General features: G+C 42.7%; 3 protein-coding genes, 3 long non-coding RNA genes and 1 pseudogene across 6 annotated transcripts in view; 3 read left to right on the forward strand and 4 right to left on the reverse strand.

Annotated features, from left to right (window-relative positions):
* LOC146525075 (uncharacterized) overlaps positions 1–584 on the forward strand; it is a 1133-nt gene extending 549 nt beyond the window's left edge. Inside the window, exon 2 of the long non-coding RNA XR_014876039.1 lies at positions 1–584. This exon is cut by the window's left edge and continues 61 nt beyond it. This is a non-coding gene — a long non-coding RNA (uncharacterized LOC146525075).
* A 39967-nt stretch (positions 585–40551) lies between these two features.
* LOC146525076 (uncharacterized) lies at positions 40552–42928 on the forward strand (annotated as a pseudogene).
* Positions 42929–45597: 2669 nt separating this feature from the next.
* LOC146525077 (uncharacterized) lies at positions 45598–47124 on the reverse strand. Its single transcript, XR_014873712.1, has 2 exons — positions 46078–47124; positions 45598–45665 (listed from the first exon to the last, which is right to left on the reverse strand). It is a non-coding gene; the product is annotated as an uncharacterized LOC146525077 (long non-coding RNA).
* Positions 47125–51801: 4677 nt separating this feature from the next.
* LOC146525078 (uncharacterized) lies at positions 51802–68374 on the reverse strand. The gene is made up of 2 exons (XR_014870826.1): positions 68161–68374; positions 51802–52444 (listed from the first exon to the last, which is right to left on the reverse strand). It is a non-coding gene; the product is annotated as an uncharacterized LOC146525078 (long non-coding RNA).
* Positions 59572–112354, forward strand: c1qtnf4 (C1q and TNF related 4). Its single transcript, XM_085140426.1, has 3 exons — positions 59572–60004; positions 105972–106333; positions 107408–112354. The coding sequence occupies exons 1-3, from the start codon at positions 59935–59937 to the stop codon at positions 108212–108214; spliced, it is 1239 nt and encodes a 412-aa protein (XP_084996552.1). The 5' UTR covers positions 59572–59934; the 3' UTR covers positions 108215–112354.
* A 942-nt stretch (positions 112355–113296) lies between these two features.
* ndufs3 (NADH:ubiquinone oxidoreductase core subunit S3) lies at positions 113297–121448 on the reverse strand. The gene is made up of 7 exons (XM_085140658.1): positions 121315–121448; positions 121028–121093; positions 116624–116721; positions 116205–116354; positions 113874–113999; positions 113668–113787; positions 113297–113580 (listed from the first exon to the last, which is right to left on the reverse strand). The coding sequence occupies exons 1-7, from the start codon at positions 121367–121369 to the stop codon at positions 113410–113412; spliced, it is 786 nt and encodes a 261-aa protein (XP_084996784.1). The 5' UTR covers positions 121370–121448; the 3' UTR covers positions 113297–113409.
* A 4590-nt stretch (positions 121449–126038) lies between these two features.
* ptpmt1 (protein tyrosine phosphatase mitochondrial 1) lies at positions 126039–130835 on the reverse strand. Its single transcript, XM_085140767.1, has 4 exons — positions 130538–130835; positions 128602–128682; positions 128211–128402; positions 126039–126653 (listed from the first exon to the last, which is right to left on the reverse strand). The coding sequence occupies exons 1-4, from the start codon at positions 130682–130684 to the stop codon at positions 126525–126527; spliced, it is 549 nt and encodes a 182-aa protein (XP_084996893.1). The 5' UTR covers positions 130685–130835; the 3' UTR covers positions 126039–126524.
* Positions 130836–131808: the final 973 nt, after the last annotated feature.

Consider the following 131808-nt stretch of genomic DNA (forward strand, 5'->3'; position numbering starts at 1 on the left):
ATTTTGAGTTTGTACGTGCTTCGGGGTTTGTAAGTGTGTCTGAGGTTTTTTTACGCGTTTTGGAGTTTTTACGCGTTTTGGAGTTTGTACATGCTTAGGAGTTTGTACGTGTTTTGGAGTTTGTACGTGCTTTGTCTCTAAGGGCCACCATAAATATACTTTATTTATTCACTCCACATAAAATGTAATAAATAAATCATATAATACAAAAACCAACTATTCACATTTCAACTTTTAACTATTTAAATTTTCAGCTTTTTCCTTTTAAACAAATTTAACATGAAACAACACAAAACACTGCAAACCACAACACAATTAAATATAAATTAAAATATTAAAACAAAAAGAAGATGCACATTCTCTGTCATATGGGCCTGCATGATTTCTGAATCCTTTATCATCTGCAACTGAAAATAGTGGATGATTACTATACCTTTCTAATGTGACGTTGTTGTCCCTTGCTCTCTTTCTCTCTGGCTCTGTTCCTGTGCTGCTGCGATTGTAACTAACGCCCCTCCCCCCTCTGCCCAGCGCAAAGTACAGGCGGCGCGTGCGGAGTTTAGCGGAAAAAGGGCGAGAGAGAGGGTGAGAGAAAGAAAAAAAAAAACCCTCATGGCTCCCAATAAGGAGCCGGCTCGCGTCGTTCACTTCAAAGAACCGGCTCTAAGAGCCATTTCGTTCGCGAACGACCCATCACTACTATACCCGCTGCAGAAAAGGGCCATTGCCATGTAAATGTGTGGTTAATTCTTCAAAAATATATATTTTAAAAAAGCATGTTTAGGCCTGTTAATAAAATTTATTAATTTCTGCTCTTTAATACCTAAAAAAATTAACTGGCATGGTGTCCAATTGTGTGCCAAAATTGGACATTTTTGTACAACGTCTGGATATTCATGTATTGACAGCGCTGTAATTTTTCACTGTTTCACTTTAGAAACATAAATCTTTGCACAGATGATGTTTATATGTTGGTTACTGGATTTCTGGAACCACATGTGATCTGAGGCATATTTTTCAAAGGGTTATATGCTAAAAAAATTTAAAAAAAATTAGGCGAGGATAAAAGCTACTTACTTTTTCTGTGTTCCAGTCTCAGTAACTTTGACACAGTAATATCTGATTCAATTTCCCAAGTGTTAGCTTTATTTTGATACCAAGATTGTAAGGACAGAGTTTGTAATTGCAGAGAAATAATCAATTAAATTTGGGCATTACATTTTCGAGCAGGAAGCTCAGAAACCCCCTTGGGGCTTAAGAGGTTAATATGCTGCTGAGAATATACCCCAGAAGAAGTGTATAGTATAGCTTTTATTTTGGAAAGAGCCATTTCTCTGTAATAAACTCTCTTTTCCAAAGATGAGTGATTCCTCAATCAGATATTAATTTTTTTTATTACTTTGTTGTTTCAGCAACATTAAATTTAAAAACTGTACTTTTGAGTTAAAATATATATTTATAATTTTAATAAATAACAAACTAAAAAGGCATGAACATTTTTTTTGTATCGAAAAAAAATCGAACCGTGACACCAAAGTATCGAACCGAACCGTGAATTTTGTGTATCGTTGCACAATATATATATATGTGTATATATATATATATATATATATATATATATATATATATATATATATATATACACACACATCAGTACTACATGCATGTATATAAGAACATAATGTACTTTATGTACGTTAAATATGTAGCAATGGCAGACTCATACCTTGGGCTAACATGACCCCAATGTGGTCATCTGGAAAGTATGCAGGCTGTAAACAGCGAGCGCAGAGGGTGACAAGGTCACGAAAGCTGTCCTTCTCAATTACATAAACAGGGGCCATCCCTTTATAAACGTAACGCGAGACGGCTCCTGTGAGTTGCTTATGGCTCTGGGACGTTTTCTCATACGGCGTGCCTTGTGCGAAAGACTGCTGTATCTTCGGCTGGTTATAGTTTCTCTTTTCCAAACTTGCTTCCGTTGTTCCACAACTTGGTTTAGCTTGGATTTTCTGCATTCTTGAGTATTCTTTTTCGTGGACCTTCTGTAGGTGATAGAAGAGATTTGTTGTGTTGCCATCGGGCAGTTTTATAGCATAGCTTGCAAATGGGTGTCTTCTGCTCCGTGTTGGTGCTGTTGAACCCAAAATGTAACCAAATCACAGATGTACCCCCTCTTTTCGGTAAAAGTGCTTCTTCTTGGGCTGCCTGTGTAGCTGTCTCTGCCTGTTGCATGTCCGGGCATGAAACTGCAACCTGTCGCACGTCCATCATTTTGAGTTACCGTAAAGCACATCGCAAATCCGGGTGCACGTAAAGCAGCACCATGTCGCAAAACTTTTCTTTGCAAAAAATATAATTTTTTTATACTTTATTTCCTCTTGCATAAAGTTAGAGAATGTATAGTGACAAGACAAAACTAATATATTTGCCACAGGATATTTAATGATATATTTTATGTAATAATTTATAAAACTAGGTTAGAAACGATAGAAACGATAGAAGACAAATGGCACGATAGACATTTTTCTATCGTCCACACGATATATATCGTCATGTCGCCCAGCACTATTGCTAACTATCATTAACAGCTCAGCATTTATTGGAAAAGTATTAAATTATATTATCATAATTTAGATTCTCCTTATGCAAATTGCAGATTTCGGACCATCTTTAATCTGGTTTTCAAAAGTAGCACTCCACTGACGTGGCTTTTTAAAATTATGATAATGATCTTTTAGTGGTGTATACTGCAGTGTTCATTTTAGTTGATGTCAACCTTTGATACCTTTGACCACAGTATGTTACCTAATAAGTTAGGTAACATACTGACTGATAGTCTCCCGTCAGTGTGCGTCAGTGTTGTGTTTGCTCCTGCCGTGCCTCGTTATGGTTGTCAGTGTCACCTGTGTTCCCCGTGTGCTCCCACTTCCCTCGTTAACCCTCTGTGTATTTATGTCCACGTCTCCCTCAGTTCAGTGTGGCGTTGTCAGTGTCTCTTCCCTGAACCTGTGTGCCTTTCTCTGTGTTCCCTCTGTCCTCGGTTTAGTTTTCCCAGTTTAGTTCTGTTTCTTTGTGAAGCCTGCAATAAAGCAGAGATTGTGAGTTTAGCTTTTGTCTCCGTGAGTTTTGCATTTGGGTCCTCATCTGCCTGCATACAGCTAGTTCATGACATATGCAGTGTTGGGCAAGTTAATTTGAAAAAGTAATTAATTATAGTTACTAGTTACTTCTTCAAAAAAGTAACTGAGTTACAAGAATCTAAAAGTAATTAATTACTTGAAAAGTAACTATTGCGTTACTTTTTAACCCTCTGGGGTCCAGGGTATAATTGGCCATTTTTTTACTACTTTTGATTTTCCCTCCACATTTCACCTTTAAAAACTATTTATTTGCCTTCTTTGGTCTCATCCTTTTCAGCACAATCTCGCTTGTTTGGATTTACAGTCATGTTTTCATTTTGACATACTGTATTAACACAATTGGTCTAAAATCAGGCAAAAAACAAAATCTGAGTAGAAAACGTTATATTTTTACTGTAACAACCACAAACATTTATTAAATCATATTTCATAACTTTAAATGCAAATATAAATTGTCAGTTTTAAAATCATATGCACCAGTTTTGCAAACAACGTTATTTGCATCTATTTACCTTTTACCCTTTTTTATAACCATTTCAAACTATTTACAGAACAATCAGCTGTTCTGCATTCAATAAGATGATGCACAAATTATTTGTGCCACTCCAAAAAAATTTTTTTCTGTCCACTATAAAGGAGAACATCACAGCCTGATACCTGCAGGCCTGACAGCAGCCTGACACACCACACAAAACTATCCACAACACTACACACTAACTACACAAGACAACACATTAACTACACACTCCAAACACGCTAAACGTCACAAATCTCTCACATCTCCAAACTCGCTCTCTCTCTCTCTCTCTCTCTCTCTCTCTCTCTCTCTCTCTCTCTCTCTCTCTCTCTCTCTCTCTCTCTCTCCGTCACTCCTAAAACTTCCCCCTCTTTCTAAACAACCAAATGTCATGTTTCCATATCATTTTTTGATTGGTTGACATGGTGCATTTTTCCACCAACACGAACGGGCTGGGGTTTTTTTGGGGGTTTTTTTGCTCATAAGCAGAGAGTGCTCGCTGCGCTGTCCTTAAACACGCGTATATATTGTTTATCATGACTCTGGTTTTACGTGTCCTATCAACACAATTTAAAAACTGGTATATATCACCTTGTTGCTTTGTCATCTTGAAGTGGTCATGTGATTGGCTTACCACGACTACTTTATTCTTCCTCAGTCAAACAGCAGCACTCATGCAATTGTTTTGCCCCCTGAGCTCCAGGTGTTGTGCCAAAAAGTGATCGTCGGGCAGAAAGTGATTGCCGTCCGCGGGAGCGCGCGCAGCTGCTTAAAGCTGTAGTGCCCAGATTACTTACAGCTACTTCCGTGCAACTGATATAAGATGCGGTAAGCTGAACAAAGCTTCAACCGTCTGTTTTTTCATTTTCTTGTTAGTAACGGTAACGGCGTTGTAAAGATGAAAATAGTAATTAGTTAGATTACTTGTTACTGAAAAAAGTAACGCTGTTACTTGTAACACCGTTATTCCCATCATTGAACATATGTAACAGTTATTCAGTAATTGTTTAATTTGATTCAATTTTATTTGATTAATCTATTGCTAAATCACAATGACAGTTTCCTCAAACGTGTTCAAAGTGGTTTGTTAGGTAAAAAAAGTCAGCAATAATGCAATGAATACTGAGTTCAGTTTGTAATTATTCTGACATTCCCCTTTTTTGAATGTTCAAATAAAAATATCTGTTAAATTTTCTTTATGAAACAGTTGGGGGTCACTTTCCTGCCTCACTGCATACGAATGCACCCACGTCCTCCATCAGCACGTTCACAGTCACAAATGAAGGTGAGATGTACGAGCGCGAAAACATTTTCACCAACTCACGTTAACAAAAACATTATTCTAAAAAGTGAAGAGCACTCATTCTCACAGTGAATTACACACTCGGTGTTTCATTCTGACAACTAAATAAATACATAAAGCTTTAATTTTCTGCCCTGTTGGACACACCTGATATATTATGCTTGTGTGACACACTGTAATGTGTGGTCACATTATATGATAAAATTTTTGTATATTGTATCAAATCAAATCACTTTTATTGTCACATCACATGTGCAGGTACACTGGTACAGTACATGCGAGTGAAATTCTAGTGTGCGAGCTTCACAAGCAACAGAGGTGTGCAAAGTACAATTACATAAGAACAAGCAAAATATAAGAATGGCTAAATCTGAGCGTAATAAATATATGTACAATATAAGAGTGTATTCATTACTGGATGTGTATACTAAATATGTTTTTCTACGTGTGTGCGTGTGTGTGTGTGTGTGTGTGTGTGTGTATACATATTTTACAAATTAAATAGAGTAAACAATAAAATAAAATATATAAAATATACAGAGGTTGGTAGTTGAACATGTGCAAAACAAGTGGCATTTATATACAGTATGGAGTGCATAATGTTGAAGTTCCAGTAGTAAGGGTGAGTTGTCTATGAAGTGTTCAGCAGTCTGATGGCCTGGTGGAAAAAGCTGTCTCTCAGTCTGCTGGTTCGGGACCAGATGCTGCAGAACCTCCTTCCTGATGGAAGTAGTCTGAACAGTTTATGGCTGGGGTGACTGGAGTCCTTGATGATCCTTCCTGCTTTCCTCAGGCACCACTTCCTGTAGATGTCTTGGAGGGAGGGAAGCTCACCTTCAATTATCCGTTCAGAGCAGAGTATAAGCTTTTAGGTGTAGTTTTGTTAATCTTAATCTTGTGATTTTTGTTGAAGATCCAACATGTGGTGTGATCCCTAGTTACGCCACAAGGGGGCACGCTACTGCTCGACTTCAGATCTGCCAGAGAGAGGAAACACACTACCTGTCGTCCATCTCATGATTTATCTGTTTTTTTCAGGTTAGTAAGTAATAAGGCCACACATGTGGTCCACATAATTTACATGCCAAATAAGGGTAAAACCCAATAAGCAGTTTGTTTTGCTGAGATCTGTATTTGTCTGTTTTGCTCATTGAAATGTGTTACAATCGAGAGTAGGAGCTAGCTTAGCTCGCCGCATCCTGGAGTAGCCGTCGGCTTTGTTGTTTCCTAAACTTAAGGCACCCTCTTGTAACAAAAGTACACCACGGCTCCTGTATATTTGAGTTAATGTGTTCGCAGAGACAGTTTGATGTGTTGTCACTGTTATTGTCTAAAGTTAGTGTAATAACCTATAATAATTCTGATCGCTCTGCAATGTTGATGTGGAGATTTCCGCTATACAGATACGCCATTAGTGTATGGTACAGTACTGGAATGTTTGCTTTATCAAACTACGTGTGAAAAAAAGTGTGATTTATAGCTCTTAGTAACAAACAACAGAGATGACTGTTTAGATTTTTGTTTATACTATTTTAGTTTATTCTGATTTTGGGCTTTGGGAATGTGAGACAGAGATGTTAAGAAGTTTTTGCAACCTGTTGTGAACGCATGAATGTGTTTAAATAAAGATCTGGCAGAAGCGAGACAGGAAACACACTACCTGTTGTCCATCTCATGATTTATCTGTTTTTTTCAGAACCAGACATAATCTGTCAGCCGCCCTCTTGCTTGGGGTGTGTTAGACTTGCCTACTTCATTTGATGTGATGCCCACCTTTGAGTGGATTCGTATGTTGCGGCTCAGAGTGCACAATAACCACACCAGGTGTTTAATGGCTGAGCAGCTTAGTCTCCAACACGTTTCACTTGAAATTCAACTTCGTTGTTTTGCCCATTAATTTGTTGGCATATTAATGGCAAAGGTGTGTGTGTGTGTGGTTGAATGGCTGTGCTCAGTATTCACACTTTGTTATGGGATGAAAATGATTGGAGCTCATTATGTGGCTGAGCTGTGATGGCTGTCATTAGCAGCGTCTCAGAGGAGCTAATGAGAGAAATCCTTCTCCTTCTACAAAGCTCTTTACAAACTCCAGCTGTAGGCTGAAGGCTTACCTTACCATTATTCTTTCACGTGATTGGCCAAAGCTCCAAACATAGTGTAACAAAGAGTCCAGAAGAGGTGCAGGAGTACGCTTCTTCCACATCACATAAATTCAGATATACTTAAAAGGTTCATATGTAATTATTATGAGACACAAATACTGCCCACTCTGTAATCTAAATAAAACTGCAGTGAAAAATGTGTGATCTAAAACATACTGAATCTTTTCATAAAGGACCCTATTCTTATTAGGTGTTGACAGCTTCACATGGTCTTCACTGTAAACAGGAGATCTCAGTGAGAGATGAACCTAATTTCCCTCTCTTCCATGTATGCCATGCACCTTGCACCCTGCTGTTCTGTGCTGGATTGTCTCAGGGTATCGCTGCACAGCCTGCTCCCAGGATCTTACCTGATGAGGTAGATACCAGCATCTATGGGTCTTGTTACTTGTCAGAGGACATTGTTTGATTGTTGGGGTTTCTCTCTGTTATTGTAGGGTCTTTACCTTACAGTATAAAGTGCCCTGAGTGCCCTAAATATATGTGCTACTACTGGATGAGTCAAGTCGAAAGTGACTACTCTGTGCAAAAATATCAATAGAAGACAGCTGGAGATCCAGATGCTATAGGACAGTGGGAACAATAGTGAGGAAAGTGGAAATAACGAGCAAACCCCGGGAGCAGACAATAGTTAACTAGATGTCCAGACGTGCATCAGATGTGTCTAATGAGGTGGGGATGAAGATTATGGCCACCCAACCCAGAGCACAACTCCCTGTTCTCACTGACAACGTTTCAGTGACTACTGCTCTTTGCATCATCTCCTGTACCAGAAACAGTGAGCTCAGTATCCCAAGAAATACTCGGGCATAAGATTATGTGTGCAAGGAAGTCCTCCATGGAGAAGAAGGCTGAAAGCCAAACTCAAGGTAACCTGGAGGATGAAGTGGTTAAATGAGGTGCAGAAGGGTGTGAGAGGGACGGGCCCTGGATGAACAAGGGGTACAACAAGATGCCCGTCACTGACAAGCTACCAACTGCCAAACAAAGACTCCAAGCTCTACCCACCAGGCTGTAGAGAAACACCAAAGAAGCAGAAAGGGCAGCACAGAGCAGATCCATAATGGTAGGAGTCTACCAGAACCCGAACTGTAAACTGTGCAAAGGTCCTCCAGAGCAGGCAGGATGAAAGGTGCAAGCTGGGACCGCACTGAGAGGCACAACCAAGTGGCTGTGATGGTGTACAGGAACATTTGTGCTAAGTATGGATTAGTGGCACGATCATGGGTCATTGACCCAGTGTTTGGAGTTTTTATATATTTTGATGTTTATGGTTTAAGTTCGTCAGGTTGTCCAAGGTCATTTCTGTTATGCCTAGGTTGCCTTTATAGTTCACTGTTTATTAGATTCCCCTCGTGTCTACCCCCTGTGTTTAAGTCTCCCTCGCCCTTCATGTGTTTCATGTCTGCGTGTCTGATATTGTCATGTTTGTCTCATTATGCTTCCTGTTTTATTTTGAAGAGGTCTGGTGTCCCATTGTGTTTAGTTTCACTTCCCCTGTTTAGTCTGTGTGTTTCCACTCACTCCTTTTCCGATCGTTTGCTTTGTCTCCATGTCATGTTTCCAGGTTTATGGATTCATGTCAAGTTTTCTACATGTTCTTGTTTGAGGGTTTTTATATTTAACTCATCCAGATTAGGTTATTGTTGGTTTCGCCTTTGCTTTTGTATTGTTTACCAGCCTAAAATTAACGGCACGCTTTCAGTTAGTATTAAGTAGGGCTGGGTATCGTCACTGATTTCTAGAATCGATTCGATTCCAATTCACAAGGTCCCGAATTGATTTGATCCACGATTCAACTCAATTCAATTTTAATCAGGGAAATTTTTTGCCTCAGACAGTCCAAAATATTATAATTCAGATCATGCATAAGTACATATCCATATTTTTATATCTATAAAAAGAAAGCTGACACTTGCAAGACTTTATCAAAGGTGTGAGCGTCACAGCAGAGGCCTTTGTGTCAACGTAGCTGAAGATAAAACACAGAAAAACATGAAGGAGATTTTCCTGGCCTGGATTTTATAAAAATATTCTGCAGTACATCAAAAATAAAAGAAAACTACTAATCAACACATGAACATTACCTGATGCTGCTGAAGTGAAGCAGAGCAAGTTACAGAGGTTTTATTAGAGACACAGCTGAGCCTTTTGCAATTTTGCATAATTTAAAAAAGTTTACATTTGTTCAGAAGCCTATTGAACGGCAGAAATTAGGTTTACTGTCATGGTCCTTGGTCGTTGACCCAGTGTTTTGAGTTTATTGTTATTATTTTCCAGTTTCTGCTGTTTTGTATTTGTTCTTACGGTTTGAGTTGTGTGTTTAGTGTTTCTATCTTCCCTACCTGTGTCCTTCCTCTGTGTTCTGTTCGTGTCCCCGAGTTGGTATTGTGAAACAGTCTGTGAGTTTCCTGTTTTACTTTGTAGGTTTGTGTCTCGTTATGCCCATTAGTTCCAGCTGTGTCCCCTCCTGTGTGCCATTTCCTGATTACCTGGTGTGTGTATTTATACTGCGTGTCTGCCTGTGCTCCTCGTTGCGTCGTCTGCATTTCTCTGCATCATTTTGGTATATCTCTGTGTCTCTCTGTTCCTCGCTTTGTGTCCTCTGTTTGTGTTAGTTTCACCAGTTTAGGTTTATGTTTAGTTCTGCCCTCACCTTGGGTTTTTCACTGTAAATAAATCTCCACCTGCATCTCCACTGCCATCTGCATCTTGGGTCCTCTTTCATTCCACCACACGACTGCTGCCCAGCCGTGACATTTTCTTTTAAGTAAGTAAAAGGAAAAAAACAGCGTCCGACAGCGATGTAAACAACGGCAGACTTGTGCGTAACAAGCAAGTTAATAATGCAGAAAACAGATTCTAGACGGGAAACTGTTCTTGAAGTACAGAGAGAGAGAGAAAGAGAGAGAGCTGTGCAAGTGGGATTTTATCCTGGTGGAAGCAAAACAGTAAAAGTCAGAGTGAATTCATGACGATGTTTATGTGAAGCGTAGTTAGGATCTTCTTTTGCTGCTGGTTCAGTCAGTATTGTTTGGAGAGAGATAAAACTAACAGCTTCAGAATCTAATGCAAAAAGGGCGTAAACACAAAGCGTGACCCGCCGAAACATCAGAATCAGCGAGCTGTCGGCTTTCAGCCCTGACCGTGTCGATGCCGTCAGGTGAGAAAGGCGACATCTCACTGATTCTGATCCGTCGGCGGGTCGTGTTTTGTGTTTACGTCTTTGTGCAGAATCTGTGTACCTGCTCTCATTTACTGTTTTAGCTGTTTGTTGGTTGTTGAAATTTTGTGAGGTTTAACCTGAGATTCTGGCATTTTGGGCAAAATAAATTTATATTAAAAAAATCGATTCAGGAATCGATATCACGTTATCCAAGCTAGAATCGATTTTAATCGATAAATCGATAATGAAAACCCACCCCTAGTGTTAAGTTTGTTTCCACGCTGTGTTTCATCTGCATTTGGGTGTGTCATGTAATTAATATATATTCTTAATGCTTATTTTTTGATTATATTGTTTTATGTATTTTAATAATACAGGCCTTTATAAACCAGGCCCAGAGGTGACAAAGAACTAGGTCAGAGGGTGAAATGTTGCCCTGGCAACAGACTTTAGAAAGAAGTAAAGAAAAGGGGAAGTTTAGTGCAGAGCTGCACTGGAAATCTGACACAAAGAAAGAGGAACTGAGTAAACTGAGGGGGTGTGCGTGACGTAGCCGAACTAGACACATACAGATTCACCTTGTGATTTTTTTCAGAGCTGTGGGTCCATGAGAGCGCCCAACAGCTCTCCGTTCCTGGGAATGTCAAATAAAGATCATTTTTTGAGTTAGACCACTTTGAGCCTTGAGTTTTTCTTCACTGCCAAAAGAATGCAAAGAACCAAATTTAATAGTGCATTATTCACACACTCAACACAGTCTGCTTCAACCACACTGTAACATTAGAAGTCTCGAAGTCCTGAAAGAAGACACCACCAAAGTCGGTCGGTTGAGCACAACAGGTTTAACTAAGGTCCTTTGAATTCCAGTTAATTAGACTGGTGTTAACTCATCATGACTGTCATTAAGTTTCCTAGAAATAACATATCTTTCATTAAAGCTAGCTGAAAGGCACTTCTCGTATTCCTTATTGCGGCATGGCTTGACAAGTAGTCGAACAACATTTATTTTCTTATGCCCAAATTTAAAGCTGATTTACTTTTATTGTGGGTTCTGCGTTTGCACATTTGTGCCTGAAGATTCATTTCTGAGTATCCCGATGACCATCCAGTCAATAGCTGCTAGTCCAGGAGCCAGGGCTCAGCAGCTTTAGATGTTTCTGTCAGGTCTAATCAGTGTGATGGAGCAGAACACAGACAAACAGCACAGTATTATACCACAAAGCTTGCTGCAGCACAAGGAAAACCTCTCTTTAGCAAGTCTATAATATCGTTTACATCTGCTTAGAAACCATTTCATCTGACGTTTGTGTGATTTTCTGGCAACATAATTGCAATACTGTGCTCAGATAGTGTTTTAACATACTAGTTAAACACATACTTTAGCTGAATGGTGCATAACACCATCATACCATGACATGACACAGGTCAGGAACACAAGAGAGTCTTTATATATGTCCACAACTGATGTCAGTAAGTTTGGTTTCATTTTAAAAAAGGTCCTTCAAATGGTTCTTTAAAGAACCATTTTAAATCTTTCAAAATAAAATGTATCATACATTGAATTTGAGTAGGGTAAAATAAATATGAGCACAGCATAGAGATATTTTAATGGTTTGTTGCCATTTCGTAGTTACCAAAAGACAAAAAGGCATTAGAACATAAAACATTAGAAAGTGATAAAAACACATTAGAAATAGCAATAGCTTCATAACAGACCAATAAATCAACACATTTTCATCAGCAGATGTTTGCATGTTCAGTAAAAATATTTCAACAACAAGCTTTTGATTAAAATGATCAATGAACGTCAGCGTTATGTAAGGTAAGTTTCATGTTGGACTCGTGGTCCTTTGTTAGTCCAGTATGGGACAATATCTCTGACGTATGTATCATATCAAATAAATGTCATATCCAAACAACCCCACAACTGCGGTTGTTTCAGTTTTTCACGGGTGTTTCCTGTCAGCTGGTCAACCTCACTCAGGCGGACATTCATATCAGCCAACCAAAGGACAAGCTCCTCCCTTTGTGCTTCAAATCCCTCCCACTCTGAGACAAGGAGCTGAGAGAGAGAGAAAAGTGAAACCTTCCTCAGAACATCTGACTCGCATACCTGCAGTCGACCTGTGATGGACTCCAGTTTGGCGTTGACGTCATCCCAGTGGGGGCCGCACTCCCTCGCCAATGCCAGCAGCCGAGTCTGCAGGGTGCCCTGGAAGAGCTGAGTTAATGTTCGACTCCTCCTGGTCAGGCTCTCCAGCTGGATGAGCCGAGGTCTCCCCTCTCACCGCCGCCTCTGAACACACAAACACAAATTGCATGTGAAGCAGGAGGTGCAGATTTTTTTGCTATTCTTTTCTAAATCCAGGCTTGATCACGTGGAAGTATTTGTAAAACTTTTCTGGCCAGCGGACGACTGTTGTCTTGCAGAAAGTCAAATCAAATGTATGTGATACACAATCAATTCACAAGAACACATTATAAAAAACAAGTCCAGTTCTTGCCTGATTTCAAGTGAATTCTGCATCAAAACAGGGTAACATAATTCAAACGAGTGTTTGCTGCAAATGTGAGCACAAATCTTCACTTTGTACAAGCCTGCTATTAAAGTTCTCCTCTATGCAGACAACGTTCCTGTTTTCAAGGCACAACTTGGATCTGCTGTACAAATCTTATGGATACACGCTAAATGAAACAATAGTGTGCACGACTCCAGATTCTGATCCCTCATCCTAATATGGTCCCAAAAGGCTCACAAAAAAAAACATAGCAATAAAGCAAATGTTGAGGCTTCTAAATACAAAGTCCATAAACCAATGGCTGACATCGGTTTTATCATAAGGGTGATAACTATACAACATATGGTCTTAAGACGAAAAGTATAACACAGATTTTAGTCTGAGAGATTTGATGTTCATTTACCTGCAGATGCCCTATACGTGCCTGCTCTGGTTTTCCACAATGTTTTGCACATCACTATTTAATACAGGAAGTAGGTGAACTAAAACAAGTCATCTTTCTTTGTGAGAGGACCATATTAATGAAAGCAAACCTCAATGACATCATGGAGATCCCTAAAGATGCTCCTGCTGCTTCTCTTCCTCCTCATCCTAAGCTGAGTGAGCAACTAGACCGGCTGCACGGGCGATGGGTCCGACATGATGAGCTGGGTTTTAGCACCACTGTGAACCACAGTCACAAATCATAACACTTGGTCTGCTTGTGATTCGCTTCTATTTGGTTTCAGATGCGACAGTTTCAGCCCACGACCTGCCAGCTTTCTAGCTGTCTCCACCCTCCTCTCTCCAGTACCAACGTCACTGAAGAAGTGAGAGCCTGATTACTAAATGGGTGTCAGCTTCTCTGCCAGCCCCTTGAGCCTGTCGCACCATATATCGAATTATAGAGTTTATTGGTTTTCTTTTATTATTACCTGATAGTAAAATATAATAAATAATATGTATTGCAATAAATAAAAAACTATGTATGTAAGTGAGTAAATGGTGTGCTACTATAAAGGTGCCTTTATTTTGGTGTCTGTTAGCTGCTGTGTATCTGATTATTCTACATCAACAGGCGTGTGTGTCTAATCCATATTCTGCAAAGGTAAAGCAGCCCTGAGTAGCTCTGTGCTGTGCTGGTCCATATTGAGGCAATCTGTCTTCGTTGCTTTTAATTTACATGGTAACGTGCTGATATTGAGGGAGCCTATCAGAGAACCCCTGCAGAACAGTGTGGGAGCTCTGCTTTTGCTCGGTAACAGCAGAGATGTGCACACTCTGACCTTGAGATTATCTCTCCTCTTCACCCTCATCTGCTTGCATCTATCAGATTCTCTGCGGAGTAAAAGCTTGATTTGCTTTCTTTTGAAATAGCTGGAGGGCTCTGACATGACTCCATGCAAGTCTATTTTGGATGTTGGTAAAAATTACAGAGAAAGTGAAATTAGGCGTGTGATACATTTGTCACATTGGTAATAACATTTATAAATCCAGAACAAAGACCAAGGCAGCTTGGCAGATAGTAAATTGAGAATGTACCTTAGTTCAGGATGGTGTTGGCACACTGAACCAATTACTACAAAGTGGGATTAATGGATTAGCAAGATTTCAGGCAAAACAAGGTTTTTGGAGTCACAAAGGTGACTCCTTTTACCGTCTAAATTACTGTGAAAACCTATACCAACACATAGCCTGGTCCTGCGTTTCACATTAAAATTGTCTGAACTTTGAATGAAGGACCATGTCATTGCTTTATTCCACTGGAAGAGGCAGTGCATTAAAGTTACCCCAGCACAGTCTGTATGCATTGTCATCATGGGAATTTCCACATGTTCAGTTGCAGAAAATTGGAAATATATTTTTATGATTGGTCTTTATCAGCTGGAAAATCTGATTTATACAGTTGAAACTGCACTGAATGAAATAGCAATTAGAACATGTGTTGTAGATGATGTTACACATGTAGTCATTTCCACATCTCCTTCATTAGTATATACGGCCATGTCAAACCTGAATGCACTGAGTGGCTCACGATGTGTAGCTGTGTCACATTTTACGTGACAGCTCTAATGTGTAGATGTTTCGCATGACACTATTCTGCCAAGGTAAAGCAGTACTGAGCACACACTCACTGGCAGAAGAAGCGGGGTATCTGATGTCCCCATATTGGCGTTTTTCTGCATCATCACAATAACGCTGGTCTGGGATCAGCATTATAAATGACCAGTCGTGTTGTTGGTTTGGGAAAAACAAAACAAACAATCATCATTCTAATGAGTTTTTATGATATTCTGACTTTTTGTTTTGGATTCAGTTTAGTTTCCAGAGCAGGTTTGGGAGTTTCACTTTAAACATTATTGTATGTCAGAGGTAAGATTTGGGAAAACCAGTACTACAAAGCATCTCCGATAACTAACTAAATGTTTTTTCACATCTAGATTTATTTTTCCTTTAGTTATAACCTCGTATATTATCAAGTTCGGTTTGCTGTATGACACATTTAGGGGACTCGCGTTGTTCGCTAATGAGTTTGATAGCATTAGCTAACTTCTTAGCTAGCGTCTCAGCTAATGCTCAGACAAAATCATTGCAATGTTGATCCTGGATCAGCGTTATTATTAGTGATGGGTACCGGTATCCGGTGCCATGATGGCACCGGTTCTGAAATAAACGGTAGTAACCAGACCGAAAAGCAGCGCACATTTCGGTGCTTTATTTCGGTGCTTTTTTTTTCCTGAGATGTCATACACTTTGAATTCTAGCCAATCATTTTACGTTTCCGAGGTTAGTAGGCGGGTCCAGGTACGTACGTTCTTTTAGAGCAGAGCTACAGATTAAAAATGCCCAAGGCGAAGCGGTCAAAAGTCTGGCTGTACTTCACAGCAAAATATGCAAACTCAGCAGCCTGCAACAAGTGCTTTAAGCTGATACTGTGATACTATGCAAAGGAAGTAACACCTCAAATCTGATGAAACACCTGGCGACGCATAGCGTTTTTTTTTTAAAGCCGAGAAATGCGCCGTATTTGATAGCTTGCTGCGAGACCTCACACCGTGCACATCTACTGCGGGTGGGTTGCCTGTTATCGGACCCGGAGTTTGCAACATCCCCCAAAAACCCGAAGAGTAGAGTCCTGGCCCCTAGCCCTGCCAGTGTAGCAGAAATGATGACGGATGATGATGGCAGCAGCAGCCGTTCTTCTCTGCGTGAGTAGCTTAATGTTGTTCGTGTGTAATTTACGTTGAGTAGGCTAACCACTAGTGATGGGATTTCTGTCTCTCTTTAGAGATCCGGCTCTTTCGGCTCAGCTCACTGAAAAGAGCCGGCTCTTTCGGCTCCGAACTGGCTCTTCAGGTTGTTTTGTTGCTTTAATTATTTAATCATTAACAATAATATAAAATTATGCAGAAAAGGAATTACTAATGTAAAAAAAAGTGGTTTTATTTATATATGTTTATATATGGCCCCTAGAGACAAAGCACGTACAAACTCTAAAAAGCACGTACAAACTCCAAAAAGCACGTACAAACTCCAAAACACATTTCTAGCGTTTACTGAACTTCTAAACTTCCAAAACAGAGCTACCCAGATCACTTAAATTACACAATTGAAAGCATGTGTGTATGGTTTGTGTATTTATAGACAAGCACTCATATTTATTTTATAATTTAAAAAAAAATTCATTTACCTGTTACTACCACACACCAAATCTGGTTGTTGATACTTCCTGGCTTGTGTAGCCACTAGGTAACAAAAGCTCAACACTGCGCCCTAGCATCCTGGAGCACTTCTGTTGTCTTTTGTACGTGATTCTGAGTTTGTACGTGCTTCTGAGTTTTTACGTGTTTTGGAGTTTTTACACGTTTTGCAGTTTGTACATGTTTTGGAGTTTGTACGTGCTTTGTCTCTAAGGGCCACCATAAATATACTTTATTTATTCACTCCACATAAAATGTAATAAATAAATCATGTAATACAAAAAACAACTATTTACATTTCAACTTTTAACTATTTAAATTTTCAGCTTTTTCCTTTTAAACAAATTTAATGTGAAACAGCACAAAACACTGCAAATCACAACACAATTAAATATACTGAATATACTGAAAATAGTGGATGATTACTATACCTTTCTAATGTGATGTTGTTGTCCCTCGCTCTCTTTCTCTCTGGCTCTGTTCCTGTGCTACTGCCAGTGTAACTAACGCCCCTCCCCCCTCTGCCCAGCGCAAAGTACAGGCCGCACATGCGGAGTTTAGCGGAAAAAAGGGCAAGAGAGAGGGTGAGAGAAAAGAAAAAAAAACCTCACGGCTCCCAATAAGGAGCCAGCTCGCGTCGTTCACTTCAAAGAGCCGGCTCTAAGAGCCATTTCGTTCGCGAACAACCCATCACTACTAACCACGTTATTACATTAATGCATGTAAGGTGAACTAGCAAACATCATCATAGCTACATTCGGCTGTCTTCTTGTTTGATGGCAGATACTCCCTTCACCCTGGCCAAAAAGGCTAAAATGACCAAAGAAAAAGTGGAAAACAGTTAAACATGAGAGGTTTTTGGACAAAGTTTGTGTTTTTTCCATTGTTTAAGCACTGCTTCCAGCCAAGAATGATACCATATATGCCCCATAGCTGCAGAAAAGGCTAACATTGTTATCTTTTTACAATACAACAGCTGAACATGAGAGGTTTTTGGACCAATTTTGTGTTCTCCATTCTTTAAGCACCGGTTTGGGCACCGTTTAAGCACCGGTACCGTTTCAAAAGTACCGGTTTGGCACCGGTATCGGATAAAACCTAAACGATACCCATCCCTAGTTATTATGATGATATAGGAATAACACAGAGATATCAGAGTGGCACAATATTTCCAGCTGTGAATTCAAAAGTTTACCTGTAGTCCTACCAGCAGGTCAGCTTGTACCATGTTGGTGATCATCAGACAGGGACTTCACTCTGTTCAAAGTAGCAGTAAGTGTGATAAATTTTCTCCACTGTACCTGCAGCCACACTGGAAAGCTTAATGCGGGGCTTAATGAAAGACCAACTGATACTAAGGAAATAAATCTCATTAGTCTGGAAAGCTCAATAGTACATTTAACAATTATACGAGTAGGCTTATTGTCAGCAAATTAAGGCGACATGATGAGGTGTGTTCTGCTCGAATCAGTGGATTCATCTGTGCTCTTTGGCATGTACCTTTTAACAGTATGAGAGGCGGTTGTGTGTCCCATTTGTGGATGTTCATTATCACTCACAGCTACTGGTAATTATTCAGCCTGTCATTCACACAGTATTTGGGGGCGTCTGATTGTTACAAGGGGCAACACAGCTTATTATGTTAATGCCTGCATGCATTAGCAGTGACTGCATACCCTGACTTGTGTGTACATAACCTACTCTGAAATGTTTTGACTAATTGATATTTAATAAATTGATGTTCTGTCACTTCAGATTTAAGCAGCAGTACTCTGTCCTTAATTAATATGAATTTATTAATTACTTACAGTTTAATGCAGCGTGATGATGCTGCACTTAATGTCAAAGCAGATGACTTTTAGCTCGTGATGCATTTCCACTCGAGGTTAGATTTCTTAACCCCACCCCCCACCCCCCCACCCCCTCCATGCAGTCGAAGTGTTTTATCAAAACGCAGCAATGTGGAGCACGTAGGTGGCTAACTGCTAACAGCAGGTATTAATAGGTCATCATTTCCTTCTGTCTTGTCATACCGCCGCCTTTTTTAGCTGTTCAGGGTTTCATACAGTAAGAAAGCTATAAGCTGTTAACTTTCTGCTTGCCTGTTTACTCATTAAGGAGGAATTCATCCAGATGTGAACTTTTGTCAAGCAGTTCTAGTTGGCATTAGTAAGCATGCTTAGTACGAGCTCTAAAAGGATTCAAAAGGCAGTAAACACAAGCCAGTGTTGTACCTTTTATCCATTTGTATCTATATCTAAGGGCTATGAAATGGAAATCTGTCAAAGGGTTTATTTAACATAATGACTCAGTTCCAGTTTCTGAGATGAGTTAAAAATGTACTGTGGTTTCATTCATTCAGTTGGACAATCAACACAAAGATAAATTGTCAAATTCATTTGTATTTATTTTCTTACCGTCCTAATTCATACACATTTTCTCCAAATAGCTCCTAACTGTGTTCACCTGTGTTCTTAATCCACAAGTAAAGACTTGAAAATGAATTCAACAGATTCTGGAGCTTCTTAAGATGCTCTTAGTATGAGTGGGTACTCTTCAGTCTCTTGATCTCTTATTTCTAATATCATTTTAATGCTTTTGGAAAATGCCTGGAAAAAGCTCTGTTGTATTCTCAGCTTCTTTACGTACGTATATCAACTGTTAGAAACCTGCAGACCAGCAAAGACTTTCCTTCTAGCAAACTCAAAGAGAAGCTCCACACTCCAAACCATATAACCTTTATACCTTTGACACACCAACCCTAACCTCTGCTGGCATGGGAAGAGGAAGAAGTTTTTATTGCCTCCTGTCTCTCCTGTCAAAGCCTGGGCATCCAGAGAGAAACAGCACAAGCAGAAAAACCCCGGGGAAATATCAGGACACATCCTGAGAGATGAAAATGGAGAGAGGCAGAGAAAGGTGAGATGAGGCAAGAGACAGAATATAAATGGCATCGAGAGAGAAAGACTGAAGGTGTGAGATAGGAGAAAGAAAAGGGAGGTTCAAGGAGGAAACAGAAGGCAGGAGAGGGAGGAGGAGGAGGAGGAGAGATGAGCGGTGATAGCGAAGCAGAGAAATTGCATTTTGATGGAGGCAAATTGAATCAAGTCAGCAGTGGAGGCCTTGGGGCAGAGCGACAGATTGAGACGGTCATGTCAGCACGGAGAGATTACTACCGCCTGTGTGTGTGCGCGACGTGATGATTGCCTGCCGTCACAATCATAAAATGTCACACAAGAATGTTTGTCCACGCACTGTGACAGCAACCCCCTATCATCAGGGTGAATGAGCAGGCACGCACACACACCTATGACAGTAACAGGAGACCAGGGAGACACTCGGAAATAAAAAGGAGTCAAAGACAGGTATATGACATTGTCTGCTGAAAAGTCATCATCATCATCCACTAACAGGATTACACAGCAAGGATGCTGGTGCAAGAGAACTCAGCTCTGGTTTGAGGAAACTTTAAAAAAGCAGTCACACTGAGAAAATCTGTGTCACATTAGTCATCAGTGTGAAATAGAAAACGTGTCTACCCGGGTGAGCACACGTGATCTGCTTTCAATTTACACGTCGAGGTTTTAAAATATCACACAAACACCTTGGTCCATGTGAACGCTTTTCATATTGGACTGTCACGCCCTCTCTCTCTCACCTCCATCAATGTGGCTTTCAAGGCAGCGGCTTGGAGCCCTGAATGAAACTGTTACGGTTCTGGGTCATTTTGACCCAGCATTTTCAGTTTCTTATGTTTTTGGTATTCTTCTGTATTATGATTGATGTCTCATTCTTTAGTTATCCTGTTTTGATTATTATTAAAAATCTATGTTTCAGTTTATTCTGGTTTAGGGTTTAGTTCTTAAGTTTTGTTCTTGTGCCGTCATGTTTAGTTTAGTTCTGTGCTTAGTCTTCTCTGCCCGTGTGTTCCCTCTGCGTCCGTGTTTCTTAGTCTGCGTCTTTGTGAATTGCTTCCTGGTTTATTTTGAAGGGTTATGTCTGATGTCAGTGTTTCTAGCTTCGCTCCCCCTGTCTCGTTACGTCTCATTCCTCCCAGCTGTGTTCCCCTTCTGTCTCTAATTCCTTGATGACTGCCTCAGTGTGTTTCTTTGTGTCAGTGTCGCGTTGTACCCTCAGATTTTGCCTGTGTGTTTCCAGTCTCAGCTTTCATTGTTCTGTTCATGTTTTGTTCATTGCCAGCAATAAAGCTGTGGTTTTCAGTTGCAATTTTGGCTCCACGAGTCCTGCGTTTGGATCCTCATCTCCGCCTGCCTGCACAGAGAGCCCTGACAGAAACTGAAGAAGAAGGGGGGGGGGGGCTAAAACATGTCAACACAGAGGGTGGAGCATGTTAGCAGAGCAGCATCTGTGATGTGTCATCAGCAGACTGAATTAGTGACGTGCGATACATCTGATCTGACACAGAGGAAGAAAATCTAAATCAAAAGTAGTGTTTTTCAAATTATAGCTTTCAGAGTGTTAAATTATGAAGAATTATCATAGACGAAATACATTTTAAATATTCAAACATTTGATAAATGCATGGTATTGTGTATGAAATATTTTTGAGTCGTATTTTTATAATTCAAAGCCTACAGTGGCTGCTTTACTGCAAGTATGTTTTAATGATACCTCTCCAGTTTGATTGCTCTACATCTTGACCTGACTAAATCTAGTCTGAATGAATTGTTATGTGGTGATTGCAGGGACACACATATTACTCCAAGCTAAACTCATACAGCAATTTATTGTAGCATATATTTATGACATTCCTTTTTTCATAACCATATTTATTAATTTGAACAAATGGGTTTAAAGGATGCAAACAAAAACACTAAAACCTAAGTCGCTGAAATAGCTCCACACATGACTCCACTTACAGTTAGCCATTGTTGTCAACTGAGTGAGTGAGCACACGTGAGCCGTGACGCATTTATACAGCTGTGTTTCACATATCACAGTGACAGGAAGTAGTTCCTACCAATCATTTAGACTACCCAGTGACATTTTTACTTCCCACTGTGTTCCTGTTAATGACACCACAGGTCGTGTAACACAGGGCCACAGCTTCCAGGTCAGACAAATGAAACCAGTGCCTTAAACCAGTATTCTACAGAAACTCTGTGCTGCAAAATGAGTTCAACACACACTTTGTTATCGAGACGTCCCAACATTGGGATGATAAGCACTCACATGAAGCTCAACTCACTAAGGTAACCCAGGATTCCCACTGCGCGTTCACATGAACTGGGTGGTGTCAGCAACATCTGACCAATCCATAAGAGCCTTTCATGCATCCTATGACTGTAAGTGCCAACTTCTCCAATCAGAGACACGATCAGGTGATGTTAAAACAGTCATTTAAAAATCTCTAAAGAACATGAAAAATGTAACAGTTAAATGACCCCCGATTAATGCTGCAGAACACGATTAATCTGGTGATTTAATGCACAGACAAAAATTTTAATTAAATTTAATTTGCGAGGCAGTGCCAGCCCTGCCAGAGAGTCCTCAGGCCACCCTCATGAAGTCTGTTTGTGATTGTTTGATCACAGACATTCACAGCTTGAGCAGTGCTCATCCTGTTCCTCACTGCACAAAGGAGCAGATACCGGTCCTGCTGATGGACCGTCTGTAGCCCTGTCCAGCTGTCCCAGAGTAACTGTCCTGAAATCTCCTTCATGCTTGGTGCTGGCAGACACAGCAAGCCTGGCAAACAAGGAACAAAGCTAAGATTGTATATTTACTACCAACGCTCATCAGGAAAAGAAAACGCTGCACGCTATTAAAAACTAAAAACATTAGAGCCTCCTACTTGACCTGTCAAGTCTGCGCCATCTTTGAGGAATTGTCATGCTATTTTGGAAAACTGGTCAGTAGGCAATGATTTCACATGCCAATTTCTACTCTGGAACCTAACTTGCTCTGGATCAAAGGTTCACATCATAAATTATTATGGCGATATAGCCTGATAGGAAGTGAACTACATTCACGGTAGTGATGTGTCGGTCACGAACGAAATGGCTCTTAGAGCCGGATGTTTGACGTGAACGACGCGAGCCCGCTCCTTATCGCGACCCGTTGGGGTTTTTTTTCTTTCTCTCACCCTCTCTCTCGCACTTTGTTTCCGCTTCACTCCGCACGCGAGCCTTGTGCTTTGTGCTGAGCAGAGGGGGGAGGGGCGGTAGTTACACTCGCAGTAGCACAGGAACAGAGCGGGAGGGAGAGAGAGAAAGAGAGCCAGGGACAACAACGTCACATTAGAAAGGTATAGTAATCATCCACAACTATTTTCAGTTGCAGATGATAAAGGATTCAGAAAGTTTATTCATGCAGGCCCATATGACAGAAAATGTGCATCTTCTTTTTGTTTTCATATTTTAGTTTATATTTAATTGTGTTGTGGTTTGCAGTGTTTTGTGTTGTTTCGCTTTAAATTTATTTAAAAGGAAGAAGCTGAAAATTTAAATAGTTAAAGGTTGAAATGTGAATAGTTGGTTTTTGTATTATATGATTTATTTATTACATTTTATGTGGAGTGAATAAATAAAATTATATTTACGGTGGCCCCTAGAAAGAAAGCATGTACAAACTTCAAAACATGTACAAACCCTGAAGCACGTACAATCTCCAAAACACGTACAAAAGACAACAGAAGTGCTCCAGGATGCTAGGGCGCAGTGTTGAGCTTTTGTTACCTAGTGGCTACACAAGCCAGCAAGTACCAACGACCTGAATTGGTGTGTGGTAGTAACAGGTAAATGAACTTTTTTTTAAATTATTTGAATATATATGAGTGCTTGTGTATAAATATGCAAACAATACACATATGCTTTCAATTGTGTAATTTAAGTGATCTCGGTAGCTGTGTTTTGGAGTTACGTGCTTTGTCTCTATGGGCCACCGTAAATATTTATATATAAACATATATAAATAAAACCACTTTTTTTTACATTAGTAACTCCTTTTGTGCATAATTTTATATTATTGTTAATAATAAATTCATTAAAGCAACAAAACAACCTGAAGAGCCGGTTGGGAGCCGAAAGAGCCGGCTCTTCTTAGTTAGTCGAGCCGAAAGTACCAGTTCTCTAAAAAGAGCCAGAAATCCCATCACTACTTCACAGTACAGAGAGCCCAGGGTTACTCCTGACGTTACCTGGGTAAAACGTCCTCTCTTGTAGTTCAGACCAAAGACTGTAGGAAACATGGATGACACGACAGCGCCTCCTCCCATTGTGCAAAAATGAAGCCAAAATATCCTGCTTGTGGAGGCTGCCATCTTGCATTTTTGGAGCCAGAGTCTGCGTAGTAGTGACTTGAGGTGGAGCGACTGTGTCACGCTCCCACCCACACACCCGCTGGACGGGACCGCAAACACGCCCCCCTACACTTTTTACGTAGCCCGGCTGCTCCATTATTTTGCTGATGGGTTTACCGCGAGTGACAACTCGTTAAATTAAGGTAAATACAACCACATCTGTCATGGTCCGCGGCCCGGTGTCTGGGGAGCAGATGGGATGCCCACGCCTATGGGTGTGGCTGTCGTCTTCACACTTGCATCCCATTCCAGGCGATCATCAGGAGGACTATTTAACCCTGCACGGCCGGCTGCTCCACGCCAGTCCGTCAGTCACCATTCAGTGGTAACTTGGCCCCCATGAAAAGGTGGATGTGGAATTTCTGGTTTCTTTGAACTATGTTCATCCTTTTACTGTGTGCTCAGGTTATTGTTCGGCATGTTCACCTGTCTGTTCTCCTGCCCGCCTGGAGTTCAGATAAACCACCGATCATGATCCTCTCCGTCTCCCTGGAATCCTCTCCCGCGGACACTCACCCCTCCCTCCAGTTCCCACGGCCCGGCCCTGATTGTAAGATAAATAACTCTACCCCGTTGTATGCTGTTATCTCCCTGCTCCCCAGTACATCTCCCCTTTTCTGTTGCAGCCTCCCACGGTCCTGATCAGGGTGTTCCCGAATCGTTTATCTCCCGGTCTCTTTTGTTCTAAAACAGTTTTCCGTTGGTTATTCCGGGGCACCGTTAGTTAAGAAATAAAGTTTATTCTGCGTGCATTCCTGCGTATTGTGTTTGCTTCTGGGTCTAGCTTGCGTGTTAGAACTACGGTTCTTGACAACGTCACTGTTATGAAAAAGACACAGATTGCCATCTTATAGTTCTACAACATCTAAAATCACTCCGTTGTTAATTCGTTTGCTAGATTAGCCGCTAGCATACGCAATGTGTTGGGGGCTTGTTGCTAGCTAGTTAGCGATGCTACACACCTGTTTCTCTGACAGTCTGTGTTATTGAAGGATTCAGGACTCCTTAGGTTTTGTTACCCATTTTTAGACAGCAATGAGATCAGCTTATACTTCCGGTTGCGCCGTAAGATGGCTGCACCGACGAGAGCTCCCAGTCATCTCAGCAAAAATGTTATTATTTATTTTGTACTGCTTTCTATTTCTGTGCGCACAGCGCGATCATACACTCGGTATGACAGACAAACGCTTTTGGAGCTATGTTCGTCAGCCAGTTTACTTTACTTTACAGCGGGTTTCGACTCCGTGGACGCTCTGCTGCCTGGGATCCTTTGTTTACCCGCACGACGTTGAGGGAAAACAAAGAGGGGGAAACGCGCCGGAGTTTTGTGCCGAACACGACAGAGAAACAGCAAGCCACCTCTGCCCAGCATCCTGCTCGTGAAAATATCCTGCTCTCCAGTCTCTGGACAACAAACTTGACGAGCTGTGTGCACGGATTAAACACCAACAAGACATCAGGAACTGCTGCGTTCTGGCCTTCACAGAGACATGGCTGGAGCCCAGCGTCCCCGACTGCACCATCACGCCGGATGAATTCACTGTTTACCGGGGAGACCAAACGAAGGACTCAGGCAAGAAAAGGGGAGGAGGGGTATGCTTTATGGTTAACTCTTTATGGGCTAGAGATGTGTGTATCTTAAAAACTTACTGCTCTCAGAGCCTCGAGCTACTGACCATTAAGGTCAGGCCTTTTTACCTCCCGAGGGAGTTCAGCTCAGTTCTCCTCTCAGCTGTTTACATTCCCCCACACGCTGATAAAGCTACGGCTATGGACGAACTGTATAACATCATTACTGGACTTGAGAAGAAAAATCCAGAAGCTGCCTTTATTGTGCTGGGAGACTTCAACAGAGCCAACATGAAGAAGGTTCTCCCCAAATACTACATCTCCTTCCCCACAAGAGGTGATCAAACACTGGACCACTGTTACACTCCATTCAAAGAGTGTTACAACTGTGTTACTGTCTTTACACATGTGGAGACTGAAAACATGCTGTTGTTTGCACATATTTAATAATCAGCTCTGCACAGGAGCTGAAGCAGGATGCAGCCTGTTGCTTTTACAGTATAATACTTGTAATAAAAGTACAGTAACAGTAATTAGTGACTGAGCACCCCGGGGCGTTTCTCTTGATTTCTTTAGTCAGGGTAAATTCATTCACCTGCACAGGTTAGCTAAACAAACCCTGACAGCCGAGTCCTCATCTTAGCTAGCTAGGTCTCAGGACCTAGCTAAGGACGGTAGTTACGGATTAGCTTACAAACATGTTTAACTTACCGAAAAAGTGCAGCGGGGCCTCGGGTCCTTCTGTCGGGTAGTCCAGTTTACTGAAGAACACCTCAGGCTGTCAAGTTAAAACAGTCGGTTGTGTTTTCGTAGCGTAAACGCTGGCCCTCCTCTCAGAGCCTACGCTCTATCTGCTATTCCCGAACAGAGATACGTTTCTCCGTGACTGCAGCTGCCAGTCAAAGCTCTTATGATGACGTTTCACCCCAATTTAACATCACCGCGGTAGAAATTAAAAAATTATCTGAGGAGAATTAATTTATCTTAGTCCGACCCCAGTCCCATCCACTAACATGGAGGAGGCGGGGTTTATGACCTATACTGCAGCCAGACACCAGGGGGCGATAGAGACGTTTTGGCTTCATTTTTGGGGAGCTGTCGCGTCGTCCATGTTTTCTTTCTCAATTCTAAGTACGCGAGTACGTACTCACGTTCTCGGTGAGACCGGACTTGCCGAGACCGCACCGGAGTACGGACTTGCCGAGAACGCGAGCACGGACTCGCGATTTTTACAATTGGAACACCAGCGTACTTGATGATGTCACAGGTCCGGAGTTTTTACTGCCGTCCCCTCTTAATTTGACTGTGAGTAATATGTTATGAAGCTTAACTTTAATCACAGCCAAACCGGTTTACTCAGGAACAAATAAAACACTGAAATAAACCAAACATTAACATTTAGAAGTGATCTAAGTGACTTATATATCATGTTTAACCTCAGTAGTGAAATCTCTATTAATAAAAATAGTGTACATGTACATACGTGTACATACCTTAATAAAAACAAGCAGGTGCGATGTTAGAACGCTTTTATTTTTATTTTAGTGGACACTCAATACAATAGACAGCTACTGGCGTTGTGTGTTTGTTTAACCTGAGTAGCGAAAAGACCGCGGGGGGGGGGGGGGGTTGAAAATGATGTCCCGGGAGTCCGCTGTTCTCGCCGGCTCTAATGATCCTCGACCTCGCTGTCTGCTATGGAGCTGGCGGGTCACAGACGTCTCCGAAAACGTCGGCGCGCGTTTGGAAATATATGATATCTTGATAAATCAAGCAGATATTTGAAGTTTACACAGCTACATTCTCGCTTGAAAATAACTTAAAAGTTTATTTTGTGACCCAGAAAGAGTATTTAAAAGTTTTTAGCCCCGCTCGTCCGCCATTGCTGCGTTTGAGTTTTGGACGAAATGCATTCTGGGATATTTAGCTGTACCAAGTCCACACAAGTCACCACCGATGCATGCTCGATAAAAGGGGCGGAGCGAGAACACATCTTTTTCGTGTTCTCGGCTTGATGCGTACTTTGAATTGGAACAGTACTTGGTCTCCGACTGATGACGTATGACGAGTACACGAGAACGCAAGTACGCACAAGTACGCATAAGTACGCATATTGAGAAAGGGCCATTGGTTCAGACCTCTGACGGTGCTGTTGCTGCAAAAAGACTTCCGGTGCTGTACAAGCCTTTTGGAAAACAGCTTTTTGACTGTGCTGCACTTTACGAGCCCATCTCAGTTCATTCTGAATCAAAAATGAAGCTCATCACTTTTTATGCTCCTGTGATTAACACACAACCTTGGAACTGGAACTTGTGACTCTTTCACACCTTAGCTAGCTACTTTAAGTGCTCACAGCCGCCCATAAACTTAGTACAAGTAGGTAAGGTGTTTTCTCACATGCACTGAAGCTCTGACCTTTTCTAGAAGTAACCTGACAGAGCTGCAGCTGGATCAAATTAAATGGGCTTTAACCTGATCCAGCTCCCTAAAAGTTTGATTTCCAGTTGCTCCCACTGACACGATCTCAGGCATGCCTAACAATTATCTGTAAGTGAGGGTTTTCTGTGTTGTGCCTCCTGTTGTGCTATTATTATTCTTCAGCTTCCTGTTGTGTGTTTAATGTCAAAAATATGAATTTTGAATAATATCCTGACTGAATCCAAAGTTTGTGTTTCTGGTCGTGATTCTGCTGATCATTAATTAGCAGATACGTGCGTCTGCACAGGTTCCTGTCATCCAAATATGGTCACTCTTGGCTCTTAAAACAACAATGCTGACGCTTCTTTAAATCTAAAATTAATGGGTGTCAGTGTTTACGTTCATTTTTATTCAGTGCGTGTCATTCGGTGTTTCACACTAAATGTTGCTCCGAGGAGTCAGCTGTTCACTTCTTTTGGAAACTATATTTTAATTTAAGCCTGTTTTTGTAGCCAAAATCAGTGTCCTATGTAACTCCACTTCAAAACTGATAACTAGCATTAGGATACCTGTAATCTTTAACTGGGCTTTATAGCTCTGCCTGTTGGATGCCCCAGTATACGACGCAGGTCCCATGAAAGGAATGTGGGACCCGCACAGTGTCTGAATATTCAGACGTTCTGCTCGTCTCCCTGATGTTTCGTCGTCTACTCGCAGAGCTCAACAATGCATCTGAGACGAATTCTCTCGAAGCAACTGGAGGAAAGTCGAAGAAAGAATCGTTTCTCATTCTGACTCATCCACATCACAGCGTCATCTGCATTTATCATCAGCAACAACAACAAGAGATGGTTTTGTTCTTTCTGCTGTGAGACTGAGCCCACTGTGCAGCTATATTTAGTTTGCCAGCTTGCTCCATAAAAACAGACCTAATGATGAAACTAGGGCGGCCCACAGTGGCAGAGCCCCTTGCAACCTGAAGCAATGCTCTCAGAAACCCTTGATGTTAATAATAACAACAACCCAGAGAACCTGCGCGCTTCATTTATGTACCAGCTTTTTCTGCTGTGAAAGGCACGTCTGTGATTCTGTTCTTTTCCACAGCATGTTTGCAAACAGCAGTTTAATCTAAAGATCTTTCCTTGAATGAGTTTCTAAGAGACCAGTGTGAGCAGGATGATGAAATAACACTGCAGAGAGGCCACTGGTTAGTATGCAAACACAGCAACAAAGGTTCGGATGTGGGAAGACGCACACCAGGCTGCCATCTGTGTTTTCACAGTGAGGAAAGAAAATACAAGATATAGATCCAAGATTTTGTTTTTTATTAATTATTTCTAATTAATAAAAAATCTTCCAGATATAGATAATTACACATTAAATATAACAAATCACCAGAGCAAATCAAAGGCAATTCAATGCAACTTTAGTATATTTACATATTTCTGATATTCAGGAAAGTAAAAGACATCCTTCTGGTGACTGTGAAGGCTGAGAGTGATCGTGGATTGCTGTGATGAAAAATTAAGCAGAGGGAAATTGGGATCTCTTTAATGAAACCAGACTGTTACATCACGGCCACGGAGGAATACTTGGTCATTTACGCGTCAGCCTCTACTCACACTTGCACATATTTCCACAGAGGCATAAGATCCAGGGTGAGGAATTATACTGTAGGCATGCATACACACACACTGCACTGATCATAACACTGCTATCCAACACTGCAGTCGGTAGCCTAGTGATACAGTCACAGTCTGCTTTATGTGACAGAAGTGAAGAAGAACTGAAACTGAATATAAATACTCGGTCTTTACAAAATGTAAAAATGGAGAAAAAACAGTAGATGCATAAGAAAGTCAGCTAACACTAGACCATCTCCTCTGTGATGACTCCAGACATGTTAACAGATAGAAAAAAGCAGCATCCGATTCAGGTCTGGAAGGTGGGGCCTCCCTGCTGCTGTGGAGTCGGGGCAGTCAGCTTCTCTCCACCCCAGGGAAAAAGGTAACACTACCTGGGTCTGGGTGCAGTTTCCTCCTCCAGGGGCAATGGTACCTAGACCTGGGGTATAGAGTACGCTTGGGGAGTGTGATTGTGTGTACAGTGTATATTTGTGTCTGTCTCCACGTTGGTTGAGTGTTGAGTAATTGCATATGAGAGCATGAGGGTGGGAATGGATGTTTGTATCTGTGTGTGCCTGTTTGTCTGTGTCCATATGTCAGGTCGGGTATCAGACGCCACCTCTCTGGGGAAATCTCAGGCCCTCCAAGGTATGGAGGCCTATCTCCCCCCACCACTCCCCCTGCCAGTGGCAGACACACTCAGACATCGGTGCATTGGTGGTTCTTTGTGTCCGGGGATGGGCGTCCAGGTACACACCGGCTCACTCCTTGGTGGCTGCTTGTCAGGGCCTGCAGCCTGGGGCTCGCTCGGGCCCTCAGCCTCTCGGCTTGGGGCTCGGTCACACTGGTACAGCTGGCTTCCCGGCGGGGTCAGAACCCGCCCTGGCTTCTGCTCCGCGGCTGCTGAGTGACCCCTCATCTGGGGCTCTCCTCAGCTCTTTCTGGGATAGTGGCGCGGCTGCCCCTCTGTTGGTCTTCCTTGGTCTCTTGTGTTCTGAGGGCCTCTGGATGTCCGGAGTTTTGATCTCCTCCATACCTGCTTCATGCCCTGGTGGACGGGGCTTTGGCTCCCCACACCCTCTAGCAGATCATTACATGAAGGAACCTTTTAAAAACAAGCGCGCTCATGCTCACAGGTGTACACACGGGTGCTCACACACACAAACTACACCCTTTTTGGCTCCTACCTTAAAGCACACTGTGCGCTGTCAATCTTACGTGCTGCACAATAATGTTTAACACTTAGTATTTACTGTTATATTCCCATAGATCATCATGATGTTGTTTATCCCTTGTTAAATTCTTGTTTTCTTTTTTCTTTCTCAACAGGTGATCCAAGTGATTGATATATGTATTTTTGTCTGCTTATTTTGTTGATTTTTGTTTTTTGCCCTTTATCCCCGTCCCTCTTCTCCGTTGTTTTTTTGTTGGTTTTTTCCCCTCTTTCTTTCTCCCTTTTCTTTTCCTCATTCAAATCTGTCCCGTATCTAGCAAGTGAAAATAAAAAATAAAAAAAACAATAAAAGGTGAATCAAATTGACCATTACGGCAAGGATGGGATGGTCCATTTGGTAAAGTAAATCCGTTGGGCATCTTTCTTTGCCTTTAGACAATAATTCTGATGGCAAAAGAGCCAAACAGGACAGGCAAAGAAAAAAAAAAGGAATCCCTCGGTTTCAGCCGAGCAGGAGCATGTATCAACATGCTTCTTCCTGTTAAAAGGGAGTTTTTCCTTCCTAATGCTGACAACTGCTTGCTCATAGGGGTTGTCTGGTTTTTGAGGTTTCTCTGTATCATTATAGAATAGAATAGAATTCAACTTTATACATTGTCATTGCACATGTCACAGTTACAAGGCAAAGAAATGCAGTTTGCATCCATCCAGAAGTGCTTTAGCCATGATATAGATATATTACAATATATATTAGCAATAATATAGATATGTGCGTATATTACAGAAATGGGTCTATTATCTGGTACCGAAAGCAGACAATATGCCCGCTTCTGCACAGATTTCCGGAAAGTGAATGCGGTTACGAAACCAGACTCATTTCCGCTCCCGCAGATGGAAGATTGCCTCGATCGTGTTGGTTCTGCTCAGTATGTTACAAAGCTGGACCTATTGAAGGGGTACTGGCAGGTTCCATTAACACCTAGAGCTTCGGAGATCTCTGCGTTCGTAACGCCCGATCACTTCCTCCAGTACACAGTGATGCCTTTCGGGTTACGTAATGCGCCCACAACGTTTCAACGCCTTATGCGGCAGGTGCTGTGTGGAGTGACTAAGTGTGAGGCATACTTGGACGGCGTAGTCGTCTCTTCCTCCTCGTGGCCTGAACATGTGACAACACTTTCTGAGGTGTTCCAGCGGTTTAGTGATGCCTCACTCACGCTCAACCTTTCTAAATGTAAGTTTGGGAAAGCTACTATTACCTATCTGGGGAAGCAAGTGGGACAAGGGCAGGTACGGCCCGTAACTGCAAAAGTTCAGGCCATTGTTCACTTTCCTGTGCCACAAACCCGGGGCGCTTTGCGTCGGTTTCTGGGCATGGCCGGGTTCTATCGGGGGTTCTGTAAAAACCTTTCGGATGTGGTAAGCCCATTACCCGACCTCGTTAGCCCCTCGAAGCCTTTTGTGTGGTCTGCTGCATGTCAAACAGCATTCAGGTCAATCAAAGTGTTGTTGTGTAGTGCGCCGGTGCTTGCAGCGCCTGATTTCGGTCGCCTGTTCAAATTGGAAGTGGACGCCAGTGCATCTGGTGCAGGGGCTGTCTTGCTGCAAGAAAGCAAGCAGGGGATTGACCATCTTGTCTGCTACTTCTCTAAGAAGTTTCATAAACATCAGAGTCATTACAGCACTATCGAGAAAGAGGCTCTTGCCCTGCTATTGGCTCTACAACACTTTAAGGTGTATTCAATTCAATTCAATTCAATTCAATTTTATTTATATAGCGCCAAATCACAACAAATGTCGCCTCAAGGCGCTTCATAGATACAGAGAAAAACCCAACAATCATATGACCCCCTATGAGCAAGCATAGGGGGTCTGTTGGATTGACAGTCAGGTATGTACTGATCACAAGTATTTACTGATCATAATCCACTGGTGTTTCTGTCTCAGATGCATAATTCCAACCAGCAACTGATGCGTTGGTCACTGCTGCGGCAAGATTTTAACTTGCAGCTCCACTACAAGAAAAGTAAAGATAACGTGCTAGCAGATGCTTTGTCTAGAGCCCTGGAGTTTTCTCCTTGAATTAAACATGTGGTGAAATGTTAAATCTTGGGGTATGGGGGTGTTACAGCTGCCGTTGTGGGCTGACATGTAAATGTGAGTGTGCAGGTGCGCCTCCAGGAGTGGTGGATCCCGAAGAGGGTGTGCCAGGATTGGATGCTGCTCTGGAGGCGGAGTATAAGATGGTGCGTTTGAGGACGGCAATCATCCATCCTTGGTTTTACCCCAACTGGCTGGGGCTGCGACATGCCCTGTGTTGTTTTGTGAATCCAGGAGGAAGTAGGGGTGGATTGTCTTTTCATTTGGGCACAGTTTTCTCATGTTTAGTTAGTCAGGGAGGTAAGTGATTGTTGTTTGGTTATGTTTCTTTGGGGCTAGGTAAGCAGTCGCTCCCCTGAGTTAGTTTCCATTTTGTTTGTTATTTTGGCGTGGGTCCACCCCGAAGCCTGAGTGACTCCTGTGAAACCCACTTTTGTTTCATGTCTGTAAATAAACAATTTCATATTTTAACTTATGGTGTGATGTGCTGCTTGGGGTCGAGCAGGGGATGGATCATTCCTCTTGTCGGGTCCCCTAGACTGGCCGTAACACTCATGTATGGATCTCTGTGTCGCCACATCTGCCCAAAGCATAATCTGAAAGGCAAACATTGTGTTTACAGTGCGTATAAAACAGTTTTAGTTTTGTTTTTCCCTTTCATCACAGTTGTTTTAATAACCTCTCCATCTGGATAGTGTTAAAGCCTGGCCACTCTTTAAAGTTTTATCTCCTTTAATTCTGTTCACTGGACATCTTGGTCATCTTTGTGTTATTGGTATCTTTTGAAAACATTTTAATGGAACTGTCTGACAAATGATATGTCACAGTGTGCTGTAATGTTTGAGCGTAAGTGGTGAGAGAAATTCCCCACTTTACTTAGTGTGCAACTATAATTAGCTAATTAGCACCACACCAACCCATACCATTTGTGGATACAGCTTTGCTCACATTAGCTTAGTATACCAACCTTTGGTCTACATGTAGTCACAGAAAAACCTTGTCAAAACCATCTCCAGCACAAACCCATAGGTGTTGTCACACTATGATGTAAGCATACCGTCTGTCTAGAGAATAGAGACTATGTGCACCTTACCATATGCTACTTCCGGTGGGGAAACTCCTCTAGGGCGCTTTGTTTCCGGTGTGATATTCGCGTCTTGTTTACGGTCGGGTTTTCCAAAAAAAGTCAACCAAATGGACGACTCAAGCGGCGATTTAAATTTCTCAAGATGTCTTGGGCATTTACCGAATATATCTGTAGATGATGTTCATTGACTTGTCGATATTTTCCCCTCGCGCCTCAGAGCAGAAGAGAGAAAGGGTTGAAATTTCTCAGTATATACAGTTCCCTCGTGTTATGTTCTAAAAATAACCAGCGATAGGTGAAATCTGCGAAGTAGCCAGCTTTATTTTTTACAATTATTTTAGATGTTTTAAGGCTGTAAAACCCGTCACTACACACTGCTAGTGATTGATGTAGCGATTCTGTACTGTACAGGAGAGCACGGCACAGCACGGAGGAGCTCGACAATGATCTACAGCTGATCGGGACGCAGAACACAATGCGCTTTAAAAAACAAAAGCATGCAAAATTGCACTAAAAGAATCTGCGAAACAGCGAAGCTGCAAAAGGTGAACCACGTTATAGCAAAGGACCACTGTAATTGTGAAGATAAGTCACAACATACCCTTCGTAAATACTAACATATAGAGACCCTTACCAGCAATCATTCATGTATTTTTTATATCCTGTGGCTTTTTTTCACGGTTTGTTGACATGCTGTATAGGTGTGTACTGATATCGACATAACTGGGAAACATCTGTCTCTGACTATTGTTCACCTTTAGTTTGAATGCTGAACATTTGCCTGTTTAAATCATAATAACTGTTACTATACAGAGATGTGCTTCTGAATGTGGACGATGTGTCTTCTGCATGGTGAATGGTGAGTGTTCCCACCCTCTGCTCTTTGTAACTTAACGTAATCTTTCCGTTTTTGAATTTTGGGCATGATTTTTGAGTCTACCTTCGCAGTAGCAATTGACTGCAAAATAAAGCTACCGGAAATGTACAAGCCTACATCCGGTCTTAACACAGGAAGTTAGCATTTTCTCGTGTACAGGGTCTATAAAACATAAACTGTTAAATGCTACAAAGTTATTCCTATCTATCATCATACACATAACATCCATCCACTCGCTTCTCTTTTCAGGGGCTTTCAGGAGCCTATCCCAGCTGGCATAGGGCAAGAGGCAGGGTACACCCTGGACAGGTCGCCAGTCTAACACATAGAGACAGACAACCATTCACGCTCACATTCACACCTATGGACAACTTGGATTTATCAATTAATCTATCCCCACAAACTGCATGTCTTTGGATGGTGGGAGGAAGCCAGAGTAAACATGCACGCAAACATAGGGAGAACATGCAAACCCCACACAGAAAGACTGCGGCCTGATGGTGGAATTGAACTCAGGACCTTCGTGCTGTGCGGCAACAGTGCTAACCACCATGCTGCCCATCATACACATACCTTTGTTATAAAACGGTGTGTGGATATGATGAAAACTATAAATGTTGAGGTTATATGTGACACTCACTATACAGTCATTGCATTACAGTTTCAATTTTCTTACACAAACAGTAAAGAGGACTCATATTCAGTTCAGCTTTCACTTATTGACTTTTCTGCACTCAACCTATATTAGAAATGTCTTTTAAATCATAACACAGACAGAATAGAGTTGTCTTTCACTTGGCAATATTTTTCCTTACCAGCCATTTTCCCTTTGTTTTTCTCATCTTATTGATTCCTCACACACTCCCTCTTATATGTCACCTCCCTCTTATATAGGCATCCATACATCTCTTTGTTCTGACTGTCTTTCTGGGCGCTGCACAGCAGTAACAAAGCATAATATTAGGGAGGATGAAGATGTCATGGTGGGCTTATCCTTGTATCTCTATTTCCACAGATGAAACAGAACGTTGTTATTAAACAAGGTTGCCTAGAGCTGCCTACGCACCGTGTCACCTGAAATATCCCCATATCCACAACATCCTCTACTTTTAAATTCTGCACTTTAAAGACTTGACATTTCAAAGTTTTTTGTGAAGCTGTACTCCAATTAACACCAGTGAAGACGACTCTGACATTCACGCACCGAGCCAACAGAAACGCAAGCTCCCTCTTTCCCGCACTGACAGTCAGAGAGGCCATCTCTCCACATTGCTCATGTACAGCATGTTGTAGGTTAATTGGCTGATCCCAGGTGGATGGAGTGATTGATGACCATGAAGAAGCAGAGAGGGACTGAGTAACAGACCGACACCGATGCAGAGTATGGCAGTTGGGGGAAAGAGAAAATTGGGGGACACTGAGACTAATTTAGCATCTTTCCCATCATTACCTGATAGCTGGGGGTGGGTCATTAGCTGAGCCTGTCCTATATGCTGGCTTCATGGTGCAGGATGAGGAACACCTGCTGAAGGTGGCAGATGGCAGATACAAAGAGCCCTGAAATAGACACAGTCAGGAGGGGACTGGTTCACATGATTCAGCCCTTGCTCCATTTCCTGTTGTTGGTTTATGTGTAGAAAACTAAAGGACAGATTTATTTCTTTTCATTTTTAATGGAAAGACTGGCATTTAAGATGTGGCTCAAATTGTTGCAAAATTAGATGCAAAAGAAAATGCATATAAACGTCTGTATATAAACCACTAGCTTTCTGTGGTAGGAACAATGGCAATAATGTACATTTTGGCATCCTTTTTTAAAATTGCTTTGAAATAAAAATGCCAGCTGCTTGACATTTTTATTTCAATAGATTGTTGTAATTTTCACCTTGATTGTCTCATTTTTATCCCTTCCCCTCCCCAAAAGTAAAATATGACGCAACACAAAGGTTTTGAAGTTAGCTTTGTTAAAAGATCCAAGGTTGTTATGAAGAGTGTGTCAGACTGAGGCAGGCAGCTAAAAGCGTTAAATCAAAAAAGATGAAAAGAGTTTAAGCTGCTCTAATTTAGGCTCAACAAATACAGGAGAACGTGACGGAGTGAAGGTGTCAAAGCTCTCATTTGTTTTTTCTTTTTGTAAACTCATTACACCGAAGCTTTAAGCATTAAAGTTGTTACTTTGTGTTAAAACATCATTCAATAAAGACTATTTTATAAATTAAACCTTTTCTTTGTAACTATATAAGATAGCTTACTCAACAACTCAACAGCCTAAGAAAGGAGTGCGTGTGCAATGCATTCAGCACACACATAAATGACTGTATTTACTTGCATTAAGTCTAATATGTAGTTGCAGCTGACATCATTAGCATTTACTGCGTCTTCCAGAAACCATTAGACATGACCTCTCCCAAACATTTTTGTTTTTGTTTTGTTTTGGGATTTTTTGTAAAGCTTAGGAGTAAGTGCTTAAAAGGATCATTCCAGTGTCTGTTTCCCATTAATGTGGCTGCTGTGGCTCTCTAGGTCATGGTAATTTTACTCTCTCTGTCTCCATTATAGAGATTGAAAAGGCTTCCTTGATGTTAGAAAAAATTACCATTGAAAGCGGGTAATTTATTTGTTTACTTTCCATCAGACTTTAAAACAAACATGAAAAGTGATTTACATTAATATTGTGCCTTCTGGAAAAGCTGCAGGAAGCTCATGCTATTTGTTCTGATGAAAAAAAGAAAAGCTCACATTATACAACTTACCTTGTCTATATTGGAGCGTGCGTCTGTGTATGTGTGTGTCTGGGGCTTTTTGACCCTCAGCCCCTGTGGGACGTGGTCATTGAGGGAGGGGCTCTCCACTGGATGCTGCATGTGGGTACTTGTTGGTTCAGGGGCACGTGGCTGCATGTTGTGGCGTTGTCAGGAGGGGGGGCTCTGCCAATGTTTGGGGGTCTGGAGCCCTGGGACCTGTTCTTGGCTTGTACCAGGGTGGCCAGCCTCTAGCAGGGTAGCAGCCCATTGCCTCTGGTAAGTCCTTTAGCTTAGCTCCTGCCCTGCAGAAGCCTATCGTAAAAAGAAGAATTCATGGCGTACAAAAATATATTATTTTTTTGTTTATTTTGTAGTGTACTCACCCTCAGTGAGAAAATCTACATCCTGCAGCTATTTTCTTGTTTTTTTTAACCATTCAGCCATAAAAGACTGATGGGGTTTTCTCATCACCTGATCGATGGGCAGTGTTAAATATCCCAATTCTTTGATCTTTGGGCTGAAGGAAGAACAACACTCGGTGTATAAATGCTCAATCAACAATTTCTTTATTCCATACAACACTTTGAGCATTACAAACTTCCGGACGGGAGATGTGCATAGAGACGGTCACAGCAGATCTGGAAGTGTCTCACAGTTACACAGACTCTAATAGCTTCTCCCCCGCTAAACAAATACAGGCCATTTACCATTTATAACTCAGCAAGATAATGCATCATAAAACAGTGTAATGATTTAATAATCTTTAATAGTGATGATAAATTTCATTCTTTTTACTGAATCAAGTTTTAATGAGTCACTCACCAAAGTGAATCGGGTTTTTTGAGTCATTTTATTCACTGAGTCATTTGACCAGAGAGTGCAAAAAATGTACATTTTCACTCAAACTTAATTTGTTTCTGTTTTCATGTAAATCCTACTGCTAAGATGAATGATTCTAAAAAAAACCCCAACTATTTTATAGAGCAAAAAAGAGCAAAAACATTTCTAAAATTAAGCTATTTCCTATCAAAATTGCTTAATAAATATTTATTTTGTTTATTTTTATTTTATTAGCATTTTCCTTAAATGTGTTAAATATATATTTTCTCATCTAAATGTCCACTGAGCTGTGAGCCAGGGGGCGGTAATGCGCCTTAACATTGGTTGCCAACCAAGAAGAAGAAGAAGCTGTGAGCCAGGAGGGAGGGGGTGAGTGAGTGAGTGTTCCCTTTCAGTCGATTCACTCGTGCAACACATAAGTATGGGATATCACGCCCTCGCATGTCCTGGCTGAAGAAACCTTTAATCACGCCTTTAAGGCAGATGACGTGTGATGACACGCGCACGGCCCTGCCTGCACATATAGCCGCTGTCATCACAGTTATCCCTCAGTTCTTACGCTCTTCACCTCGCTGAGAACACCTCTGCTGAGTTGGGCTAGCTAGCTGCTGCTAGTTAGCTCCGTTGTCTGCCGACTTGAACTTAGCTTAACTGCCCCTGTTGGTGTTAGCCTCCACTGCGCAGTTGGTGTGTAGGCTGCCTGCGGAGCACTAATTTCAAGACGAGGATTTTACGGTTGATGTCCCCGCAATTAGCTGGGCTGACCACATGGAATATGTTGACGGGTTAGCCGATGACGAGCCGGAACCATGCAGGATCACTGACGGGCTTCAGCCTGGGTTGAAGCCCGCCAGCGCTCCCTAGGACGATGATGACATGCTGGACATCGGCCTGGACATCCATGGTTTGTCGGAGGATGAGCAGGAGAGCTCATTGTCGGCCCAATGTACCGCCGCTGCTGCGCCGGTCGGCCACGGTGACACCTCTCTTTTCTCCCTGTTTCGCCGTGCTGCTGAGAAGCTGCAGGTGGACTGGCCCTCTCCTCCGCCAGCTCAGAAGCCGTCGCGGTTCGCAGGGTTTTTCCTCCCACCGGAGCCCACAACGCCTTCCCATGTTCCCAGACTTTCTCTGCGAGCTAACAGCATCATGGGACAAACCTCTGTCTACCCGCGTCACTGTGCCTGGCTATGGACAGTACATGGAATTGGACGGCGCCGAGGGGGCTGGCTTAGCTAACCCACCCCCTATGGAGCCGTCTCTGGCTGCTTATCTGGCCCCGTCCCATAACCATGGTGTTGGCGACCCTGCAACTCTGCCATCCAAGCACTGCAGATTCTCTGCTTCGCAGCTGGAGAAGATTTATCGAGCTCAGGCCGGCACTGCTCGCGCCATGAGCTCTGTCACCATGCTCCAGACGTACCAGGCAATGTGCCTGGTGGAGCTCGGATCGCTGGTTCCTGATGACAGCCTGCTGGCACCTCTTCTTAACGAGGTCAGAGTCGCCACAGATTACATCCTCTGTGCGTCTCGCTCTGCAGCGCTCTCCCTGGGCAGAGGGATGGCTTCGACAGTAGTGGCGCAGAGGCACCTGTGGTTGACCCTCTCTGACGTCCCAGATAGGGACAGGGCGGTATATCTGGACGCACCAGTGTCTGCGGCTGGGTTATTCGGACATTCACTTGAAGCCATTCAGGCTAGATTCGATCTGAGGAAGAAGCAGACGGAAGCTCTGCGCGACATCATCCCCAGACGTCAGCCCAAGCCCAAGCCCGCAGCTAGCTCTCACAGGCCGCCGCTCCTCTGCCGACTGGCAAGAGACCGGTGCCCACTGCTGAAGTGGGTGTGCCGCCAGCGAGAGCACATCCTCCGGCCCGAGCTCCACGCCAGTCGGCCTGGAGCAAAGGCCTGGCAGGACTCAACGCCCAGGAGGAAGAAGCCTCAGCCCTCCTAGCTGTGGTTTTGAGTAGAGAGGGGGTCCAGCAGCATGGAGACGCTGTTTTTACACCTCTGTTGCCGCACAAGAGGTGCCGCTTAAGTTCTGTTCAGGTTGTCAGCCCCAGAAGGCGCTGCACTTTCCTAACACTGTCTCCCAAGCACAAAACCCCTGCACACAAAATGCCTCAGGTAACTCCCTGTTCAGGTGTGTTAAATGTTCAGGTGACCACATCGAGTGTTCCCGCTGTTTTTCATTGTTGTGCCCCAGAAAAGGTGCCTCCAACAAAATGTATAAATGTACATGTTTCCATCTTACAATCAATAAAGAGTGTTGTTTATTCTCAATCACAAATGCTCAGCCTGCAGGCAGAATGAGCCAGGTCAGGCAGGTGATGCAGTCCCCTGCAGACACACTGGGGGGCGACAACGCCCCGCCGACGGTGCTGCAGGTCAGCCGGCTGGCTGCTCACTTCCCTCAGTGGCGCGCTTGCGCCCCCTCTCCGTGGGTGCTGCGAACCGTTGCCATGGGTTACCGGTTGCAGTTCCGGGTCAAGCCGCCTCGTTTCCAAAGAGTCGTAAACACGACTGTCAACACCGAGGCGGCCATGATACTCAGAGAGGAAATAAAGGCGCTATTGCAGAAAAGAGCAATACGAGTGGTCCCCGCTTTGGAGACAGACAAAGGTTGGTACAGCCGTTATTTTGTTGTTCCAAAAAAAGGGGGAGGGCGAGCCGCCCCCACCAGCGGTGGACGAGCCGCTCCCGCCCCCGCCAGTGGTGGACGAGCCGCTCCCGCCCCCGCCAGCGGTGGACGAGCCGCTCCCGTCCCCGCCAGCGGTGGACGAGCCGCTCCCGCCCCACCACAGCTTCGTCCCATCCTCGACCTGCGAGTCTTGAACACGTATCTACGAACGTACAGGTTCAAGATGCTAACACTCAGACAGCTCTTGAATGCGATCTAACAGATGCTTATTTTCATGTGGCTATACACCCGAAACACAGGCAGTTTCTGAGGTTTGCATTTGAGGGCATAGCCTACCTACCTACCTAGTGCTGCCGTTCGGGCTGTCGCTCGCTCCTCGCACCTTTACGAAATGTGCCGAGGCAGTGCTAGCGCCCCTCAGAGAGAGAGGAATCCGCATCTTAGCCTACCTAGACGACTGGGCTCTCGTAGCCCAGTCGAGAGCCCAGTCTCGACTGGGCTACTCAAAACCACAGCTAGGAGGGCTGAGGCTTCTTCCTCCTGGGCGTTGCTCCAGAGAGAAGGCGGAGACACAGCTGTCGCTGGTTCTGTCACACATTCAGACACTGGGGTTCTCTGTGAACTTTCAAAAGAGCTCGCTAATCCCGGGTCAGCAGATTACTTTTCTCGGTTTGGAAATATGCTCGCTTTCCAGCCGCGCACGTTTGTCGGAGCACAGAGTGGCCGCGTTTCATCGCTGCCTCGCTCAGTTTCAGTTGGGACGCAGACTGCGTTTCCAGACGGTATTAAGCTTGTTGGGCATGATGGCATCTATGATCGCCGTAGTGCCACTTGGACTGTTAAAAATGAGAGCGTTTCAACGCTGGACTCTCTCACCATTTGTGTGCATCGCGTCACCTCCGGAGGAGGCTGCCGGTAACCGTGTCTTGCATGCTAGCTCTCAGTCCTTGGAGGGAGCCCGGGCTGCTGCACCAGGGCTCTCAGATTGGGAGGGTGTTGTTTCGCAAGGTGGTGTCCACAAATGCTTCCCTAAGAGGGTGGGGAGTGCTGTGCGAGGGTGCATCAGTGAGAGGGATCTGGTCCGCAGCCCAGCGCCAGCTGCACACCAACCACTTAGAGCTGTTAGCAGTGTTCTTAGCTCTAAAGCATTTTCGTCCAGTCCTGGAGGGCCAGCATGTCTTAGTCAGGACGGACAATTCAACAGTGGTGTCTTACATAAACAGGCAGGGAGGAACACGCTCTCTTCCCCTGTTGAACCTGTCTCGCTCTCTGCTGTTATGGTGCAGTCTTCATTTTCTGTCTCTGAGAGCCACCCATGTCCCGGACCACCTGAACCTGGGGCCGTACCTTCTCCCCCCTACAGGGGGGGGTCCTCTGGTGAGAGAATGGAGGTTACACCCTTTAATAGTGGCTCAGATTTGGGACCTATTTGGCAAGGCGCAAATAGATCTTTTTGCTTCCAGGGTAAATACTCACTGCCCCCTGTTCTTCTCCATAATCGACCACGATGCACCCTTGGGCTTGGACGCACTAGCGCACCAATGGCCAGATGTGCTCCTGTATGCATTTCCCCCAGTGGAAATGATATCTCCAGTTCTAGAGAGAGTGCGTTGGCATTCCCTCTCTCTGATTCTAGTGGCCCCTTGGTGGCCCACAAGGTCGTGGTATGCAGAGATAATCAGCCTGCTAGCAGCAAGTCCTTGGCAGCTCCCTCTCCGCAGGGATCTCCTCTCTCACGCAGGAGGAGAAGTGTTTCATCCGCGCCAAGATCTGTGGCGCCTTCATGCTTACCTGCTGAGAGGTTAAACTTGATTGCTAAGGGTTTGCCACCTAGTGTGATAGCAACAATTCAGAGCGCTAGGGACTCATCTACTAGAGGCTTGTACGCTTACAAATGGCGAGCCTTCGAGCAATGGTGCCAGGACCGCCACACTCTCCCATTTCAGTGCTCTATTGTGGATGTTTTGACATTCCTGTAGGAGCTGCTGGATAAGGGCCTTTCATTTTCGACAATTAAGGTTTATTTAGCAGCTATATCTGCTTGACATATTGGCTTTGATGGGGTGACACTGGGTGCACATCCCCTCGCCATACGTTTTCTGAAAGGAGTTTGCCGGCTGAGGCCCGTGCTTAAGTCCAGTGTCCCTGCTTGGGACTTGTCTTTGGTGCTGGAGGCCCTTTGTAACCCCCCGTTTGAACCCATTGAGTCTATGGATGTGAATTTTCTTTCATATAAGACTGCATTGCTTCTCGCTTTGGCTTCGGCCAAAGTGAGTGGGTGACCTTCATGGGCTCTCTGTGCATCCCTCCTGCACACAGTTCTCTTCTGATGGCCACAAGGTTGTATTGCGTCCAAATGCTGCCTATTTTCCCAAGATCATGCCTGCATCTTCTAGCTCAATGGAGTTTGAGTTGCTGAGCTTTTGCTCCCCTCCTTTTGCATCAGCAGAGGAGGATGCATTCTCTTTGTCCAATGCGGGTGCTACGCACCTACATTGAGCGCACTCAGAATGTGCGTTTATGTGACCAGCTGTTTGTCTGCTTCGATAATCCAAATAGAGGTAGAGCTCTGTCCAAACAGAGGCTGTCCCACTGGATTATAGAAGCTATCTCACTGGCATATGGCACCAGTGGTCTTGCTTTGCCCCACGGGGTGAGAGCTCATTCCACCAGGGGGATGGCAACCTCATGGGCTCTTTTTAAAGGGGTGCCTGTAGCTGATATTTGTGCAGCAGCTAGTTGGGCATCACCGCACACTTTTGTGCGGTTTTATCGGTTGGACGTTACAGCCCCTTCGGTGGCTCATGCTCTCCTTTCTGCTGGGTCTACCACTCACTGAGGATGTGGTGGTCCGATTCCGGTTCGGTGGCTGCTCTGTGGGGCGTGTGTTGTACCGAGTGAATCGACTGAAAGGGAACGAATAGTTATGTCTATAACTTCTGTTCCCTGGAGGAGAGGAACGAGGTACAACACAAGGTGGCCCCACTGAGCAGTTTGGCTCAGTGAAGAGCAGCTATCAAACTGAGGGATGACTGTGATGACAGCGGCTATATGTGCAGGCGGGGCCGTGCGCGTGTCATCACACGTCATCTGCCTTAAAGGCGTGATTAAAGGTTTCTTCAGCCAGGACACGGGAGGGCGTGATATCCCATACTTATGTGTTGTACCTCATTCCTCTCCTTCAGGGAACAGAAGTTATACACATAACTATTTGATTCGTTCGCTCTATGATTCAGCACAGGAGGGAGGGGGTGAGTGAGTGAGTGATTCGTTCGCTCTATGATTCAGCACAGGAGGAAGGGGGTGAGCGAGTCCTGAGTGATTCGCTTACGTTTACGATTCAGCACAGGAGGGAGGGGGTTAGTGAGTCCTGAGTGATTCGCTTACGCTTACTATTCAGCACAGGAGGGGGTTAGTGAGTGAGTGAGTAATTCGTTCGCTCTATGATTCAGCACAGGAGGGAGGGGGTGAGCGAGTCCTGAGTGATTCGCTTACGCTTACGATTCAGCACAGGAAGGGAGGGGGTGAGTAGCTCAAATGTGCTGTTTGCATGTTAGCAGAGCGATGCTACTGTGAACCGAGGAGCTATTTTCTTGATGTGAGCTTCTACTCAGGGTTTTTTCTTCCAGTTCAGAGCAGAAATTTTTTTGTAAAGATACTGGATGTTGTGTTTTTCTCCACAATTTTAATTATAAGCTAGATACATTGCTGCTAACAGAAACAGGGATGAGTCAGTGAGTCAGTTGGGCTTGTGAATCATGATTCATGAGTCAGTAAAGTGATTCTCGAGTATTGAACGATTCGTTCATGATTTGCGCATCACTAATCTTTAATCAAAGGCATAATGTGGCTTATAGTCGTATAATGTTTCAACAATTCTTTGAATAGAAGTATAAGATAGTGTAATAATCTCACAGCAGTGAGATTTTTAAATTGTTATCATAAATGTGTCTACTAAGACTTGTTTTGCTATCCTCATTCAATTTAATTCAATTCAATTTATATAGTGCAAAATCACAACAGTCACCTCAAGGCAGACCCTACAATAATACATACAGAGAAGAACATAACAACCCCCTATGAGCAAGCACTTTGGCGACAGTGGGAAGGAAAAACTCCCTTTTAACAGGAAGAAACCTCCGACATAACCAGGCTCAGGGAGGGGTGGGGCCATCTACGGGACTGGGGTGATATTCCCTTTCTCATTCAAGCAAACTTTCCAGCCAATTAACATTAAATCTATGAAGACAATCTTCAAACAACATGCTTTTTAAACAGAACTTTTTTAGTGCATCTTTTCATCTTTGGACAAATTCCCACACCGTAGCAGTGTTGGGTGTAATGTGTTACTAAGTAACGCATTACTGTAATTAAATTACTTTTCCACTGAAAAAGTAGAGTAACTAATTACTGTTCATTTTTAGGTATTTAGGTATCGGCTGCTGTTAATAGCAGGAGTAATCTACTGAAGCGCCTGACACGAGAGTATAGACGAACACTTCTGAGTGATCCTTGTTCATCATCCATGGATAACACCGCGGCAACTCCTGCTAAACAGGCAAAACTTGATTTTACTTCAGCAGCACAGAAAGGTGAGCTTAGAAAAATTATTGCAGGCTACTGTTGAGGAGTAGTTGGTGAGGGCTAGTTCTTTTAGGTTCAGCAGCTAACAAGATGGTGTATCGGTCAGGATACAGGAAGGAGGACAAGAGGCTTCCACTTTGCTGGATTGTCACCGCCAGCTGTTTTATTGCCACCTAGATGCTCAGTGTTGCCAGCAGTCTGTAGTAACAAACAAGTTGCCATGAGTATATAAATATATACAGCAACAGCTTCACTAAGATAAACATAAAAAATGAAATTAAATAAACCAACACATCCATCTGAATATACACATAACACAACATATATGATTTGGACTATGCCAATCTTACATCTCTTGCTCCAAACACAGAAAGGGCACAATTAAACACAGTGAGAATGTCATACATAGCCGAAGCATTCACTCTAACTGTGAACAAAGGGACTTTGGCGCCTTCATGTGGCTGAATAAAATTACTACATAATGGCGGCGGCCAGCGGCACATGCCTCTAGTCATGAGATGAAAAAACACGCTGCTATAATACGGTAGAAAGTAACTAAAGCCGCGGCAAACATCAGGATCGGAAAATAAACATATTTAAGGAAACTTACTTCCAGTCATGAACTTAACACTCGGAGCATCACCGTGAAGGATTGCAACCAGGAACACAGCTTACATGATGAAGTAAAACAGAACTACCACGGAAAACAATCTCCCCTTCTCGAGTAGCATCGTGTTACCCCCAACTTCTGCCTATGTCATTTCCTACGACTCCACCCCACACAATATTGCAGAACATAGACATAAAATCCCAGAGCCTTTTATACAGCCGCCCCCAAATGTGGTTACACATTTGCTCCCCAAAAAAGGCTCCCTAATCAGTTCCGGGAGGCGACTTGCTATTCTTCTCAGTATCTCCGTCTTTCGATGGCACGGCAGGTAAAACTACCAACCGAGCAACTGGTCTGGTGTACCCACGTCCATTAACGTTCACATTAGCAGATCTGACAAGTCCATCATCACTACGATGAATCTTGATCACATGGCCTATTGGCCACAAGGTTCGAGGCAGCTGCGGCTCTGCAACCATAACAACTGCCTTTTCCAGAAGTTCAGGAGGAGTTGACCGCCACTTCTGTCTCGCCTGTAAGCCAGGCAGGTATTCCTTGATGAATCTTGCCCAGAACTGATCAGCAACGTATTTTTTTGCTAAAGCATATAGTTAGGGCTGGACCAGGTGACCCTGAATCCTCCCTTAGTTATGCTGCAATAGATGTAGGCTGCCGGGGGATTCCCATGATGCATTGAGTTTTTCCTTTCCAGTCACCTTTCTCACTCACTATGTGTTAACAGACCTCTCTGTATTGAATCGTATCTGTTATTAATCTCTGCCTCTCTTCCACAGCATGTCTTTTATCCTGTCTTCCTTCTCTCACCCCAACCGGTCGCAGCAGATGGCCGCCCCTCCCTGAGCCTGGTTCTGCCGGAGGTTTCTTCCTGTTAAAAGGGAGTTTTTCCTTCCCACTGTCGCCAAAGTGCTTGCTCATAGGGGGTCATATGATTGTTGGGCTTTTCTCTGTATCTATGAAGCGCCTTGAGGCGACATTTGTTGTGATTTGGCGCTATATAAATAAAATTGAATTGAATTGAATTGAATTCCCTTTCCTATACACTTCCGAAATGTGGGGCTGCCGGGGGGTTGAACTGAAATCTGATCTTCTGACGGGCGAGCCTCCCTTGCAATGTCTCTGACATGTTGGCAAAGGCTTCTCTGAGTTCTCGTTCTCCCCCTTTGAAATTGGTCCCACAGTCAGACCATAATTCTGCCAGTGTCCCTCTTCTGGCTATGAATCGCCTCAGGGCCATGAGGAACGCATCCGCGTCTAAGCTACTTAGGAGATCCAGATGTACCACCCTCGTCATCATACAATTGAAAATGATTCCCCAGCGTTTCTCGTGCTGTCTTCCTACCGTCACAAACATAGGCCCGAAACAGTCAACACCGGTTGAGTAAAAGGCTGGTTTGTACAGTCTAAGCCGAGCAGCTGGAAGGTCAGCCATCTTGGAAACAGAGGGTTGTGCCTTCCAACGCTGGCACTCAGGACAGGTTCGCTGGTGCTTGCGAATTGCCTCTCTTCCACGCAGTATCCAATAAGACCTCCGCAGCTCCGCGAAGACCCGTTCGGGACCTGGATGATGCAGATCAATGTCATATTTCTGGATAAGCAGACGTGTGAAAGGGTGTGAAGGATCCAGGACAATTGGATGCAATATAGGTCCGTAAAGACCTTCTAGGCATCACAACCGACCCCCTACTCTGATGAGGCCCGCTGAAGTATCCAGTTCAGGTGAGACCATTAGACCACCGATTAGGCACTTTGAGCTCGGCCAGAGCCTTCCCTCTCGTCAGGTCATCCGCTGGATTACTCTCTGAGTCTATGTAGCGCCAGGTACAGTGTTTTGTCAACTCCTGTATCTCAGCTACCCTGGCTCCTACAAAAACCTTGTAGCGGCAGGACTGTGAGCTCAACCAGGTGAGAACAGTGGTCGAATCAGACCACAGGACTGTTCTTTCAATTGCTGAGGTGAGTTCCCTATTCAGGGTACTGGCCAGCTGCGCTGCCAGCAAAGCTCCGCAGAGCTCGAGGCGGGGAATAGAGAGAGCTTGTTTGGGGGCTACACGGGATCGAGCTAGGATGAAGGTGAGGGGAACTTGCCCATCCTGTTCTACAGTCCTCATATAAGACACCATTCCATAAGCTTTCTCAGAAGCATCTGCTAAAATGTGCACCTCACAGATGGCCCCCTTTGAGTTAGCACTGGCAGGAACATAGGCACGTGGGAAGGTAAGGTGAGGTAAAAACTGAAGCTCCACCTCCCAGTCAGACCAAGCTTGCAGGAGGGTGGAGGGGAGATTAGAGTCGTCCCAACCATGGTTCTTATCCCATAGCTGCCTGAGGAGGAGCTTGGCCCGAGTGGTGAAGGGTAACAGATAGCCCAAAGGGTCGTACTGTGAGGCTAGGACTCTATAGATGTTTCTGAGGGTTGGCATCTCATAGGACACGAGCCTGTGCTTATAACCCAAGGAGTCGGTATTCCAGTCCCAGCTGAGCGTGGTCTCTAGCGGGTTGGATTTGTCCTCAGCTAGCCACAGATCCAGACTCTGTGATCTAGCTTCTGGAGGCAAATGGCTCAGGACACTTGGATCATTACAAGCCCACTGACGTATCTCAAAGCCAGCCAATTTCAGCAACTCTCTTAGCCGATCCACCAGATCTCTAGCTTCTTCCGGTGAGCCAAATCTCTGTAGGCAGTTGTCTACGTAGAAACACCTCTCGATGGAGAATCTCAGGCTGTCGTCAGGCTGTGTATGCTCCATCGCCCTGCATACATACGCTGCAGGGCGAATGTGGCGCAGCAGGGGCTTGAAGTTGTCCCAAATGGCAGGACCTGCCACTTGAAGATTTTAGGGGGTTCATTCACCTTTAAGTCCTGCCAAAGGAACTTCAACAGGGGCCGGTCTTCAGGGAGGAGCAGTACCTGATGGAACATCCTGATGGAACATCAAAAAAAAAAAAAAAAAAAAAAAAAAAACATCCCCTTGATGTCTCCACTCACAGCTATGGGGTGTTCACAAAACCTGACCAGCACCCCCAGCAGGGAAGCTCCAAGAGTAGGGCCAGGCAACAGGAACTGGTTCAGGGACTGTCCAAGGTATCTATGGGAATAGTTAAACACCAGGCGATTCTTCCCGTTATGACTGACAAGATGATGCAGTATGTACCAGTTCTCCTTGGGCGAAGTCTCATACATAACTTCCTTCACGGCTCCTGATTGGATCAGCTTCTGCATTTCTGCCCTGTAGGCATCAGCCCGACTGGGATCCTTTAACAGGCGCCTTTCTGTGCTTCGAAGCATGGGCATGACTGATTCCTTTGGTGCATTCAATGGTGGCATCTGTGGGTGACGGATTAGAGGTGTAGCATACCTGAAGACTCCCTCAACCATCCTGCGAGTTGTTCTTGCCTCGAGCAGGGCCACAGCCAGCTGATCCTGTTTCGACCGAGTGACCTCTTTCTCGGATCAGTAAGGCACCACGTTCACCTGCCAGAGCCGCTCCACATGCTTGAGCAACTCGTCTGATTGGGTGGATGTATACAGGGATAGGACAGGCTGGGTCTGCCGCCCCATGAAAAGACTTGGCCCTTGAAAGGTCCAGCCAAGCCGGGTGTGGACTGCTGCTGGGCCTCCAGGTGGGCCGACGCGGACTGGTTCTATGGGGGTGATCAGGTGTGGCTGGTCTGAACCAATAAGGAGCAGAGGCTTGGCTTCCTTCAGGGCAGGGACCATGCAGGTATTTGTACTTCCTTCTCAGCTGATCGATAGGATAGGTATGGTGAGCTAAGTTGAGACGATCAGCTGTGAACGCTCCGTCAATCTTGTAGTAGGATCCAGGGTTGGTAGTAGCAGAGACGCTGAAGGATACGGTATGTCCGTGAAGCATCTGAATATCTTGGCGGACGGTTCATAATGGCAGGTCCTCCGGGATGCCTGTCAGACCAAGAGTCTTTGCAGCAGTGGGGAGCAGCATGGGCCTCTCTGAACCGTCAAGTATAGCAAAGGTGTCTAGAGTACGCTCTCCATGGCTCAAAAGCACAGGTACAATCTTCAGCATGACACGATTGCCAGCCCCATGGCGATCAAGGTAGAGTGAGCCCGAAGCTGAACTGGTTAGGCAGCTTTCCTCCTTTGCAGCCATGCCAGCGTTGTTTCCTTCTGTCCTGGCATTTACCTTGTGAAGAGCCAGCAGATGTTTGCCCAGGCAGCAGCTGCAGGGTTTCTTTAGCATGCACTGAGCAGCTAAATGAGTTCGGGCACAGCGCCAGCATCATTTGTTGACCTGTATCCAGTCCTTTATTTCCTCTTTGGAGAGCTTGGCTACATCATCACATTGGCTAAAATAGTGTTCTGTGCTCTCACAGTAAGCTTTGCTCTTGACCTTCCCTCTAGCTCGACTCTCTCTGGCCCTTTTAGGTTATGTAGGACTGTCACGGTTTGTCGGCCTGGACGGGCCTGAGCCTTTACACTGGTCCTTTCTCTACTGCTTCTTACGCCTGCTTGGCCGTCAAATCCTTGACACCAGGACTCCTGACAAAGCCATGCAGATAGGTCGTACAAAGTGTAGGTGCTCCAGGGCTGCTTGAACTGGTGTCGGTGAAAATCAGCTCTCTGTTCTGCGGGGAGCTTACTTATTAGTCAGGCAACATGGGACCCACAGTTCAACTCCACTTCTCCTTCCAGTCCTAATGTTTGTAACAGCCCAACTAGTGACTGCACCTGAAGGGAGAACCTTTGGAAGGCTACTGTGTCACCTCGCCTTACTTCAGGACCATCCAGGACACTTGCTATCTTTCGCAAGGCGAGCTGATGAGGTTGTCCAAATTTGTCGTGGAGGGCTGCCATGGTGTCAGTATAAGGCTTAGGTGAGTTCAGGTAAGCATCGGCGATAAGTCGAGCTTCATCTAGTTTGAGGTGGTCCACAAGTATCTGATACTTGAAGAGCTCAGTAGCATTAGGAGAGAGTAGGTTCTCTAAAGCCATGCGGAGCCTAGCAAACTCAGAGGGATCAGAATGAATGAACCTTGGAATGGTTGGTTTGGGCCCCTTGTACACTAGCTCAGCCGAAAGAGGAGCAGATGGGTTATTGCAGTGCCCACTGGTTACTCCAGTGACAAGAGAGGGGGAACTGGCTGGAACAGGCTTGGTTGGGAGCAAACCTGTCTTACTTGGTGCCCAGCAGGGGGGTGGCACAGAGTGTTGTGGAGGGGCATGAAACGTGTTTCCATCCTTAACCATAGGGTCCTGATATGGGGTACAACGATGACTTAGCAGTGAAGGCTCACCAGCGAAGTAGAGGGTGGTACTGTACACCATCATCGGAGTATTGTTCGTCAACCTTCATTTGGTAGAATCCTGTGTGCAACTCTTGCACCGGTTCAGGCCATGGTGGTGGGTCGGGCCACACCTCCTCATCCTCCTCCTGTGGCATTGTCTCAGGGGTGGTGCATACATCTCCTGAACCGCGCTTGGGGGGCTGACTGGTGCTATTCTGTGAGGCAGTCAGCTGAGCCATATCCTTCCTCAGCAGGTAAGCCACTTCAATCAGCAATCTGAGGTCACTCTTTGCTTCCTTCAGTTCTCTGAGGCCCTCCTGTAAAACTTGCTGTGATTGGAGTAGCTGCTGTCTTTCGGCTTGCAAGGCTCTGAATTCTGTATGAAATGGGTGTATTGAAGACCCTGGCCAATTGGAAGGTGCAAATTCAGGTGAGAGGCTCCTATTAACCTCTTAAGCCCCAACGCCCCCTGATACAGGGGCAAAAAGCAGGAGATCAGGTAGGCTTGGGGCTTAAGAGGTTAAGGTCCACATCTTGTTCACTTCTTCCCAGTGGAGGGGGTGTATTGTAATAGGCCCCATCCCTGTCGCTGTAGAGGGGTGGCTATACTGAGGCTGAACTCTCCCGCCTTTATTTAGGGCTGAAAACTCACGGAAAAAACAACAACAAAGTAACTGAGGGAAAACCTGAACATAGACTAGGAAACTATGACTCTTACTGAGAATTTAGACTATAACTAAACAATACACAAACTATGGCTGGGAAACTATGACTAGGGGTAGGGGAGATAACACAGACGACGCGACGACGAACAAAGGAAGACTGAGACTGAGGACTTAAATACACACATGAGGTAATCAGGGGAAGTGGAGACACGAGAACACAGCTGACTAGAATGAAACATAATGACAATACAGAGGAGAGTAACACTAACTACAATGAACAAAGAACACTAGACTCTTCCAAAATAAAACAGGAAACACTCTGCCTCCAGTAATGCCCGTGGATGAACCAGGGTTTAGTCGTGCACACATCCAGCACTCCTGCCCCGTGAGTTGGGCATGGTGTCCATAGCTGCTGGGGTCTGCTGAGAAAAAACAGACGAGAAGGGATTAGTGTGGGGAAACGACCGGCGGCCAGCGCAGTGGTGGCACCTGGAACCTCATCCTTGGGCCCAGGACAGATCGGACATTTGAGCGGTTGCCTCAATCATGCTGGTTTGGCTCTGGCATGCCAGTCCTGGGTTTCTTCAACTCTGTAGAAAGGACTCCGGCACAACCCAAATACGTGCAGTTCTGGTTTTTATTTTAATGCACGCTTTCCAGTGCTAGCTCGATCCCAGCTGCCAGCTCCTAACCTGTCAACTACACCGATAGGCTTTGTCCTCCTCCAGCCCCTAGGGAGGGCATGATTAGATGACACCACACCGTGAACCCACTGCTCCACCCCTCCCCTGCAGCCAAGCCACAAACCGCCACAGTGTCTGAAACGCTTCTTACAGCCTCAGTGTGTCAGAGTAGAGCATGACCTCAGCTGTGCCTGTGGCTTAAACTACTTGACTTTGACCTCCACTCCCAACATACAACAAAGATGTACAGCACATGGTGGAAACAGACGTTTTCAATGAGAAAGTTTTACATCAACAAGCCGACTCATTGTAAAGTACAATCACACACACATCATGGTTTTCTCCCTTAGCCGCACCAAACAGACCCTCCAACTGACCCTCAAGTGTACCAATGAACAGCCCACACTAGTACTTTGACCATGGTCAACATGCAAAAAGTTTATAGAGATAACATGAGAAACATGCTTCAAATAGCAGTCTCAACTGCTATTTTTTGATACCTGCCAGTTTTTGATACAAAGCTCCATGGTGTCACACCCACAACCTGTCGTGGAAGAAAGCTCCCCCTCCCTGACCCAGTTTCTGCCAGAGGTTTCTTCCTGTTAAAAGGGAGTTTTTCCTTCCTAATGCTGACAACTGCTTGCTCATAGGGGTTGTCTGGTTCTTGAGGTTTCTCTGTATTATTATAGAATAGAATAGAATTCAACTTTATTGTCATTGCAAATGTCACAGGTACAAGGCATAGAAGTGCTTTAGCCATGATATAGATATATTACAATATACATTAGCAATAATATAGATATGTGAATATATTACAGAAATGGGTCTATTATGGTATGTTATAATGTACACGGTATGAAGTATGTTATGAATATGCTATGACTATAAGTATGTACAGGCTGTAGTGAGTACAAGCTATGTACAGGCTATGAACAGGATATAAATATGAAAAACTATACAGAATATGAAATAATAAAAACAATACAGAAATATGAGATATACAGCTATACAGAAATGTGAACTATGCAGGTTATAAACATTGTAGGGTATTTACCTTGAATATAAAGCACCTTGAGGTGACTATTCTTGAGTTTTGGTGCTTTATAAATAAAATAATAATATAAAAGAATAAGAATGAGATTTAATTTTTTTTCTAAATAGTACAAAATGAGACAGCTGCAACTCTTCAAATTTTACAGTCAGGGTAAACTCTGCACTGACAAAAAGAAGAGCAAAACATGTACCATATTTTTCAGACCATAAGGCGCATTAAGCGAAACAAAACAGTCAGGTATGTCAAACTTTACTCAGCTCATTTTTCTTGCTTCCTCCACTTCTGTACCATTGATTCTTTAATGTTGAATTCTCTGACAGCTGCTCTATTCCCATATTGTTGCAGTATATTAATGACTAACCTTGTATTGTTGATAGATTATCTCGGTTGTTCTCCTGACTAGGGTTGCCAACCGTCCCTTAAAAAACGTAATCGTCCCGTATTTAGAAACAAAAGTACACGTCCCGTATTGAGCTGAAAAGAGACGCACTTTGTCCCGTAATACAGTGAGAATCAAAAGTAGTCTACAAGTTTTAATGTAATTAACGCTTTATTTGAAAACATAATTCCCAGCCCCGCTCCTGCTTTGTGACCAATGAGCTGACAGCACACTTATGACAATTCGAGTATGACAATTCAGATTACCGCTCATCTCACTGGTTGAGGAAAGGTTGCTTGCGGAGAAAATACCGGAAGACAACAGATGACCACAACAAAAAGCATGGCCAACAGGGAAACAAACGCCGACACTGTGGTGCAAGTCTCAGACGACAGTACACCTGAAGTTGGGCAAACACTGTGCAATTTTCAAACTGCACGATTGGCTCGCATGGGTTATAAGTTCGTAGGTCACGATGCAGGGTCTCACACTATACCGCCCGATGCTCTGATGCGACCTGAGTGCTCACACTGTGCCTCCATAAAATGAAGGTTATAACAGAAAATCTGTCGCTCGCTCTCCCTCTCTGTCTTTCACTCACACAGACACACACCACCATCAACTTTGCTAAATTGCTAATGAAAAACACTGATCAGGCAGCTGTGATTGAGCAGCAATGTAAATCCAACTATTTTCACGGTTGTTGTGGTCGTGATAATTTGGTGATGCCACATCGAAAAGGCTCGGATGAGCTTTCCAAAGTTCTACAAGTTGTGCCTCCATCGCTTGTGTCCAGATCACACGCTGCACAGCCGTGCTGCTCCATCTTTTTCACCAACGTTTATGTGTTTGCGCGTGAGCAGTGTGAGCGGCTGCGGTGACACCCCACGTATACTACACGATGCACGATGAAGGCCAAAATCGGGCCGATCACCAAATTGGTCGCACGACTCAAAAATCGGCTCAAAATGGGCCACAAATCGCACAGTGTGAGCCCAGCATTAGACCAGCAATGTTTGTTCCTCTCAGAGAAAGAAAAAAAGGCTGCAAAAGTACAGGGAAGAATGGGAAAAGGAAAACACCTGGCTGGAAAAGTGCACGATAACACCTATAAAGCGCACTGCACTGTGTGCCGGCGCACTTTTTCCATAGGCATGCTTCTAATGGTGGGCACATGAAGAACATGAGGGGCGTGAAAGCTCGGGGAACCCTTAACCAATTTTTGTCCACCAGGCCACGGCAGAAGCAGATATGGTAAACACTGGTTTGTTTGTTTTTACACCCTCTGGTTAAGGTTAAAATGGGCATGTGCAGTGAATATCAGCGCTACGTGGCCAGAAGTGTGATAATATAATTTATTTTGTGTAATAAACAACTGCAAGGATAGATGATTACAACAAATAGATGAGTAATACATAAAAGTAATACATAGATGAATAATGATGATGAGTTATGATGCGTAATCATGGGAACAAGTGGGTTTACAAACGGGAGCAAAAGCTGAAATAATGCCTCTACTGAAGCCAATTGCACTAAATGCACTAAATGTGCACTGTTACAAGAATATTTTTCTTTCTATTGTTTTCTATTAATTTATATAATTTTAAGTTAAGCAGGACAGAGTTCTTTTAAAGAAAGATTTACTTTTATTCTCAAAAGTTAAGCATGACAGGTTTTATTGTGTTAATGTTGTCATTTTGAGCTAAAAATAAATGGCTAAATGATTTTTGTTTCCCATGTGTTGATATCACAAAGAATACGCATCTACTTGAAGACAACTGGGTCGCCCGGCCCTGGCCACGAGGTGTCCCTTATTTATTTCTCAGGGAGTTGGCAACCCTACTCCTGACTGAAGTTTGGTCCATTTACAGCATCCTGCCATGCGATCAGGAACCCTCACATTAACTTTTATTGAGTGGAAAAAAGTTAGCGTTCATTCTCCAGCTTCACTGTGTTTATGTTATGCTAACATAGCTGTGTTGCTAGCGATCATGTAGCACATCATTATATACTGTCAGGGTTCCTGGGTCGGTGACCCAGTGTTTTCAGTTTTGTCACATTTAGGTTATGTTGCCACATCAATGTTTTCACTTCCTGTTTTTTCCCCGTGTCAGCTTGTCTCTTGTGTCATTAGTCAGATTATGTTCAGCCCTGTACTCACCTGTTTCCAATCATTGTCATCATTCAACCTGTGTATTTAAGTTCCTCGGTTTCACCAGTTCTTGGTCGTGTCATTTGATGTTATGTTGTCGTTCCCGTTAGTGCTCAGTTATTCAGCCAGCCACTCAGTCTTTCAGTCAGCTAGTCAGTTCTACCGTTCCTGCTTGTTCATTCACCCGCTCCAATAAATCCTCATCATTTCTGCACCGTGAGTCCTGCGTTTGGGTCATCTCTTCCACGCCTCCACACACAACCCCTGACATATACCAGCTAGTCCAACTTCAGTAACCCTATAAACTTCACTGCTGTTTAGTTTTCTGTCTTCATTTATGTTGGAAGTGATAGCAGAGCTGTACGTTTGAATTCTTTCAGAAATCTCTCAGTCAGAACATGCTATATCATGTTTAGGTGGAAACTAGCGAGCTAACTTCCTGCTAACTTCTAACTCTGTTACATTTAATAAATCCAGTTTTCATGGATGCCTGGATGTTAAACTTCATTGTTTCACCTGGTAAAGCAGCAACGCTGATCATTTTATTAAAGATGAAAGAATTTAGACAGTTTTTAACTCTCAGTGATGCTGCAGTGTTCATTTGACTTTGGGACCTGAAGGGACGGAGTTTAGCACCCAGATTACTCTGCGAGGCTCCTGACTACGGTAGCCATAATGCTCCAACAATCCATCAGGCGGTGTGGCTTTGTAGCTTACCAAAGTCATACTAAAACATTTTTGACAGATTTCTGCGCGCCGTGTAGCACATGTACCACATAAAATCGCTTCGAGGTCAGTAAGCACAACCAGAATTCATACATAAGTTAAGTTATAAATTCATCATCAAACAATCCACTGTGAAGTCGGCATCAAGCAGTGATGAACTCATCCTGATGTTTCTAAACATGAAAAGGAAGAAACTGACATTCTGGCTTCATCTAATTCTCTATCTACTGGGGAAAAAAATCAAGCTTGATCTGAAGAAGTAAATGCAGTAAATTTGCCCTGCAAACTTAATTCAGTGTAGACACCGGGATTGGGCCCATGGGCTTGTTACGTTACTTCACACTAAAGCAACTAGCTTGTCACAATGTCACTCTAAGCCAGTGGTTCCCAAACTTTTTTTGCTAGGCCCCCCTTTGTTTTACAAGAATAATGTTCGCGCCCCCCGCGCACAAACACATCCTCCAACCACACACACACCTATTTTGCTCCATTGTGGTTTATTTCACACCTCAAACATTTAGTAAACAATTAAGCAAATACAAGTAATCTGCAATAAATTACAGGTAGTAATAAAATAAACTACTAACTATTTTACGCTACATTCGCACCTACACGGGCATTTTTGAAAACGCAGCTGTTTCGTCCACACGTTTCAAATCACCAAAAACTGAGATTTTTTTAAAACTCCTTTTTTGCATTTACGTGTGGACGTGGAATAGAGTTCGACACGCAACGTCAAAGGTATGTGTACGTCACGCTGTGCGCCACGTTATTGTTTACATGAGATGAATTGCAGAATGGCAGATAGTCAGATTAACAGTATTTTGTCTCTATCTGCAGGTTTTACACGCTTACATACACACACGCAGTTACTGTCCCTCCATTTAGAAAGGCAGAGGCTCATGGTGTAATTATTTTACCTGTAGTTGTTTTTTTTCTGTGTAATAATATTCAACATTGCTATCAATACATTTTTCCAAAAATGCCTCTCTGTGCAAAATGGGTTCAAAAACATAAACAGCTGTGGGATGCTGTTTGTCCGTGATTTGAACCAAGGGAACAAATCTTGGCAGGATCTGCCTGATGTTATTTGTATCCCACTGTAACTTTACTGTATAAAGAGCTAATATCTCCAAAATGTCAGGAGTAGTTAGTCATTATGACAAGTGTTTGTGAACTAAAAATCAAGAATGTGGGATACTGTTTGTCCATGATTTGAACAGCCCAGCGCGTGCTCCCGACTAAGGGAAAACCAATTATGCAGGGGAGACCTACCTCGGCACTTGTGCAGGTGAAGCCAAAGGGAAGATAAGCTTCACCATATTTTCTAGTCTTTGGCTTAGAATGAAGTTGGCTTGGAAACATATTCAGCTATGCTTCATCTCCTGCTTTGCGTTTGTGTAGGCGCCCTGTGCTAGCAGTGTCCAAGCCTTTTTTTTCCCTCCCCCTTTTCATACAACGCCCCCCCTGCAATGGCTCTGCGCCCCCCCTAGGGGGTGGGCCCCACACTTTGGGAAGGTCTGCTCTAAGCTTACTCATAAGATCGGCTGCCTTGAAGGCAAAAGGCTGTTACCCTTCTTCTAATTTTAGCTTCTGTCAGACCACAAGCACAGCTCATGTTCTCTGAGTTCAATCAAGGATCATGAGCTTGGAAGCAGTGGGCAGCCATAGACATCATAGTTACAGTATCAATTGGTTATGGTTTTAGAAGCGTGGTTGGAGACATTAGAGGCTGTCTCAGTAACACAAGCCTCTCTAATATTTCAAACAGTCATTCAAGATGAAAAAGAAGACCTTTTCAAACAGTTCTAGACCTCAAAACCCCAAAGACTCAATGAAGACAACAATATGGAGAGCTGACACCAGTTCTTGAAAAGCACAAACAAACTGGAGCTTATTTATTCAGTTGTTTGCTAACACCACAGTCTTTCTAGTTTGTCTGCGGTTATGTGTGAAAAGTTACAAGAATATCAGAAACGCTCTGTCAGTGTCATCCTGAGTTATGGTCCATTCACACTCATTTACCTTCAAAGTGGGTTGCATGTGTCCTGCCTGACATTAGATCTGCGTGGCCTCACTGCCCACTCGTTTAGTTCTATATACGCGTATTGGCCAAAACACAAAGAGTATGCCAGTTTGCCGAGAAGCGTCCAGGAAGATGGAGAGCAACAGAGCGCGGCAGCCTGCCAAAGGCTGACCGAGAAAAGCGAAAGCACAGGAGGGATTTAGTCAAGTGCTCATTTAAATATGAGTGAGCAACAGACTGTGGAATTTGAATGAGATTATAAAGGGAGACGGGTAGGATGAATTTCAATTTGAGAGCATTACACGTATTCTCAGTGTGTCTCTTCATCCCACTACCCCCGCGCCTTACCCACCAGCCTCCCAGAGGTGAGAAAATAACTCCCAACAAAGAAGCGGGAGGGAGGAAGTTGGCAGCGCTGTCGCCAAATAGCGAAGCCCAACCGTTGTTATGGCACGGAGGCTCCTCCCCTCCCATTATCTGTGAACGTACACACAAACACGCACGCACCAGAAAACACAGGTGGGAACACATACACACGCACACACACACACACAGACTAGGATCTAGGTTAACAGAGCATCATATCCGAGTGCATCTCTCCAGCACTGCAGTGGTACGCATTGCACCTCATCTAAAAGCTCTTTATCAAATTATAGCCTCTAATAGCAATATAGCCGTACAATATATACATATATATGTACAAAGACAACATGAGCAGCAGCAGGTCGAGGGAAGGCACTGAAGTAGGGAGAAAAAGGCAGATGGAGAAAACACAGTGAGTTACAGGGAAAAAAGAGCAAGAAGGGAAAGCCGGGAGGGTGGGAGAGCAGACTGCGAGAGAGAGAGAGTGAGAGGGGGGGGGAGGGGGGAGGTTTATCCAGCAGCGCTGATGAGACAGAAGTTTCAGCTCTGTGCGTTGCACACGGCCAGGACAGAAGAGACCTTCCGCATACATACAGGTGAGACAGCTCACTTCTTCTTCCCCTCTGAAGCACGGCTTGTAGCCTTTGTGCATGCTGAAACGTAATGCAGACATTTAGGTGCAACAGAGAATGCTAGGAACTTGGTGCTGGGAGCGCAGCCTAAGTTGTGAGTGTGCTGGCATGCATCGAGCGCGTCACTCGGGGTTCAGCAGATGTCCTGAGAGACAAACAAGACAACCAGTCCAGAATGTGCTCTGATTTTTCTGATAAGTAATTTCCCAGATGAGCTCAAAAAGCAAGGGGCAGCGTAAGTGTTGGTGTGATGTTAATGGATGCTTTAAGTGTTGCTTGCTGTGTAAGTGCTGGGAGAAAAGAGCTATACTGCCTTCAGTGCGCATTCAGCAGTCATGCCGCATCTGAGCAGCATGGATTATTTAGCTGCACTGATCTCCAGAAACAGTGACACCTCACAAAAGCAGAGGATGTAATGCATATAATGTCTATATAATGTCACATGTGGCAGCTGGGCTGATATAATGCGCTGTGGGAATGCGAGCAGAGGGACAACCTGCAGCTTGCATATATTTAGCTGAGCTACAGTTGCTTTGTCTTGTTTGTAACATCTTGCCACGGTGGGTTGCAGTGTGGCAAAGACAGCATGAGTGGATATCCTATGGTTTATTTATCTGCCATTATCTGCGGCAGAGATACAGGAGAGCAGAAGGAGGCTGTGAATTAGGCTGAGGAGATGAGATCTCTCTTATCTTAAGATGGGTTTTCTGCACAAAGGCGGTTGACTCCTTTTGTCTGCAGATACAATATCTTAATCCGCATCAGTGTAACATACGGCTGCTGCGGGCTACAGATTGATCCTCGTGCTCAGTGTGTGTGCAGATTACACATTTGTCAGGGACATATGCTGGTGTTATTTACAGCATCTGTGTGTGTGTGTGTGTGCCTGCATCCAGCTGCTTCTGCCTTCTTTTATTGAGGAGTTCTTGATGTCGTGAGAGCAAACAAAGAAACCTAGAGTTATGAGATATAAAAATATACACGCTGCCAGCGCAATAAATTGACAAGTAAAGAATTGCCTCAACCAAACACAGCCCGGAGGGAGGGAGCATCAAGCGGTTGAGGAAAGTTTCAAACTTGTTGCTTTGCAGTAGATTGCAGCTGTAAATGGTGTCGTTTTACCTGTTGTACGGTTTGACTATACAGGCAGAGCCTTCAGTTTTCAGGCCCCTCTTCTCTGGAACCAGCTTCCAGTTTGGATTCAGGAGACAGACACTATCTCTACTTTTAAGATTATTCATTACTAAGATTATTCTCTCACCCCAGCATGTCACAGCAGATGGCCCCGCCCCTCCCTGAGCCTGGTTCTGCCGGAGGTTTCTTCCTGTTAAAAGGGAGTTTTTCCTTCCCACTGTTGCCAAAGTGCTTGCTCATAGGGGGTCATATAATTGTTGGGTTTTTCTCTGTATTTAGTTTTGTAGGATCTACCTTACCATATAAAGCGCCTTGAGACGACTGTTGTTGTGATTTGGTGCTATATAAATAAAATAAAATTGAATTGCCGTATTAAGTCGACCATCCTTTTGACAACATACACTCTATGCAGACGATAGATGTAGCCACATGACATTACGCACTGGTTTGTGGACTTTTTGCTTTTTGGCTGCTGCTTTATCTGTGTCATGATCCTGGGTTGGTGACCCAGCGTTTTGAGTTTATTGTTATTATTTTGTAGTTTATTCTGATTTTGTATTTATTCTTTAGGCTTGATTCCAGTGTTTTATCATCCCTACCTGTGCCTTTCCTCTGTGTTCTGTTCGTGTCCCCGAGTTTGTGTTGTAAAACAGTCTGTGTATTTCCTGTTTTACTTTGAAGGTTTGTGTCTCGTCTTGTGAATTAGGTTCAGCTGTGCTCCCCTCCTGTGTGTCATTCCCATGTGTGTATTTATAGTGCGTGCCACAAAAGCATGTGTTTCGTAGGATGCGTAACAAAGAAGTAAAACCAGCAGCTTAATAAGTTCTTTGGCTTAAGCAACCAAATTTTATTCAAGTGAGCCCTTTTTTTTCATAATAAATACGAGCTTGTAGCATTTAGTGACAATAGCATATGAAGATCGTAGCTTGAGGCGACTGCATTTACGTACTTCTGAGAATGATGTTTGGGGTTTTAACAGACAGACTGAGATTAAAATAGTTGCAGCTACACAACCCTAAAGCTTCTGTAAATAACATTTAATCTTCTGCATTCCTGCACCAAACAGTCAGCCTGTCTTGTTCATTTGTGCTGACGACCTTGGATTGGAAAGCAACATGTTGCATGCAGCAAAGGGGGAAAGGGTTAAAAGGTGCAAACCTTTTTTTTTCTTGCATATTGAACACTAACAGTGTGGTTTGTATGAGTGTGTGAGAGCGAAAAGGCCGGCAACCCCTCCCAAATATTCAAAAAGAAAAAGCTCGAATACTTGGAAAAACAGGGCAAAGATTTATTCAAGTTGAAGCCATGCTGTTCTCAGTCAGTCTCCTTTTTGTCATGCTTTAATTCTCATTTAGAAAGGGCTCACTATGCTGCTCACTGTTCCAACTGTGACAGGTGCAGCTTTTCCCAAAGGAATGCCTTCTGATGGGAGCTTTAAAAAAATCTATATCAATGCATCCATTTCTCCTGACACATGAAGGGTATAGGAAAGAAAAACAGTGGTCCATCTTTTCATTGGCCACATCTACACATAGTTCAGGCGTTCAGTGTTAAAAGGCACTGAAGGCATAAAGAGCCGATCACTACAGATCCAGATCCATCACGATGTTACTGAGGTGTGACCACCAGTGCACTCACTTTAAAAAGAAAACAGCAGAAATGCACTTTACTTGTACTCGTGCTAGAGAGTTTTCTTTGTTTTCTTTGTATTACTGTGGGGTCTTTACTTTACACCTTGAGAGAACTGTTGTTGTGATTTAGCATTAGATTGATAAATTGAAGTCAATCATTTGCAGAAAAATACTGTATTTATCAAAGCCAACATAAATTATACTTTTTGTTGTCCTTTAATCATAGTTTAAAATCTCATAATCACATATAATTTAATATTAATCACACAATTACTGAGCAGTAAGCATCACCATTTTTATCCTTGGAAAATAAAAACACTTAGATGAACCAGAGATCACAAAAATAGATAATGAGATACTTTCTGTGTTTTTGTGCTTAATGGTATTTAACTAAGACACCTGAGTGATGTATGAGCAACTAATTATGTGAGCAACCTTCTCCAAGTCATCTGGGGTAGCAGTGTTTGATCTTTGAAACATCACAGCAAACACAACATTTCAGTTTGGAAATAGTTTGTGCAAATCCAAGCTCAGCCATGAGACATTGCTGTTTTTTATTTGTCATGAATTGAAGAGAACAGCTTTGGGGGACATTAAGGCCACCATCATAAAGAGACCAGCTGGCAACCTGCTGTCAGCTTGTCATAGAGAAGAATGAGGGAGGTTGCTTGGTGTCACTAGGTGAAATTAGTCACAAAGAAGTATTTGGCACTGTATTGAAAACCTCATTGTAATTGCTGTGGTTGCTAGCAGATTAGCATGGTCACGTGTAATCTATGAGAGAGTTGCCAACAAGTGCAAACACTTGTTAATTGATTGAGTTGATTTGGTAAGCAGCAGTGAAAGGGGAAACAGAGACCAACCACCTGTAAAGAAAACACCTTTGAAAAGTGGTGGTTTCAACAGAAAGGCACACATTTTATTTTGAAGGTGAACGCTCTCCATTCCTGATTTAGCTTTTTCAAATTTCACTACTTGTCTGTGGTTATTTGGCAATTTGCAGACAACGTCATCTTCTATACAAACTACAGGCAACCACAGCAGTCCAAGGAGTCACGGGTCCCCTGTGTTATTGAGGCTCACCAGGCTATAGTGTGACATTACGGCTGCCAGCACCTTCCAAATAAAACTGAATGTGGAATATTTGCAAGAGCCACTTCAGTCACTGATTGCCCATCTGTAAGCACCAACCAGAATACTCAAAGCAGGTGGAGATCTGTTTGTTCAGAGCTTGCCAATCTTGAAAGCACAACATGCATCCCACGCAGGAAAAAGAAAAAACTACTAAGCCAATTGCAGTGCAGTGTTGTGGAACAGTGGACACGGCAAGTGTGAATGCAAAGCATCATGTGAGAAGCACACAAGGAAAAAAGAGAGACGCACTCTGATTATTTTAAACCCTGAACACTTTCATACTTTCCCAAAAGCACAGTCCCCACCCCGAATGGAAAACAATCCATCTGTGGATTCTTCTGTTGTATATACAGTATTATACAGGTTCACAATACTGCAATGCTTTTGTTTCCTCGCTTTCTCAGGCCATGGAAAAAGACTTTCGGACTGCCTTGAAGAGATTCTAGCAAACCGTCAGGCGACTCAGGAGGGAAAAGCGGTGCTCTACCTGCACTGTGTATAGTGCGGGTGGAGTGCTGCTGACTTCGACTGAGAAAATTGTCAGGCGGTGGAAGGAATACTTCGAGGACCTCCTCAATCCCACTGGTCTTCCATGGCGGAAGCAGAGTCTGGGGACGAAAGGGATGACCCGCCAATCTCTGGGGGCGAGGTCACTGAGGCAGTTAAACAACTCCTTGGTGGCAGAGCCCCTGGGGTGGATGAGGTCCGCCCTGAGTTCCTGAAGGCTCTGGATGTTGTAGGGCTGTCTTGGTTGACACACCTCTAGAATATTGCGTGGAGATCAGGGGCAGTACCCCTGGATTGGCAAACCAGGGTGGTGGTTCCCATCTTTAAGAAAGGGGACCCGAGGGTGTGTTCCAACTACAGGGGAATCACGCTCCTCAGCCTCCCTGGGAAAGACTATGCCGAGCTGCTGGAAAGGAGAGTTTGTCCGCTAGTCGAAACCTCGGATTCAGGAGGAACAATGCGGTCTTCGTCCTGGTTGTGGAACACTGGATCAGCTCTTTATCCTCTTGAGGATACTTGAGGGGACATAGCCCAACCAGTCTACATGTGTTTTGTGGACTTGGAGAAGGCATTCGATCGTGATCGGGTGACTGGCCCATTGCTACGGGCCATTCAGTCCTTATACAACCGTTGCATAGCCGGCAATAAGTCAAACTTGTTCCTGGTGGGTCAGCCAGGGCTGCCCTTTATCACTGATTCTGTTCATAATTTATATGGACAGAATTTCTAGGCGTAGCCAAGTGGCAGAAGGCTTTCACTTTGGTGGTCTCAGGATATCATCTCTGCTTTTCGCAGATGATGTGGTTCTGTTGGCTTCATCAGGTGATGGCCTCCAGCTCGCCTTGAATAGTTCGCAGCCGAGTGTGAAGCGCTGGAAATGAGAATCAGCACCTCCAAATCTGAGGGCCATGGTCTTCAGGCGGAAAAGGGTGGAGTCCCCACTCCGGGTCAGGGACGAGACCCTGCCCCAAGTGAAGGAGTTTAAGTATCTCTGGGTCTGGTTTGCGAGTGATGGGAGAAGGGAGCGGGAGATCGACAGACGGATTGGTGTGGCGGCCACAGTGATGCGGATGCTGTACCGGTTCGTTGTGGTGAAGAGAGAGCTGAGTGTAAAAGCAAAGCTTTCAGTTGACCAGTCGATCTACGTCCCTACCCTCACCTATGGTCACGAGCTGTGGGTAGTGACCAAAAGAACGAGATCGCGAATAAAAGCGGCAGAAATGGGCTTCCTCCGAAGGGTGGCTGGCCTCTCCCTTGGAGATAGGGTGAGAAGTTTGGCCATCCAGGAGGGGCTCAGAGTAGAGCCGCTGCTCCTCCACATCGAAAGGAGCCAGTTGAGGTGGTTCGGGCATCTGACAAGGATGCCTCCCAGGCATGTCCCACCGGGAGGAGGCCCCAGGGCAGACACAGGACATGCTGGAGAGATTATATCTCTCGGCTGGCCTGGGAACGCCTTGGTGTCCCTCCGGATAAGCTGGAGGAGTTTGCTGAGGAGAGGGAGGTCTGGGCTTCTCTGCTTTGGCTGCTGCCCCCGCGACCCGGCCTCGGATAAGCGGAAGAAAATGAAAGAAAGTATACTTTATTGATCCCCATGGGGAAAGTCCTCTCTGCATTTAACCCATTCACTCAGTGAAGCAGTGGGCAGCCATTGGGCACCCGGGGAGCAGTGTGTAGGGATGGTACTTTGCTCAGTGGTACCTCAGGGTAGCCGTTCTGTGGATTCGAACCACCAACCTTCCGATCATGGGGCCACCACTACCTACTGAGCTATCCCTGCCGCAGTGGATGGATAGATGGATGGATGAAATAAGTTATCCCACACAGAACAGTGTGCATGCTGTCAAATGCAAGCTGTCTTTAGAACAACTTTCAGTCCAGTTTCCAGAAATTCAACAGTCAGCACAAGTAAACATGACTCAATGCATTGTGTTTGTTTATGACCATCAAGCATTACACAGTGAGCTACCAACGTACAATCATGCAGTAAATGGGTGAGATGGGAATGACGGGAGTGAAAACTGGGTAAAGATACACTGGTGCTGGTGTAGGTGTAGAGTCAGAAGGGTAAAACAAATAAACAGCAAGGACAGAAGCTGTAAATGGACTGGTTCTTAAGCAGCACTTTCCTCTCTGGTTAAGTGCTTCATTCAACTTGTCTTATTCACATTCATACGAGCGCTTTTTTTCCCAACATCTAAGTGCTTTCTGTCTAACACTCACACACTCCAGTGAATGCATCAGGGGCAGCTCATGGTTCAGAGTTTTGGTGAAGCATGCAGACTGAAGCAGTCAGGGATCAAAATACCAACCACCCAATTAGCAGATGACCTGCTGTGACCCTCAACCACCCCCAAACTGTGGTATGAGAAGAAGATTGATGCCCATCTACAAACTTTGTCAAACAGAAGTTCACAGACCAAATTTAGCACCACTTACTACAGTATAAAAACAAACTAGCAGCCAATGCTGGTTTTTACAGTGGCTCTTTAGGGACAGCACAGCTGCTCTTTCAGCTGGTGCGCCTCTTTTAGCCAACTGAAATATCTTTGTTCAAAATTTTAAAAATCTTAAGGAGACTTTTATTATCGCAACTCAGAAAAACCAGGAAGGATATAGTCAGGGGTAAAAATAGTTCAGAGTTGTTTTCACAAGCAGAACAACTCATCTCTGTGCAGGCTGCCAAGAGATGAGTGGAAAAACTGAGTCACTAATCCAACTTGGTGGAAATAGGTGAGAGCATGGGCTGGTGCTAAATATAGTAAGCCCAGATGATTAATACTACTGACTTTGGATTCTTCATCCATGAGGTTGAATTTCAATGTCACAAAGTTTACACAGCAGAATGAAGTGTGATCTCTTTATTGACCCATGTTGTGGTATATAACCAAAGTGGCAGCTAAACGTGATGTGGACACCAAACTGACTGGACAAACACGACTCGGGATCAGCAGGTTCATCGCTGTCAGCGTGTTTGGCATTTATTTCAAGAAACGCTTGGCATAATCAATTCAATTCAATTTTATTTACACAGCGCCAAATCAGAACAACAGTCACCTCAAGGCACTTTATATTGTAAGGTAGACCCTACAATAACACATGCAGAGAAAAACCCAACAATCATATGACCCCTATGAGCAAGCACTTTGGCAACAGTGGGAAGGAAAAACTCCCTTTTAACAGGAACACATCTGACAGAACCAGGCTCAGGGAGGGGCGGGGCCATCTGCTGCGACTGCTGCAAGCTCACTAAGCCGCTAGGAAGTCTCTGGACTCTTCTGCTGCTTTCATTGTCCTTCAGTACACAGATGCATTTTCAGTTTGCAGCGAGGATGTGATCAGTCAGCACCGTGGATGTTTGATACACTCACTATTTAAGATACCATGGATTACACACCTCCATTTATGATAGAAAGGGAACTGGATCAAAATCAAATAAGCATGACAAAGTTGGATATTTCTTAAGCATTAAATAAACGGACCAAAAATAAGTGGGTGGAGATTTCTAACTATATGCTTAGAAGTTCTTTGATTCTGAAGATGTGTCCTGCTAGTCTTAGATCATTAAGCCCGTCCTGGTGGGCTGGAAATATCCTCCTGTGCTAATTATTCACCTTCCTCACAAGACCATAACAGCTGACCACAAATTGCAGGATAGTTTGAGAAGGGAAGTTTGTTGGTGTTTAAATCTTACTGAAATCTAAACCAGCTCCTTACCTGACTGCCATCTGTGTCTTCAACCCCTGTAATCGCACGTATAATGGACCGAGGCAGCAGTCAGCTCACTCCCGCTGCTGCTTGTACCTCGTATGTCACTGATGAATCGAACCTCGCCGTGTTTTCTGGCAAGAAACTAGGCTGCTGCCACAGCTGATATTCTCCTTGCTTTCTCTCTCTATTCCTTCTCTCTTTCTGTTTCTTTAGCAGGTGAATTGACAGGATTGAGAGAGCAGTGTTTCTGCTTTGGGTTCTCTTTGTACTCAGACACTGGCAGGAAAAAGAAGACACTTACAGGATGGATTAGAGTTCATAGAAATTGATCTCTTCTGTTGTTTGCTAAGGCTGACAAGCTAGGCTTACACCTCCAACTCTTTTTTCTCTTTCATATTGGATCTGTCAGTTCTCTCTCTTTGTCTTTCCATCTTTCTTTCCATCCCTGCCATGCATCCCATCCCCAGGCTGGTCTGTGTGTCTACAGTTGAGCAGGCAGCTGACAGCTAGGTGACAAGTGCTGAGGAAGGGAGGAGGAAAAGCAGTGAAGGGAAGAAGGGAGGGAGAAGGATTAATGAGAGGGGCAGAAGCAGCAGAGGTCTGTCACTGCACCTCCAGATAACAGCCCCCCAATTCTCTTTGATATGAGGCCCAGGTCGCCAGGCTGCTCCATCAGGCTGCTCCATCAGTTTGTATTTTTGAGGAAGGGTTGGGCTCTTATTATACCTTCCTCCCTTTATTTTCTTTGTGCATTTTTAAAGGGAGGAAAAGAGGAACCAGTGTAGGGTGGTGCCAAACCTCCGAAGAATAAAAAGCCAAAAGTAGAACTGAAAAAAACACCTTTGGGAAAGGACAAGAGGAAAGAAACTGGTTATCCACCCAAAGCACGTTCCCCCTGCTGTGCTGATAAATAGAGGCTGGTGTACAAGAGGAACTGCATGATGTCTCAGCAGTGAGAGGTTGGCAAATACAACATGGGAAATGTCTAAACAACTCGACCGCTAAATCAAAACTTTAATACAACAGATACAGACACACTGAGACTTGATATATATATATTTGGCAATTACACTCCGATGATCCATCATGGGAGAACTGAATCCCAGCACTGATAGGCTTTAGGACACCTCCCCGGAGTCTGAGGCTTAGATGGAGCTATGACTGAGGTATCTGTGAGTTTGAGATGGGGGGAACGAATGAGTCTGAAAGGGACAATAATGGACACTTAAACCAAACAACGGGAGGCTCATTGGGTCAAAGAAGGTAGAAGGAAGATGATAGGACAAGAGTAATGATGTCAGACAACGTGAGAATTGATATATAAACATGTTTCTACACGTGATATAGAAACATGTATAAATCATAGGTTTAAAAAGATGGATGTAACTTCTGGTTCTAAGAAGATTTAGGTACCTTAATCTTAATCTTTAGAAACCTATTCCTAATTAATACCTTAATCCTACAGTCCTTCCAGTGACCAGCAGGGGCAGCTCCTCATCCCAATCCTCTTGATGCAAAAAGAGTCTGATTGTATAGAAGTCTATGGGGAAGCGTCTCTAATGCTAACTTATCTATGACTTCAATCAAGATTTTAATTGTGAATTTGTGGTCTCTGTTCTTAGTTTCAAGTCTCATTTAATATGATATGATGTTCATTTTGTAATTTTTCCTCATTTATAATAATAAATTAAACACTAAACATGGAGTGATTTGGAGTGTGGCTATCTTCTGATTGATAAGTACCTCACGAATCAAATTAAATTAGTGTTGTCATTCGGGCTACATCCATCTTTTCTATTCAGTCTGGGGTATAAATACATTCACATTCATTGTTTGTTTGTTTTTTCAAAGCTTTCATTTAAGCATATGTTTTTACTGCTCTGGGATTTATGCTCCCTCACAGGTCAGGAGCTGAGCTGTATGCACAGGGCAGTTTTCAGATGGGGGGAGCAATGAAAGGACCTGCTGAAACAAACAGACCTTGTGATAAAACACTTTGCATATTCCTGCAGAAAACAAAAATCCAACAATAGGCTTTATTTTTTATTTAAATAGCAAAGAACCTAATCCAGCCCTCTGGCTTTTCACTTTCATATAAACTTTACATGGATTTCCATAAACCTGCTGTAGATAACGATGTGAAAAAGAGGCACACATAAATCCCAATGAACCCGACCCTCTGACGTCGTAATGCCCCTCATGATCAGGGCTCCTGTGTGTGTCCTGCCCTTTGGCAGCATGCTCTGTTTAAAGTTGAAGACATTTACTGTAGCACCAAAATATAATATCAAGTACCTCATTTACACTTAATTCAAATCTAACATGGCAGTGAACTGTGCCACATTTTTGGTAGAGCAGCAGATAATGTTAAGCTCTGAGTCATTCTTAGATAATCTGCTGTAGCTCCTCAGATAAAACATTACATTACAATAAAGATGTGCACACATCACCCAGAGGTTAAGCTGCAGGGATACAGATTTAATCAATGGGACTTTTCCTAACTGGTAATAAATTAATTTTGTAAGAGAAAATATTTACAATAAATTACCCAGTCCTAGTACACACCCTTATTTAGATTTGTATGTACTGATGGTGGACGTGATGTTTGTTTGTTACATGAAAGCTCCAGATAACATTACCAACTATTGTGCTCATGCTTGGATTCACATTTGATTACAATTTGATTAAAATGTATATCTTAAGAGAATTTTGGAGCAACAGAAATTGCTCAAGTCATGTAAACTTGCACTATTTTATAATCTGCTACTAGAAGATTACGACATGTCAGCTGAATGGAGCTGGTAGCTTTCAGGGTTTGAATGCAGATAATTAGGGGTGGGTTTTTATAATCGATTTATCGATTAAAATCGATTCTGGCTTGGATAACGTAAAATCGATTCATTAAAATCCTGAATCGATTTTTTAATATAAATTTATTTTGCCCGAAATGCCAGAATCTCTGTTGAAATCTCACAAAATTTCAACAACCACCAAACAGCTAAGACAGTAAATGAGAGCAGGAACACGGATTCTGCACAAAGACTTAAACACACAGCGCGACCCGCGGATCAGAATCAGTTAGATGTCGCCTTTCTCACGGTCGGGGCTGAAAGCCGACAGCTCACTGATTCTGATCTGTCGGCGGTTCAGCGCTTTGTGTTCACGCCCTTAATGCGCTGATTCTGAAGCTGTTAGTTTGATGTCTCTCCAAACAATATTGACCGAACCAGCAGCAAAAGAAGATCCAAACTACGCTTCACATAAACATTGTCATGTATTCACTCTTACTTTTACTGTTTTGCTTCGACCATAGCTCTCTCTCTCTCTCTCTCTCTGTACTGTTTTCTGCATTATTCGGTTGCTTGTTACGCACAAGTCTACCGTTGTTTACAGCGCTGTCAGCCGATGTTTTTTTTTTTCCGTTTTATATACTTCCGAAAAGAAAACCTAATTTCTGCCGTTCAATACTGAACAAATTTAAACTTTTTTAAAATTATGCAAAATGCAAAATGCTTACCGCTGTAACTTCAGAGGTAATGTTCATATGTTGATTAGTGGTTTTCTTTCGTTTTTGATGTACTGCAGAATATTTTTATAAAATCCCAGGCCAGGAAAATCGCCTTCATGTTTTTCTGTGTTTTATCCTCAGCTACTTTGACACAAAGGCATCTGCTGTGATGCTCACACCTTTGATAAAGTCTTGCGTGTGTCAGCTTGCTTTTTATAGATACAAAAATATGTAAATGTACTGATCTGAATTATAATATTTCTGACTGTCAAAATTTCCCAGATTCAAATCGAAGTGAATCGAATCGAATCGAATTAAATCGAATCGTGGATCGAATCGATTCGGGACCTTGTGAATCGGAATTGAATCGATTCTAGAAATCAGTGACGATACCCAGCCCTACAGATAATGCTTTAATAAGACAAGTCTTATTAAAGTCCATCTCCTTCTCTTAGCTGATGAAGGGACCAAAACAAAACTTTACACTTATGCTAAATAACGACCCTAGTCATCTTCTCAGAATGTGTTTAAGGACATTGAAAAATCAGAGACATAAATCCTCCATTTTACACTTTGTCAGATAGTTGTTGCAATAACTGTTTTAGTTAAAAAGCAGAAAGTCCTGCTTCTAAGCCTGGTTTAGAAGACAGAGTGAATTAGAAGCATTACAAATCTATAAAGGTGACTTTGAGGGCAACAGAAGGTTTTTTTTTAGCTCAGACTCGGGGTGTTACCTGTCATCATCCTGCCAAGAGCTTCAGACTCATTTGGGATTTTCTTTGCACACTTCTGATTATACGACCTGTGTAATGCAGACATCAGTGGGGATGCTAAAAACAATCTTCTACAGTAGAAATCTTTGATCCAGTCCCAAAGGGCATAATCATTCAGGATCACCCCGTGGCTCTTATTTCTTCTCCTGGGGCTGCTCCTTCTGATAATGGACATAATCATAACACTAGACTGAACACTTTGATGTCCATCCTCAGTCCCAGTCTACATTTTGATATTGACTTCTAGTCTGAGGTGTGAACTTTCCTATCCACCCTCCCTCAGAAGCCTGTGCTTTGATTTTGCCCTCCCAGCAGGTAGGAGCCGAGGGAGGCGGCTTCACAACATCAGTCGCAGCCTGCTGCCTTTATGGGAAACAGAGCAGACAGTATTGGTCATTATGGAGGCCCTTATGTGCTTTTCACAGAGTATAAGGGCGAGCACGGGCATGCATGTGCAAAATTATTATCATCAAGCTAACTGGAGGACGTACAGGGTAAGATGGGCATTGAGTGTTCTTTGGTGGAACAAAAAAAGAACCAGGTAACATGTATACTGGTTTTTTTATGCTTTTTCAGAGCAGGAATGTTACTGGGACTTAATATGTACGTACTGTACTCTGGAGAACTCTATTGACCTTCATATCAACCCATGGTAAAATCTGATGATGACAGGTACTGTGGATAAACGACAGCACATTTCTGTGTAAAATGCAAGTTAAAAAGTAGAATGCATCAGTTTTGTTTGTCCCGATTTTCACCAGTTTCATGAGAGCCTGGATGTTTGCGGTGAGCAACTTAAAACCTCGTTCCAAACATAGCATGGACCATACTCACAGTGTGTTATCTAAATGTGTAGAGGAGACCATTTAAAACATGTCAGAAACATTCAACTTGGATTTCTGACAACTTAATGTTCTTTGAAACATTTTAGAAAGAAATATGTTTTTAATTTATGCTGAGCTTTTAGCACTTTTTGTTTTGAACTCACTGGTCACTCTTGGTAATCATCTAAATAAGTCAATCATCAGCAGAAAACTACAAGGATTTGGAACAATCAAAAATCTCATTGCTGCTTCCAAGCAGTCCTTCCTGCTGATGCCATGGAGACTACTCGCTGCACATCCTACCCATTCGTCCCGTGCATCCATATAGATTTCACTGGATTTCCAGTGGCCTCATTTATCTGTAGCTAGCAGTACAGAAGCAAAGCAAGCATATAAGCTATGTTTTTAAAATTAGCAGGTCATTTCAAATGTCAACAAATATAGCCTGAAACAGACTATCAACTGGATTTTGAAACACAAACTGTTAGCTAGCTATCGGTCCATTTGCTGTATTTGAGCTCACTCTCTGAGATGGCGAGAGTGACAGCACAGAAAATCCAGTCTCAAAATTATATCCTCTTTCTTATTAAGCACTTTATCCAGCTCTTCTGACCAAGGTGTTCCCAAGCCAGAGGTGTAATCTGTCCAGCGTTTCTGAGTATGCCTCATGCCAGGAGGACATGCCTGGATTACCTCGCGCAGGAGATGCCCAGGATGTATACTGATGCCTGCACTACATCATCTCACTCCTTTAACGTGGAGGAGTGGTCCCTCCTAAGTGACCACAGCTAAGGCTGAGCCTAGCCACCTTTAGTATCCACGATCTCATTCTTTAATCCGCAGGTCATGAACCAAGACCTGAAGATACTTAAAGTCACAAACCATGGCCCTGGGCTTGGTGTTGCTGAATTTCTCTTGTTAGTTTGTATTGTTACGTTTATTTTACAATATATTGTTTTTTAAGTAATAAAAAAGAAATTTAAAGGTTGTGTTAGAAAGTAAGCATAGGCTAAACGTGGTAGGTTGCAGTATTATGTCAGAATTTACAGTAACATCCTCTGCACTAGTTGTGCACGTTCACTGTTAGAATAACCCAGCGTAGGAGTTACTAATGTGAAATTTAGCTGATGGTGCCTTTTAGTGTAACCAGTGTTGGGGAGTAACGGAATACATGTACCGCCGTTACGTATTTAAAATACAAAATATGAGTAACTGTATTCCGTTACAGTTACCGTTTAAAAAGGTGGTATTTAGAATACAGTTACTTTGTTGAAATAAATGGATTACACGGCGGTACTTCCCTGTTTCATATTGTGGCGGGTCAGGACTGTTTTGGTTTTGTTTTACAGCTACGTTCTGTTGTTCCAGGCGGCAGCGTTACGGTTGCCATGGTTACAGGGTGACGCTCTCTCTCTGCGTGTTTCCTGGGTGAGAGAGGCCTTTTTGTTGTTGTTGTGCTAAGCTAATAGGCAGAATGCTACCAGTATAGCTCTAAAGAATGTAGCCTCATGGGCAGTGTAGTCCGTGCTGCAGGGAGAATGGACTGCCATACACATTATGTGTCTGTGAGCGAGGGAGGGAGAAAAAGGAAAAGTACGAGCTGTCATCGAGCAAAAACGGGAGCTGGGAGCATGTAAATATAATAATAACCACTGCAGCCAAGAAGAGAGCCTGACGAGCCCAGTTGTAAGTAAGCTATTAAGACTCGACTGTACACCGCGTTCGTGTTTTCCTCCAAAAACAATAAGTTCTGTTGGAGCAGCCTTTCAACGCCTCTCTCTGTCTCTCGCAAGCAAAGTTGACCCAGACAACAAAGTAAAGCTAGTTTTCAGCTACGAGCCCGACACAGAACCCACCGTATTAGCCAGAGGTCCCTTTACTACGGTTCGGAGCCGCGGACCTTCAGTAACAGTAATAAATCACAGCAATAGTACATTCATGTAGTTGTAAACAGCATGATAATATATTAAGTAATCCAAAGTATTCAGAATACGTTACTCTCACTGAGTAACGTAACGGAATACGTTACAGAATACATTTTGGGGCATGTATTCTGTAATGGAATACATTTTAAAAGTAACCTTCCCAACACTGAGTGTAACTAACCAAAGTCCACCTGAGACCAGCTTTATTCTGGCAGGGTTTGGAAAACAGCTGTGAAAACATCTGTTTATATGCAGTTAGCCAAATCAGTCCTTCTGGAAACAAACTGGGTAGCCATCTTGAAACACCGCCTGGCAGTTATTTTAGAAAAATTGACTTTAATTTAAATTTCAACACCAATTTCTCCCTTAGATTTTTATTTGAAAATTTTAGCCATTCTCTTACTCTTGCTCTCCTGATAAATGAACAAAAGCACTAAATCTCCAGGTTAGCAGCAGCACTGGTTATCCCATCATAGCCACAAACAAACGTGCAATGTTGCTTTCAGTACAAATTATGAGACTTATTTATAAGTTAGTAACTTTTTGCACTATCTCTAGCTAAATCCTTAAAGCTGAATACTTGCTGTAGGTTGGTGCCCGGGTCATGGTCAGAGCATTTTACAGAGAGCTTTTTTGGTGAAAATGGCTCTCTGGTACTCTCAAAGATGAAAGGCTTCATTTTGATTGTACTATGTGCTTTGAAACACAATGAAATCATCGATCTTAATGTGCTATGTTGATAAAAGTGACTCCCTGAAACTGATGACAGTGATATTGCTTTAATGTGCAGTAAAGGCAGTTGATGAGATCACACATGAAATAAGCTGATAGACTGTTACCAGAAATAAGCACGACGCCCGTTCCTATTGTCCCGCAGCATCTTATATTCCTGCTCATTTACGGCATCCGATGAGCATCCGTACCACTAAACACAAAGTGTCGTGCATGCTCGTCTTCGCTCAGCATCCGTTGGATTTGGATCGGTTCTCACTGACTCTGTCTGTGTGGCTTTCAAGGTTGCGTGCTGCAGTTCCAGTGAAAGTCATTTTCAAAGGAGCTTTTGTACTCAGATGCCAGTGGGAGAGGAGGAATCAGCAGCCTGCACCCCTGTGTGTTTAGAGGACAGGTGGAGGGAGCCGGTCTTGAGCTGGAACTTCATGTTTGCTCCAGCTCATGAAGCAAAACATGTTTCATCTGTTAAGAATGGGTAAACATGTCAGCAAATGGCAAATTATGCCTTTGGTTCCCATTTTTCAGGCTTTTGCCATTTAAACATGGCAGCTCACTATATGGATGTTTTTTTAGCTGAAACGTTTGTAAGATAAACCATGTGTCACATTTTCGGTTTTGAATTTACTTTGAATAAGAAACTGTCAAAAGCATTAACCAGCTTTGTTTCAAATAGTGTGATAATAGCGCCCACAGCCTGATCCTGATTACTTTAGTCATTACACAGCCTACAGACTGCAACCATCAGGCAACCTCTGCTCCCAGGGAAAATATGTATTCTCCAAATGGGTGTAACTATTTGCTGGAAGTTGCTGTGAAATCAGTTGCTAAAGCCCGAGGATTAGAGACCAGTAAGGCCCCAGTAACCATCGATTGCTGGGGAAAGGTGTGTATTCCACGACAAATTGTTTGCTGAAGGTTGATAGCTGTTGCTAAGGATTGAATTTTTCAACAGGTATTATAATATAAATTTGAATATATTTTTAAAATTTGAATCATCAGGATTATATGCAGAATGTGGTACAACAGTAGGGGCTTACAACCATCAAAACACAGTGGAGCCTTTATCATGGTTTGCAGTGTTGGGAGGTTACTTTTAAAATGTATTCCACTACAGATTACAGATTACGTGCCCCAAAATGTATTTTGTAACGTATTCCGTCACATTACTCAATGACAGTAATGTATTCTGAATACTTTGGATTACTTAATATATTATCATGCTTTTTACAACTACATGAATTGCTGTGTGACTTATTACTATTACTGAAGGTTACTTGTCATACCAACTAGATGTTTAAATCTTAATATAAATGAGTAACAGTAGGTGGACATTAGGTAAGGCTGCACTTTTTGCAGCGATCTCGTATTGAAAAATATTCGGCGCGTATATAAAACAGGTCCGCGGCTCCGAACCGTAGTAAAGGGACCTCTGGCTAATACGTCGGGTTCGTGTCGGGCTCGTAGCTGAAAACTAGCTTTACTTTGTTGTCTGGGTCAACTTTGCTAGTGAGAGAAAGAGAGAGGCGTTGAAAGGCTGCTTCCACCTCTGGCGCTGGTGCCCTACCCTCAATTTTTAATGCATATAGACAATGAGTGTTTTCGGGAGGAGCCGTGCTGCTCTCTGGCAGGAAGCACCATGCCCTCCTGTGTTTTAAATGCACTTTAGAACAGCACGCAGCAACACTACATATAAGCAGGCGAAGGGAGGTTTAGGGTCTTCACTCACACCCGTTCTGTTAACCGTCAGGGCTGGGGGGCTGGGAGGAGGTGCTGGCTGTCATATCGGGGTCTGAGATGCAGGGCCTCCCTGCTACTGCAGATAAGGAGGCGGTCTGCTTTCCTCCACCCCAGAGAGAAGGGTTGCATCTCCTGGGTACCCCTGCCCCCAGAGGGGCAAACCGGACCCGGACCTGGGATATAGAGTATGTTTGGGGAGTGTGAATGTGTCTGCAGTGTCTATTTGTGTCTGTCTCCACGTCGGGTGAGTGCCGAGTATTTGTTTGTGTATATGGGGGTGGGAATGCACGTTTGTGTCTGCATGCGCCTGTTCGTCTGTGTCTATATGTCAGCTTGGGTTTTAGACTCCACCTCTCTGGGAACATCTCAGGCTCTTCGAGGTATGGAGGCCTATCTTCCCTCACCACACTCCCAGTGGCTGATGCCCTCAGACATTGGTGTGTTGGTGGTTCTTGGTGTCTGGGGCTGGGCGCTCATGTATGTACCGTCTCACTCCTGGTGGCCGATTGGTGGTACCTGGCGCCTGTGGCCCAGCTGGGCCCCTTCCGAGGGCCTGAGGCCCGGTCCTCTCTGGCACAGCTGGCTGCCAGCAGAGCCCGCGGGCACGTCACTGCAACCCCCTCTGGCCTCTGCTCCGTGGCTGCTGGGTGACCTCTCGTTTGAGGCTCTCCTCAGCTCTTCCCAGGAGGGTGGCACGGTTGCCCCCCTGGTGGTCCTCCTTGGGTCCTCATATTCTGGGGCCTCTGGATGTCTGGGGCCTGGATCTCCTCCATACCTGCTTCATGCCCTGGGGGACGGGGCTATGGCTCCCCACACTCCCTAGCAGATCGTTACATGGAGAAACCTTTTGAATACAAGTGTGCTGATCCACACAGGTGTACACACGGGTGTTCACAGACACAAACTATACCTTTCTTGGGTGCTACCTAAAAGCACATTGTGCGCTGTCGATCTTGCGTACTGCACAATAACATGTAATATTTAGCATCTACTGTTATCTACTATTAGCTAGTTTGTTGTGATGGTGTTGTATTTATTCAATTCAATTCAATTCAATTTTATTTATATAGCGCCAAATCACAACAAAAGTCGCCTCTAGGCGCTACATAGGTACAGAGAAAAACCCAACAATCATATGACCCCCTATGAGCAAGCACTTTGGCGACAGTGGGAAGGAAAAACTCCCTTTTAACAGGAGGAAACCTCCAGCAGAACCAGGCTCAGGGAAGGGCGGGGCCATCTGCTGTGATTGGTTGGGGTGAGAGAAGGTAGACAGGATAAAGACATGCTGTGGAAGAGAGACAGAGATTAATAACAGATACGATTCAATACAGAGAGGTCTGTTAATACATAGTGAGTGAGAAAGGTGACTGGAAAGGAAAAACTCAATGCATCATGGGAATCCCCGGCAGCCTACGTCTATTGCAGCATAACTAAGGGAGGATTCAGGGTCACCTGATCCAGCCCTAACTATATGCTTTAGCAAAAAGGAAAGTTTGAAGCCTAATCTTAAAAGTAGAGATAGTGTCTGTCTGTGAAGGTTCTCAGTCATCCAGGTCATCGTAGTCAAAGGAGCTTGCAAAGAAAAGCGTCTGGACTTCTTTAAGTTACTTGAAGACGTTTCACCTCTCATCCGAGAGGCTTCTTCAGTTCTAAGGTCAAATGGTGGAGAGTCCCAGATATAAACCTGGTGGGAGTGTCCCCCCACAGAGGGACAAAAGGACCCCTTGATGATCCTCTAATCGCCTGAGCCAAGGTGTGGAACTGGGTGTGGGTCCCAATCAGCCAGAGTTTCGGGTGAGTTCATTGTGAAACCTGGCCCCACCTTATCATGCGAATTCCTGAGGTCAGATGGCCCAGGATGTGAGTGGGCGTTAAGGCGTCTGGGAAGGGATCTCAAAACTGGATTATAGATGGCAGACAGTTGGTGTCGTAAACCACCGCCTCTGTTCAAAGATGGTCGCTCACAGTGGACATAGATGGCTTCTTTCACTCCTCTTTAGGAGGAGGAACACCCTTCAACTGGTGCGGGAGTATGAAAGGGAATCAAGGAAACTAGCGGATTATAGGAACCATCTCCGTTTCAACCTAAGATGCAGACAAACCAGAGTTGTTCCTAAGAGCCTGCGCCTTGGATCCACTGTCAGGGGATACAGAGCAGACTTGATTCTACAGAGAGCGCAAAATCACCTTTTAAGTGAAAGGATAAGACAGGTCCATTTCACTATAGATGCCCTCCAGATCAAGATCAGCCAGACTCTGCAGGAACTGGAAACCCTTCTACCCTCTCCAATCCTAGAAGAGGTTTACAAGTTTGTGGACAAGGCTCAGCGGGCCCAACACTCGAAAGGAAAAGAAAGACAACGCAGGAAATTTCACACCTTGCTTTCAAAAACACACACTCCTCATTCTGAATCTGAACCTACACAACCCATAGAAGAAAACACACCTGAAGACAGTCAGGAGAAATGGGTTAAGAACTTTTCAGACAGGAATCTCACTGAACCTGAAAAGAGAGTATTAGCCAAAGGACTCAATTTTGCCATTTCTCCACAACAGTTGCCCATAGTGGACCTCATCACAGCCACAGAATCTGCCATATGGATTAATAAATTATCACAGACCGAAGCAGAGCAAATCAGGATGAAAGTCTCAGCCACCCTCTCCAGTGCCAAAGTCCCTCCGTCCAACCTCACAATACAGGAAAAGAAGGCCGTCGCTTCCCTGAGCAAAGACCACAACATCACTGTTTTACCAGCGGATAAGGGAAGATGCACCGTGGTCCTAAACACTACAGATTACCATACAAAGATCACTACTCTCCTCAGTGACAACAATACCTACGAAGCCTTAAAGCGAGACCCCACAAGCAGCTACAAAAAGAAAGTTATAGCTTGCCTTCAAGACTTGGAAAAGGACAAAATCATTGACCGCCTTACTTATCACCGCCTTTACCCAGGGGATGCCATACCCTGCATTTACGGACTTCCAAAAATCCACAAGGAAGGTGTCCCACTCAGACCCATAGTCAGTAGCATAAACTCAGCCACTTATAACATTGCAAAACACCTTGCTACCATCCTTGCTCCTCTCGTGGGGAACACCCCACACCACATCAAGAACTCCACCGACTTCACTGACAAGGTCCAGAAACTTACCCTGGATCCAGATGAAACCATGGTGTCCTTTGATGTAGTCTCTCTCTTCACGTGCATACCCACCACGGAGGCAGTGGAGACTGTCAGAAAACGACTACAAGAAGACAACTCCTTGGAGGACAGGACCAACTTCACACCCGATCAGATCTGCACACTGTTAGACCTCTGCCTCACCACCACATATTTCAAATACAACGAAGGCTATTACAGACAAAAACATGGCTGTGCCATGGGCTCCCCCGTGTCACCTATTGTAGCCAACCTTTACATGGAAGAAGTGGAAAGGAAGGCTCTTGGCTCTTTCAAAGGAAGAGTACCCAGCCACTGGTACAGATATGTAGACGACACCTGGGTCAAAATCAAGACACAAGAAGTGGAATCCTTCACTGCGCACATCAACGCTGTGGATAAAAACATCAAGTTCACCAGGGAAGACACAAAGGACGACTGTTTGCCTTTCCTGGACTGCGCTGTGCACATTGAAGAGAATGGCAACCTCAACATCGAAGTTTACCGGAAGCCCACACACACGGACCAGTACCTCCTGTTTGACTCCCATCACCCTCTGGAACACAAACTTGGAGTAATTAGGACCCTACACCACCGGGCAGAACATGTTCCCTCTAAGCCTGAAGGGAAAAAGAAGGAACACACACATGTAAAGGAAGCACTCAAAACGTGTGGCTATCCTAAATGGGCGTTTTTAAAGTCAGCAAAGAGGCTCAGAAAAGAAGATCAGACACCAGCGAGGGAGGATAAGAAGGACAGACGCAACAACATTGTCATCCCCTATGTAGCCGGTGTATCAGAGAAACTCAGGAGGGTTTTCTCCAAGCATGACATCCCGGTGTACTTCAGACCCAGCAACACACTCAGACAAAAACTGGTTCACCCGAAAGACAAAACGCCAAAACACAGACTTAACAATGTGGTGTATGCCGTACAGTGCAGCGAGGAATGCCCAGACCTCTACATTGGAGAGACCAAACAGCCACTTCACAAGCGCATGGCACAACACAGAAGAGCCACCTCACTGGACAAGATTCAGCTGTCCATCTGCATCTTAAGGATAAAGGACACTCTTTCGAGGATGCCAATGTTCACATTTTGGACAGAGAGGACAGATGGTTTGAAAGAGGAGTGAAAGAAGCCATCTATGTCCACTGTGAGCGACCATCTTTGAACAGAGGCGGTGGTTTACGACACCAACTCTCTGCCATCTATAATCCAGTTTTGAGATCCCTTCCCAGACGCCTTAACGCCCACTCACATCCTGGGCCATCTGACCTCAGGAATTCGCATGATAAGGTGGGGCCAGGTTTCACAATGAACTCACCTGAAACTCTGGCTGATTGGGACCCACACCCAGTTCCACACCTTGGCTCAGGCGATTAGAGGATCATCAGGGGGTCCTTTTGTCCCTCTGTGGGGGGACACTCCCACCAGGTTTATATCTGGGACTCTCCACCATTTGACCTTAGAACTGAAGAAGCTTCTCGGATGAGAGGTGAAACGTCTTCAAGTAACTTAAAGAAGTCCAGACGCTTTTCTTTGCAAGCTCCTTTGACTAGAGATAGTGTCTGTCTCCCGAATCCAAACTGGAAGCTGGTTCCACAGAAGAGGGGCCTGAAAACTGAAGGCTCTGCCTCCCATTCTACTTTTAAATACTCTAGGAACAACAAGTAGGCCTGCAGTGTGAGAGCGAAGTGCTCTAATAGGGTGATATGGTACTACAAGGTCATTAAGATAAGATGAGGCCTGATTATTTAAGACCTTGTATGTGAGGAGCAGGATTTTGAATTCAATTCTGGATTTAACAGGAAGCCAATGAAGGGAAGCCAAAACAGGAGAAATATGCTCTCTCTTTCTAGTCCCTGTCAGGACTCTTGCTGCAGCATTTTGGATTAACTGAAGGCTTTTCAGCAAGTTTTTTGGACATCCTGATAATAATGAATTACAGTCGTCCAGCCTGGAAGTAATAAATGCATGAACTAGTTTTTCAGCGTCACTCTGAGACAGGATATTTCTAACTTTAGAGATGTTGCACAAATAGAAGAAAGCAGTCTTACATATTTGTTTAATATGTGCGTTGAAGGACATATCCTGGTCAAAAATGACTCCAAGGTTCCTCACAGTGTTACTGGAGGCCAAGGTAATGCCATCCAGAGTAAGAATCTGGTTAGATACCATATTTCTAAGCTTTTCAGCGCCGAGTACAATGACCTCAGTTTGATCTGAATGAAGAAGCAGAAAGTTAGCGGCCATCCAGGTCTTTATGTCTTTAAGACATTCCTGCAGTTTAACTAATTGGTGTGTGTTATCTGGCTTCATGCACAGATAGAGCTGGGTGTCATCAGCATAGCAGTGTAACTGTATGCTATGTCTTCTAATGATACTGCCTAAGGGAAGCATGTATAATGCAAACAGAATTGGTCCTAGCACTGAACCCTGTGGAACTCCATAATTAACCTCAGTGTGTGAAGAGGACTCTCCATTTACATGCACAAATTGGAGTCTATTAGATAGATATGATACAAACCACTGCAGCACAGTACCTGTAATACCTACAGCATGTTCTAATCACTCTAATAGGATATTATGGTCAACAGTATTGAATGCTGCACTAAGGTCTAGCAGGGTAAGCACAGAGATGAGTCCACTGTCAGAGGCCATAAGAAGATCATTTGTAACCTTCACTAAAGCTGTTTCTGTGCTGTGATGAGCTCTGAAACCTGACTGAAACTCTTCAAATAAACCATTCCTCTGCAGATGATCTGTTAGCTGTTTGACAACTACTCTTTCAAGGATGTTTGATATGAAAGGAAGGTTGGAGATTGGCCTATAATTAGCTAAGACTGCTGGGTCTAGAGATGCTTTTTGAGTAAAGGTTTAACTGCAGCCTACTTGAAGGCCTGTGGTACATAGGCGATTATTAGAGATAGGTTGATCATATATAAGATCGAAGAATTAATTAATGGCAGGACTTCTTTGAGCGGTTTTGTAGGAATGGGGTCTAAAAGACACGTTGATGGTTTGGAGGAAGTAATTATTGAAGTTAACTCAGAAAGATCAATTGGAGAAAATGAGTCTAACTTAACATCAATGGTACTAAGAGTAGCTGTAGATAATATTACATCTGTGGGATGATTATTGGTAATTTTTTCTGTAATGATAAAAATTTTATTTGTGAAGAAGTTCATGAAGTCATCACTAGTTAACGTTAAAGGGATGGTTGGCTCAACGATGCTCTGACTTTTTGTCAGCCTGGCTACAGTGCTGAAGAGAAACCTGGGGTTGTTCTTATTTTCTTCAATCAGTGACGAATAGTAAGATGTTCTGGCTTTGCGGAGGGCTTTCTTATAAAGCAACAAACTATTTCTCCAGGCTAAATGATGATCCTCTAAATTCGTGACACGCCATTTCCTCTCCAGATTACGAGTTATCTGCTTTAGGGTACGTGTTTGAGAATTATACCACGGAGTCAGGTACTTCTGATTAGAGACCTTAGTTTTCACAGGAGCTACAGTATCCAGAGTCGTACGTAGTGAGGAGGTGAAATTATTAACAAAATAATCGACCTCTGTTGGGGTAGCGTTCAGATAGCTGCTCTGCTCTGTGTTGGTACAGGGCATTGACGATGATAACAGTGGGTGGATTATATTCTTAAACTTAGTTACAGCACTTTCAGAAAGACATCTACTGTGATAAAGTCTACTCTCCACTGCTGTGTAATCAATTATTGTAAATGTAAATGTTATCAGGAAATGATCAGACAGGAGAGGGTTTTCAGGAAACACTGTTAAATGTTCAGTTTCTATGCCAGTTTCTCCCCTCTATTTTTCTTTCTCTCTCTCTCTTTCTTTCATTCTTTCTCCCTGTCCTATCCCCCAGTCATGTCTGTCCCGTCTGTAACAACCGAAAATCAAATCAAATAAATACATAATTATAATAAAGGTCAATCAAATGGACCAATATGGCAAGGCCGTGATGATCCACTTGATAAAGTAAATCCGTGTGGCATCTTTCTTGGCCTTCAGACAACAACTCTGATGGCTAAAGATCCAAATGGGAAAGGCAAAAAAAAAACCCCCCAAAAAACCATATACACACATACATAAACTGATGGTTTGGTAGTGTGGCGTTGGGGGTCTTCTGAAAACTGTTAGAATCATCAGTGTCACATTTTGACCATAATGCAACAACATCTGGAAAGCATCTGATTGGCAACAGCTTCATTTTTTAGTTTGTCGTTGATCCCAAACACACTGAAAATTCAGTAAAAGCATACGTTGGTAGAAAAATGGAACACTTTAAGTCAAATATTGGCCTCCCAGAGTGTGTGTGAATGTGTGTACACACATGTGTGATGAGAGATACTTTTGTTTTGTTTTTGTTTTTTTTCTCTTGCTTTCACAGAGCAAAAGCAGTTGTACTGGCCTATACAATGCAACAATAGTTCTCTGTGTGTCTTTGATCTAATGAAGAATAGTGTGTGTGCGTGTGTGTGTGTGTGCGTGTGTGGTGGGGGTGGGTGTATCAGAGAGAGAGCGCTATTGTTCAGAGGAAAGCAAAAGCTGGGTTACACAATGAGACTGAATCAGCTGCTTATATCTTCGTTTTTGCTGAACCAAAGGTCTTGCCATAGAAATTGAACCATGCTGTTTTAAAGAGTGATAGCACGGCTATTATTAGAACAGTTACAGTTACTAACATCACATTCACATCAGAGCACTGGCTAGTAAACATGATGAAAATGAAGGTTTCTACCATCACTGCACATTGGTGTAAAAGCTAAAGGTCGAAGGGAGCAGCTGGCCTCAGTGATAGTTATTACCAACATGAAAAGGGAAATGAAAATTAATTTAGGAGTAGAGACTATGTCTGCATTATGGTATGAAATATTAAAATGCAAGTTTGCATTTGACCACACCTAGGGACACATGCAGACAACCAGCTAACCCTGTGAATAATCACAAGGACAGAAAAGTACATACACTCTGTTTTCATAGGCTTTATGCAGCCATGCGTACACGCTGTTACTGTGAACTACTAAAAGTGCATTTCTTCTATCGTCTTTAGCAGCAAGTGGAAGCAGACCGTCTCATTTTTCATCATTTGCATACAGAATCACTGTTTGCTCCACAAGTTATTTGACAATAATTTTTTAATAAGACAATATCAAAGTAGACGTGCAATTTTACAGACTGTGAAACTGGGAGAGTCACAGGAGAAGTGGGTGAAATGTGCTTTTGTTGTTGAGAACAGAAGAAAAGCTACTGAGGAACAACAAATGTGGAGGCGATCGATCCTTTAAGTTCAGGGTACAGAACGCTGCTGCAAGGAAAAAATAGACTTTAAAAAATAACCTCAAATCACAGAAGAAGAGTCAATAATTCAGAAAGAGCTGTAGATAGGTGTGTTCATAAACATGCAATATAACAACAATACATGGTTGTAGTTTGGCTGTCCTTTATAAAGCTTATTTATGTGTTAGAAAGCATGTGCATGGTCTATGTGTGTCATTTATACATGTGGCCAAAGCACTACAGATTATTTCTGCAAATGATGCAATCTGATGGAGGACAAGGATTTGTTAAGAGCTTGTTTGCTGCCTGTTGTTGTTAGAAATGGGGCTGATAAAAAACACTTGGTCTAAGCCTTAGAATAAGCTGCCATTAAACCAAAACACTGAGCTAGAAGAGGCTAAAAGGCTACACATATCTGCACAGCTGGGTAAAATCTGTAAGGTCCTTTTACAGAATCCCTGAAGTCAGTTTATTCAAGCTATACAGTATGTTTGTCTGTTTGTGCCAGGTTACAGGTTATAGAGTAAAGTCTTGCCTTTCCCTGAAAGACTTAGTAGACTAAATATTGCAGGCATCAATCATGCATGTAGTCTTTCACATTTACTAAGCAGTGTCATCAGAAAGCAAGAGCATTTTAGAAAATTAAGATATCTGATTTTATGATACTGGCTGTCAACTTCATGTCAATGTACATGTAATCTACATGTAGGTCCAAACAATGACACAGTTAATTTGAAATCACACAGTACGTGTGTGACTGAAGTACAGACTTTAAGCTTTAATTTGAGGTGCAAACAAAAGTATTGCATTAACTGTTTCACAGTCATTTTTATACACATGCCTTCATATTCAAAGGCTCAAGAGAAATTGATAAAGCTGTTTTATGGTCAGGTCAGTTTCCTCATAAGTCTATGAAAAATTCAGCAGAAATAAAGTCTTGAGTTGATTCCAAGAGTTGCATTTTATTTGGTCTCTCTTCACTGGAACTCTGTTTGACTGTCAAAGACACGTGGATGCAAATGAGGAAGACTGAAACAAACAAAACAAAATTAGAGTAAGAGTAAAAACATTCGCATTGTCCAAATCACCATCTAACAAAGTCAGAACATTCATGAATAGATCGCTGCATCACTGTCAAGTCTACAATGAAGAGACACATTCATACAGTAAATGAAAATAAAAAGGGTTTGCAGTGGTGCAAAGCACTGGTTACACTGACGAATGGGAATGCCATTAAAACAAAAAAGGAATAAAGTTCTTTGGACAGAAGAAAGTAGAATGAACTTAGATTAACCAGAATGATGGGAAGAGAAAAGACTGGAGACGAAGAGAAATAGCTCATGAGGTAAAACATACCATACCAGTGTTATGGGATGAGCATGCACACGCCTGCCAGTGAAACTGTGTCACTAGTGTTTATTGATGATGTGAGTGCTGACAAAAGCAGCAGGATCAGTTTGAATCTGCTCAGATTTGGCCAAATGCTGCAAAATTAATCGGACAACACTTCACAGTCCAAATGGATCCAAATGTATAGTACCTCAAGGAGTACTGCAAAGAAACTGGATGTTCATCAACAGCCAGGTCAGGCAGATGCTGGAGATAAAACTGAAGGCTGAGAGAGCCATGAACAAACACAGTGGGACTGAAAGCGGCTGCAGTACAGAGGCAAATGACCAGAAATGCGTCCACAAATGTAAACTGCAGCTACACTTTAATGTCAGTCTTTTTGGGCTTTGTCTTGTTTACAGTTGTAAAAAAAAACTGAGCCATGGAGGAACAAAGACTGTGCTCATACTGGTCAGTTCACACAAAAGAGACAGAACCATGATGACTCAAGGGGATTTTAACGTGCCAGTCCTTCTGTCACAATGATGTGAAATGTCTCAGATGCATTGGTTTAGTTCCATTATTAAACACCATGAGAAATAAAATGCTGAACTGTTGAGCACAAAATTTGTTCTTTTTTCGTTTCTGTCCTACACGTTCCAGGTAAGGCCTGGCATTAACATACGGTGCTTCTTTACCTGTAATTTACCTATAAACAGAACACCTCACTCATAGCACAACAGCTTCTCAGCTTCAGTCATCGTCCTTAGATTAGCTGAGGAAATCTTAGCTGAGGGTTAAATGGGAGACGATGGCGCTGCAGTTTGTGGACAGCAGCAGCAGGAAAAATGAAAACATATTAACAGGTTCTCTTAAAGGTAATATGAACTAGTCATCCTGAGCCAGCTGGAGAGTGGCTGTTTTGCTTCAGTCTGCAGGCTAATGTGTCTGTTATCACCTCGAGCAGATGGCTCAGCATGGAAGAGAGAGATTCACACATGCACGCACAAAGAAACCAACTCTTCCCTGCACATCCACAAAAACACTCTGAAGTATGTTTGTCATGCACATGTACAACGGTGCAAAACTAAACGTGAAAAAATTCCCCCCCAGAAACCAAATATTCTGTCCACTACTGACATTTATTCATTTCTGAGTGACAAGAGGGTAACGGAAATGATTTAAAGGTTTGCTGGGAATCTGCATAAAAATACAGCCACAAAAATATTCTAATGGAGGGGAAAAGGTCATATTAAATCTGGTCGGTATAAGCAGTGTGTCTGTAGTGTCTGTAACATTCCTCTGTAGATTAAACCATGCACATGCCGAGGTGACAAAGTTGCACTGCAAAATAAAACTTGGTGTGTGACCTTCAACATATTTCTTTTTCAGAAAGCTCCAACTAGTGCCAAAGTATCCTGTCACATGCTGTATAACTTATGTATACAGTGTTTTTCGTGTTTGACCAGATTATTTATGTTTGAGAAAGAAAAAAAGACGATTTAATCATCCTGAAACAAGATACTGTGACTTTCTTCCCCCAGTGCATAAGCATTGAATGAACTATTGACACATATACAGTAGAATATAGACATAAAGTCATATACAGGGAGGGAAATAATAATTTGAACCCCTGCTGACTTTGTGTGTTTTTCCACTTATAAAGAAATCAAGAGTTTATGTTATGATCATTTCATTTTAATGGAGAGAGACAGAATTCCAAAGCCAACATGACGTAATACTTGGTGGAGAAACCCGTGTTGGCAAGAACAGCAGTAAGATGTTTCTTCCTGTAGCTGGTCAACAGGTTTGCACATATCGCAGAAGGGATTTTGGCCCAGTCCTCTTTACAGAAACTCACTAAATCCTTTAAGGTTTCTTGGCTGCCAATTTGACGTTCAGATCCCTCCACAGATTTCCTACAGATTGGAAGTAGACTGGTTTGGCCACTCCAAGAACTTAATATGCCTCTTTAAAGCCACTCCTTTGTTGGCTTGGTGGTATATTTTGGGTTACTGTTATGCTGAATCCTCAATTGTTCTGTCTGAGGGAAAGAGCTTCCTGTGCAAGATTTTGTGGTACCTAGTACCATCAACTGGCCCCGCAATGCAATGAAGTCATCCTGAACCCTTAGTAGAAAAACAGCCCCAAAGCATAATGCTTCCACCTCCATGCTTGACTCTTTGGGTCATACTCAGCATTTCCTTTCCTCCAAACATAGCAGGACAAGTTGATGCCATTTTATATAAGCATTGCAAATTTCTTCTGTTTCACACCAAGACTTTTTGCCTTCTCAGTAAGCCTCGTGCTGATGATCTTATAACCCATTCCAGCCTTGTGCAGCTCTGGGCACAAAGCCAGTCTGTGGGAGCCCACATTCTGACTAGGTTGTAGGGGATCAAGCACTTTTGTATGGTGGCCGCTAGAGACAAAGCACGTACAAACTCCAAAGCACGTACGAATTCCAAAACACGTGCAAACCCCAAAACACAACAGAAGTGCTCCAGGACCCTAGGTGCAGTGGTGAGCTTTTGTTACCTAGTGGCACAAGCCAGCAAGTACCAACAACCAGATTTGGTGTGTGGTAGTAACAGGTAAATGAACTTTTTTTTAAATTATTTGAATATATATGAGTGTGGTTATTCTATCCTTGCAGGTGTTTCCTGCTGGTACTCTATGTGTTTGCAACAAACTTGCTGTTTATTTTGCAAATCGAGCTCAACACTGCCCTAGCGTCCTGGAGCAATTCCGTTGTATTTTGGAGTTTTTGCATGTTTTGGTGTTTGCTCGTGCTTCGGAGCTTGTACGTGCTTTGCAGTTTGTACGTGCTTCAGAGTTTGCACGTGTTTTGGAGTTTGTACGTGTTTTGGAATTTGTACGTGCTTTATCTCTAGGGGCCACCAAAATCAACCAACAAAAACCCAACAAGGACCCCAGACCAAAACACGAGCAAAACGTCAAGCATAACTTTGAAGGTCAAAGGTACTGAGCTCAAAACAAGACAGCCCTGGAGGTCGACAACACATGAGACCATTAACACTTGGTTCCGGAGGGCGACCCGGAGGTCGGCAACACAACAGTCCATGAAGCCTCCATTCAGGAGGTCTACCCAGAGGTCGGCAACACCAGAGTCCAAACGAAAACAGTTCCAGAGGCCAGCAACGTGGAATACGGTGGCGAAACAGTTCAGGAGGCCACCCATGATGGCAAGGAAGTCCAGCTGACGGCCTAGAAAGTGGACGTGGCTTGGCAGGCACCGGACGCAGACGTGGCTTGGCAGGTGCGCCAGGCAAGGCAGGATGCTGGACGGGCTCCCCAGACCCTCCAGCTGGCGAGGCAGGATGCTGGCTGGGTTCTTCTGAACCCCCAGTTGATGTAGACGGCGGCATGGAAGCTGCTGGGTGCTGGGCTGGCTCACCTGAGCCAGCAGCGGAAGCCGATGCAGGACCAGCAGGTACGGAGGCCCCCTGCAAAACTGAGAGTGGGGCAGCAGGCTGCGCTAACAGCTGAGCTGCTAAGTGTACAGGGAGCTGAGCTGCTACTTGTGCAAGTAAAAGCGCATGTGACTGATCTAGAGGCAAAACTAGAGATTGAGCAGGTGGCTTAACTGTGGCCTGCGCCAAGGACTGAGGCATAATCATGCAGAGAGAGCAGGTGAAAAACAGTCCATAGTGCCCACAATCTGTAAACAAGCGACCATGAAATTAGTAGTGTTAATAATAATGATAATAATGGATTGGATTTATATAGCGCTTTTCAAGGCACCCAAAACGCTTTACAATGCCACTATTCATTCACACACTGGTGGAGGCAAGCTACGGTTGTAGCCACAGCTGCCCTGGGGCAGACTGACAGAGGCGAGGCTGCCATATCGCGCCATCGGCCCCTCTGGCCAACACCAGTAGGCATTAGGGTAAAGTGTCTTGCCCAAGGACACAACGACCAGGACAGAGAGCCCGGGGATCGAACTGGCGACCTTCCAGTTATAGATACGCTTCCCAACCCCCTGAGTCACGGTCGCCCTGTAATGATCACTGATCCTGAGCCAGCAGTCTTTACGTTCTCAGAGTCTGAGTCAGTCTTAATTGGCCTAAAGGCAAATGGTCCAGTCTCTTCAGACACAGAAGAATTCAGCATAGGCTGGTTGAATTCAATCAATGACAGTTCCTTAAAGTTCAGAGGGGCTGGTCCAGCCACATGAAAAACAAGGATCACAACCTGGCACACAAAAACATGACTTAGACCTTTATGGTGAGGCTCGAGGACAAACATTAAATACTCAGGTATGTATCTGGTTAATGACAACTTAACAGCATGATAGTGGTAAGTGGTACATTTACTTGGAACCACGCTTGATGTGGACTGTAACTTATAAGTGTTGTTTAGATTGTATGGAGAAATGGGTGCAGATAATGCTGCGCTAGAATCCTTAATGAAAAGAGATGACTTTTCAGATTGTGACTGGGTGGCAACACTGTTATCCCAACATGAAACCTCATCTAGAACCAGAGAAGACAGACATAACGTTAACTCTGGGAGGGGATAACAGAAGTTCACTAACAGTTAGACTGGACTCCCCACTTTCAGCCATGATCACCTGATTGGAGGTGACAGTGCTGGAGTTAAACAGTTCAGAAACATCCTGCTTAATATTCAGAGGAAAACAGATTTCAGGTTGAGTAATGTTACCGCTTGGATTTCTATGATCTGAATTCGTGTTGTTGTCTGTGAGTTTCATAGTGAGTCTTTGACCAGCATCTATAGTTTTCAGTTCTTTGCACACAACAGCAGGCAATACTTTATCACTTCACAGACAGTCTGTTCACACTTCAATTCAGGACTGGCCACCTCTGAAATGTCTTTACTTGCTATGAAAGCAGAGGGGCCTGGAGGAGAAGAAAGCCTGTCTCTGAAGACAGGCTCCAAAAGAGGGTGTGGCTAGGGAACCAATCAGTTCTGGTACATTGAAATCTTTATTTTGAACAAGATCCCCAAACATGACTTTCAGTAACACCGTCATTAGCTTCTTGAAGTGGCTCTGGGGTGAGCAGAGCAGACACAGGAAGGGAGGCATCGGTCACACATAGTTCAGTCTGTGATGGAACCCTTGGCACAACATATGTCGCAGAAGAAAACACCTCCACCCCACTGCCCACACTATTCACATTATGATCTGTGAAAGTCTCTTTTAGTCTAAGTGCAGCATCAGAGGTCTTTACAGGAGTACTAGAATTGTCCACAATTGTTTTAGAAACAAAATCTCCTGTCTGTGGCTTGGTTAGCGGCGCATTACTTAGCTGAAACTCAGCACTGTCTAACTCTGAACAAACGTCTTCACAAACAGGAGGACACATGACACAGGATTCCCCGTCAGCTCAGCAGCTGAGCCGTCAATCTCCTGTTTGGAAGGGCGTGACAAAAACACAGGCTGAAACTCTCCAGTGCTGGAATTCACAGTCTGTGTGGGTCTTACTCCTTGTGCATAGAAGCCAGACGAACAGACAACACCATTCTCAGTACTACAGTCGGCCATCTTCACACTATGAGTCTCTTTTAACTTTGACTCTTGAATCTGTAATTCTGAATCTAGTTCATCTTCTAATGTTTCAACAAAGACTGGTGATAAAAGACTGCATTCACTCACCTCCGGTCGTTGCGCAGCGCGACGGCGACACGAACGCCGTTTCTTCTTGATGGTGGTTTTCAATGAACCAGACAGCGGTGCCTCATGCACGCCGGGCACCATTGCAGAGGCTGGGGAACTAGGTGCTGACAGAGCGGTAGGTGAGAGTTTCTGGCAGCTCAGGGGGCCCCCGAGAGCCAGTTCCCGGGAAAATCTCGTCATAGTTAGGAGTGAGCCATGGCTTCCACTGGAGCTCTTCCTGGCATGCAGCGCGCTGCCGCTCCTCGAGGTCGAAATCCATGACCTCCACAGCATCCTTGTGTTGCTCAGTGGAGGGCAAGACATGCCGTAGCAATGCGCGACGGCAACGTGAACGCCGCTTCCTCTTTGAAGCGGCCGTGGACAAAACTTGAATTTCCGTGGCGACCGCCCCCTCGTCCTCCAACCACATCCGTGCCAGATAGGAGATGAGTAGTCCGATTGAGGCAGCGAAGGTGAGTGGCCGGTCCGAGGCGGGGCGGCTGGCGAGAGCTCCTCCTCGGAAATGAGCCAGGGCTTCCAACGGAGCTCTTCCTCCCGAAAGGCTCGTAACACCTGCTGCCACTCATCGTCACCAAAATTGGTGGCCTCCACCACCTCCGTGCAGCTTGACTGTGGCGGAGATGAGGAAGCCAAAGAATGGTGAGGCGCTGGCAGAGCAGTGGCGAGCTTCAGCGTTCCAACTCTGACTGCCTCTGGCTCACGAGGCAGCGGCGACGACACCCGTTTACGGGGTGAATTCGTGGGTGCTGCTGCGGCTTTCAACACTCTCTAAGCCAGCGCATGGGCACGAAACTCCTCCTTCAGGGGGGCTAGAGAGCCGAATGCCTCAAAAAGCTGGGGAAACTGCCGGAGCTGCGACAGGATGGCGTCTATAGCCGCCAACACAGTGGACACCACTCTGGGGTCCATGCACCCGCAGATGCGTGTCATGAGCTGGCTGATCCGCTGCAGCTCCTCCCCCATCTCATCTGGACTGTCCGCTGGGTCTGACATGGTCAGGTCGTGCTGTCACGACGGGGTGCGCCGGTGTGTAGATGAGGTAGACCCAAAAGCAGACACAGAGAAGACAGAACTAAGTCCAAAAATAAAGCGAGCCTTTGTTGTGGCTGATGGCATGAGAACAACTCTAGAGTCACACTGAAACTGGGAAAACTAAGGGGACTAAGAACACTGTGTAAACTAAATGACAATGACACTCTGTGAAAGAACTATGAAAAACTATGAACACAGAGTAACTAGGAATGCTATGAAACACAGTGAAACAATGAGGGAAAACTATTAAATCTGTGGTGAGGATAACACACAACCTGACAAAGAACCGTAAGAGACAAAGGACTTAAATATACACATAAGGTGATCAGGGGAAGTGGAGACACATGAGGAAACAGCTGACTAGGATGAACATAATGCACAGGAAATGTAAACCAAAACACAAAGACATGGAAACTGGACTTTCAAAATAAACAGGAAAAAATGATAAGACGCAGGCATGACACAAACTTGACAACATTAACCAGGCAGGCAAGAAACATGACCAATAACAGACAATAAACAACATGGGGAACTTTAACACAGGGGCAGATGACACAAAGAAATTAAGAAACAAAGGACTAATAGCAACCTAGAAATTGACTGGATGAGCTAAACTGAAACTAGAACACAAATTAATACAAAATGACACATTAACAACCCACACACTGGCTCCCATGACCCAGTACCGTGACAGACTCATTAATGTTGAATTCTCTGGCAGCTGCTCTATTCCTATATTGTTGCAGTATATTAATGACTAACCTCGTATTGTGGATGAATAATCTCAGTTGTTCTCCAGACTGAAGTTTGGTCCGTTTACAGCATCCTGCCATGCGATTGCATTTGTCCCGAACCATCGGGAACCCTCGGGAAAAAGTTAGCGTTCATCCTCCAGTTTCACTGTGTTTATGCTATGCTAACATAGCTGTGTCGCTAGCCACCACGTAGCACATCCTTATATACCAGCTAGCCCAACTTCAGTAACCCTACAAACGTCACTGCTGTTTAGTTTTCTGTCTTCATTTATGTTGGAAGTGATAGCAGAGCTGTACGTTTGAAATTTTCAGAAATCTCTCACTCAGAACATGTTATATCATAATTAGGTGGAAACTAGTGAGCTAACTTCCTGCTAACTTCTAACTCAGTGAAATGTAATAAATTCCTTTTTCATGGATGCCTGGATGTTAAACTTAATTGTTTTACCTGGTAAAGCAGCAACGCTGATGATTTTATTAAAGATGAAAGAATTTCAGACTTTGGGACCTGAAGAGATGGAATTTAGGACCCAGATTATTCTGCGAGGCTCCTGACCAGTGTTGCCAACTTAGCGACTTTGTCGCTATATTTAGCGAGTTTTCAGACCCCCTAGCGACTTTTTTGCTAAGAAAAGTCGCTAAAAAAAGACGTGAAAGCGCATATGGCTTTTACTCTCAACAAGCAGCGGGTGCTGTAACGCAGTCAGTTCTTCTTTTACTCTTATGCTGTTTTGCGGATCAGGTTTAAAACTACTTATAAACACACACACACAAAGTAACTCCACCAGAGTGCCTATTTCGGGTCACTTTTGCCGGTCCTAGCCTGGGTAAAGGAGCAGGGTTGGAATTGTGACATTACAAAAAACAATAATTGCTAAAAGAAATTTAATTTGTAGTTCTAAATAAATTCTAAATGCATTTAGGACGTTTTTTGCTCACTTTATGTCTCGTCCACGATGTTATTTCTCTCTCCAGCAGCGTAGGTTACAATTACATTAGCATGACCAATTATGCAAATTAGGTGATGACGTCATTTAGCGACTTCTAGCGACTTTTAGGACAACCAATAGCGATTTTCCTTACTGAGGAGTTGGCAACACTGCTCCTGACTACGGTAGCCGTAATGCTCCAACAATCCATCAAGCAGTGCGGCTTCGTAGCTTACCAACATTTTTTGACAGATATTTGACCACATAAAATCGGTTCGAGGTCAGTAAGCACAACCAGAATTCATACATAAGGCGCACTGTCGATTTTTGAGAAAAATAAAAGGACTTTAAGTGTGCCTTATAGTCTGAAAAATATCGTAATATTTCCTGGGCCCTGTGGTTGATATTCTGCCTCTCTCCATTAAAATGAGACAACCATATAGATTACAAGCTGTTCCCTTCTTTGTAAGTGAGCAAACTTACTGATTCAGGGCATGAAAGGATTATTTCCCCCACTGTTCATATAACCTTAACCACATTATATAGGGCAGAAACAAGCATGATTCAGATGTGTGAACCCACATGTGCACAAAAATATAACTTTAATCAGCACACACAGATAAATTCACACTCAAAGTCACACATTTCTTCTGATACACACCATCAGCAACCCACGCAGCAGAGACTACACAAAAACGCACACCACCACCCACATGACAAAGTTATATAGGCCACATGAGCACACACAAACACACACACTATTACTGTATTTTAAATCCCCAGTAACCACTCAACAGCTAGATCCACTCCAAGAAATTCTGCCAGATTTGTTCATCGTTCTTTCTCCACCTTTCCTCCATTTTCTCTCCCTCCTCTTGTCCTCCTTCTCTCTCCCATCTCAATCGTCAGGTATCGATCTGTTTCCAGGGAGGAGAAATCAGCCCTTCTCTTCCCTCTATTTTTAGACGCGGGGCATATCTCGGGGAGAACCACAACACGAGAGAAAGATGGACTAGAAGCACCAACTCTACTGACAACACAAGATGGTGCTTAATCTGATGGCGAGCTGATATTAGAAAAGAATAAAGACAAAGCTCATAAAGCAATGAACCTGCCAAGGATTCGCTGTCTCTGAGGATATTTGGTTCACTGCGGTGCAATCCATGACACCATACTGATATGCATTTGTAGTATTTTAACTAACTTCTACAAGAGAAATTCTCTGTGAGACTCTTTTAAAATCCTCTCTACAAACTCAAAAATGCATGAAGGTCAATCTGACAATAAGGCTGGTTTTGAAATCCCCCACAGGCTGACCTTTGGAGACAAAGAGGAGTTTGGCTCACATGTTTCTGCTGTCTGAAAAACACACAGATATTTCTGTGTGTTCCTCAGTGTCTCTGCTTAATCTGTGGATCACAGAGAGTGTAGATATTAGAAATCACATGGTGAAAAAACTATTATTCAACTGAGTATGATAGCTTATGGCTTTACCTCTACAAACAATCATTATGGCCTTTTAAGAACAAACACAGATGAGTATTTAAAACCCCTTTGAATCCATCACATCTGTGCAAGCCCGTTTTATTTTCAACCTCATCGAACAACAAGATGAGACTTTTTGAGTAAAGCTACTTAGATTTGGGGAAACAATTTGTTCAGGGAGGCCATGAAAGCTCAGCTGATTCTTTCTCTAACTGCTCTGCCTATAGTTGCTTACACCAACAAGCCGCTTTGCAACCCACCTTAACCCAGTTCCTACTCTGATGACTTGAATTGAATGAATATCTTATCAGTTTTCACCAATGCCTACTATCAGTTTGGGGATCTTGGGGTTTTTCTTCTCCACCTCTCGCTCCATGTATGCACATATTGGCAAATACAAATTACTGCAGATGGTGGTTTTCTTGGCTAATGCACAAATCTCTGAATCTCTTGGGAAGAAGGATGCCTTTTCAAATGCAGGATGCTTTGTGTTTTGTGTTTTAGCCATCAGAAAATACAGCAGCTCTGTAACACTCGTGCTGTGTATACAGTGAACAGACTACCACCAGCTCTGTGCTGCTGCTTCATCACTCAGCTGAGTGGTGGGGAGTCCCGTACAGACAGTGATTGATCCCCTCTAGGATCAGAGCTCTTTTGATAAGATTGCTGCGACTGTCACTGAGGCATGCAACCTTTCATCTTCTGTGATAATGTTGATTTTCCAGCAAGGTGAAGGGCATGGAGTTAAACTGGCAGAACACAACAGTGCAAAAGCACATGATTCATACTCCATGTATTTTATGGCAAATACATTAATTACACAACTTGCTTTTGTAGTTAACCAAATGCCAAGAAGGTGGAAAACATTCATTAGGAAAAGAAGTTTCAAAAAAATCTTCTTATTACATTTATTAAGTCTTTTGTCATAGACTGTACAAAATACAGCTGGAGCCTCCACAGCTGCAAAATTAACTTTGACTCTTCCCCTACCATCTGCACTGTGTTTACCGTAACGGAAAGAAGAGGTGAGGTAATCCTGTACCTCCAGCACATTTGGTGTGTTGATGTTCAGTTGCAAATAGTTGAACACACACTAGTCTACCACTCTCAGGTATTCTGAAAGCTCATCTGCCGAAGTATCCGGTAGCTGCAGATCCTGTCAAGTTCTGAATATAAGACTTTCGGTAAGACCGCCACAGCCTATGTGTACAGGGGGCAGAGTGAAAAGGGAATAAGACACAGTTCCTTGCAGTGGCAGTCCAAACTTCTGTGTCTGACACAGTTTTAAATGTGAATGTGCTAGCGTACAGTAATCTGTGTTTAACACAGTTCTGACCAGCGAGGAAATATCTCAGCTATAAGTGTTTCATGTTCTGCATCTGTGTTAAAAATCCAAGTTTATGCTTTTATTTTGATACATATAAGAAAACTATTCTGGAGGTCTTCAAAACAACACTCTGAAAGGATTAAGAGGTGCATCAATGTGCAGGACAGTCATTCGGGACCAGTGTTGGGTAAGTTACTTTAAAAAAGTAATTAATTACTAATTACTAAAATACTTATCTAATTACTGTGTCAGAAAAGTAACTTAATTACTAAATAAGTAATTTAACTAAATACTTCTTAAAATCCCTATAAACCTTGAGTGGGCAAACAATAGAAATTAAACGCTTTAAATAATAAATAAATTTTTTTAAAGACGGAGACTCTACAGTACGCAGCGGTAGCATCTCTTCCACAATGTAGCCCGCAATCATTTTTTAAGCTCACCTTCAGACGCTTTCTGTGCTGCTAAAGTAAAATCACGTTTTCCCTGCTTAGCAGGAGTTGCCGCGGTGTTATCCATGGATGATGAACAAGGATCACTCAGAAGTGTAATGCGTGTAATGCGTTACTTAGTAACGCATTACACCAAACACTGTTCAGGACATTTTGAAATGTGCTGAAGACACTGGAGAAATCAAAGAGCATCATTTGGACAGCCCCTCCTGTCCTGTCCAGATGGATGTAGGCACGGTGGATTAGGTGTATCGCGGCAGCGCCAACTCGTACATCCGGTTGGTTGGCGAACTGAGTAATGAATCAGTCCCCGTGGATTTTCCCAGAACATGTTTCCTGGCACTTTGAAACAGCTAGTACTGACATGGATATTTGCATAGCATGGAGTTTAAGAACTCACCGAATATCTGGACAACTACAGATAAACTACTGAGCAGTCTGAAGGCAAGACAAAAGAAGCAGTTTGATGGCAGCATTCACATGTTTGTTTGTTTGTTTTTTGTTTATTGTGATTTGTTTTTCATGTGTTCAGTTCCACCTGATTCTACAGTGTATGTAAACACAGCTCTGGCCTACTTCTGTTGTTACCCTGAGACAAAAAGCCAGAAAACACAAACAGTATTTAAGGGGAATGAGGGTATGAGATGTTTTACTCCAGTACATAGTAAATCCTCTGGCACGTGGAAGAACAGGCATCTTTTGTTAAAAGGAACATATCCAGGACTCACTGGGACCATAATGGGATTTCCCAGTCTGCTCAGGCTACTCAGTATTCCCCTCAGAAGAAGCTGCTGGACTCGTAAGCTGTTCAAAAAGGGAATTCTGGCTTCAGCCCAGTTAAATATAGAAATCGACGTTTGAACAGACATTTGGAGATAAGTAACTAGTAAAAAGAAATAGTAAATAAAATTCATGGCAGTCAAATTCATTAGCTGATACATTTCCTCATATTTTATCTGTCACAGCTGATGTTAGTCTGATGGCTTCCCTCAGTCTCTGTATTGGCCATCACAGCTGAGTGCTAGCAGTCACATTAAGTTAACATATGGTTTTATTTGCAGGAGGGTTAAACAGAGCTGTTGTCCTCTTGAAACAAGAGGACACTCCAACGAGGTAATTAACTTGTGAAGGCTCCGCTGAAGCTGTTGAGCTTCAAGAATAACAAAAATATATTTCAGTAACATAACACTAAAGTAATTTCCACAAATTATTAATTTATTGTTACAGGTTTTGGTTTCAGAACATATACACATATATATTATGATCCAATAACTTATTGAACTTACACTTCTGACTGATAGATAACAAATTGCCTGTGACTTGGAGCCTATTTAATATTAGCAGCTTCACCACTTCTGCACAGTCTGTCTCGGCCTGTGGGGAAGCAAGAAATTACAAACACAATTAACAGCAGAGTGAACAAATATGAAAGTCAGCTATCCCGTGATGACTGAGCCTCTGCAGGCAGCAACCCCTATCTTCAGGCGTTTTGTTGCCAGATGGCAGATAACTCGTATCTGAGCCAATACTTCATCTTACTTGCAGTGCTTATTGTTTACAGACCTCTGGGCTTGCGGTACTTACATTAGTATTATTTATTTTTAACCTTAATACATTATGTCATTTTATTACTGCAGTAATCACCGGACACCCTGCTACTGAATGAAACTACAACAACTAATCAAATGTCGTGGTATGCTACTCATCGTGCTGTATAGAAAATGTTAGCATGCTACCATGCTCAGGCAGTTAACATGCTTAAAGGGGCTTTTGGCCAACAGGGATTACTGTGCTAGCACCACTGTGTTGTCCATATGACCGTCATACACTTTTACATGACAGAAACAACGGTAGGTCTACTTTAACATCAACGTGTTAGCATAATCAGTGAACATATGTTAGCATATGTTCTGCTCAAAGCAGTGCTTTGCAGCATTGTTAGCTACACCTCAGTACAGCTAGCATAGCCATTTAGTGTTTTTCTGTTTGTTTCTGGTTAAAATGAAGAATATTCACTGCAGCACACATTGAGCAGCACATAGTCAAACACACTTAGTGTGTAACAGATATTGTTGTGTTATGCATACTAAAAAAAGCTTGTACAATCAGATAATTGTAACCACACAATTACAATGCTCCGCGCATAATAATGTTAACACTAAACTTCAAGAAAGTCAGCCAAAGAGAAATATGCACCTGAGGTGCATTTTAATTATAGAACTGTGCAGGGCACTAGAAAGAGGCTCATTAGTTACATTTTTTGAAAAAGTATCACCATGTACTCTTTATTCTTGAATGGACTTACTCAGCTCCATCCCGTTCTGTTGCTTCGCTCTGTGCTTCACTCCCATGGGTGCTCATTATGGAGGAAGTTTGTTTGATCTGTTCTTTTATTACTGTTTGAACCTGAAGCGTCTCTCTGCGGAGAATCTACATGACTAGTTAAAACTGCTGCCATTACATAGACAAACACTATTTTTTTTATGTAAGGTGCCATTATGTGAACAAGACTAACTACTGCATCATCTGCTTTATTAAGACTGTTATGATTCATAAAGGAAAATTATGATATCTGCAGCACTATTTGCTTTCTCAGAAAGCATTTCTCTCTCTGCTGCAATGGGACGAGTAATCACACAGAAGTGATCAGTTGTGCCTCGGTGACCTAAGTACAATTAACCACTATAATTAGTTTCCATTTAAAGAGGTCGATTTAGTATAGCCATACAAGAAGAACATTTAGTTTCACCAGTAATTAACTTTCAAAGATTACAAGTTATAGAGAACCATATAATATACAACACTTTGCACATTAGATGAGGTAAGATGCCACAATGCCGGTTTGTCATGAGAACAAATTCTAATCAATAACAGCCAATAAAAATCCCAACAGAACAAAATATACAGACCTATTTCCTGCTTCATATAAAGTTATATACACCGATCAGCCATAACATCATGATGTCATGCATGTGAAGTGAATAACACTGATTATCTCTTCATTCTGTTCCCTTCTGTTGGGGAGGACGTGACCTTTGTGTCCTCAAAGTTAATGTGTTAGAAAACTGGACAAGCTTAAGGAGTCAAAACGTTATCCCCACTTTTCTCACCAGTTAGGCATGCAAACCTGTTACACTACTGCAAAAGTGTTGCACAAAGTAATGGTGTGTTTACTGTGTTTGGTTTGACAGTGAATGTTGGTCTGTGCGTCTAAGCTTGTGCATTTAACCCAAGTAAAAACATGCAGTTCATAAAACCATTTCCAAAAGAACAAGAACACTGTTTAAGAGTGTAAATTAAAACATAATGCAGTAGAATATAATGTGACCAAAAGTGTGTGAGACTCTAAGAATGATAGTCTGGCCCTCGGGTTGAACTGTACTAAAGGGATTCTGTCATGGAAATCTCTGCATGGGCTCTAGAAATCACTGTCTATGTTTGCCCACAAATCTGCATCATGCATGTGTGAGCACTGCTGAAACACTGCTGTCGTCTCTGCGCCAAACTGTAAGCTGACTGGAGCAAAGTGGAAAACTGTTCTGTGGTCACACACTTTTTTATTATTTTGCGTTATCTGGACTGAAGAGGAGATGGACAGTTTATAATCAGTACAAGTTCAGCAGCCTTCATCTGTGATGATAATCAGGTGTGTTAGTGCCTGTGGAACTGGATCTGGAGAGGCAGCATCAATGCTAAAGGTACATACAGCCTTGTCTATGTCAGCAGGACAAAGACAAAAACTGCACACTGCAATTTTTACAACAGCATGGCGGGGTAACTGAGTTGCCTGCAGCCCAGACCGTTCACCAATACAAAATATTTGGAGCATTATGAAATGAAAGACACGGCAAAGAAGATCCAGACAAGAATCTGAAAAGAACGAGTCGACATTCGTCTCCCAAAAGCAGCCGGTATCCCTGATTTTCCCAGATGTTTACGGACTGTCATCAGTAGAAGGGATGCTACACGTTCGTAAACATGGCCCAGCTTCAGATGTGTTGCTGTCAACAAAATCAAAAGCACCTATTTTCTAACTGAAATGGTACATTTTCTCAATTGAAACATTTGATTTGCTGTCTGTGTTCTACTGTAAATAAAATCTTTGCATTCTGTTTCTATTTGTATTTTCCACAGCATGCCAGCTTTCTGCAGTTGTGATGGTGAACATATGTGCAATGCTGTCGTCTGGGTTGGTAGGCAGATTAGCCTTGTCAGGTCACCAGTAAAAGATCCATCATAAAATATGATATAAAAATATGCAGACATTTGGTTTAATAAAATAAGCAGCATCCAGAAGTCACAAGAGTATCAGAGTGCCTTCCTTTGCAAAAATAACCTGTGAGACGGGAGAACCCTGCAGTGTGGTCGGGAAATGTTACTCACTTTTAATTTGTCTTGTAAGATACACTGCACTCAATTTCTTCATGGAGCAGGACCGTCAGTCACTCCAGTTCAAACTGACCTCGACCTAACCTAACAGTTACCATGGAAACCACAGCCAAATCTAGAGGAAACTTTACAACAATGCTGCAAACTAACCAGCTCCATATCCTGCACTTATATAATCTGTCAACATTTGCAAAATAAAACAATAACTGAGATATGTCACAGTGTAAAAAATGAATCTGACAGTATGGATTAACCACTTATCTCTAAATGTTTCATTTAATGAGTTTATGTTTATTGTTTTATTTTTCTATCAGCTATAGTGTTTAAAATAAATGAATAGTACCTACGTGAGGGCCTGGGAGGGAGTATAACACCAGAACCATAAGAGCAAAGCAGCACCCTCGCTATGAGAGCATTCACAGCTACAGTACAGAGAGCCAGTAACAGCATCAGGTGACTCAAGTATTGATTTTGGGGGGGGGAAAGTGTGTGACAGGGTTTATGACTATATAAACCTTCTGATACCTCACTGTCACTTGTCATCAAACTCCACCGTCTGCTCACAATTTGAATTAGAGTTCAGATTCTTCTGATTGTGTGAAATACTGAAGCATATTGTTGACACAACTGCATCTAATTTTCTTCATATTCTCTAACGTTCTGCATTGTTTGTTTTGTAAGTGGATGGTTGTTATATGTAATAAGTCCAAATGTAAAACTAAGGTGGTGAACAGGTATTCGCTGTGCTGAACATGGAGACCACTCCCCCGAGTCTCTGCTCCTTACATGTTAAGCCTCGTCCTTTTGTTCTGACGAGCTTTCAGAGCCCTGCAGCTCCACCTGTGTGTGTGTGTGTGTGTGTGTGTGTCTACTTCCTGTTGGTTCACTGGGGGAGGACAATGAGACAATGAAAGCGCTTGTCGCTGCTAATAAAGAACATAATACCTCCTTTACTGAGCACGAACTGCTTGAGTGATTCAAACCCTGCTCTGGGACTGCGTGTTTTTCTTTCATTGAAAAGCTTTTTTGTTGTCGTTTTTGATGTGCAAATGTGTAGTTGCTCCACTGTATGGGGGTCGGGTTTGTCCAGTGTGGTTCTAATGTTGATACAAATATGTGCCTCCACTGTGCAAAAGACAGATGTGGCTGAAATGACTGCACGGTCTGTCATGACCAGGAAGGGGCAGCTTCTCTGACTGCAGAGGAAAACCTGATTGTAATGAAGTCGACAAGAAAGTGATGCTTTGGCTTCTGCTGGTTTGTCCACTTATTACAGTAACAGTGTTACTGAAGGCAAGATGATATTTATTTTGTAAATTATAAAGGATAAAAACACAGGGTGTGATTCAGAGCTTGTGTCAGGCAGTCGTGCTGTGACAGACGAGTTGCTAACATATGAGAGTGAAGTGTTCCTCAGCTTCAAAGACAGGCCAAAAATTCGGCTTGATTTTTAAAACTAATCTAGATGGCAGTGGACAAAAAGCTCAGCTTGATGGAGCAATGTCATCTTTCATATGCAGTAAATGGCATTTGCTTAACAGTTGAAGCTCAGTTATTTATTATTGTCCATAATTCTCTACGATGGACATTTTTGTCAGGTGATGTTTTGAGTTGGTGCTAAATTTCAGGACGTTTCTGCTGGTTCAAGTGTGCCGACAACACTGACTCAGTGAGAGCAGCTCAGGTACATCCAGGAGGTCAGTGACAGCAGCAAAGCAAGGCTGAGACAGCACGTAAGCAGCATCCATCCATTTACAGGTGTGTGTGTGTGTGTGTGTGTGTGTGTGTGTGTGTGTGTGTGTGTGTGTGTGTGCGTGTGTGTGTGTGTGTTCACATTCACATCTTTGGGCAGTTTAGGATCACCAATTATCTGAATCCTACCAACTACGTACCTCTGAAATGAGGGATGGAGAGAGAGCTCACACAGGTACGAGGCAAACACTTTCAGGTGTGAGGCAGTGGTGTTAGCCACCACGTTACTGTGTTGCCAAGGTGATGATTAAGAAACCATCGACAGAAAAAAACTAGTCTAACTCTTCTCCACAGAAATGGGTTCTGGTTTATCTCCATGTGCTAGTTCACTATGAGCATTGGTGTATCAAATCATGTGAAGGGGACGAATACGATGCTGTGGAAATTAATGAAACAACCGTTACAAATGTTGCAGCCGCTAAGCAGCAAGATAAATGAACACAAGGCTTCAGGCAGCTGGAGCTGATGTGCTGTTTAAGCAGGTTGAACACAACAGGGTTATTTATTAAATCCCACTCATGATCATGGAGTGAGACAAGGCAGCAAGGGAAATTCCATATCCTAACTTCCCTGTCACGTATTGATTATACACTGCTGTTTGCCAAGTGATCCATGGAAACATTTCTATGATAGACTGTCACAAAAACCGCAGCCAGGACTGAAACTCTGAGATGTGTGACTGAAACTTTACAAACCTGTATGTGAGGTAAACGTGCCCCTTCTTTCTTTCTGTCTACAGATAAGATGCTGCTCCCAGTCGGCCTGTTGATTGGTCTGCTGTGCCTGAGTCACATGGGCAGTGCGTGGGGTTTCGCCCGTCTGCTTGATGATGTAGAGCTGCGCTCAGCTTTCTCGGTCGCTCGCACCAGCAGCATGGAAGGTGGACCGAAGATGACGGTGACCTTTGACGCTGTTTACGTCAACATCGGTGGGGACTTTGATGCCAAGTCTGGTCTGTTCCGCTGTCGTATCCCTGGAGCCTACTACTTTTCCTTCACCGTGGGAAAGTTTCCACATAAGGACCTGTCTGTGATGCTGATGAAAAACAGGAATGAGGTGCAGGCCATTGTGTATGAAGAAAATGCAGGGGAGGAGAGGAAGGTACGCTTCAGAGCTTCAATCTTATTTATGTTTTTATGTACAGAAAGCTGCTAGCGGCCAAATCTTATAATCCAGTAGTGCTTTACATGTTCAGCAGGTATTACTGGTTAGGATTACTACACTCGGAGGATGAGACTGACCTAAACTTTTATTCCCTAGTCAAAGTGGGTAATAAACACCCCGGTATCTCTCTCTTGTCAGTGACTGAGCGGAAATGCACCAAGCCCTAATACACCTCTGCTTATTATAATAAAGTGACTGTTTTTTAACTTTGGAGCCTGCTTCAGGTTTTTATGGAAGTGAGCTCCAGCTCCACAGTTAGTACTTTGACTGGCCACAACACTAAATAATCTACCTTACATTGTGCTTATACACACAGCTGGCCCAGTAGGACACAGTTAAAGAAGCTCCGAGTGCAGAGCTGTCAGGCACTGGGACTTTGGGACTTTGCTTTGTGAAGTGAAATTCCTGACACTGAGAACTGTACTGAAGGTGTCCTGGGCTAAGATCCCCCAGCATGAATCTGTTGTGTTTTTTAGTGCTCAGTCAGAATCAAGAAGACTGGGTCAGGGTCTCTGGCTCTGTTTCATGTGCCTCAGCTGTCCTGAGGGCACGCTCTCCTACTGGGTGAAGCCATGCACACCTTCTGGTATATTCCAGTGGCATGCACATGAATGTCAGACCCGGAGGTTTCCCAGCAGATCATTGCATTTCATGCACATTTAAAAAATGCAAAAGCTTCTAATCTAATCAAGCTACCAGATTTCCCAAAATATGGAACTTCAATAACCTTTAAACAAGCTCTGGCACTTTATAGAGACATCTTATAATTGATTGAATCAATCTCTCTCGATGTGTATTTTTTCTCCCCATATTTACAGCGCTCTTTTATGATGTCAGAGGTTGTGGTAGCACTCACAGAGGGTGTGTTTGTGTGGGGATGGGAATGAGATCAGATCAGAGCAGATTATTCCGTCCAATGAAAGGCTGTGTGACAGGATCATGTGTTTGTTGTTGATGTGAAACAGGCCTCGGTATGACTACACCGGCATAACAGTCTGCGTCATTCCTCAGGTGCAGAGCCAGAGTGTCATGCTGCAGCTGGAGTTCGGGGACACTGTCTGGCTCCGTCTCCATGGCGACCCTCGCTACGCGCTGTACAGCAACACCGGACACTACACCACCTTCAATGGTTACCTTGTGTACCCTGATGTCTACGGCTACCAAACGCACCACCATCACCACCAGCAGCACGCCGACTCCGAGCAACCACTGCAAGACAACATCCCACTGCCGAGCGACAACCAGGCCACGGATCATGTCAGACCCGGAATGACGGATGAGGAGAAGGAGCCGCAAATGAAAGAGGAAGAAGAGGAGGAGGAGGACGAAGAGGATGACCAGAGATCTGCTTTCTCGGTGGGGCGCACCCAAAGCATTGTGGGCGTGAACCAACTGGGCATGCCGCAACACCAGCCGGTGAGCTTCGACACTGCGTTTGTTAACATAGGGGAAGACTTCAACGTGACAGAGGGAGTGTTCACCTGCCGCATTCCCGGGGCGTACTATTTCTCCTTCAACGTGGGCAAGATGCCACAGAAGACACTGTCCGTCAAACTGATGAAGAACCGCCTGGAAGTGCAAGCGATGATCTATGACGATAGCCAAGGTGAGAAAGCTCTGCAAAGCCAGAGTTTGATGCTGTCACTTAAACCAGGGGACACAGTCTGGCTCTACTCCCACCAGAGAGATGGATTTGGTGCCTACAGCAACCACGCCAAGTACATCACTTTTACCGGCTTCCTGGTATACCCAGATTTTCCTGCTTCCGCCACCACCAATACTGCCACCAGCCAATCATACGCAGACAAGAAACCCTAGCTGCAGTACCTTGACTAGGCACCGAACATTTCTGGAGGAATTCATACAAGATGGAAAAGTCTCAGATTTCACAGAAGGTACTGGGGAGCTGTACTCCAAATGAATGCTGCTTTGTGGCTGTCTTTCTGCTTCATATGAATTCCTTCACAAAGTCACACGACCCAGACTGAGTGCAGCGCTTACAACAAAATCAATGTTCAGCCAGTGGCTTCCCAGGATATGATGTTGGCAGATGTGAATATTTAACTCTTTAATGAAAGTTCAGTGGTTATCACCCACTCACTCCTGTGTTAGCTCATCAGTTGTGCTCATGTCTTTTATACAGCTCAAAAACAGAGTGGGATTCAGAAATGCTCTGTCATATACTGTTAATGATTATTATATGATTGGATGGATATTGGGACAAGATGGTGGACTGCTAAGGTGGAATGCTAGCAAGCTAACTTCTAATGTTAGCGAGCTGCATGTGCGGTCACAGATATCTGATAATTAATGCCAGCTGTTAGAAAGTCACTCACAAACACTGAATCCAAGGCGGTGCAATAAACACAGCAAGTTATTTTTTAGACAGCAGCAATGAAAATGCCCCAAAAGACAGTTTGACTTCTCGCTATAAAGACAAAGATAAAAAACGGAACCTAACTCTACACCTGCGTATTTCTGCTGCACTGAAACTGACTTGTTTCCATTGTCAGGCCCAAGTGGCTCATAGATTTGGCTTTGTTAGCTTCTTTTTTAGACGAGGCTGCTGCTCGTTGCCGCTTGATGACTTTAAGTTGTTGACAAATAAACACATATGTTACTTGCCAACTACATTGCTAGATTAAGTGATTAAATGAGGCGACTTTAGTTAAAGTGTTATATGATTATTTAATGTTGACAGTTGGCCGGTGCGTACCACAGTACATCGTCCTTGTAAAGTCTTTATATTTGATTGCATTTTGAACATAAGATCTTGCTCTGAAGAGAAACTTATAAGCATGTTTTGATAAATGTGCAGTAAACGTCCTGTGTAATGTACTGCATAATTATAAAGGAAGGGTTAAACTGCAAAACAATGTACTTACTTCCATTACATTGAGCAAAATGAAAATTCAAACTGCATGCACACTTCAGTCTGAGCTGTAGACATAAAGCTGTGGTAGATAATCACTGAATTTTTCATTTTTTTGAGCAAAATATTCCTCCAAGTGCATTTGTTACCCTCGTCCAAGGTGTTTCTGCTTGTAAAGTGTCTTTACTTTCTTTGTCTATAGAGGCATGTAAATTGATATGAAATTTGTGTGTTTTGTGTCAAAATTAGTCTTTTTTTTATAAAAGTTTGGTGTTTCTCGCCCAAATATCAGCCGCAGGAGGAGCAGAGCGCGACGGGAACAAACTGACGTAGCTGTAGAAATGTGCAGACTCCATATCCATCCGACTGTTGACCACATGCCACCTCTGAGCCTGCAGGGATCTGGACCTTAATTTGATTTCTAATTCTAGCGGCACTTAATTCATGTCTTCAGAACCACTGTGGGGAAAATGTAATTGCTTCTCCCGGCAGCTATAATATGCATGTCTGTTTAATTTCACGCCGCAGGGGAAATGATGATGCTGTTCAAGTTGTGATGAACCTTGACTTTATGAAATCACCTTCTCTGTTGGAATAGCAACATGTGAAATCATACTTCACTTTAATGAACATTTACATTTTTATTACAGTTAACTGGCTATAAATTCACAGGAATGAGGTTCTCATATAACCAACGATCTAAACCAGGGGTGTCCACCTCCAGGCCTCGAGGCCTGCAGGATTTAGATCTCACCCTGGGTCAGTACACCTGAATCACATGATTAGTTCGTTCCCAGGCCTCTGGAGAACTTCAGGACATGTTGAGGAGGTCATTTAGCCATTTGAATCAGCTGTGTTGGATCAAGGACACATCGAAAACATCCAGGACACCTGCCCTCGAGGCCTGGAGGTGGACACCCCTGATCTAAACACACCAGTGTATAAAAAATGCAAACTTGCTTCCTGAAGACTAAAATAACAAATCAACATTAGTTTCATTAATCAGTATTTTGGTGGTACTGACGGCATAAATGGCTGTGCAATTATAAAAGGTTGCCCAGTGTCGAACACACACTGAATTATTATCCCATTTTGCTTAACAGCTCACTCTCACAGCAAACGACTGAGTCTGTGCTTGTGTGCATTTAACCCAACACAGTTTCCTCAATAGAGGAAATAGAGACTGACTGGCATTCATCAGGTGGAGAGAAGTGTTGCTCCACCTGAGCAGTGGTGGTGTTCATGTACGTCTGCTGCAGGTACAGCTGCTTTTGTGTCCAACCAGACACTACAGTCCAATCACTTCCAAAATCCCTCTTTTATTATTTGGATAAGCAGAATCTTTCAAATCAAGCCAAATATTCTCTCTAAATTCAAGAAAACTTATTTTTTTGAATTGTTAGAGGAGTCAATAAATTAAACGTGAAAAAAAAGATAGAAAGGTTTTGTCCCCTAGCAACAAAATCTGTTATTAGTATCAAAAGTTAAAAAGGCCATTAACAAAACATTTCACATTAAATACCAGAGGCTTTGACTATGCTTTCTTTTAGCTTTTATCAGATCCCTCAAGATATAATTTTCCTCTTGTAAAGCTGTGGGTGGAGAAGTTCACACTTAAATAAGACATAAGCTATGATGTCCACATCATAACCAGCGAATCAGAGATCTCGGACAACTGCCGATGCTGAGCCACACAGAAAAATCTCAATTAATTAGCCCAGGAAACTTGTGTATAAACACTTCCTCTTGCTCCAGTGAAGTGCATTCAGACTGAAGCACCACAGCAGGGGTAATCATCGCGTGGGTAGCCACGCTTCAGTTGGCAGGCTGAATGGCAGTGAATGTTGCAGCCAATACACGTAACTCCTAAAATAATCCAAACAGCCACGCTATTAATAAACTAGATGCCCGTTAACCACGCTGCGGTCCTGCCAGTTTTACCGGCCCTTGGAGCGCCGCAATGGTGAAAGATTCATTGGAAGGAAACATAAACAGTGGGCTGGTGCAAAGTCATTTGGACTGATTAGGAAAAAATACAAGCTGCATTATAAGAAGCATGCAACCCTTCATGTATCCCTGAATTCTGACTATCCCTCATCTGGCAGTAATGTGATTAGTTGCTAATATTAAGAGCAGAAATTTCTAACCACACACACCGCGGCAAAGGAGGAGATGGAAATGAGAGTGTGCAGCAGCAGGAAGTTACATCAAATGGACCAAGGTGTGGAAAACTGGGCTTTAAAATGATGAAAACCTGAAGAGATAAACCTGAAAATGTTCCTAAACAACAGCGTTAGAGTAGTGGAAAGTAAAAAGAAAGGTCTTTGCTTCATTGTCACATCTTTTGGGCGCAGGAGAAATGATTTTGCACCAGCTGGTCTCCGGCTTCAGGTGGCTCCACACTCACAGTCTCACTAATCCACAATTTCCTGTCCTTTACGGGCTGCACTCACTTCTGAGAAATTCAGAAAAATATGCCTTTTTTTTTAACAGTATGAAATTACACTGTGAGCGTGGCTCATTGCAGATATATTCTGTCACAGTCTAACACTCAGTGAGGAGGAGTGCACACAGGTGGAACGCCTCAGTTCTGCTTTCAGAACCATGACCAGTCTGCAAAGGTGTCCAGAAATCCTGCAACAAACTCGTGTGATGCATGCATTTAAGTGAAATACATGAAAAAGATACTTTGTCTCGATTGCAGAGCAGCTTCACAGACCCACTCGATGCCTGCTGTGTACTTTTCTTGATTAGTGACTTATCTGTATAGTGACTGACGATATGTTGGATGTTTCGGGTCTGTGCTTCTCTGTTTCTGATAATCCCCAATGGAAGACTGTGTATTAGTAAATATGTGGCACAGACATGGGTCGAAATGTGCTCGCTTTCTGGAACAGCATCATTTTACTCGGCATGATTGAAACTGAAACTGTGACCCTGCTTATGGGGAAAGAGGGCTCAGTTTGACCCACAGCCTGTCTGCAGTAGTCTGCCTCACGTTGACTCTTTAAAGTGTTTCGAGTATTTCTTATTTGTAAAATGAATGCTTCAATGAAGATGTTTGACAAAATAAAAAACAAACAAAGGTTTGAGTGTCATTCTGACTGCGATGAAAGACATTCCAGCTTTATATTCAGTGCTGCAGCGCCACCTGCTGGCTAAATTTAGTGTTTGACATTTGAAAAGACTTCAGTGGTCACAGACAAAAAGTTTGTTTCATGATTGGCTTTCACTTTAGTCATAGTTTAAAACGTCTGGATTCAATTTTTCGGTTGTGTGTTTGGTCCCTTATTTCCCCTTATTCAGCACAGATTTGATGCTGGATGCCCTCGTGTCAGGAACACATCGGGAAAAAAAGGATGGTGCGTCATTTGTTAGAAATGAACATTTTCTACCTACCCAGGGCTGAATTTAAGAAAACTCTGAAAATCAAAGGGAAGGAAATGCAGCACGTTAGCTCATTTTGCCAAAAGAACAATTCTGAAACTCAAATAGTGTCAGTAGTTTGTATGGCCCCCATGTGGTTGCATGCATGCCTGACAATGTTGGGACATGCTCCTAATGAGACAACCGATGGAGTGATTCCTCCCAGACCGGAGCCAGGGCATTGCCGAGCTCCTCAACAGTGTTGGGTGGAGGAGTTGGACTGCCTGCATAACCTCTGCAGGGTCCAGTTATCTTGTCATGTGACCAGTAGTGACACTGAGCCCAATTAGATGCAAAACTAGTGAAAAAACACAGAAGTTGAGGTCAGCAACTGAGGTGCCAAAATTTTAGTTTTTTTCCTACTTTTTGTTTGAATTCCCCCAGGACGATATTCTGCTGCTCATGATTCCAACATGAATGTAAATTCTTTAAGCACTTATTTTGAAAAATTAAACAAAATAAGGCTTTGTGCATTATTGGGTTTACTTTTAAAAACATTTTCCCAGTTTATGGTGAAAGTGACAGGTCTGTACCCCTCTGTCAAACCCTTTCAGGTACTTTTTGCATCAACTGGAAGAAAAAAAGCCACAATATTCCAGATGTTTTACTAGTATCTTTATTTACATAAATATCAGGATTGTTGGGGGGTTGGACTCCCAGAATAACACAAAAACAAAACATGGTGATGAAGATGTGGAGGCTAAACAAGAGGACGTCACTTCTTCTCAGGGGCCTTTTCACCAGCCTCCAGCTTGGGTGCATCTTCTTTGGGATCTCGGTAGGCGGGGAACACCTCCCAGGGCGTGTTTAAATCAAACTTCCTAAACTCCTGCGCCAGCTCCACAGGCTCCGCCACCACACGTTTCAACTCATCGTCATAACGAACCTGCAGAGGGAGGCATGCTTCGGGTCAGATTCCTTCCCGTCTCTCACATTGCTGGAGTTGAATAAAGTGGACTCAAAGTAAACTCACCTCCACATATCCCGACAGAGGGAAGTCCTTCCTGAAGGGGTGACCCTCGAAGCCATAGTCTGTCAGGATCCGCCTCAGGTCGGGATGGTTGGCAAAGAAAACTCCAAACATGTCCCACACCTGTGGTAATACAGCTTTGCTCTCAGTTTGTCTGTAATGTTAGTATAAACCACTGCTGAGTTTCACAAGTGCAGCGGGCAACTCACCTCCCTCTCGTACCAGTTGGCGGCCATGTGGACGGGGACAGCGGAGTCAACCGGTGTTAACTCATCGGTGTAGGTCTTGACGCGGATACGGGAGTTGTAACGCAGCGACAGCAGGTTGTACACAATCTGTAGCACACAGTGAGTCAGAGTACTATAGTACACAATCAATGCATAAATTAGACTACCTAACGTCCCACCACAGCCCTTCTCTTGGACCGAGTCTGGACTTTGACATGATTCTTTTCAGCTCTTCTGTTACAGATCGGTTGGTTTGCTGTGATCCTGTTACATGACCTAATGTCACCAGGCTTTAGCTCTCAGAGAGATGGCCTCATATTTGACTTAGAACCCCCCTCAGTATGCAGAGCGATGCCCCTAAATGACTCAAGGTCCAAACAGGCCTTGGCCTTCCTGGTGCCGCCCCTGCAACCCAGCTCCAGATAAGTGGAAGAAAATGGTTCGCTGGATGAAAGTTAGAGCCTGAGCATTTAATATTAAACTGAAAAATTTTATTATATTATATTATATTATATTATATTATATTATATGTTTTTGGTGCTTTGGAAAACTGTACAAAATGACCAAAACACAATAAAAATGTTAAATAAATAAATAAATACAATTATTATTGAAAGTGGTGGTAGAAGTATTTTTAAAGGTTTATGGTAAAATGTCTTAATGCAGACAGGCTCTATGATGCACAGTCAGAAGGACTACTCCATTTGTTAAAGAAGTACAAACTAATTCAGGAACAAATGTTGATAAATCAGACGCTGCTGTGAAACGTCTTGAAGCACAGATTGGTGCAGACGCTCGGTTGATAAATGAGCCGCAACATTGCAGAAATCTCCAGGCTGTCATCAGGTTTATCATTGAACATGCTAACTGAGCCCTGCACACTTTGAGATGCAGTGTTTGGGTTTATTCCAGATTCCCGGAGCGTTGCCTGTTCTGACCTTGAGGTACATTTGTCTGTCTTGAATGCTTTCCACTTTTTTATAATTCTTCTTTCTTCTCATTGTAGAATAATGGACTGATGAGCACAAATAATTGCTTCTTTATCAGTGTTTATCTTTCCTCCTTGGCTGGCCGTGCTGATGATCAATTAACCCTTTAAGACCTACCATAGCACCAAATCCGCCAGAGCTTACTTTATATTTTTTACATGCTGTGGAGCCATTTTTGGGAGCATTTCAAGTTGCTATACATCAATACAACTGTTATAGCACCGATTGTAATAATATGTATGCATTAAGTCCATAGTAACTACATAATAGTTTATTTTAAAAAATTGCAATAAACTACAAAAAAATAGAAAATCATTTTTGTTTTTTTACATATATTTCTACTTAGAGAAATTTAAGAGGCTTATCCCTCAAAACTTTAAATACAAAAAAGTTGCTAAAAATAGTTTCCAACAACAGAAAATTTATTTTGAGTGTCTTCATAGTTTTATTTTTCAGATACACCAATTTTTATAAACTGCAGAAAAAACGAAAAACAATCCTACAATGCACATTTGCAAACAGCATGTGCATCAAAATAAACTATTTCCAGCAGTGCAATTTGAGTTCTAAGCATCCCAGAAACTATTCAGAAAAGTATAAAGTCAAACATGACTTTTAAAAACACCAGTATAGGCTTATAAGGCCTACAAGTAAAAAACTAAATTTTCCGCAAAAATGATGTCACTTCCGGTTACGGGCAGGTAATGGCGGACATGCGATAGTTCGCGCTGACGTCTATTTCAATGTAGGAAGTGTTACGAACAGCTGATTGGATCGGCAAAGCGTGTTTCTGGGATATTATGTTTTTGTTCCTGCAAGCGCTTTTTATGCAATTTTTGCAAAGCTATACGTGGAAGAAAACCATGACCGAGAACAAGCTGATGGCATGAGATGTAAGTACAACTCCTCTGGTTTCATATGCAAAAAACATTATTGTGCTAGCTTACGTGGTTGCAGTTCTACGGGGATTTAAAAATAGTTATGCAAAACAGAGCGTGCCCGCGCCGACCGGCTTTAAAGGGTTAATCAAATGCATTGATTACCAGCACCAGGCTCTACTTTCCCTCATAATTCCTATCAAAGCATTAATTGTAGACTTGGTCTTTCACACACTGCTTCCAAATTTTGGCTACATTTTTGTTAAACAAATAATGACACCATGTAACATGTTATATGTTGTCGTTCACCTGCACTGAGAGTTCTACTTTCTTGTTACCATGGCTACACAGGAATGCACCTGCAGATAGGATGCTTAAATCCTTGCCTCTCTTAGCTATAACCTCAGGCAGCTCACAGCTCAGTCAGTTCCAGTTTATCTCTGTACCTCAAAACGGTTCTGTCGTGTCGGGATGTCAACAGCTGTCAGGTCAGTCATGTTCCTGAACTGAGCATTGGTGTGGTCCCTCAGGAAGGTCAGCACAGGGATGACTCCATCAGGATGGATCATCACCTCCAGCTCGTTGTAGCAGGTCACCTACACACATGAACACAGTCTTTTAGGCCCTGCTGCAGGTTTCTGAATCTAAACATGCATTCATCCATTCTCTTCCTTATTCAACTCAGAGTAAATCCAAACATAATAAGTCTAATTACAGTTTTAAAATATTTAATCAGGTCTTGATTAGTAACATATTGATGGCTTTTCACAGTAACTGTGAAAAACCAATGTGCTGTCTCGGTCAGCAGCAGGATTTGCAACAGAAGAGTGTACGTGCTCCCACTGTGATGTGAATATGAACTGACCTGGACCTGCTGAATATATTTGGGCATCATCTCTGCCACATACTCCCCAAACGCTGCCAGCTGGTTGTGAGCGACAGCATCCTTGGGCCTGACGGTGGCTGCAAAGAGCAGAGGAGACGACACCGTAAATTCACCACGACAGACGCTTCAGGCTGTTTGATATAACGATATACATCGGATGACGATATAAAAACATCTATCGTTTCATTTTACGATATCGTTTGTATCGTTTTGATGGTCACTGTAGTGGCTATATGCATTTCTTACAGTTCTCTCTTTCTCTTATATTTAATATAACCACACTACGGACGGAAAAGCGCCTGTTTTTATGCATTGTCGTTAGCAACAACAACGGTAAAACCTTGTTTATTTTCCACAGATCCTATTGAGACTTTTAAAAATAAACTGAATCACGTGAAAGAGGATGCAGAGTGTTTACGGATGAGAAGCAAAAAAGAGCTGTCAGGTGCTAAAAAATAAACCTTAAACTCAAACGTTAGAACAGGCTTTTGTGCCAGCTGGCTGCCGGCGGAGCTCACGGGCACATCACTGCAACCCCCCCTGGCTTCTGCTCCGCGTCTGCTGAGTGACCCCTCATCTGGGACTCTCCTCAGCTATTTCTAGAATAGTGGTGCGGCTGCCCCTCTGTTGGTCTTCCTTGGTCTCTTGTGTTCTGAGGGCCTCTGGATGTCCTGAGTTTTGATCTCCTCCATACCTGCTTCATGCCCTGGAGGACGGGACTGTGACCCCCCACACCCTCTAGCAGGTCATTACATGAAGGAACCTTTTAAAAACAAGCGCGCTCATGCTCACAGGTGTACACACGGGTGCTCACACACACAAACTACACCCTTTTTGGCTCCTTCCTCAAAGTACACTGTGTGCTGTCGATCTTACGTGCTGCACAATAATGTTTAACACTTAGTATTTACTGTTATATTCCCATATATCATCGTGATGTTGTTTATTATGTTGCTCTCGTTTTCTTCTGCTTGTTTTCTTTCTCAACAGGTGATCCAGGTGATTGATATATGTATTTTTTTTGTCTGCTTATTTAGTTGGTTTTTGTTTTTTTGCCCTTTATCCCCGTCCCTCTTCTCTTTTTTTCCCCTCTTCCTTTCTCCCTTTTCTTTTCCTCATTCAAGTCTGTCCCATATCTAGCAAGTGAAAATAAAAAATAAATAAAATAAACAATAAAAGGTGAATCAAATAGACCATTACAGCAAGGCTGGGATGGTCAATTTGGTAAAGTAAATCCATTGGACATCTTTCTTCGCCTTTAGACAATAATTCTGATGGCAAAAGAGCCAAACGGGACAGGCAAAAAAAAAAAAAAAGAAAGAAAAAAAGAAGAACAGGCTTTTCCCGGCAGCACACCGTGTAATACATACAAAGAAAACGGCGGCCGTTACAACTTATGTCTAAAAATGTATAGTTTCATTTTTAGACATAAGACTCCAGGTACACGACGCGCAGCTGGAAACACTTCACGCAAGTCGAGCTGCCCGAGATTCACAGAATTTTCAGAAAATGTTACATTTTTGTGATTTATATCTTTATCGGGACGATAGATGTCTCATATTGGAATATGAGATTTTGGTCATATCGCACAGCCCTAACAGATGCAAAAATGCTTTTGTTTTTCTAATACAACCGATTGTCTCGCTGATGTTCTGAGGACTCTCCTGAGCATTAAGGAAACACGGATTCAGATTTTTCCCGGTTCCAATCTGATTACAAGACCTGGGTTTAAAGTTCTGCCAACACCAATCGCTGATACAATACCAGTGTTGAAATAATAAAGTCACTGTGAGGGACAATTTGGGAATCAGTGCTAATAACTTCAGGGTCAATGATGGTACAGCTGGGCCATATCATACCATTCACAGTAATACCGGCCTAATGTTGGGCAACAATAAGAAAATGAAATATTGCGGTAGAATATGGGTAAAACGCGCATGCGCAGTGCCTTTGTTTTCATACGCACATGGCGGAAAAAGCACGGCGGCGACGGAGAATAAGAAGAGCGAAAGCGGATTGTTGAATGAAACGGATGAACCAGAACTGGTTTGTAAAAATGCTGCAGCTTCAGTGGTGTGGAACTGGTTTGGCTTTCGTACGTCAGATACACACCAAAGCACTATTTTTGGTAGCGCATGCTAGCGGGCCGTCGTTATTACTGTGTTGTTTGGAAAATACGGCACACTTAAAATCAATCCTTTGATTTTTCTGAAAATCGACAGAGCCCCTTATAATCCCGTGTGCCTTATGTATGAACTCTGGTTGTGTTTACTGACCTCGAAACGATTTTATGTCGTACACGGCGCTTGAAAATCTGTCAAATGTTTTAGTGCGACTTTGCTAAGCTACGAAGCCGCACCGCTTGATGGATTGTCGGAGCATTAAGGCAATCGTAGGCAGGAGCCTCGCGGAGTGATACGTACTGTGCTTCAACATAATATTACCGGATTGTGTGTGTATAACCTCTTTTTAAGTTTTGTGGATATTATACATGGTTATGCTGAGGATATGTCGGCCAGTTTCCACTGGAAATGCCTTTTGGTTAAACTGTCAGCAAGGAATTTGCATTTGCACTGTTACATTTTTATATAACTTTAATGCACATAAAAAACAGCTGCTTATTTAAGTGAAAATACATTGATGGGGTTTTTTGCACTAATAAAGTTGTGGAGTTGTAAAGCATTTTGTCTCGTGTCAATTATATCGTCAGTTATATCGTTATCGTAAATTTTCAAATGCATATCGTCATAAATATTTTTGGTCATATCGCCCTGCTCTAAATGACGGTGCTTCTAACTTTACTAAATAAAATCAAGCAAATAAAATATTTTGAATACAAAATAAAGATTTCATCAACAAAAACTTTTTAGTGAAAAGCTGAACATCTGAACCATTTCAGAATGTCTCTCTGCTTACTGACTGCAGCACACGAGCTCCAAAGGTTCAGCCAATCCTCAGAAACCCTGTTACCCCAGTTCGACCTGACAATGACCCACAGAGCTTCTTGTGATGTCAGGAGCATGGGCCTTTCTCAACCTGTAGATGCCGCCCAAGGTTACTGAAAAAATTCATGTCAGTAGGTCAGCACTTGTTCCTGCACGTTTCCTCTGAGGTCTGGACTCATGGATTCATTCTACTTTTCATTAGTCATCAGGGTGTCGAACTTCAGACGAGGTACTATCCCAACTATCTTTTTTAAAAGCTTTGACAAGTTGGCAGTTAATGTTGTCACTGGGCCTGTATTGTATAAGTAAACTGTGTGATGTGAAGGAACACTGTATACTCTATACTGCAATGATGTGTCCATAGGCTTTAAATATTCAGGAGCAGCCAAAACTAAGTCTTACTCAATATTGTGATGACTGTGTGACAAATATTTTATGCAAATAGACGATTTTGTCATTTTCATGCTGATGCAGTAGTGCAGTAGTAGTGTAGGTAGTGTTTCCCACCCCTGTCATATTCACATGGTAGCTACTGGATATTCATAGTTATAAATATGTGTGTGTGTGTGTGTGTGTATTCTTATGTTCTGGGACTAAATGTTGTTTCATTCAATTGTTTTCTTCCAATTATCATTTTTAAAAAACAAAACTGAAGCACAATGACTTTATGAACAAATGTAAATAAAAGTCCATGTATAGCCTTAACATAACAAAGAATATAAAATGTCAAGGCCAATCATGCCCCTCATTAGCAAATTGTAAAGATAAAGGAAACATTGTGAGTCATTACTGGGACTCCCCTCCCTAAGGAGGATTCAACACAGATGTTTCAGCCCAAAGATCAGACTAGGCACACTAATCCAGCAGCTGTGCTACATACACGTGGTGTCGCCTCTTTGTTGCCAACTATGTGCACCAGAGAGTTTTTTTTCTCATTCATCTGACACGGGCACAAAGTCAAGAAAGTCTTTTACTGTTGGGAAAACACTAAATTTTCATTTGATGTATGTAGTGCTTTATCTGATAGGTCGAGCTTTGTGTGTCTGTCAGCAGACAAAATAACATCACAACAGTCACAAACACAGCAGCTTTCACTGTGTACCCCACTCCATGTGCTGTTACATATATTTGGACCGTCTGGATATTTTTAAAGCATCTGTGAGTGTTTTAAAAAAGTCTGATGGTTTTAGTTGTTGCTGTGTAATGTTAGTACCGGGGACAAAAACAACCCGTCACTGCAACCATGTCCGTAGGTACAAACTATGATTTGCTGCTCCATACTCCCACAGTAACGTCCTGTTAACTAGTTGAGTTAAAACAAATTCTAATGCCATTCTAACTCTGGGGTTCTTATATATTTGACAGCTATTAGTCCTAATGTCAAACAGCTCGGTGGTTCAGCGGCACTACCCTGCACGACGAGTTAATGTGTACTCACGTCTGGTCTCGGTGCTGGAGCCCTGCAGTCTGGTTTGCTGCTGCAGGAGACACGAAGTCCTCGCAACTGAGGAGGGACAGACAGAAAGGATCAATCACAGAGGTACTGACGAGTGAATCCGCACTGCTACACAAGAGCTGGCTAAAGGTAGCATTAGCTAGCTCGAAGGTCAAACACAAAGCATTTGACAGCTAAAGACGACACTGTATTGGTAGCACGCAAACGGACGCAGGCTAAAACGAATCACTGCGATTTACAGCCTGTATAGGGATTTATAGTTAACGTACTGTTAAAACTCCTTCCAAGACCTCCGCGGACAAACCGTACCAACGACGCCGCCATGTTGGCTCTCTCAAGTTTCCTCTTCGGGCCGAGAGCTGACTATCAGCGGCCAGTCGCCCCCTCGTGGACGGGAAGACAAATGTCACTCAATGTGCCCTGGAAAATGCACTGAAACGGAAATATTCAAACATCACATTTTAACCCTCTGGATTCCATCAAAATCACTACCCTCTCAGCTTGTTTGTGGCCAAAAATGGCCACCCCTTGTTTACGTTTACAAAATGCTATAAAATTCATATATATTAAGAAAAATTCCCACTTTTTTTTACATGATTTTTTAGATTAGTACCAGTGCTGTTCATGAAAATCAAAATTTCATTCAAATTCATAATTTTAACCCTTTAAATACCAGTTAGATCACATAATCCTAGGAACTCATAAATGGAAAAAATCACAAAACCCCAATTTTTTTCCAAATAAAACATGCCATCTGATTTACTTTCTAACCATGATGGAGGTTAGATGTATAACAATAATTAAAAGTATCAATGACTTTTATACATCTTTGTTTTTTTGTGCAGTGACAGAAAAACATAAAAACTTCCTCTCAGCTTGTTTGTGGCCAAAAATGGCCACCCCTTGTTTACGTTTACAAAATGCTATAAAATTCATATATATTAAGAAAAATTCCCACTTTTTTTTACATGATTTTTTAGATTAGTACCAGTGCTGTTCATGAAAATCAAAATTTCATTCAAATTCATAATTTTAACCCTTTAAATACCAGTTAGATCACATAATCCTAGGAACTCATAAATGGAAAAAATCACAAAACCCCAATTTTTTTCCAAATAAAACATGCCATCTGATTTACTTTCTAACCATGATGGAGGTTAGATGTATAACAATAATTAAAAGTATCAATGACTTTTATACATCTTTGTTTTTTTGTGCAGTGACAGAAAAACATAAAAACTTCCTCTCAGCTTGTTTGTGGCCAAAAATGGCCACCCCTTGTTTACGTTTACAAAATGCTATAAAATTCATATATATTAAGAAAAATTCCCACTTTTTTTGACATGATTTTTTAGATTAGTACCAGTGCTGTTCATGAAAATCAAAATTTCATTCAAATTCATAATTTTAACCCTTTAAATACCAGTTAGATCACATAATCCTAGGAACTCATAAATGGAAAAAATCACAAAACCCCAATTTTTTTCCAAATAAAACATGCCATCTGATTTACTTTCTAACCATGATGGAGGTTAGATGTATAACAATAATTAAAAGTATCAATGACTTTTATACATCTTTGTTTTTTTTGTGCAGTGACAGAAAAACATAAAAACTTCCTCTCAGCTTGTTTGTGGCCAAAAATGGCCACCCCTTGTTTACGTTTACAAAATGCTATAAAATTCATATATATTAAGAAAAATTCCCACTTTTTTTGACATGATTTTTTAGATTAGTACCAGTGCTGTTCATGAAAATCAAAATTTCATTCAAATTCATAATTTTAACCCTTTAAATACCAGTTAGATCACATAATCCTAGGAACTCATAAATGGAAAAAATCACAAAACCCCAATTTTTTTCCAAATAAAACATGCCATCTGATTTACTTTCTAACCATGATGGAGGTTAGATGTATAACAATAATTAAAAGTATCAATGACTTTTATACATCTTTGTTTTTTTGTGCAGTGACAGAAAAACATAAAAACTTCCAAAAATGGCCACCCCCTGTTTACATTTACAAAATGCTATAAAATTCATATATATTAAGAAAAATTTCCACTTTTTTTGACATGATTTTTTTAGATTAGTATCAGCGCTGTTCATCAAGACCAAAATTTAATTCAAATCCAGACTTTTAACCCTTTAAATCACAGTTAAATTACATAATTTTAATGATTTACAAAGGGATAAAAGCATAAAATCCCCATTTTTTTTCTAAATAATACATGCAAACTGATTTATTTTCTAACCATGATGGAGGTTAGATGCATAGCAATAATTAAAAGTATCAATGAGTTTTATGTATCTTTGGTTTTTTGTGCAGTGACAGAAAAACAAAAAAAATCCCTCTCATTTTGTTCGTGGCCAAAAATGACCACCCATGTTTACGTTTTCAAAATACTATAAAATTCATATATATTAAAACATTTTTCTACTTTCATTGACTTGATTTTTTAGATTAGTATCAGTGCTGTTCATCAAGACAAAAAATTTAATTCAAATCCAGACTTTTAACCCTTTAAATACCAGTTAAATTACATAATTTTAATGATTTACAAAGGGATAAAGGGATAAAGGGATAAAAGCATAAAATCCCCATTTTTTTTCTAAATAATACATGCAAACTGATTTATTTTCTAACCATGATGGAGGTTAGATGCATAGCAATAATTAAAAGTATCAATGAGTTTTATGTATCTTTGGTTTTTTGTGCTGTGACAGAAAAACAAAAAAACCCTCTCATTTTGTTCGTGGCCAAAAATGGCCACCCATGTTTACGTTTTCAAAATACTATAAAATTCATATATATTAAAACATTTTTCTACTTTCATTGACTTGATGTTTTAGATTAGTATCAGCGCTGTTCATCAAGACCAAAATTTAATTCAAATCCAGACTTTTAACCCTTTAAATACCAGTTAAATTACATAATTTTAATGATTTACAAAGGGATAAAGGGATAAAGGGATAAAAGCATAAAATCCCCATTTTTTTTCTAAATAATACATGCAAACTGATTTATTTTCTAACCATGATGGAGGTTAGATGCATAGCAATAATTAAAAGTATCAATGAGTTTTATGTATCTTTGGTTTTTTGTGCAGTGACAGAAAAACAAAAAAAATCCCTCTCATTTTGTTCGTGGCCAAAAATGACCACCCATGTTTACGTTTTCAAAATACTATAAAATTCATATATATTAAAACATTTTTCTACTTTCATTGACTTGATTTTTTAAATTAGCACCAGTCCTAGTCATGAAAACCAAAATATAATTAAAATTTAGATATTATACGCTTTGAACTGGGTGTGGTTCCCAATCAGCCAGAGTTCACACCCAGTTTCACACCTTGGCTCAGGCGATTAGAGGATCATCAGGGGGTCCCTTTGTCCCTCTTGGGGGGGGGGACACTCCCACCTTCTTGCCATATTGCCAGAATAAATGGTCTGGAAGCTGTTAGGTTTACTTACAGCAGTAGCAACGTCTGCACCTGCATAAACTCCAGGACACGTTTACAAACAGTGTTTGTTGTTGTTTGCGCTGCAGCTGCAGGTTTGAACTGTGCAAAATGTCCTGTGATTGGGGGTTTTTTTTGTTTTTGTTTTTGTTTCTAGAGTTAATATTTTGGGTATGGTCTCTTTTTATGAAAAATACAAGAGTAAAAGTGCTTTTCACATGTGCTTCAAAGCTAAGTTTGACTGGGAACCTCAAAGCTCAATATCCTGCATCCACAGGAATTCACTGCAGCCTATGTAATGTTTGATGCGTCATTATTTATTCCAGTCTATCTTGCAAATACATGTTTGTGCTGCAATGTCATGCACAAACACAAACTATCAGATCCTTAAGATCAAACCTATGTCAAAATTGTTTCATTATATTGGTCCATTGGAATGTGGTAACCCATCAAACGCCCCTAGTGGAAACCAAGAATATTACATGAAATTGCTTGCTTGGCACAAAATGGGCCAAGGATGTCATTTGGTGAAAAACATTAAAAACTACAATTTTCATGTGTTGAGTTTAGAATGAAAGCAATTTTACCTAAATCGAATGATATAGTACTGCCAGTAACAAGGAATCAAAAAAGGTGGTTATAATGGGTTTCAATTGGCCAAAAATGGCCACAATCAGTAAAATGGGAACAATTTGGTGTATAGTGAATATTATTGACATTATTAAGGAGCTGATGTTGAAAAATAAAAAATTTTAATAAAATACACACCTTTGGAAAGTTTCATTCCATTTGCATTAACAGAACAAAAATGGTTGAAAACCGAAAAGTGAAGTGGCCAAAAATGGCCAGATAGAAACCAGAGGGTTAAGAGAGTGCCAAATAATTTCATTAAATAATTACTAATTAAATATTTTTAAATAAAATTGTAAATAATAAAATATTTAAAACTGCAATTACTGAATAAATTATTTCAATTTTTAATTAATCCATGCTACATTTAGTTATTTACAGATGTATTTAATTGAGTTTGGCACTCGTGTGTAATTTTTAGCCCCAAACCATGCAAATGCTTAAAATACCATGATTTATATAACAATGTGTCATGATACAATGCAGCACTGGCAGTCGACAAGTCAGACTACGCCGAGTGGCCTCTCAAATCTGGATTAAAGGGGAGGGTTGTGTCAGGAAGATCATTCAGCACAAAATGGTCAGTGCTGTTAGCCAACAGCGTGTCAGTGGAAACTAATATTAAATGTTAAAGTTAAATAAACTTCCAATAAACATCTACCCTACTAGGATGTAAAAGTTGACCGAATGTTTTAGGTTTTATTTTGTTTTTCTTCAATTTAATTTTTCTATTTGTTTGCATGAAATAGAATCTAACAGTATTATCACTTGAACATTTTTCATGTGTGTCCTCATATTAAACCTTCTTGATAACTGTCACATTGGAACATCCCAACTTTATTTAAATATGTGCTTGCCAATAAGAACAAACTACTGAAAATAAAGAAGCACCATTACTCTTTATGTCATAAACATTTATTTATGGTCATTTTTTTTACATTATGAGGCACTGCAGAAAAATATAAAGCAAATATTTTCCAGTCTACACAGAAACACCTTCATTACTGATTTATTCACAACAGTGTTCTCATCTTGTTGACTAAACTCCAGCTGACGTCAGCCGGCTCTGAGGGGAGTGTTTTCTTTTTTAAGAACAAACGTGGAGAGCATTGCAGTGATTTGTCTTAGTTTGTTAGTTAAAACAGAATAACGTGGCTGGAAATCAAATTCTAAAAAGGAAAATTTCTTTCAACAAAATTATATTAAAGAGTAACAAAAACAGATAAACAACGTGTTCTGTTCTGCAGCTGTACACATGCCAAAGAGGACTTGCTGAAAAGGCAACAGTTGCATTTCCTGTTACTGTTGTTTTGATCAAGGCTCTGAGTCGCCGTCTCCCACCTCCAGTAGGAACACGATGAGGTCCGACACACTGCCCCACTTTCTCAGCTAGACTGTGCACATATCTGCTGGTAGTACTTCCTCAGCATCTCCAGCTGAGCGGAGCGTACTAGGATGTGCGGTCGAACAGATGCCAGCTTCTGACAGGCCTCTTCTGGAGTCCAGCAGTGTAACTGTCAGCAGGAAAGCAAACGGTCAACACAGCAAACCTGTCGCTTGATGCCCGAGCGACTCATCAGCCATGAGCATGTTTCATACAGTCACCACTCTGGAATATTGACTTAAACACTCTGTGGTTCAGTGCATGTGGAGGTAAACGGGTCAAAAACGGAGTTAAATGTGGCATGTGTTTTATCTGAAATGACCATGAGATTATATTTACATACAAATACTTTAAAGGTAAGTACGCTGGAATAAAAGGGTAAAAAGTCAGGGTTTTTTCAGGAAACAAAGAAATATATTACATTGTAATTTAGCAGTATGCTGTACTGTTCAGGGAGCGGGCCATATTATGAAGCGGATTAACCTCGGCCAGTTTCTGGGTATTTTACAGGAAAGGAGACACAGCTTACAGTGTAAGTAATTTTAAATACACTGTAAGTTAAAAAGAACAACTGAATAACAGAAAATCCATCATGTACACAGTGTAACAAAATAAGGATGTAAAAAGGGAAGGTTAAGTCACTCAACATTTACAGCCGTCAACACAAAAACTGCATCAAAAATATTGTTTTTCTGCAAAATTACCAGCTAATTACACACCACTTAAAACAGGCTCTGAAACTGAAACGATGTCATCTCATTGGAAGACCACTTTGTGTTCAAGTAGTAATAAAAAAACTAAACAAACAAGAAAACACCCACAAATATTTCTGAAAATGTTTTGTTTGTTTTTTTAATTTCAAATATTGTATAACGAGACAAAACTGCAAACATGAACGCAGATTGTAACAAACTGAATCCTTTCATCGAACCACCAAACAAACACACTGGTCCTCTCTGCGCACACACGTGGCAGCACTGCTGCTGTCATTGTGTTCATGTTTAACAAAATAAACTGCAGACATGAGTGCGACTCTGTCACTGAGCTAACAGCTGATCCCTTAGCATGTTTGTGCTCTCTGCTCATGCTGCCTTCATATTCAGTCATTCTCAGCTTTTTAAAGAACTTCAAAGACAAACTGCAGGACATTTCTTCAAGTGGCCCCCAGGCTGCAAATATGAGACCCTGACTCAAAATAAGTTATGCAATACTCAAAATTACCTACAGTATAAATTGTGTCTCCTTTCCTCTAAAATACATGCAGGATAGGCACGTTTGGGCCACTCTGTAATATTGCCTGCTCCACAAAAAGTAACACGTACTTATGACGTAACTACAGGGAAATATTGTTTGTTTTGCTGCTAAATTACCATGAAATTGCACAGTACGTAAAAGTACTTAAAAATGCTTAAAAGTGCTTAAAAGTGCTTATGCGCTGCTCAGATTTTATAGCAGTATAATGATTTGCTTCCTGTAAAAAACGGATTTGTTGCCGCCTTATTCTTATTTGTTCAAAATTATCCAACATAACAAATGTGAATTTATTATTCTATTTATTATTTATTTCTTTATTTTTTATCCACCCTTTATGCTTTATCTTGAAAAGTGGGATGTTCTTCTCTCCACTCGGTTTTTGTGCTGTCTGCAGTTCAAACAGCAGGTGGCAGTCTGAGTGCATCATACTGACCCGTATGAGGTAGGCGGCAGCTAATGTGGCGCTCCGGGAACGTCCAGCCTTGCAGTGCACGTACACACTGGTTCCCTGCTCTTTATGCTGCAGTGCAAACTTCACGCCTCTGTGGAGGTTCTCCATGCTGGTGACACCAGTCAGGTCCACAGTGCTCAGCCTGAGCTGCTCCACACCAGCAGCCCGCCACTCCTGCACCAGCACCGCAACAATAAATGACACAGTGTATGAGGGGCGGCTCTTTGGCACTGTTCAGGTTTGAACTTCTATCACACATCAGTATTTAACTCATCTTGCATATGCATGACAGCACAGGGTCATTTCAAATATGAGCAGGGCGATTAAACTGCACGTCAACTTAATAATGGGAACTCAAACGAAGGGAACTCACCTGGGCTGAGTTGCAGAAATATTTGGTCTCGTACTCTTCGTTCATGGTGATCACCCCTCTAACATTTTCTGTTTCCACCAGCTGCAACAGCAAAAACAGGCCATCAGCTCTCAGAGTTGAAAACTGCAACTGCCACGAGAGCGGCGCTCTAAATACTCTTTCTCTCCTTTATTCCATTTTTTATGAGGTCTTGACAAAATATATTTCCAGTCTCCTTCTCTGCTCTTTATGCAAACACTGGTGCATCTCAGAAAATGGCAATATTGTGTAAGAGTTCATTTTTTCCAAGATTTTTTATTTTATTTTGATGATCACAAAAAACATAAATCTGGTATCTCAAATTATTAGAATATTTCATCTGGAGTCCACAGCCATGAGGAAGACTGCTGACTTACCAAATGCTCAGATGGCAAAAATCAACAACCACCAGAAGCCACCACAGTCACTGCTGCAAAAGCTGTCAGTTCACAGTGTGCAAATATTTATGGGAAGTTGACTAGAAGGAAAAAGTATACACAAACAACACACATGACATGAGAGTTTGCCAAGGAGCAGACTGAAGGTGGTGTCAGTGTCACAATGTACACAGCAAAGGGGCCACAGCCATCGACTTCAATAATATCAGCCACTCATAAACAACAGGCATCTTACCTGAGCTAAGGAGAAAGATGCCTGTGGTCCTTATTCTAATCATGTAACAGGTAATATCCAGTATGCGTAATGTGACAAAAGCACAACGTTCAGTGTGTGTTTCATGGCATTTTTACGCAGCCAACCCAAAGTTGTGGAATGATCTGCCCTTGCACGTTAGACAGACCTCTTCTCTTTCTGAGTTTAAAAGTTTTCTTAAAACATATTTATTCGCTGAAGCCTTTGGCACTGATTAAAGGGGTTGACTCAATTTGTTTTAACATGTTTTAATTTATTTTAGTTATTAATTTATTTTATCTTATTTTTATTTACTTTACTTTGGCCATTTGCATGTACAGCACTTTGTGAACTCTGGTTTTATGTTAAAGTGCTTTATAAATAAAGGTGGTATGGTATGGTAGCATGTTCCTTGTGTAACAGTCTTTACATTAATAAGCTGTATTCCTCACACTGAGGAAGGGATGTTTGCCTATCATTTAATAATCAAAAACATTTTAGAAATCACAGTCCTACAATTATCCAAAAGCTTCTTTGCTGGGACCAAAATTACTTTTATAAAAGGAAAGCTCTTAGCTCGGGAAAAGGCCATTCAAAAGCTTTTTGGGGGCAAAGTATTCAAACACACAAATAAGTGGCCAAATGTGCATCTGTGGGTGGTGCTGGAGTGGCCACAGTGGCTGTAGGCAGGACGCACTGATGGGGCATCGTGAAGGAAGGGGCGGAGGTACAGAGCAGCAGAACAATAGCAACAGCGGTGTGTGAATTAATGCTAAACATAGTATGAACATTAGTCTTAGTGTTTTTCTACTGATGCACACTGCACTGTGTGCTCTGACTGACTACTGCAGAAAAACAAACCTAATAAATCATGTTGACCGTCAGAGGTCTGATGATCCAAGAGGACCAACTATGGGCAAAAACTACTGAACTGCGAGACCGTTTCTGTTTCTGATATGTTAGCTTGTTAGATAACTGAGGCGGTGTTACAGCGGTTTCTGCTTCAGCTGGATCGAAGATGGTGAGAATCACCCACAAATCACAATATTCGCTGATTGAGATAATGACCTACTCACTGCGAGTTACTATTTCATAATTGTGTAATGTCTTTACAGCATTTCTTTGAAATTGCACACACACCACTACTATAACAACTTGCCAAAACATTTGTTTAGAGTCAATGTCAATGCCGCCTCGTTAGCGCAGGCTAGCTCGGCAGCTGGTCTAAAGAGTCGTTAGCTAGCGCTCGACTACGCTAGCTAGCAGCTTCAGTGTTTGACAGGCGGACCTGTTTGGTCATGGACCTGAACGGCAGCGCTCCGAGGATCACAGTTTCATCCACTCGGTCAAACCACCGTCTCGAGGACACCTTCTCCATGACAACGTTGTAGGCTAACGTGGGGTAGAAGAGCAGCCGTGCTAACACTCCCGACATGGCTGAGCTATTTTCTGACGAGTCGTGTAAGAATTGAACTTGTGCTGTGGAGAGCTCAGCCTCTCATCATTACTCCTCCGTGTTGCTGTGCGGCGTGTGCTTCGCAACCTTCATCCCACATGCTGTCAGTTTCCTCCTCCTGCAGTACGACTTCCGCCGACTGCTACCCCTTCAAAATAAACACACTGGCCTTCCATCCATAGATTCAGTCTCAAATCAGAATATTTTTTCTGCTCGACCAGCTGATGTTAAGGTGCAAAGTCGAACATATATAATGAGTACAACAACTTCATATATCACATTTTTTAAAGGACTGTCAGAACTTTTTTTTTTACACATTAAAATGTAATCTCTCAAAAGCTATTCCAAAATAAAAGCCTGATTTTTCACTGCGCTTTCTTATCATCGAAATAAATCACGGTATCTGCCAAAGATACGTCAGAAAATCTCGCTAGTTAAAATATGAAAACAACAGCCCAGCACTCTGGCGTTTTTAAAAGTAGAATGGTAGGCAGAAGCTTCAGGTCTCAGTCCCCTCTCCTGACCTCACAGCTTGGACTCAGGACACAAATGATTTCTTCTTTTAAGGTTAGGCTCAAAATGTGCCTTTTGTTAACCCATGCTTCAGTTATGCTGTCATAGTCTGTATTTGCTGGGGGACTTGCCATGATGCACGGAGCACTACTTCTCTCTGTCTCTCACTCCCATCGTGTTTATATACTGTGCTGACTCAAATTTCAATGTTGAGGTTTTCCTGTAATGTTTAGGGCTTTTCCATTGTTTAATATTGTCATTCTATCATAAATTTTAAAAAAAGATTTTCATTGTGTGGTTTATTCTTCATATAATTTGTAACACATACGAGTATATATGAATAACAGTCTACTAGCATCCTGAGATCCAGCACCCTCATATGGAAATATTCCATTTAGTCTTTTCCTTATACATCATTCAAAACATTTATATTAAAATGTAAATGTTTTCATTTAAAAATGATGACTTTGCTTTATGGTGTCAAATAAAACTATTCTCACCATACTAGGACATTAAAAGATAAAATGGATGTAAGTAACGGCTTCGTACTCAAAGATTACGTTTAGTTTTTATCGTTATAAAGGCAACTG

This window comes from Neolamprologus multifasciatus, chromosome 1 (genome assembly GCF_963576455.1).
Source record: "Neolamprologus multifasciatus chromosome 1, fNeoMul1.2, whole genome shotgun sequence".
Lineage (NCBI taxonomy): Eukaryota > Metazoa > Chordata > Actinopteri > Cichliformes > Cichlidae > Neolamprologus > Neolamprologus multifasciatus.

Bases quoted from the DNA above. Each gene is read 5' to 3' on its own strand.
- ptpmt1 (XM_085140767.1), bottom strand. From the start codon at position 130,684: ATGTCGGGAGTGTTAGCACGGCTGCTCTTCTACCCCACGTTAGCCTAC. The intron at 128,683-130,537 runs GTCCGCCTGTCA...TTGCTGTTGCAG, and splicing joins TCAGGTCCATGACCAAACAG to CTGGTGGAAACAGAAAATGT. The intron at 128,403-128,601 runs GTGAGTTCCCTT...GTGCTGGTGCAG, and splicing joins ATTTCTGCAACTCAGCCCAG to GAGTGGCGGGCTGCTGGTGT.
- c1qtnf4 (XM_085140426.1), top strand. From the start codon at position 59,935: ATGAGACAGAAGTTTCAGCTCTGTGCGTTGCACACGGCCAGGACAGAA. The intron at 60,005-105,971 runs GTGAGACAGCTC...TTCTGTCTACAG, and splicing joins GACCTTCCGCATACATACAG to ATAAGATGCTGCTCCCAGTC. The intron at 106,334-107,407 runs GTACGCTTCAGA...GTCATTCCTCAG, and splicing joins ATGCAGGGGAGGAGAGGAAG to GTGCAGAGCCAGAGTGTCAT.
- ndufs3 (XM_085140658.1), bottom strand. From the start codon at position 121,369: ATGGCGGCGTCGTTGGTACGGTTTGTCCGCGGAGGTCTTGGAAGGAGT. The intron at 116,722-121,027 runs GTGAGTACACAT...TGCTCTTTGCAG, and splicing joins CTCCAGCACCGAGACCAGAC to CCACCGTCAGGCCCAAGGAT. The intron at 113,788-113,873 runs GTGAGTTGCCCG...GTATTACCACAG, and splicing joins CCAACTGGTACGAGAGGGAG to GTGTGGGACATGTTTGGAGT.